This window comes from Phascolarctos cinereus, unplaced genomic scaffold (genome assembly GCF_003287225.1).
Source record: "Phascolarctos cinereus isolate Bilbo 61053 unplaced genomic scaffold, phaCin_HiC Scaffold_726;HRSCAF=1367, whole genome shotgun sequence".
In the NCBI taxonomy this organism is placed as follows: Eukaryota; Metazoa; Chordata; class Mammalia; order Diprotodontia; family Phascolarctidae; genus Phascolarctos; species Phascolarctos cinereus.
Window position 1 is genome coordinate 271,343,331 of NW_027556098.1, and position 108,115 is coordinate 271,451,445.

General features: G+C 40.0%; 1 protein-coding gene across 1 annotated transcript; it reads right to left on the reverse strand.

The window, feature by feature from the left end:
• Positions 1-256: 256 nt before the first annotated feature.
• Positions 257-51,870, reverse strand: KCNJ5 (potassium inwardly rectifying channel subfamily J member 5). The gene is made up of 4 exons (XM_020963821.2): positions 51,524-51,870; positions 48,812-48,904; positions 13,488-14,431; positions 257-8,079 (listed from the first exon to the last, which is right to left on the reverse strand). The coding sequence occupies exons 3-4, from the start codon at positions 14,422-14,424 to the stop codon at positions 7,760-7,762; spliced, it is 1,257 nt and encodes a 418-aa protein (XP_020819480.1). The 5' UTR covers positions 14,425-14,431; positions 48,812-48,904; positions 51,524-51,870; the 3' UTR covers positions 257-7,759.
• Between the last annotated feature and the right edge of the window lie 56,245 nt (positions 51,871-108,115).

Consider the following 108,115-nt stretch of genomic DNA (forward strand, 5'->3'; position numbering starts at 1 on the left):
GAGCCAAATAGCCAGTTTTCTAACCTTAAGGGTTGAGTGGTAAAGCTCTTTGGTCTGCACCCAGCATCTGGCATTCTCCTCTCCCTTCTTTGTCTGAGAGGGCCAGACACAGCTGAGCTCTCATGCGTGAGGGGAAACAGATGGTGTGTGAACTCATGAATGACTACTGGCTCAATTTTGAGGCAACTGCACTGTTTAGGGAGGGGACTGTTACTCTAGCAGAGCATCAAATCAGGCAGAGAGAAATGCTAATCTCTTCCCTTAGCATCATGTTTTATTTCAATGGTGGTTTTGAATATGACAGTGACATTTGCTTTCCATTTCATGGAGACAAACGCGTGGCAAACACACAGAGGACATGACTACTTTCTAGCTGATTGCATCATTACCCCAAAGAAGTCTGAATTTCTGAACTTACCTACCTTTAAACTAGGCTTCTGATTAGAGGAATACAGGTCATGGTCCTTAGAAACTCTTATAAAATTACTCTAGACAAATCTATTTTAGGAAGAATATTTTGGATTTCTTCACTAATGTTGCCAGAGAGTCACCAAATTCTTCTTCAGTGAATTGAAACTTTGTTCTAAATTGGGGGTGGGGAGCAATTACCTTTAGGGAGCATGGTCTAACCTGTAGAAAGGACACTGGATTTAGAATCAGAAAGACCTGGGTTTGACTCTGGTCTCCATCAAGCACTTGTTATATGACCTTGGTTAACTTCTCTGAGTCTCATTTTCCTCATCTGTCAAATAGAATCAGTCTGGTCTATTGGAAGGGGTTCTATGCCAATAGACCAGAGACTTAGATTCTAGATCTGGCTTGCTATGTCATCTTAAACATTACTTTACCTTTTTAATTTGCATTATGTCTCAAATAAAAGAGTTGGATTAGGTAATTTCTACAGTCTCTTGTAGCTTAGCATTTTACTATCTATTTCTTCCTTCCTTCCTTTTTTCCTTCCTTCCTTTCCTTTCTTGCTTCTCTTTCTTTCTTTCTTTCTTTCTTTCTTTCTTTCTTTCTTTCGTTCTCTATCTTGAAAGATTGCCATGAGGATAAAGGTAATCAATGTATGTAAAAATGTCTTGTTAATATAAAGTTCTACATACTTATTATTTGAATGGCGTGAATAAAATAGCTAGTTGGCAAAAGGAATCTTTAGATTTCCATTATTCTCTCCTGGAGAGTTAATGATTGGGGTTGATGCAAGGTCTTTGTAGCCAGCCTAGAATTTGGTCAGTGAATTCTTCAGGGATCAGATGTATCTATTAGGGGGAGCTTTTTATTCAGGGTGTGTAGATTCACTGGGACGCAGTGAAATTCATTCTCTTTCAGTAACATGCTTAGGAGGCCTAGTAGAACTCTATGAGAGTTTTAGAAGGTAAGCCCTAGGGAATAACCATGTCTGTTGTGGGGAAACAGATGGCTGCTTACAAAACTTTCAGTTTCTTTAACTAGGCCTTGTATGCTCACCTCCATGAAGGCCATTTCCTCTCTGATATTACCCCTGTGTTTGTCTAATGCTAATTTAAAGGCTCTCCACCTGTTTTCAGCCCATGTCAGGGGTGGTGCCAATATGCTTGTGAAACAAATGTCATTTGTGTTGAGCTGATGAGGGGGAGGGGGCATAGTTGAACCAGACATTGTAAATTGTCCATGCTTCAGTGAAGGTCTGTTTCTTTGCAACTTAAAATATTCATTCCCCACCCCTTCCCATTTTTCTCAACTTTAAAAGGACTAGGCCAGACTAATTAACTTATTGAAAAGGTTTCTAGTTTTGGTGCCATTTAAATAGGGGTCTTTTGCTAACTTGATCTTTTGTAAATCTGAGCTTGAAATTTGCCTTTATATAGCCATCATAAATTAAAAAGTCGATCTCAAATTCTCCCCTCCTGATGACATTTTCCACATGAAGCTTTGGTCTTAACTTGGAGAATCTCTAAGTACTTTGCAAATGTTAAATTTCATAGTCCCTTTAATGAGCTTGGTACTAGTGACCACTTTGCTGAATGGAAAGATGAGACTTGAGTGGAGTCTACACAGTCCAAAAATGAAGGGGAAAGTTAACAATCACACAGAAATTTGATTAACATAACAAAGTTGATATAGATCAGGGATTCTTAACCTTTTTTGTGACCCCGGACTTCCTGGGAAGTTTGGTTAAACTGATGGACTCCTCAGAATCATGTTTTGAAATGCATAAGATAAAATACATAAGATTACAAAGGAAACCAAAGGTTAGTCAAAATAATAATGTATCTTTTCCCCTAACCAAGTACATAGAGCTCCTGAAAGGGATCTGTGAATCCCAGGTTAAGAACCTTTTATTTAGAGAGTTGTTTGGGGTGTTGTTGTTCATCCTTCATTTTCAAAGAGTCCTAATGACTTCACAGGATAATGTCTAGACTTACACATGAATTGGATTTAAGTGAGGCAGAGTTGTACAAAGTCATCAGCCTCACCTTCTCCTCCAGAGTCACCAAAATCCAATTGCAAGACAATGGCCCATGTAGATGATCTTGGCGTCTTTGATGTCTGACCAAATTCTAAGAGCTCCACAATGCTTGCTTCAGCCACCTTCATGGCCATTGGAACAAAATTTTCTCATCCTACCATTCCACCGAGGAAGTGTTCACATACTTGAAGTAGATACCCTTCTAACTCACTGACCGGTTTGAGCCCTATGGATTACCCTCAACTTGGTTTAGCCCATCTGCCAAGATGATTTTACCAGGATTTAGCCACTGCATATGCTATAACTTTTTGGAGCCACAGGTGAGAGTTGAATGAAGATGGCCACCAAAGGTAGATGAGCAGCTCTGAAAAGGGCTCAGCAAGTCCTCATACCAGAGGTTGCTAGTCCTCCCTAAACACCTCATATACCTCTGTCTAGGGTACTGAGATATTAAATGACTTGCCCATGATTTTATAGTCAGTATGTCCCAAAGGCCAGGGATATGAACCCAAGTTTTCCTGACTCCAAGGTCCAACCTCTGTTCATTTTACAACTCTACCCTTCTCTCTAGACAACTTTCTATTCCAGACTATTCCCAAAGTGGATTTTTCTTTTGACAGAATTGTCCAATCTGAATAAACTAGTTATTTGCCACTTCAGAGTGATCAGATTTTAGTTACAAATACTTAAGGTCTCTCAAAATGAATTTTTTTCCTATGAATTATTTAGTAAAATTGGTCATATATGAGATTATCTTACCAAAGACTTCACTTGATGGTTGGTCTACTAGTGATAATCCTTTCCATGTTTAGGTAAGTTGGTCTTTTGAAAGCATCTCAGTCTGAACTTTATAAAATTGTCCAGGGCTTACATCCTTCAAGAGTTAAGGGTCACTTTCATGACATGATGAAGCACTGGTGTTGGACTTTTTTCCCCATAGCCTGAATTATCTCCATAGTTACTAACACTCCCCTTGATTTTCTGTACAAAGGCTGAGCTCTGACCCAATACCAGGTTCAGAGTTGGATCCAACCTCTTGCCCCATAATTGTGTTAATCACTAGTCTCTTTCTTCATTTCCCCAACCACTTTCTGACCTTAGTTTCACAATAGTGCCTTGTCACTGACTGTTTTTCTTTTAAACTATTAAAAGAGCAAGAGCATTAAGCCTGTCTGAAGTGTAGGAACTGAAATGTAATGTAAGTGGATGCCTGTTTATAACAAGTAACAGTTTTGGAGGATCAGATCCACTTCATTGTGATGGATTTTCAGCCATCAGAATGGCATTTTCTTTCTTTAATAAGCATGCTGAAAAAATCCTACATAGGCAAAGCAAGAGTTGACACATCGATTTCAGCGACTTCTCCAGCAAAAACCAAGTCAGATAGGATGAATGACTCCTTTCCCAGAAAGCCCATTCTTTCCCATCTAATTGCCTTTCACAAGTCATTAATTCCCCAGAGACTAGAAAAAAAAAAGGTATTTCCCAATTATCCTGCCACTGGGAGAACATTGCAGGTGGATCAAGACTGAGGCTTAGTAAAAATGACCAACTTAATTGGAGCTGCCTAATCACAAGATATGGACTCCTTTTATTCCTGACCTTCCATAATGCTCAACTCATTAGTTTCTGTGTTATTCTCTGAGCACCTGTCCGTGATTCTTGGGCTGGGGCTGAGGCTGTTTCAGGAAATGATTGTTTAAGGGTATGTTTAGATCTCTATGATTTTTATCTCATACCAGAGAAATCTAGTACACTGTAAGGTAGAGGGATATTGTGTGGGAGAAAGGTTGCTGGTCGTAGATAGGAAATGTGTATAAATATTCACTCATCTCTGCTGGTACTTGCCAAAATGATAAGAACTTTCTCTACTTGGCTCTGTTCAACCTAAGTATTAAGTGATCTTCCACTTCTCTAATTTTCCTAAAGTATTTTGTCTGGAGTTCTTCTTTTTTAAAAAAAAGTCTGAATCATTCGCTACCTTTTATCATACTTATTGGTCTATGCATCATAGTTTCTCTACTATACTGTAATCTCCTTGAGGGAAGAATCAACCTTGTCTTTGAATTCCACAGCAAGCATTTAATAAGTATTTGTTAAAAGTGTTTGTGTTATTAAGGTTATATATGAAGCTTACTGGAGGTGGGAGTGTTCTTTGATTCTTCAGGAGCATAGAATGTGAAATCTTGAAAGGACTCTCACTTTACAAACGAGGAAGCCAATGTCCAGGGAGATGAAGTAATTTGCCCAAGATCACAAGAGTAGCAATTAGCAAAGTTGGATTTCAAACCCAAGTCATAAGATGCAGAGGTGTCAGACTCACAAGGCTGCAAAATTTCTGTCTGGCCCATCCAGATTAAAATGTGATTGGGAAATATTTAATAAAATAAATAAAAATACATTGCCTAGTCTAATATCTCATTTTGCAGATAAGGAAACTGAGACCAGAGGGAGGTTAAGGAGTATTCTACTTCTTCAGAGCTATTCGAAAAAAAATATCCAATCCGTCTATCACAGGTAGTAAATCCTTCTACCACAGGTAATTTCCAATATACAGAGGCCAAGGCCAGGGGTTAGCTTCTGAAACTTTCAGATTGTAATAAACCAGGTAATACCTTGGGACCACGAGAATATTGAAATCCATGGTTTATGTTTGTAAAGCCACCAAGCTATTGCAGACTGCAGAGAGCTACATTCTCTCAATTTTGAAGCTATGAGGTCAAAGCTTCACATGTAAGAGGTGGTAGTACTAGAATTTCTATTTTGTGAGGGGTAAGGTGGGAGTGGGGCTTGTCAAAGGCCATGTTGCCCTCATCATTCCCTCTCTTTACTACGGCTCTTCTATTTTATGTCCCACCTTTCAGGAAAAGGTTCCAGGGCTTTTCCCAAATATTTGCAGAGTCAGGACACAGTTAACAAAAACCAGAAAACCCTACACCCTGTTTATGTAGTTTTGGTAAGAAAAGTGTTTTGTAAGCCTTGAAGTACTCTGTACATATGATTTGTTATTATTGTTTTCTTGGGAGGTTGAGGGCAGTTTCCATGTTACTGGTAAGTTTTATGGAGAAGAATCATAGCAGCATATCACCACATAGCCAGGGCATGTGATCTTGCCCATAGCCTGATGGAGCCTTAGGGTCTAGCAGGGAACTTTATTGCTCTCCTCTTTGCTCAGGACCTCTGACAGTCCAGAAGCAGAGCTGAGAGGACCAGGAAAGTATGAGAGCTGGGAGTGGAGAAAGGACTATGTATTCCAAGGCCAGAAGAGGAGTGCAGCAGCATTGTTTGCCACCTAGACAACAGACTGATGAGAAGCATAGTTTAGGCCTAATAGAAATCAGGCAGAAGATATAAGAGAAATTGAATCCCCTGTGCCTTATTTTCTTACTTTCTACTCCATTTTGGCTTAATTTGCACACCCTCTTTGAGAAGGAAATCTGGCTTTTTAAGATGTCTGAATTCCTTCCTACAGCTTAGTAGTAAAGGGGAATGCTAACCAGGGGAAGAGATAGTGAACAGGGTGGCAAATGACAAGTGTGGGTAGGACCATTGTAAATTTTGGAGGCTGAAGAGAATTCTGAATCCCTGATAGCTTTGGTAAAATTTTCTTCCAAGTCTGGTTAGCCAATTAGAATTCTTCCTCTCCCTCCATCCAGTTAGACAGACAAAAGCCATACACCTTCCCTCTCACCTTCCAGATTTCATCCACTAAATAATCTCCATGAGTTATATGTAATATCTGTACTCTCCCCATACCTTCAGACAAAAAATAGCTAAGTTCTTAGAAAAGGTAATTTTTTTTGAGATTTTTTTTCCTGTTTATATCGTCTCACCTCCCATCTCCCCATGGGTCCCTAGTTCTTCTCACATTTCCCATGAGGAATGAGGAGAGAGCATGTGAAAGAGAGAGTGAGCCCTTCTCCTTTTCCTTCCTAGTGTTTCCTTGCCTCAGGCCCTTCCTCTCCACCCCTCTACCCCTAAGGCCAGCACTTTGCCAGCATGAGACAGGGCAGTAGGACTCCTAATCAAAAGGCCACAGGTTCTTTTGAGTGTGAAACCTGAGGTTAGTTTTTGACACCAAATGGGTACCTAGTATTTCCACTTGTCCACTCACAGGACCATTGCTGAAGCCTTGGCACTCTTTCAACACTGTTAGTAACTTAAACCGGGCCACTTGGCTTACCCTAGAGATACTAATTGCTTTAGTGAAAAGGTTACCTCTGACTATCCCCTTACATGTCATGATTGGCCCTAAAAATAGAAGGGCTACTGAACTGGGAATCAGGAGAGCCTGGGAACTAAGTTTTGCAGGTGGCTGTTTGAAAAATAATCTATAGTTTCTTTCCTCCCCTCTGTCTCCCACCTTCCCTTTTTATCTCTGCCCTCCCAGCTTTAATACTAAGTCTATAAACCACACTTTCTTCAGCTCTCACCTTAGCCTCACTCTGGTATATAAAAGAAAAACAAGGTGAAAGTTAGAAGTGTTTTGAGTTCCTTAGGCAAAAGTATTCTGTGACAGAAACAGTGTCTGGTGTTCCTTGACCTGTAGGAGATTTGAGGAGCACAGTATGATAAAGAATATGCTTTTTAAAATTGCTAATAAAAACCAAACTTGATCTGACAGCCCTAGTCTGGTTTTCCTAGGACATAGGTCCAGGTTTGATTAGTAACTTCTAAGAGAGTGAATAGGCTACATTTGAAAAACAAACCCAAACCAACACACTAGTAACAGAGATCTCGGGCAATATTCTTTCTTCAATGCCAGCCCCACTAAATGGCAAAAGCCCCCAGATAAAGAATGCTTCCTTCTCTGAGGGGAGGGGATGTCTCCTTTGGGAATTCAACACCTAATGGGCCTCAGGGCAGAAGTGCCTCTTGCCCCTTCCCACCACCCCACTCCCACCTCAGCCATTCAGCAATGCCTGCATCCTTTTATGAGGCTGCCTGGATATTCAGCTCAGGGAAAGTACCAGAATTAGTGGGAAGAGAAATGAGGGGCTGAGCAACAAAGAGCAAATACATCACAACCATAGGCAGAAAGCCCAACTTTCTCCTTGGACCCCAGACGTCATTCAATTGGGACAAGAAGGGAGGGCAGAGCTATGACCCTTACGGGTGTAAGGAGTGTCATGGTACACAGGATGGCATCACGTTGGGAAAGGGAAGGTTTTGTTAAAATACCTATCTTCTCAGAGCCTCTATCACTTCCATGGCCACCTACACAAACCATCTCAGTTAGTTTGCCTCATTGGGTCCATGTGGGGTTTCTGGCTGGAGATTATGTTCCATCTCCTTGGGGCACAGGAGTCACACAGAGCTGCTAGTCTCTCTGGCTCTCCCCAGCCCCTCTGCTTCTTCCTCTCCTTCCTCTGCCCTTTGGCCCAATCCCTCCTTGGCACAGCCCCCTAGCAGGGCGGGGCTGGAGAGGTACTGAAGGAGCCGCCCTTCTCGCTGGGCCTCCGCCAGCTCCTTGGCACAGCAGGTGGGTGTGTTGGTCTCGTAGGTGTCGTGGAAGGTATTGTAGTCTACCTCGTAGAAGCCCTTCTCTAGGGTGAGGACTGGCGTGAAGCGGTGGCCCCAAAGAACCTCAGTGTCCATATAAGAGCTGCGGGCCTGGCAAGTCATGCCTAGGAGGACACAGGACAGAGAGAATTAGAGATCCTGACTGGGATGTGGCTGTTCACATTAATAAAAGTTTTTCAATTGATTCATGTGTGTCCATAGGAACCGGTGACACCCTAGTCCTTTCCTGGGATTCTTTCACACACATACACAGGGATAAAACCACATCCATACAAAAAGATAGCTCTTGGAGTCAGTAAGCATGTATTAAGCACCTATAATTTGCCAGGCACTATGCTAAGTGCTGGGATATAAAAAGAGGCATAAGGCAAGACCTTCTATTCTATCTGAATGTTTCTCTGCTGGTTGGCTCACTTGATAAAAGGTTTCAAATGGTCCTCCTACAGGCAAGATTATTTGCCCAGGTAAAAGCTGGTTCACCACAATAGCCAGTGCTTGAAATTCCATTAGGCCAGCTTGCAAATGTGTGCCATGCTATTGGTTACAAGGTGGATTGGCTGAGAGAGTGTGGAAGGCTCAGCACAGCCTATCACCACTTCTGGGAAAATAATAGAAATGTGGACAACCTACTGGTAGTGGATCAGTAGCATCATACATCTGGACTTCAAGGATTCATAATTTTATCAATGTAGGTACTCCCTCTGCAGATGCAGATAGCAGACCCCTAATCCTGAATGATGATAGTTAACATTTATTTATACAGTGCTTTAAGATTTGAAAGGTTATCTTATCTGATCATTGCAACAAACCTGTAAAGTAGATGCTATAATTTATCCCCATTTTACAGATGAGGAAATTGAGACTGAGAGAGGTTAAATAACTTGTCCACAGCTAATAAGTAACTAGGCTGGATTAGAATTCAGGTCTTTCTGACTCCAAGTCCAGCACTCTGTCCACCACACTAGCTTGGATGTGGTCTTCGTGGATTGTCGTAGCTAAATATGCATTGCTCAATGAGTACAGGGCTTTATTTCTTGTTTTTTGTTGTTTGTTTAATTTTCATTTGTTTTTCATTTTCATTTTTTAAAATGTTCGTGTTTGTTATTGTTAGGTTCAGAATGGAAAAAAAAGAAAAAGAAAAAAAGAAAAAGACAAGAATTATTCAGTAGACAGCCCAGTGATAGACTTCTCTAAAATTAACTAGGATGGTCCTTGGATGAAGCGCATATCATTTATTGCCAGCCTGCACTCAAAACCTTGGTTGGACCTATCAGAACTTGGGCTCCACTGGCATTGCCTCCAAGAACCCCTGAGTCCCCTTCAGACCCCAATAAGGTATCAGAGAAGGCCTTCAGCGGGAGCCTCAGGTCCACATATCAAAAACGAGGACTACTGTTATTACTAATAATTACTAGTCACCTCCATAGTCCCTCCCTAATCTGTATATTCGGAATATGCATTTTCTTTTAAAAGAAAGAAATATGCACATGCACACATCCTTGGTTCTTTGCCCAAGGACACTACATACTTCATCACCTCTTATTCACCATCAACATTGCTCTGGTCCTCTTCGACTTTCTGTACGCTCAGTATTTTTAGATTTAGGCTTCCCCCCAGAGAGGGAGGGAAGCTCTATTTTATGGATGAGAAAGTCTCCATGTTTTGGAACACAGGAAAGTAAACTTTCAGCAGTTCTTTGGACTGAGGAAATATACCCTGTGGGCAGGGAGGAGAAATATTTTTCTCTTGCCCAGAAGGGAACCTGGTTTAAAGTCAGTTTTTGTTCATTTGTCTATTTGTCTTTTATCAGTTTGAATTTTCCTACATTATCAAGCCTGTTCAGGGTTCTAGGCCATGTGCTGTCTTCTCTCAGAAGCTGCTTGCCCAAGTCAGTTCTCCTTCACTGGGATGAACACTGCCATGTTGGAGAGCTGAACAAGTTGGAGGCAGGCTGACTCCGAGGGTTCACCCAGAAAGAAAAGACTGGTGGGAGGCTGGCCCACAGCTTGTATCAGACAAGCAGTTTAGTTTCTCACTTTTTCTCTCCCTCAGCTTCCAGGGCTTCTTGGATCTGGTTCTTCTGCCCGACGTTGGCCACCATGTGGCTGAGATTCCTGTGTCAGCATTTGGGGGAGGTGGCCTTTCTTCAACATCCTTTGATTTCCTTTGGGCTATCTATTTGTTTTGCCAGGCCAGACTGACATTGCTCCTTGGGTGGGGCTGATGGTGAGGTCCATCTTGGTGCTACTGTCCTAGAGGAAAGCTACTTTATTGGGATTCCTACATGGTACCTGAGACTGCTGTGAACTCTGGTGCTAGGTATCAGCTAGGTGGTATAGCAGATGGGAGTCCTGGGTTTGGAGCTAGGAAGAACTGAATTAGAATTCTGCCTTAGATATTAATAGCTATGTTAACAATGACAAGTCATTTAATCTGTCTCAGCCTCACTTTCCTCATTTGTAAAATGAGAATAATAATAGCACCTACTTTACAGGGTTGTTGTAAAGATCTAATGAGATAACATATATATGCTGCTCTTTGTAAACCTTAAAGCACCATATAAATACCAGCCATTATTTTCTAATGGCCAGCATTTTGAGGACTCAGGGCTTCTTGACTAGCACTCTTACTAGGCACTCCCTCCAGCTGCTTCTTCTCAATTGTATTTTTACAGCATTTCACACTTTTCAAATGCTTTCTTATCTAGTATTTCACGTGAACCTCATGACAATCCTATGAGGTAGAAAGGGCATATGTGTAACGCTTAAAAGTCACAGGGAGAAACACAGAAGAATGCTAACTGCCATCCAAATACAAAAGAGCTCCAAGAAATAAGTTTAGGCATATTCCAGTTTTTCTTAGTAACCATCTATCACTCTATTATCCATGTTTGGCAAAACAATTTTTAATCCATTTAAAAATAGAGCCACTGGGGAAATGAGGTCCTGTAAGTCTATTATTTACTATGAGGGGTACCACTTCCTGTAGGATACAGAATCATTCAGGGCCACAAACGGGTGCTTCAGTGACACTGGTACCAAAGACTATTGAGTCCTGACTTAGGGTGAGCCCTTCTGAACTAGTATGTATGGTCAGGCTATTGGGGTTGTATTGTCCCATTGTTTGGAAAGCTTCTGCATATAGGTCAAGAGTAACATTTCTAGGAGTAAAGGAATTGTGCTTCTTGGCTTCCCTGTAGACATACCTCTAAAGGCAGGACCAAATGGAGTTTGAGGGGGCTTCCTATCCCACCTGCTACTCCCTTGGGAGGAAGCTGGCATGGTGGTGCTACTTTCCATGACTTCTTTGTTTGTTTGTTTCTTTAGGCAATTGGGGTTAAGCGACTTGCCCAGGGTCACACAGCTAGTAAGTATCAAGTGTTTGGTGTGAGTTCAGATTTGAACTCAGGTCCTCCTGACTTCAGGGCCAGTGCTCTATCCACTGTGCCACCTAACTGTCCCTCTCCATGACTTCTTTGGGAAAAATAACAGGATTGGTGTTGGCCTGCCCCTGTCACTTCCCACTGGACCGCAGAGCTGACAAGGGAAGAGCATTATTCCTATGTGCTATTCTATTTCATCAGGGGGAGAGGAGTGACATCAATTACTTGTTCTGGTTGGTATCTTTGCCCTTGCTTGTGGTCATCATTAATGATGATGATGGTTTGAGGGGACACTAGCCTATCTCTGAATGACCACTTTCCCCCCTGAGAATCTCCTTGTTCTAATCTGGACTCCAAGGTCACAGACAGGGTAACTTTCAGAAGCTGGGGAGCTTGTCATCCCCAAGCACTGGCAGTAGTTGGCTTCTAGCATTTGTGATTATGTACGGCCCCATTGGTTCCTGGGGCTGCCACCATGTGCCATTTGGCAATTCACTGCAACTCCAATGAGATGTTCAAGCCCAGACTAGTTGTACGGCCACAGAGTAAATCATGGGAGTTCCTATTCCAACAGCCCCTGGCATCCTGCCTTCCTGCTACCCCTCTATTTCAGGTTTGGACTTGAAATATCTCTAGGCCCAACTCCAAAGTGGGGAGGATTTGGGGATGGAAGATGTTGTTGAGTTTCTTTCCTCCTAGAGCAACTTTCATCCAGCCCTCCAGATCAAGGCTCACTCTTGGATCATGATGCCCTGGGTAGGTTTGGTTCATTTCCTGATATTCCCAAATCTGGAAAGGCAGAAAGCACAGGCATGGCAGATGGGAAAAAGGATGAGAGGTTAGTTATAAGACAGAAAATCAGCAGTAGGAAAGGGCAGGGCAAGGGTTGCTGGGATCTTAGGGGCCTGGTTTTGAATCCTCACTCTGCTACTCATTCCCTGTATGAACTTGGGCAAGACACAACCTCTCTGGGCCTCATTGTTCTCATTTGTAAAAATAAGTTGGTTAGATTAGATGTCCTGAGATCTGATCCTGTGATTCCTCACAATGTCCTGCTGGGGGGAAGGAGGCAGAGGTCAAGGACCCTGAGTTGGCTCACAAGCCCTTGGCTTTTTAAAACTAAGTTGTGAGTGTGCTGCATTGGCACAGAACCAAAAAGGCTCTTTGTCATCAGGTGTCTCTGAGCAGCAGCAGCTCCAGGCCAAGGTGCCAGGTCAGGACACCGGGATGCATTTCCATGGCTCCTCTGCGTATTTATGTCTCATTGAGGATGCAGTATTATGTACAAGTGAAGAACACTGGGTTCTCTGCCCACGTGCTGGACAAGCAGGCAGGCAGACTTCTAAGGGCATGTAGACAGAATCCTATTTTGGGGGAGGAGTAAAGAGTAAATTATATCCCCAACTACTCCAATTTCCAAGGCATTTTAAAGTTTACAGTGAGATTCCTTTATAACGGCACTACAAGGGAGGGGTGCAAATATTTCCCCCCTCATTTTACAGGTGAAGAATTTGAAGGTCAGAGAGGTGAGATGATTTATTCAAGCTAGTTGGTCTCAGGCCTGGGTGCTAATCCTGCTCTCTTTATCCTAAGTTCTATGTTCTCTCCACTATATCAAGCATTTTCTGTGAACTCTAGTCCAAGAGTCCTTAACCTTTTTTTAAAAATCCCATCCTTTGGCAGTCTGGGGAAGCCTATGGACCTCATTTCAGAATAATTTTTAAGTGAATAAAACAAAACACACTGGTTTGCAAAATAAACCAATTATATTGCAATATGCTCATCAAAATATTTTTTAAAAAGTTCATGGATCTCAAATTGAGAACTCCTGATCTAGTCCTTCCTAGCCCTGACATGTTGAAATGTCTTAAAAAAATATTTGAATTTCATAATCTGTGGTACAAGTTACAAGCTCTCCCAAAGACCTGGACTTTATGTTTTCATATGGGGCTCTGACTTTCTTGGACAAGGGATGTAGAGATTGGGTAGCACCATAGGATTATTGATTAAGAGCTATTAGGGTCACTGAGTCCTGAATCCCAGAGAGATATGTAACAGAGCCAGAATATAGGGAGGTCACCGCAAAATAAGCTGCTCCATTGACCTTGAGAACAATGGGTCATGTCTTACCTGTAGCTTCTACCATGCCTTCTAAGATGACTACCACCTCAAACTCTTCCTGATTCAACTGTGCCCTGGACATCTCCCAGAAAGGGCTCTTCTCATTGATTTCATGGGAGATGATGAGTGGCGACACCAGGAAGAGGCGGTCATCCCCGGTGTCAAAACCCACATTAATGTCCGTCTGATTTAGGGGAATGAACTCCCCTTCTTTGGTCTGCCTGGACTTGATGAGCTTGGCCCTTATGGAGGCCTCTACGATGTGAGAATTGCGGAGATCGCCCACCCGGAACATGAGGCAAAGCTTATCATCCCGCATAGAAATGACAGCATTGTTAGAAAACATGAGAGTCTCTGCCCTCTTCTTGGGCTGACTGATCTTGACAAACATGCAGCCCACCATGAAGGCATTGACTATGGAACCTAAGATGGCTTGGACCAATAGGAGGATGATCCCCTCTGGACACTTCTCTGTGATGACCCGGAAGCCATACCCAATGGTGGTTTCTGTTTCAATGGAGAACAGGAAGGCAGAGACAAAGCCACTGAGATTCTCAACACAAGGAACCCAGTTTTTGTCCCCAACATGGTCCAGGTCTCCCCGAATGTATGCAATGAGCCACCAAATAAAGCCAAAGAACAACCAAGTAATGGTGTAGACCATGGTGAAGACAAGGAGATTGAAGCGCCACTTCAAATCCACCAGTGTTGTGAAGAGGTCACTCAGGTAACGATAGGTTTCCTGGACATTACCATGATGCACGTTACACTTGCCACTCTTCTCCATGTATCGCTGACGGGGCTTCTTGGCTTCTGTCAGAAGACGAGTCCGATCAGTAGCGATGGGGATATAATCACGGGCCTGTTTGGGAATCTTCCTGGGGTCTCTGGGGGTGGTTCCAATCTCCATGTCTTGGTTCATGGAATTCCTAGAATCTCCAGCCATAGCTTTGCTAGTTTGGGGTAAAAGAGACATAAATCAGTGATACCGATTTTTTTGGCTTAGCTGAACATGTTCTAAGTAGAGAAATCTAGCAAAACATAGAGAAATATGGAATCATAATGGTGAAAGGCACCATAAAAATATGTAAATCCAACCCCTTCCAATTTTGCACATGGGAAAAACTGAGACAAAGTGACTTGTCCAGATTTACTTAACAATTTAATGGCAGGGCTGTAACTAGGACCCAGATCTCCTGACTTTTTCCATTGTATGATTCTACCTTAAAATGTAAAACAGCCATTTTTACTAAGTAGAATGCAAATGTATTTAACATGCTTGGAGTGAATCAATTCAATAAACCTTTATTAAATGCCTACTTTGTGGACACCATTAGAGAAGGCAAAATGTGAAGGGAAGATACAAGTTTAGAGGTCCTTGTCCTCACAGAGCTTTCATTTTAGCAGGAAGCCATGTACACACATGCATACATCCACGTACATATATATAAATATACACACATGTCTACCTGTACACAGAAACTATGAAACACAATAATACATGATAATTGAATTAGAGAGGTTTAAACTACCATGTAAAGTGCAAGGGGGAAAAGGTTGTTATCAACTGAGGGAAATCAGGAGAGTTCTTGAAGGTAGCAGATGAGCAGGGCTTTAATAGGAATTCCAAAAACAAATATTCCAGGTGTGGAGTACTGTATGAGCAAAGGCTTGGAAATAAAGAGAGGTTGGGTTTGGTAAGGGGGAAAGGTATGATGTTGCCAGGTTGTGGAGGAATCTGAATGCTAGGCAAAGATGTTTAAACTTCGTTTGGTAGGCAAGAGAGAGAGAGAGACACTGAAGATTTTTGAGTAGAGAGGAAAACAACCAGACACATGCAAGAAAAAAATTATTCTGGTGTTGTATAAGGGATGGATTAAAGGGGGAAGAGGGTGAAGGCAGAAAGATATTTCAGGTGGCCATTGAAATAGTTAGAAAGGTGCTATGTAGGACCTGTACTAGGGTGGTGGCCATGACAGTAGATAGGAGGGGATGATATAACAGAGAATAAAAATATAGAATAACATGGAGTGATAAATCTGTCCAAAGTTTGAATACATGATAAAAGGTGACTATATATAATCCTCCCCACCACCACCACCACCACGATGAAAATGCCACGTTCAAAAGTGTAATCTTGCTTGACCTGCTCTCTCAAGATGCCCCAGATACAGTCCCTGCCTTCTAAGAGCTCGTGAACCACAACACCATATGGCAGGATTTTCATCATAGACTTGTAGAGCCCAAAGTGAGTCCAGAAATCCTTTAGAATGTCAGTTTCCCAATGTCTTCCAAATAGGTCCCACAGAACTTTGAGATGGGGTTCATACTTTATCCAGCTTGCTTCCATAGATATGTAATGACACCCACCTCTCTACAACTTCCTAACCTAGGGAGCTTACATGTTCATTTCACATGCAGCTGGAAAGAATTGGCTTTTCTATTGTGATGTGGGCTGAGAATATGTGGAGCCTGCAGACGTAGGTAGTCCATGATTTATACTTTGGCTATTTAAGCTGCCCCTCCAGAAAATAGATCACATTTAATATCACCTCGAGGGACACAAGTCATTTAGACCCTTTGTCATTTTTATGAGCAGGCTTGTCTTGATTTTACCTACATTCATCTCACTAAAGAATCAGGGCTGTTGTTTAAACAAATGCAAAGCATTCTTCATAAATCTACCAGCACATAAATCCAGCGCAACAGCCTCTTCTGGATCCCCTACCATAGAAAGCCCCTACATTTCTTTTTCCCTTCTTGGGCTAAGTCCAGCAGGTTCATAATGACCTTCCCCAAATTAAATGATGGGGTCATATAAGGAACTGTTTGCTTTGTATCTTTAATGTGCATTTCCCACTCTCTTTTATACCACCTGCTCCCCATTCCCTGTCAAGCCTCTGACAAGGATAAATGAGACAATGAGATTGAAAGGCTTAGAGTTTCTTTACAGAAAAGGTGAAAATCAAGTCTAGGCCTGAATACAGGTCTTCATCAAACAGGGTTGGGGAACTTGCGGCCTTGAGGCCACATGTGGCCCTCTAGGTCATCAAGTGTGGCCCTTTGACTGAATCCAAATGTCACTGAACAAATCCCCTTAAGAAAAAGATTTGTTCTGTAAAACTTAGACTCAGTCAAAAGGCCGCACCCGAGGACCTAGAAGGCCACATGTGGCCTTGAGGCCAAAGGTTTCTCGCCCCTGGTCAAGGACATTATTCTTTCATCAGAATCATACATTCATTCAACTATCATTATGAAACACCCTTAGTGTGCCAGGCACTGTTCTGAGATACAACATTGAAACAGTTCCTGACTCCAAGAGGCTTACATTTGCAAGGGGTAGGGAGGGTAGATAGAAATCCTGCTCTTCTGAAATGAAAGATGCCCAGAGATGGGTAAAATAGACATTTGTATCCAACAGCAGAATAGATTCTGGACAGTCCAATTACTAGAACTCTAAGCAACAATATCATGGAAATTTTAAATACTGGGATCTGGGATGTGCTTTGCGTGCAATGAGTATGCTGCTCTAGGATGTACTCAGGAAAAGAGAAGACTTTAGATTAGCCCCCTCGCAGTTGTTACAGGATGCTTTGTGCTGATTTTTTGTTGTCTTCCTCTCTTATCCAACTTACTCTCACCCAGAATCACAAGATAAAGCTTTCTAGAATATTTAAAAAGAATCAAGAGTGTTCTAAGCACTAATACCCATATTTGAAATTCTCCTGTAGAAGGACCCAAAAGGGGTAATTTGAATATTAATTGCCATTTTATAGCAATTCATAATTTCCAAGATATTTTATAATAATCTTCATCAGTTATAATAAGAACTTAAAATAACCTTATAATAAGTTTATAGGGTACTTTCCACACTGTATGGTATTTAAAATTATTTAAAATAATAGTAAGGTAGATGATGCCACTATTGTTGTTACCAATTTACATATAAGTAAGCTGAGACTTTGAGCAGAAATGGTTACAGAGTTCTAGTCCTCCTTCCACAACTGACTTCTTCACTGACCCTAGGAAAATCCCCTTAGCCTCTCATTGTGTCAGTTTGCCCACCTGTAAAAAAAGAGATCAAAAGAGCAACCCTGGGTGCCTCATAGTGCTATTATGAGGACCAAAAGAATCTATAAATAAAAATTCTTTGTGTTTTTAGGAAGCACTGTGAAAGTGTAAGCTATTACCAGCTTCATTTTAGAAATGAAGAAGTTGAAGCATGGAAAGCCCAAATAATGTGTCCAAAGTCAACCTGTAAACAATTCACTTTGACAAGAGTTTTGTGATGGAATACTACTGTGCTGTAAGAAATGATGAGCTGGTTGATTTTAGAAAAACATAGAAAGTATTGCATGAAATAATGAAGAGTGAAATGAGCAGGACCAAGAGAATGATATATACAGTTCGAAGCAATATTGTTTGAAGAATAATTGTGAACAACCTAGTTATTTTGAGTATTGTAAATACTCAAATTAACTACAAAGGACCTATGAAGGAAGATGCTATCCACACTCTCAGAGAAAGAACAGAAAAATCGAAGTATGCATAGTATTGTTTTTTAATATATTTATGAGTCTGTGTCAAATGGTGGCCTTCTCTTGTGCCGGGTGGGGAAAGAGGGAGGGAGATAGTTTGATACTTAAAATATAACAAAAAAATTAATTAAGAAAATAAAGAACAACGAGGTTAGTTTTTTGTTATCAGCAAAACAAATAAACAAACCAACCAAAAACCCTTACTAAGTGCAAGGTGCTGGGGACTGAAAGCCAAAAGTGAAATATAGTTCCTGCCTTCAAGGAGCTTACATTTTACTGGGAGTATAGCTGGCCTTCAGCTTGAGACAGGCCATGCCTTAACTCTCTGAATTCTCGTGTCTCATTTCAAGGATTTGCAAAAATTTTTATTCCAAAAATCTCCTTAAGGTCAAAAGGACTTGCAGGGATTTTCCTTAATTGGACCCTTCAAAACTCAGAATATTCTCTTTGGATGAGGGGGCTTTGATAAATTCACTTCTAGAGAGATTCAGGAAAAGTGTCTGGCATATCATCAGCTACCAGGGTCCTCTAGCTGTATTCTGAAGGATGCAGACAAAGACAGTAACCTTAGCAAAACTTACTGCATTCTAAGCAAGTCCATTAGGGCTCTCTAGCTTTAATCTTTTGAAGGGGAGTGGGGAATGGTATATAGATGTGATTAAAGTTCTTGGGAAAGACAAAGTTTAAAGGTCCAACAAAGCAGATTAATCTTTTTGATATGAAAAGCACAAAAACCAAAAGGCAGACATAGGTAGGCAAAGGGAAGAGAGGCTTCCTAAGCTGGCTCACCAGCGAATCATGGCTTTCTCTCTAATGGGCTTAAGTGCCCCTCAGGACTAGAGGACTCACCTATCCACATTGATGGGGATTCTTCTCCAAGTTGTAGCTGCAGGAAGCCAGAAGTCACTGACATCCCTGGACAAATAGTACCTACAACTTAAAAGCCACATAATTTTCTGAAAAGAGCATTGAACCCTTGTCTCAGGATCAGTTTCCTTATCTGTAAAATAGGAATAATCAGAATCTACTTCTTCCTCTTCGTCTCCTAACAAAGAATCCCTGAGTTGTTTCTTTAAATGCAAATGGAGGAAGAAGTGTATTCTTATGAACTTTGGGGGTTGTGTGGCTCTGGGGTTAGGTACTTTCTTTACTTGTAAAGGTATATATATTTATATATACACTTGGATCACATGAGACCTTCCTCAGTGGGGGAGAAGGTGGTGACCTTCCTGAGTTAATGATTAGTAAGACAGAGGTTTCATTTGAGGAGATAAAGAGAAATCTTTTGAACCCCAAGCATCCCTATTGAAGGGTAGAGCAGAAACATTGGTTTAATGGCCTTTAATGATTTAGTATTATACTGAGTCCCTGAGAGGTCTGTACAACAGAATGCTGGATTAGCTCTTTCCTGGAGTGAAGTGGACTACTCATGGGGATAGATGGGTAGGTAGTGAGCTTAAAACAAAGACAGAGAGAAAAGAGATTTTTTTAGAGTGTTTGCTGGAGGTGAGGTGAATGTGGAGGAAAGTACCACAGAATGTAAGCTGGAGCCCAGGGTAAGAAAGCCATTTGATTGGGTCCTGGGAGGCAGCCTTATATCTAGCCCAAAAGAGGACAATGGGAACTAATGCCTGAGTATTTGAGTTAAATCAGGAAAAACAGTAGAACTGCCCAGTCTATACTAGACAGATTTCTTCTTTTACACTTTGGATTACCTATGCCTAAACATGGTACTTCTGAAGTTATACCTGTGTTACTAAACCTAGTAAAGCATGTAGCATATTTGTGTCCCTGAATGTATAGCATGTAGGTTAATGGAAGGACCATAGATTGGAACCATTCCAATCATAGTTGGAAGGGACTTGAGAAGCCATCTATTCAAAACTTTTCATTTTACAGAAGAAACTGAGGTTAAGTGACTTACCCAAGATCATAGAACAAGTGGCAAAGTTGGGATGTGAACCTAGCTCCTCTGAGTCCAAATTCAGTCCCTCTTGCCATTATACTTCTGTGGTAGGATCACAGTGTTGTGAGAATTTTCAGGGTCCTCACTAGTTACTGCCCAAATAAGCCACCACAGGAGACAGACAGACAAACTTCAGTTTATTTATTCACTCAAGCATGTGACACACAACATCAGTAGGTGATGGAAGTGTGTGTGTGTGTGTGTGTGTGTGTGTGTGTGTGTGTGTGTGTATTAACTTGGCAGATGACATCTCCAAAGCTATGTGAGTCAGAAAGAGTGACAAAGGAGAAGATGTGCTTTTTTGCAAAGCAGTTTGGTTAGAGCAGGTATAAAAAGAACACAGTTAGGAAATGGTACTAATTACAACAAAGGAGGGTGCTTGAAGCATTACAAAGAAAACCTCCCAAACGTTTCTGCCTCATTGAGGCCTGCTCAGTCCCCTAACACCCATCTTTGGTCTGGCTCCAAAATTCAATCCATTTCATTTCACTCTAACCCAGCAAGCATTTAGGAAGCACTTAGGATGTGATGCACCAGGCACATAGCAGAAAGTGTTTAACTGCAAGTCAGGAAGACCTAGATTCGAGTGTAGCCTTTGACACATGATGCTATATGACCTTTCAGTGGCCCAGACAACTTTTTTTTTTCTTTTTGGTGAGGCAATCAGGGTTAAGTGACTTGCTCAGGGTCACACAGCTAGTGTCAAGTGTCTGAGGCCAGATTTTAACTAAGGTCCTCCTGACTCAAGAATGGAGCTCTACCCACTGTGCCACCTAGCTGCACTGCCCAGACAACTTTCTAAGACTGTAAGTTGCAAAGAAGGGGCCCAACCTGATTGGTAGAGGGAGTTTCATCCCTGGAAAGAACCCAGGACCCTAGACTACGACCCTGCTTCCTGCCCAGTTCTCACAGACATCATCTGAGGAAGCAACTTCTGTAGATGCAGGGTCAGCCCTTCCCTGCCAGCTGCCATATGCAGGGCAGGCAAGCCAGCCTAGTTGAAGTAACGAGGTGCTTGAGTGAGAGACAGGAAGTATCTTGTACTATAAAAGTCAAAGCACTACCACCTTGTTGACCACCACCTCCCTCAAACCCTGATAGGAAGAGCCCAGGACCCTGGACCCAAGAGCCTTTGGACTAGCAATGCTCCCAGCCCTGTGCCCACAGGTGTCATCCTTGGAAGCAATCCTCATGAAGATACAACTCCTGCAGGTGCTATAGCCATATCTACTGAAAACCCAAAAAAGAAAGTCCTTGCACCATCAAGAGGTTTAACTTCAGAAATTGATATGATTTCATCAGTGGAGGCAATACTATCTGCTTTGCCACTGTATCCTGAGGACCATGAGACCTTTCCATCTGACTTGGGGGTGGGGCTTTCTTTATATCTCCAGGGCTCATGGCACATAGTAGGTACTTAATAAATGATGGCTGACTGACTTGCAGATGAAATCTTCATTTGTGTGGTCTCTCTGCCCCTCTCCCCCATTAGAATGGAATCTCTTTATGAGCAAAGATTGTCTTCCTTTTCTATTTGTATCCCCAGTGCTTAGCACATAGTGCTTAGTAAACCTTCATCTGTTTGTTCATTCTCTGCATCACTATGAAAAGTTTTCTCATTGTGTCTCATTCTAATGAAACCACAAGTCTAGTCCTCTATACCAGGCACTGAAGAGAAACGAACGCAGTCTTTCCCATCACAGGAGTAAGGGAGATGATGGAAAATTTTCTGAGTAACTTGGACCTTAGGATCACACTCACCTCAATATCATTTAGTTCAATGTGCTGATTTTGCAAGTGAGGAAAACGAGGCCCAAGGAGCCTTCCCCTCAGTCTACCAAGTAGTGAGCGACAGAGCCGACACTTGAATCCAGATCCTCTGACTCAAATTCCAGGGCGCCTTCCTCTAGCTGCCCAGCCCTCAGTCTGTGCCTGCAGCTGCCTATGACCTCACTGCCTGTTCACAGTGCTCAGTGAGGGGGAGGCCTGGGAAGTGACCTGAAAAACAGAGATGGTCAAGGACTGGAGGAAAGAGGAAGGATGGAGACGGGGGTGGGAGAGAGACTCATGGTGCTGAAAGGCTGCACACAGACATAAAATATTATTGTGTTTTCAGTGCAGCAAGCCAGTGTACCAAAGCAATTAGCCTGAGTCGTCAGGCTCCTCACGAAGAGATGCCACTACAAATTCAATTAAGGCACTGGGACTTTTTGTGAATTCCTTCTTCTCAGCAGGCTGCCTCAGGATGAACATCCTGACTGGTGTTTTAAAACACTTCTCATGTCTCTTGCCTGGATTCTGGTCTCCTGATGGCCACCTGCTTTGAGCCAGGAACATAAAAAGTGAGGCACGGTTCTTTCATGGGCCAGGCTTCCCTTCTGCGTCTTGATTTAAAAATAGCACTTTCCTGATAGCAACCACCAGGCAGCTCAGAGAGGCCGGGAAAAGGAGCTCAGAGGCTAAATGCCACCCCCTCCCCTTCCCTTGGGAACTAATGGAACATGGACAGAACCATTTTGTTTCCCAGAACAATTCAAAGGTGATGAGTTTAGTCCATTAATCCTGAGTCGGTTTGGGGCCTTGTTACCTAAGAGGTAGCTGCTCTGTTGTCCATTATCCCCAGTTGGCTACACCTGTTCAGATTGTCAGCTCCGGGAAGAAGCAGGGGTCTCCACACCTCCAGCTAAGGGCATCCTCAGAGCTAACCTTTTAATTATATGGATGAGGAAACAGTCTCAGAAAGGTAATGTTGTCTGTTCAAGGGACATAGGCTAGTTAAGAGCAGAGATGAGATTTGAACTCAGGCTGTTTGCATTCAGATTCAGGTCTCTGTCCACTGCAACTCACTGTTTCCTCATATCTCTGTGTGTTTATTTTTTAAACTTACCCACTGCAGCTTTTAAAAAGCACAATTAGCTTTTGTTCCTTTGAAAAATAGGTTTAAAAAAAAAGAAAAATAGGTTTTGTTGTTTTGTCCTCAGTCTTCCCCGGCCCTATTTACAAGTCAATGTTGGAGAAGGGCTATTGGGACCTAGGATAAGAAGTGGAATGGGATGGAGAGGTTGGAATTCCTGTCTTTACTGCGCTGGCCTGGAGGTAATGAGCTGATCATCATTGGCCATACCTCAGCTTCCCTGATTGTACCCTGAAAACCACCCCACCTATTAGATTGTGAGATCCTTCAGGACAGGGACTGTCTTTTACCTCTTTTTATATCCCTAGCACTTAGCACAGTGCCTGGCACGTAGTAAGTGCTCAATAAATGTTTATTGAATTGAATTGAGCCTTGGGTAATAATAATATAATAAGGATGGTAGTAGATTTGTCACATCACTAGGAATGTTCTGTCCCAACATTTGGAATCACAGAATATCTGAGGTAGAAGTAACCTTAGAGAGCCTCAAGTGTTGTCTCCTTATTTTATAGACAAGAAAGTATAGACGTGGAGATGTGCGGTGATTTGCCCATATTTGCACAGTTGGCTAGGAAACAGAGTTAGGACTAGGACTTGATGCCAAGTCCACTCTTCTTTCCACTGTACCTCCTTTCCATGTCAATCAGTCAGTCAAGAAACAGTTAGTCAATACACATTTATTAAGTGCCTACTATATGCCAAACACTGTGTGTTAAGCCCTAGGGATACAAAGAAAGACAGAGATGGTCCTTGCTGTCAAGGAGTAATGATGATGATGAATTTGCACTCCTATAGTGGTTTTACTTTCAAAGTACTTGGGTTATGTTACTGAGTTCTCATATTACTGAGTTCTCACCATATGCCTGTGATGGAAGGAGGAGACAGTTATTCAATTATTATTCCCATTTTTCACTTAAGAAAACTGAGGCCTACACAGGTGCATAGCTTACCAAAAGTGATGTCACTGTGCCTTGCTCACTAGGAAAGGGCTAATGAACTGTGGGAGATTTTACAATGAAAACAAACACAGAAATCCTATAAACTATGATGTAACTGGTGGCTCAGGACCAGAGCAGGACTAAATGATCTCAAAGGTCCCTTTCAACCCTAAATCCTATGAACTCCAATCCTGACACTTCCTGAGTCCCGTGTATCATTTTGACCTGACCTTATTTTTATTTTTAATTTTTGCAGTGTTTTTTGAAGGACAATGTTTGTCATATTACCCGAAGCTTAATGGCAAAGAGCCTGAGTGATTATTTATATATATATGTATATATGTATGTGTATACATACATATGTATACATATGTATGTATATATGAATACATACATGTATATACTATATACACACATGTATGTATTTTATGCATTCATATATGTGTGTGTGTATGTATATATATGTATATATATATATATATATATATATATAGAGAGAGAGAGAGAGAGAGAGAGAGAGAGAGAGAGAGAGAGTAACATTCTCTTTTCCTTCCTGCCAAACAAAAAATCCTTTAGAATCTAAAAACCTATCCTTTTGCTATTTGTTCAATTCAATTCAACAGTCATTGACTATCCACTATGTGGAAGGCATGGTGCTTGAATGGGTGGAGAAAATATTTATTATTTATCATTTATTAATATTGTTTGAGCCTAGCTTTATGTGGCTAGGAAATTGTCTAATCCAAAAGCTTACTGTAGAGGTGAAGCTGACCTCAGAGACGCTATGGCTATCCCAGTAGACCTTATTTTGGGTCCACCCAAAGCTTGTGTTTTGGATTCCCCAAATTAGATTGACTTATCCATCTCAATCCATTACATCTCAAACTGCCCTTCTGGAGGCTACCTAGAGCCTACATGAGGCCAATCAGGCAAATGTCCTTACGCCCTTGTCTGAACTTTACATATTGTAACCTCACAAAGATGCAGAGATGGAGTCACATCTTCTTTCCAGAGGTCTTCCTACCAAACAATCTAATAAATTTCTAAAGATGTCTCAGATTTGGGGGTTTGTTCTCACAAACGACGAAGGGGTGGGATGGGAGGAAGGCAAAGAGGGAGATTCAAGGATGAATCAGAACCAGTCTTGCCATCAAGGACCTTAATCATCTCATAGAGGGATAGAATAAGGCAACTAAACATAGAATATAGCACAGTCAGAGGTCAGCAAGTCCAACCCTATCCTTTTGTTCGGTCACTTTCAGTCATGTACAACTCTTCATGATCCCATTTGGAGTTTTCTCAGCAAACGTACTGGAATAGTTTGCATTTTTCTTCTCTAGCTCATTTTATAGATAAGGAAACTGAGGCAGACAGGGTGAAGTGACTTGCCCAGAGTCACATAGCTAGTAAGTGTCTGAGACCAGATTTGAACTCAGGAAGATGAGTCTTCCTGACTTCAGGCTCAGCACTCTATCCACTGCACCATCTAGCTGTCTTCCTTTTACAGTGTCCTGCCTCTACTGGACCTGGTAGAGAACTGATTAGAACAGACAGGTTTTCTCACTCCTACCCTCATGCTACGTCCATCAGTAATCAGTCACATTTATTGGAAGGCAGTTTGGCATGGCGACTAGAAAGCTGGCCTTAGGGAGGAAGATCTGGGTCCAGCTCTTCTCAGGTGCAATGTCATGCCTAGAGGTAGCAATACTTGAATTTAAATCCAGCCTCAGACACTTACTAGCTGTGAGACCCTGGGCAAGTCACTTAACGTCTGTTCGACTTTGTTTCTTCCACTGTAAAATGAGATTAATAACAGTACCTACCTTGTAGGATTGTTGTGAGGATCAAATGATGCAATGTTTGTCAAAAGCACTTAACACAAGTGCCTGGCTATATGAAAGTTTATTCCCCTCCCTTTCCTACCCTTCGGACACATGTATGACCCTGACATTTCATTTTCTCAATCCTGGGAATGTCGTTCAATCTCTTAGGGCCTCAAGTAAGTATCTAAGACAGTGCCCCAGATATTTCTGTTTAAAAAAATTTACTCTTTCTCTAACTTTTAAGCAGTAGGCAGTGATAGGAATGAAATAAAAAGATCAAGGAGTCTTGGGGAAGAAGAGGGAAAATGACCTGCAAATATGGGCATGGAAAGAAAAAAGCCAGCAGCAACTACACAATTGTGCACTGCTCTACACTGCTCTATAGGGGGAGAGTCATGGGTGGACACACGTTCTCTGTGTGTGACTGCTGGATTGGGGGGATGTTGTGGCTGAGGGTACCTGTAGCTAGGATCAGGAAGGGCAGGCTTAGGGTGCTTGTCTCTCCTGGACACAGTGACCTTGCCCAGGGGCAGCTGCAGCAGTTAATTGTAATCTCCCACTGACTATGTGGGTATCTGGGGGCGAAGAGCCCTGACCTTCTAGTGTGGATTCCCTCACCACACTCACTAGGATAAAACTGTGCTAGGTGGTGTGTCCTTAGCTGAGGCACTGGGCTCTAGGGAACATGATAAGACAGGTTTCTCCTACCCTGGGGGAAAGCTCAGTAAGAACAGAATTCCTAAAGTGCAATGCCTGCCCTCCTTTCTGGCCAACAATGAATAATTTCTTCCCAGTAGGCCAGGAAAATTACAGCAATGCCAGATCTGTGAATAGATTTCCCAGGTTTCACAGATGAGATTAATTTTTGGTTGAGAAGGTTGTCCACATAATTTAGTATTCTGTGTCTGACAGTTGGCACTATGAGGCGTTTTGTGGGAGGGCAAGTTTGTCTCTCCTGATGTCAACGACAATATACTGAATATTTAATTCAATTCAACAAACGTGTATTAGGCATGTGCTCTGTAGGTAGCACTGCGCTGGGGAAACAAAAATTTAAAAATGACCTAATTCCTGACCTCAAAGAGCTGATATTCTGTTACATCTATACTCCTGAAACATGCTATTTCTCAAATTACTCACTAATTAATTAATTTTTTTCATTGTTTAGTCATTTCTGTCATGCCTGACTCTTCATGACCCCGTTTGGGGTTTTCTTGACAAAGACACTGGAGTGGTTTGCCATTTCCTTCTCCAGCTCTTTTTACAGATGAAGAAACTGAGGCAAACAGGGATAAGGGTCACACAGCTAGTGTCTGATGCTAGATTTGAACTCAGGAAGAGGAGTCTTCCTGATTCTAGGCCTGGCACTCTATCCTCTGTGCCACCTAGCTGTCCAAGTTTAAAGCTATTCACAGTACTGTTTTGCCTGAGCTACCTCTTGGGCTGATGAGTTCTGCAAGCTAAATACTTTGTAAAGTTGGTTATATTTGATTAAGAGTCTAGTGATACAACTCTTACTATAGGTTTTACTAGCTTTTCTGGTATGGAAGTGAGATTCATTGGTTATATATGTGGGGTCTCCTCTAGGTGGGGGGATCACAGTGAAACCCAACAATCCTTTGGCCCCATGGATGTTTGTAGGGGAAAATTAAGGCAAAGTCACTAGATTTTGAGTCCTAAGTCTTGGGTTTGAATTCTGGCACTGTCACTGCCTCTCTGACCTTAGTCAAGTCACATCACTACTCTAGTCCTCAGTTTACCTATCCCTAACTGACTGGGTTGGATAAGGTCCTTTCCAGCTCCAAACCAAAGCATGAATGACCTAAACCTTTCCAGTGTTCCATACAATTAAAAAACATTATTCTGGATTTAACAAACACTAAGAAAGAAAATATTTTAATACACAAAGCAGAACCAGAAAAGATTATTTGTGAAAATTCAAACCTCTCTTAAGTACAGCTCACTTTTTAAAAGAGTATATAATAATTTCAACATGTAACATTCAAAGCTGTCCAGCTTGTTTCCTTCTGAATTTCCTTCTACTCTTTTCTATACATTTGAAGAAGAGCTTCAGTGATCCTCATTTTTTGGGGAAGAACAACCCAACCATAACACCCTTCTCCCCACCTTCAAGTCCTCACCCCCAAATACAAAAGCAAACACACTCTCTTTTTTTCAAAAAACAAATAAGCATTGTCAAGCAAATAAATCCACACATGTGCCATGTCCAAAAAATATAACTCTCATTCTGTGTATTAGCATTTTTTTCCAAAGGGTTTGTTAATGCAAATAAATTCTTAATTGGTGAATTTGCAAATAGCATGACAACATAAAATTAATTTCATGCAATTTGGGAAAAATATTTGTGGTTAGGGACCATTCTGGTACCCTTCAATAACATCAGGGAAGCCCTATGTGGTAGAAAAATCTCCGACCTTGAGATAAGGAGATCTGGACCTCGATCTGGATTTCAGAGCCTTAAATTGAAGTTCCAACTCTGTAACTTACTAACTACATAGCTTTGGACAAGTCACGTAACCTCCATCCAAGCCTCAGTTTCCTCATTGTAAAATGGCAATGACTATACTTGCGATGAAGAAAGTATTTTGTAAACTACCAAGCACCATATAAACGTGAACTGTTACTTTTAAATATCATTATTATTGTTACTTTCCATGCTGATAAGCCTGGTTCTTCTTCCATGCTTTTTAATTCATTCAATAAACATTTAATAAGTCCTTACATTATGCACAGCACTGTGAGATGCTAGGAGAGATAATAAGCTCAGAACATAGGTGTAATAGACAATATTAAATGGTAAGGGCATTATCCAAATGAACTCATAGTACTAACATATTTAGGGCAGCTAAGTGTGTGTGGTGGATACAGCGCCGGACCCGGAGTCAGGAAGACCTGAGTTCAAATCTGGCCTCAGACACTTACTGGCCTCAGACCCTGGACAAGTCACTTAACCCTGTTTGCCTTAGTTTCCTCATCTGTTAAATGAGCTGGAAAAGGAAATGGCAAACTACTCCAGTGCTTTTGTCAAGAAAACCCCAAATGGGGTCACAAAGAGTTGGGCATGACTGAAATGACTGGACAAAAACAAGAGTATTTATTGCAGATGGCTGTCAGTTGGGCAATAGCTGAACAAATTATGGGTTATGAATGTGATGGTATATTATTATGCTGTAAGAAATGAGGAAATCGATGGTTTCAGAGAAACCTGGGAAGACTTGTATGAACTGATGCAGAGCAAAATGACCAAAACCAGGAGAACAATTTATACAGTAACAAAAACATTGCAAAGACAAAACCACTTTGAAAGACAAGGTCTCCTATCAGTGCATCAGCTAACTATGATTCCAGCGGGCTGATGATGAGCTATCTGCCCACCTTCTGACAGAGACGTGCAGAGTGAGATGTACGTTTTCAGATGTCACCAATGTGGGAATTTGTTTTGTTTGACTAGGCATATCTTTTTTTTTCTTTTCAGTGGGGGAATGGAAGGTAGGGAAGATAAATGCTTATGAATGGGGTGAAGTTAAATTAAATTTAAGCAAAAAGTTCATTATTCCCTTACAAAACCAAGTGCTACATGAAGTCGGGGGAGGGGTAGGGAGGAGCAAATTGTTACCAACTAGGAAGATAAAGAAAAGCTTCCTGGACATGATAATATTTGAGTTGGACTTTGAAGAATGTATAGGGATTCCATGAGCAAAGGAGGCGAGGGAGAAGAGGGAATGCTCCCATCAGCCGTATTTTGTGAGCATCCCTATCCTCACAGGGGCATTTTTCCATTCCAGAAGTTTTTTTTTTTCTTTTTCTTACATGGCCTTTCTTCGCCTGGTCAGTTAACTTCCTTCAATATCACAAGAGATGTTGTCTCTTCCCATGTAGATCCCAACCCCTCTTCACTTTATTAGAGGGTCTTTGAGAGTTTCTCTGGATGAAGGAATCCAGTTCACTATGTAGAGTGCTCCTGGGAATATTCTGTCCTACATGGCTACTATTCCTTTCTGAAAAGATGAGGCAGTTTAGGGAGCTCCAGCCAATGGCTCTACTCCCTCATCTTTTCTGGAATAGCTTGGGCTACTTCACTTGGTCCACTCCCTCTCTGGCTAACCCATCAAACTGTCTCTTTTCATTCTTTAGGTCTCATAAGAATGCTGGCTCCCTGTCCTAATTTTAGAGGCTCAGACACTCTGGCACAACCATGGGACACATCTCCAAAGGCAGAAGTTCAGATAAAGCTTCCCAATGTCTGTTCAGTGTACATCCAGAAACTTTGTTACTGGGAGTGATGCCCACGCAGTGAATGGGGGAACAGACCTGGAGGTTTGGGACCAATTGTTCTTGCCAGCAGCCTCAAAGGCATTACTGGAGAGTAATGCAGGCTTCCTGGCTGGACTGTCCTTGACCACTCCTGGTTGAACAGAAACAGGGAGCCATCTGCCCAACTCCAGCTTGTTGAACTGGACTGAATTGTAACACAAAAAGATGTCTAGAGCTCAAGAGCTATCTGGAGGCTTTTCTTTCCCTCCACCCCAGATGACTGAACACAGAAGAGGAAAAGTGGAGATAATTTTGGAGCAAACCACAAAGTCAATACTTAGCAGAGCAAGTTCTCAGTAATAAAATGGTTCATTGTTTTTGATGAGGAAAGAAACATGGGATTAAGTCACCAGAAAGATTGTAAGAATGCTTGTAAACATTTTAGGGAAGCTGTAAAAAAATTTCTCCTCTGCAGAGCTGGTAAACAGTGGGTCCCGACAGCAGGGGCATGGACCTATTGACTTCTGTCACTCCCTTCTGATTCTGTGATTTGGTGGAAACTTGTTACTGACTAATAAATAGAGAATCATAGAATAACTGCACTGCTGTCGTTTGTCCTTCATGCCCAAAGAGGAATAAAATGACATCACAATGCTGGGGTCAATTTTCAGTGTGTCTGGCTGTGGCTAATCAGACCAAATGAGCTCAGACGGCTCCACCATTGATCGGGCACAAATAGTCCATATGACCATTTAGGAGGGAAATGTCTCTACATTTGCGCATCTCACGTTTCTTTTGAGCTGCTGCAATAATTTTACTAGTAGGTATCTCAACAGATCAGTCACCGAATTATAGAATATCAGCATTGTAAAGGAAGTAAAAAGCTAATGTAATCCAATTAGAACCTTATAAAGGAATTCCTTTGACTAGATCACTAGTGGTCAGTCAACCTCCTTTTGAATACCTCCTCATGTAGGGAACCACTACTTTCTGAGGCATCCTATTCTATTTTTAGGCTGCTTTATTAGGAAAGTTTTCCTTCCTTCTGCCTAAATCTGTGTCTTTGTAACTGCTTTTCATTATTCCTAGTGTTCTCATGTGGGGCCCAGGAGAACAGGGTGAGCCTCCAGAATTGTAACTAGAAATTATTGTGGCTAGGTCAAATTTAATTGGTTGGGGGTGAGCAGGCAGTAACAACACAGAGAATTGTCTAAGTCAATGTGTAGACTTACCAGGAGAGGGGATACCTTTCTCCCAGAGAGTCTAGTCTGCACTCCTTTAAAGGATGACAGGGAAGGAGGACCTTGGGAAGGGGTACCCATAATGATGGGCTGACCAGAGGCAACTGTGACTCATGATACTGCAGGACATCAAAAGGCTGACAAATGAGGTAGAGGGAAGAAACATGACCCTTTCAGGTATGGCTAGTGGGCTTATTTGTTTTGTGTGGCTAGAGCTATTTGTTACAAGTAAGCACATCTATTTGGGGGCAAGGGGAATTATGTAGGGATAGGGATGGAGAATAGTGATATAAAAAGAAAAAAGCAACAGTGAAACACTAAAAAAACAAGAAAGCAGAAGGAAATTCAGAAGGGGAAACAGACAAAGAGGGGACATTACTATCATTTTAAATTTCATATACACTTTAAAAATTCCAAACTGTATGTAAATTTACAGTTTTGCATACAATCTTCTTTTCTATTCTCTGTATATTGAAATGTTCATGCTGATTGATGTTCATTAGGTTCATACTAAAAAAGAACCATGTTTCTCTGAGGATGAAGTGTCTCTTTCTCCATGGAAGAAGCCCTTGCCACCCTCCGCCTGTTGGCACCCTGGGGCAAAGCCTTGGTTGTACCATGCTAATTCTATCTCTGATAATCCCTCTTTCAGAAGATAATCTTGCAAATACTAGAAGTCAGCTATCAGGTACACTTTTCTCTATCCAAGTCTGATTTTTTGAGACTAATTACACTCATTTCCTTCAACAGAGAGGGTGCAGCCTATAAGTCTCTCACTATTTTGGTCAGCCTCCTCTGGACGTGCTCAGGTTTGTCAACGTCCTTCCATAAATGTGGTCCCTAGAACTGAACACAATATCTTAGATGTGGTGTGCCCAGAACAAATACAGCAGAAAAATACCATGCCTCATTCTAGACCCTGTCCATGGGCTAGTGTAGTCTAATATTGTCTTAGTTTTGTGGCTGATAAATTATCCTTGTAATCATGCTGTTCACTGTAACCTTCAGATCTTTTTTTTCCCATGCTGTCTAATCATTCCTCCCCCACCCCCCATTCCTCCCACACATCCTCTATAGATTTGATTGCAACCAATCAAAAAACCACATCCCTATTAAATTTCATCTTATTAGATTTGGAATCTCATTCTAACCTGACAAGATCGTTTAGCATCCCAATCCTGTTATTCTATGTGTTTACTTTCTGCCCTAGCTCCTAGCCGTTATCTGCACATTTGAAAAGCATGCATTCTGGGACTTCGTCCAGCGCATTGATAAAAATGCTGAACAATTGATCTCTGGGGCACTCCACTAGAGACCTTTCTCCAAGTTGACAAGCCTGGACCTTCACTACTGAGTTTTAAAATTTCATATTACTTTTTATCATGCCACCCAGAAGTCTTCTGGGCTGCCTCTCCCTGCCATTAATTGGTATGGACTCAGGAAATGCAAATTCATTTTTATATAACAGTCTTAATAGAACATCATTAACAGGTTAAATCTCTCAACTTGCACAGTCTTATGGCAAAGGACTTTTGGATTGTCCTGTCAGTTTCTCCCTTTTTTCAATATGGGTTCACGAGAGCATGAAATTTGCAAGAAATTAAAATTTTTCCTGTGCTTGTGCAGGAGAATGATGATATCTCATGAGCTGACTAAGATCTGCATTGAAGCCTAGGAATAGAAAGAATGCAGATCCCTTTTATTAAAGAGGCCTCTGAATAAAGTATGTCTGATGGATTCTATTCATTACTACAGAGCTGTCCCCCTAAGAGATATTCTCCAATTGTCAAGATAACAAGTGGTCTACAAACAGGTGATGCTGTATAAATGCTAATGATGAATCCTCCTGACTGAAGTAAAATGAAAGCTTGGATTTCTCTGCAAACCTACTTGGCCTGTCCCTTCTGTCCCTTCCTGATGAGATGCTACGAACACCAGACCCTTGGACCCCCTTTGATCTATAATGGGCTAAGTCATTCATCTGAGAGCCTTCCCTTCTCCCTATAACAGATGGGCCAGGGACATAAAAGAGAAAGCCTGAACATCCTTGTTCTTTTGGAATTGCTAGGAAAGTTTACATAATTCTCTGGAACCAAGTTCAGCATTTGTTTGGGGCACAAGACAGAGGTTTTCCAGATTAGATGACTCAGAGAGAAGCCCCAAGGGAAATAAGCTATTTGGTGGTCTCATATCTGGCCTCTACTAATTGGCAATGGCCTCTTGAGGTCAAAAGCTTTAGAGCTGGAAAGATTCTTGGAGGTTATTTAGTTTGACTGCCTCATTTTAGAGATGAGGAAACTGAGGCTAGAGAAAAATGAATTATTACTATTTCACTGTTTTTGTTAGTTTCAAACTCAAGCCCTAATCCAAAGGCTTTCATTTTCTATCTCTCCTTCAAGCACCACATTCATAGACTCGCAGAATGATAGATTTGAAAGGGACCTTTGTGATCAATAATCCAGCATCCTTGTTTTCAGGTGAGGAAACTGAGGTATAGGGTTTTTTTTTTTATTTTTGATGACTATGAATGAATCAAAAAATATTTATTAAGCACTTACTGTATGGCAGGTACTGTGCTAAGTGTTAGGGATAGAAATATAAGCAAGATAGTCCCTTGCCTTCAAGGAGTTTACATTCTAATGGGAGAAGAAAATACATAAGGGGGACCTAGAGAAGTGGGTAGGGGCAGCTAGGTGGCACAGTGGATAGAGTTCTGGACCTGAAGTCAGGAAGACTCATCTTCCTGAGTTCAAATCTGGCCTAAGACACTCACTAGCTTTGTGATCCTGGGCAAGTCACTCTACCCTGTTTGCCTCAGTTGCCTCATCGGTAAAATGAGCTGGAAAAGGGAATGGTAAACCAGTTCAGTATCTTTGCCAAGAAACCCCAAATGGGGTCATAAAGAGCTGGACATGACTGAAAAACCACTGAACAGCAACAAAAGAGAAGAGAGTAGCACTGTGACTCAGTTCCTGGCAAGATAAGACAAAAGCTTGCCAGAAAGGAATTGGTAGGATGGCCAAAGTTTAGGCCACTTGGTTTAGAAATGGCTAGGAACATACAATGATCTAAGACAATCCCAAAGGACTAATGATGAAGCAGAATATCCACCTCCAGAGAAAGAACTGATATTGATTGTAAAAGACTTAAGTATGGTATTTTTTAACTTTATTTCATTTTTTTCCTTTTATTCAAGTCTTCTTGTACAAACTGACTAATATGGAAATGTATATGTATATGTATAACCTGTATCTGCTTACCATCTCAGGGAGGGGGGGTGAGGGAAGAGAGGGAGGGATAGAATTTGGAACTCAAAACTTTAAATTAAAATGTTAAAAAATTGGGGAAAAAAAGAAATGGCTAGGAAGTAGCATGGCAGTTCTAGATATGATAAGGCTCACCTATCAGAGTCCAGAGTCCAAGTTCCAATTAGAAAGGGGTGAGGGTCATGGCTTTTAAGGCTCTTTCCAAGTCTAAAGCTGTGACCTTATAATCATTCTAGTCATCCAGGTACACAACTTGAAATCACCCTTGACTTTCCAGTCTTCCTTACCTGTTCACATCTAGCCAGTTGATAATTCTTGTCAATTCTATTTCCATAATATTTCTTGCCAGAGAATCTGCATGATGTACTGGACAGAGAGCCAGCCTCAAAGCCAGGAAAACTAGGATTGAAATCCACCTCTGACGCATATGGACTGTGTAATTTTGGGCATGTCACTTAACTTCTCAATGATCTAGGCTAGAGGTGTCCAACACCCAGCCAGGAACTCCCCAGTGTGGCCTGAATCTGATTAAAATGTAACTAGGAAATGTTTAACAAAATAAACAAAAATACAATAGAACATAGATGATGTTATTTTGTGATTTTTCTAAGACAATATGTGGCCTGCAAGGATCCTTATGTGCAGTTTAGTGGCGCCCTATCTATTTGAGTTGGACACCGCTGATCTAGGCGACGCTCTAAGATTATAAGTTTCAGAAAAGATGACCTTCATTGGCAGAGGGAGATTCCTCCCCTGGGAGTCTGCTATACCAATGAAATCACAGAACCAATCTTTATCCTTGTCCTCAATATGTCTTTCATCCATCCCCCTTTTTCTCACATGACTAGCACCTTACTTCAGGTCCTTCCCAACTCTCTCCTGTAATCTCATAGTTCTTCCTAATTGCTCTCCCCATTTCTACATAGTTGCCAAAAAAAAATTCTTCCCGAAAGTCAGGTCATACCATGTTAGTCCCTTACTCAATAGTCTTTTAGGGACTCCTTCTTGCTTCTAGGATAAGCCCAAACATATCTGCTTGATAGTTAAAGCTTTCCAGTCTGGCTCAGTCTACCTTTCTATGACTCCTTTTTTTATATACTCTCTACATACCAGCCAAATTGGCTGGCTTGCTGTTCCCAGAGCCCAGCATTCCCTCTTCTCCTTTCATGTCATTATTCATGACGCTCCCAATGCAGGGAATACACACCTCCTCTCTAAAGGAAAGTCCTTGGACAAGACACAAGGGATAGATGCAAATGTTGACTAGCATAGGGCCAAAGTCAGGTCCCCATGGGATGAGGAGTGAGAAGGAATATTCAGAGAGGATTCTAAGGTTGCCATTCTGGGTACCAGATCTGTTACCCCTCTCCCCTAGGGATCTGACTTTGACCCTGTGCTGCTCAACATTATTATTATTATTATTATTATCATTATTATTAGCTATCATTTATATAACACTTTAGGGTTTGCAAAGTGTTTTATAGAAGTTAGTTCATTTGATCACCACAAGAACCCTGTGGTGCTATTAATATTACTCCCAATTTATAGATGAGAAATCTGAGGCTGAGAGAGTTTAAATTACTTAATCAGGATAACACAGCTAGTAAGTCTATGAGGCAGGATTTGAACCTAAGCCTTCCCAAGTCCAAGTATATCATTTAATCCTCTCTTCCACCCAGCTGCCTGCAATGATAGAGGGTCACATGTGGCCTCCAGGCCGCAGGTTCCCTGCCCCTGAGTGTTCTTTCCAACTTATAATGGTTTCACCTTATAACCCTACATCTTGAGTGATAAAATAATAAAAATGATGATGATAATAGTGATAATAATAAACATAGTGATTTTACTTTCAAAATACCTGAATTGTTTCACGGAGTTCTCACCAGCAACATTATTAGCCTCACTTCCTAAATGAGGATTTTGAGGCCTGGAGAGATCAAGTGGTTTGTCCAATCCAATCCAACAAGAACTTATGAAGTGCCTGTTATATTCATTGGGCCTTGAGCTGGGTGCTGAGGATTCAAAGATAAAAGGGAAAAAGAATTGCTATCTTTTTTTTTTCTTTTTGGTGAGGCAATCAGGATTAAGTGACTTGTGCAGGGTCACACAGCTAGTAAGTATCAGGTGTTGGATTTGAACTCAGATCCTCCTGACTCTAAGGTTGGAGCTCTATCTACTGTGCCACCCAGCTGCCCCTCCAAGAATTTTGATCCTTAAGGAGTTTTCATTGCCCTAGATGCCAGATGCCTTATTCACTGAGGGGAAGGGAGGTAAGATGGGTGAACACCAACTAATTAAGCCACAGAGTATTTTAGATCACAAACCCTGAAAGCCTTTAAACTATGATGTAACTATTGGCTTCGGAGCCAGATGAAGGGAAGAGGATGCTGGGGGCTGGGGAGCTGAGGGGTGGGCTGCAGCCAGAAGACTCACTCAAGGCTCTGTTTGTCTTGTGGCTGCCAGGATACTGCTGTAGCCTTTCCCAGGTTTCAGCATGACAGATGCCCCTGGCTAATTGGCTACTCATTTGGGCTGCGTCCTTTGAGGATTCCCCATCACAGGGATGAGGAAATAACAAAACCTCACGCATTACTTTTTGGTATTTGGACAGAAACAAATACCCTATTAGTAGAACTGTGGTCAAATCCCATAGTTACTTTGTCATTTAAAGAAAAAAAAGAAGAAAACAACCAAGCACAATTTCAATTAAAGTGAAAAGCAAATGGAGAAGACAATTAAATACAATTAAATGCTGTCTGTTTTTCGTGGAAGGCCAGGCTCACTGTACAGCATCTGTTGTTGTTCGTCCTTCGTGTTCTCAAAGAGGGCCATGACATCAGGAAGGTGATGCCATGACTTGCAAGTGAATTGGATTTAAGTGAGGGAGGGCTGTGCAAAGTCACCAGCCTCACTTTCTCCTCCGGAGCCATCTGGGTCCACTGCATCTGATAAGTGGCTGAAGGAGTTGGTCTTTCCTAGGGGAGGTTTCTCTTTGGAAAAAATTCAGGGGCAAAAGCATTCTTCATTTGAATGAAGTTTTCAATATGCATTTGAACAAATTAGCAATTCAAAATGATGCAGAGAATAAGGAGCTGACAACAAGTTACAAGCAGAGAGTATGGTTTTTCAAAGGTCTGGTGTGTTTGTCTTTCTCTGGAGTAATTCAACAGAGAGAGAAATGGGTTTGCTAAGCAATCATTTCAGCCAGGAAGCTGGAAGATTTTTGGATGGCCTTTTCTTCTATTCTGGCCAGATTTGCTACCCCCCACAAGAATCAAAGGAGCAAGTGGCCCTCAGAGCTGAGAAGCTGACAAAGGCCACTTCCCCCGGCTCCCTAAATCTATTTCATTTCAGTTTTAACTGTGGATTGCCTGTGGATATGCAGCTTATATTCTCCAGAATTATGGAGACTGTTTATTCCTATTATTCCTTTTGATGTTATTTGTGTTAATTATCTGCATCTGAAGATTTGCACATGTGCTAATCCTATACCAAGATCGGTCTTTGAGATGACTGGAAATGAAGGTGATATGATCTGAGGAGGGGAACTGATTATATAAAAAGAACACGAGATTTGAGATGGACAGTTCTAGGGCTGGGCCCTTGGAGAATGTCAGGCATGAGACATTAAAAGAATAGCAATAAAAGAGGAGCCTAGTAACTCTCAGGAGAAAGAGAAAAGTGACAGAGGAAGTAGCTGAAAACAATAGATACGTCTGTAGTTGCCTCTGTACTGATGCATGCATATAGCATGGGTAATAATACTTAGGGCAGCGCTTCATTGGTACCCACAAAATAGGCAAAGAACAAGCCCTCCAGGGCATTGGGTAGCTAGATCTTCTATGGAAGACTGATGTAAAGAATAGTCTAGGATCAGGAAGAGGGGATGGGTTTCTGTCTGTATCCTTAAAGGGAGTGCCCCCTTAGATGAGCACACTAAAATACCAAAGCATTTCTTTGTGAACTGGGGGCTATATGTTTTTATCTCATTTGTGCTCTGATATCAGAGAATTATCATATGTATATATGTATATATACGCATATATGTATGCACACATATCATATGTAAATACATACATATGAACAGATAACATTTCCATGTATTCTACACATACATAGACATATATGATTATATATACATGTATACACCTGTGCTTATATATGTATATGCTATTACTATCTTGCAAATTAAGAAATTGAGGCTCCTAGAGGTAATATGACATCGTACATAAAGATCTGTGCAGACTTTGGACTTAGAAAAGGGGCAGCTAGGTAGCACAGTGAATACAATGTGAGGCCTAGAGTCAGGAAGACCTGAGTTCAAATCCTGTCTTAGACATTTCTTAGCTGTGTGACCCGGGGCAAGTCACTTAACTCTGTTTGCCTTAATTTCCTTATCTGCAAAATGAGTTGGAGGAGTGGAGGAGGAAATGACAAACCACTCCAGTATCTTTACCAAATGGGGTCACAAAGAGTTGGACATGGCTGAAATGACCGAACAACAACAAAATGGACTTAGAAAACCACATATTAACACTACCTGGGTTCCATTGTTTTTTTATTTATTTGGTTAAATATTTCTTCATTACATTTTAATCTTGTTCTGATAGTATGTTTGACAGTTCTGCTCTAAGTCACAGGACTGGTAAGTGACAGAGCTGGGACTCTGGCCTAGGTCTTCTGAAGCCAAAGCAATGGCCTTTCCATCACATCATATGTGCACGAGTACATGCATATATGTGCATGTATACATACTATGTGTACATGTAATATATGCAGTGCATATAAGCAATATGCAATGCCTTATAGATTTACCCGTGTGTACAATGCACACATGCATGATGCAGTTATGTAACATGTCATGTGTACATATTTGTATCATAAATATGTTATAATGTATAACACATATATATGTTATAAGTTATACCCATGTATACTTATACATATACACTGCATATACATATATATACACACATGGGGTATAATGGAATGAGCATTGTTTTGGATTCCCAAGATTCTCAAGAATTGCAATTACTTAGGGGACATTGTCTTCTTTCTCTAAGCCTCAGTTTCTTCATTTGCAAAATGGGAGTAACAACCCTTTAAAATGTGGCTGTTGTAAAGATCACAGGAGACAACCTAAAGAAAGTCCTTTATAAGCCATCAACTGTTATATAAATGTCAGCTATTATTATGGATATATCATTAAATGATAAACGAGCTCAATAATTAAATCAAAATGACAAACCATTGTATCTTCTAGATACCCCAAGGGAGGGATTCCTTGGGCTGATGCCAGTTTGTCAGTGAGGACAGGGGAATGTAAGAGAGGAGATAAGAAGGATGCCAGAGGGGCACAGTGAAGGAGATGAAGAAAGAATGTGAACAGATGAGAAAACATGAACATTCATACATAGACCCCGGCAAGAGCCAGGGAAAGCAATCCTGGGTAAACAAACACAGGCGTGAGATAGCCAGAGGGGAAACTAACGAGTGAAAATGAGATCCTCAGAGAGTCAGCAAGATGGCAACGGACATTACTCCGGGAGACTGATGGAAGGGAATCAAAAGCAACGAGAAAAGGCAGAAACAAGAATCAGAGAATGAGGGAGGCAGGGAGAGCCAGAGAAAAATGGAGCCTTAGAAAGAAGTAGTGCTGCTGGGTGGTAGAATGAAAGGAGCACCACCGGCCCTGGAACAGGCATTCTGGGCCTGTTCTATAGTTGTGCCATTCATTGTTCTTTTTTTCCCTTAATGTAATATCTGTATTTCAACATAAGTGCTTTCATTTATAATTCTATATAGTTGATTTTATCGAGTTAGAAACCTGATTCTGAGAAGAGGCCCATAGGCTTCACCAGACTGCCAAAGGGGATCCAAGGTACAGAAAAAGGTAAGAAATTCTGCCTTAGAATCACAAATCCTGGTGCTGCTATTTGTTAGCTATAGACCTTGGAAAAATCATAACACCAAATATGAGCTTTCATTTTCTTATGAATAAAATGAGAGGTTGGACAAGCTGATCTCTAAGACCAATAGTAGTAAAGGTAGGAAGTATGCAACACATCCCGGTGGGTTGCAAAAACTGAGCACCTACTGAATAACTAGCATGACATGAGCTGGTGGGTAGAATTATATATTAGAAGCTCTCTATATTTCACAAACTAACAGATGACAAAAATACAGGATTCAAAATAGTCTTAAAAATTCAAAATAAATTATACTAAAACTATAACATTGTTATTCAATTGTTTTTTCAGTCATGTCCAACTCTTGGTGACCACATTTGAGGTTTTCTTGGCAAAGATACTGGAGTGGTTGACCATTTCCTTCTCCAATTTATTTCACAGATGAGGAAACTGAGGCAAACAGGGTTAAGTGACTTGCCCAGGGTCACATAGCTAGTAAGTGTCTCAGGCCAGATTTGAACTCAGGAAGATGAGTACCAGATCTAGGCCTGGTGCTCTATTCATTGTGCCACCTAGATGCCCAAACTAGAGCATTATCATGGGGAAAAAAATGAAAGAAATCCCAAAACCCTCTTGCCTACCATCTCTAGCACAGAACATGGACCCATACCATTTTTGTGTGTGTGTGTGTACTAGGCAATGGGGTTAAATGACTTGCTCAGGGTCACACAGCCATTAAGTGTCAAGTGTCTGAGGCTGGATTTGAACTCAGGTCCTCCTGACTCCAGGGCTGGTGCTTTATCTGCTGCACCACCTAGTTGCCCCCCATAACAATTTTAAAACGACATTATAGTAGTATTGCTATATCAAATACTCCCAGGAACCTAAAGGAAAAAAAATGTCAAAATATAGGTACCTAATGGAGGAAATAAAAACCATTGTGGCAATAGGAAGAAGAACACATCATCCCTATTGTCTTATCTACTACTAGAGTGGTACCAAGGATGCTTTCAGGAATCCTACAGAGAACGAGTTTCTATTCCACCAAGTTTACTAAATTACAGTAAACAGCTATTTTATCCACCTGCGCAATCATCCACGGAGCATTAAATGTAAAAGAATAATGTAGCAGACTAGCCACTTGTCCCAGAATCATTTATATCTGAATTCCATAAAAAAGAGATAATAATAACTACAAAACCAATAACCTAATGCTTTTTATTCAACTACAAAAAGCAGTTATTCCTTCTATCTTAGAAAAAATCTGGAGAACTTAAATATAAAACAATTGTCAATGGATGCAAGCAGAAAGGGTAACTGAATAGTACAAGAGAATCTATGCTACCCAAAGGTAGAAAAGACTATGAAATTATCCTAGCAACCCCGAGACAGCTAGACCACTGCATGAGTCTTCTGATAGCAACCCAGAGCACCAGCCTTCCTCAATTAGGGGCCAGAGTCATTCATTACATCACAATTGAAAGGCTTTTGGAATTTGAGATTCTATGAGTTAGTTAGTTTTTATACATTCTTATCTGAACCAAATTAAAAAAAAAACCACGAGACTATGATAATAACTGACATGTATATAATACTTTGAGGTTTGCAAAGCACTTTAAATGAATCATCTCAATTGATCATAGAATGTTAGAGCTGGAAGGGGCTGTTGAGATCAGCTAGTCCAGTGGTTATTGATCATTGTGGCTGTCCTAGACCCCTATTCTAGTGAAGCCTATGGGTTCCATATGAGAATAACTTTTTTAATGCATAAAATAAAATACATAGGATTATAAAGGAAACCAGCTATGTCGAAACACAATTTTCAGAATATTTTAAAAAACAAATCCACAGACCCCACCCAGCCACCCAAGTTAAAAACCCTTGTTATAATCTAACTTCTCATTTTAATGAGGGAGAAAGTGAGGCTGAGAGAGGGAGGGGAAGTGACTTGTCTAAGGTCTTGCAAGTGGCAAAAACAAGATGCAAATCCAGATCTTCTGACTCATCCAAGGAATCTTTACACTATTCCCTCTAAAATAAGAAAAATCAAATTGCCAAGGCATACCGTGGATAAGATTAAGAAATAAAGAAAGTCAGTCAAACAGAAAAGCGATAAGGCAAAAGGATGAGCAGATTGGGGATTAGGAGGTAGAAAAATAATCGGACCTCTCAGCCCAAGCATGAGGACAGGAGGGTTATTGTAGGGTAGAACAGAAAGTAAATAAAAATAGAAATAAATAGACAATAAATAGAAAAGAAGAGATGAATATAGGATGGCATTTGGAAGGAGGAATCGAGCAGACTTGGTGACTACTGGATGTCAGAGGATAAGGCCTCCAAGGTTTCAAACTTGGCACCTGAAAGGATGGCATTGTTATGTTCAGAGTGAAGGAATTTGGGAGGGGGAGTTAGTTTTCGTGAAACAAATGGCAAGCTGAAGTTTGGACAAGTCGAGTTTGTGGTTCTGGCAGATATTCAAGTGAAAATGTACAGTCGGGTGGCTAAAGACACACGATTGGATCTCAGGTAAAGAGCATACGACTAGAAATAAAGATCTGGAAGTGTGAAGGAAGCAGCCCATCTCTCCATTTAAAAAGCTCCTTGGGTTTCTGTTGAAATGCACTTAAAAATTCCCATTGTAACAATATATGACTATGGTAATGTGTTAGTCTCCGATCCATCTGAATTGTAAAATTGCAGGTCTTTCTTTAATGCTTTCACTTTCCTGAGGATAAAAGGCCTGGCTCCACTAAAAAAAATTAGAAGCAGGCTTGTCAGAAGTATCTGGCAGAGGCCAGGCTACAGAATGCAGACGTCTGCTGATTCACGCAGTAGCAGGTGAGAACACCCATGGAAGCCAAGGAGGTGTCTTGAGTGACATGGAAGTCCTGGGGAGGAAAGTGAAAGGTGTTGAGATGTAGGTGATAGATTTTTTTAATCTCTCCTTCCAGTTAAAGGTTTGAGACTCTGGAAACCAAGGGAGGATTCACGAAGTGAGCAGCTGGGCATGCAGATGGTATCAAAGAACAGGATTAGGTTTTCTGGACCATGGCTTAAGAATGATGGGCTCTTGACAAGGAATGGAGCTCAAGACTCACCTCATGAGGACTAGGAAAACTACCTTTAGCTGGAGGCTTATGAACCTGCCTAAGAAGACTTTAAAATGAAAATTGTGAGAGGGAAGGAGAAAAAAAATGTTCAGATACAATGGTAAAAACCATGGAGGATATCTGGAGTAACAAAAAAGAAGAATAACAGAAGACTGGAAAATCATGAGCTAGATACAGAAGGGACCTAAGAAAGGATGAGCCTGGTAAGTTTCAGAAGAAAGTGACAGAGGAATGGGCTGAAAACAATTTTGATTTTATATGTTTCTGGAGCAACACACAGAGGATGGACAGAGCTTGCATTTTTTTTCCCATTAGCACATTCACTCTAATTTGTGTGCGCGTGCACGTGCGCGTGCACACACACACACACACACACACACACACACACACACGGTCCAATAACCTGAAGTTAAAGGGAAGATGACAAGAAATATAGGAGACTCTCAAAACTGAAATTCTGGTAATGAAATTGCAAATTATAGTGACCAGGAAGAAAAGGGTGGAGGAATAATTCCTCTAGAAACCAGTGTTGCTGCACAAGAAGCTCTCTAATTTAAAAAGAACCTTTTATAATATACTATGTTATGGAAATGCATGTTTTATTCCATAAATTAAAAATTAAATAATAAAAATTTTTAAAAGAACATCCATAAATAATGGAAGGAGGTTAACCAAAGACAAACAGGAAAATTAAAAAAAAAATAAGAAGAGCACCAGAAGGATATTCTTCTTAGTCAAGGGACAGTTAATTCTATTCCTCAAATTCTGAGCTGTTATGATTCTAAAGCTAAAGTCCAGGATGAGCTGATGCTTGTAAAAATGCTAAGGACAATTTTTAAAAAAAGACATTTTAAAGCATATTACGTGACAAGAAGAAGAAGGAAAGGATAGGACTACTGTGTGGTGCAGATATTCTGCACCCAGCAGGTGCTTAATAAAGGTATTGTCATAAATGGTTACCAAAGAACAGAGCTACAAAACTCCTATATTGTGTGTATTTTCTATATGAAAGATAATAACCTTCAAATTGGAGAGTGTAGGCAAAAGATGGCTAAGGGGAACTAGAACTTAATAACTTATATTTATAGAGTGTTTTAAGGTTTGTGAAATACTATTCTTACAACTCTGTGAGATAAGTATTATAAGTAGCATTATCCCCATTTTACAGATGAGGAGACTGAGGCAATGAGTGGTGAAGTAATGCTAGCACAGCCAACTAGCAAATATCTGAAGTAGATTTTAAACCTACATGTCCTTATCCCAAATCTAGTGATCTACTCATTATACCATATTCCCTTTCAAAATAAATAAGGAGATAATAAGAGAGTTTCTGGATGCCCTCAGAATCACCTGATCTGACTATCAGAAGAACTGAATTCTTAGCTCTGTTGTTGTTCAGTCGTTTCATGTCCAACTCTTTGTGACTCCATTTGGGGCTTTCTTTGCAAAGATACTGGAATGGTTCGCTATTTCCTTCTCCAGCTCATTTAACAGTTGAGGAAACTGAGGCAAGCAGCGTTAAATGACTTGCCCAGGGTCACACAGCTAATGTCTGAGGCCAGACTTGAACTCAGGAAGATGAGCCTTCCTGACTCCAGGCCTGGCAATCGATCCACTGTGCCATTCCTCTGACCCCTGGCTCTGCCATTAACCTAGCTGTGATGCTGGGTTACCCAATGTGGGTCCCAGTTTTGTCATCTGCAAATTGAGAGAATTAGACTAGAGGATCCCTTCCAGCTCTCATATTCTTGGAAGCTTAAGTATGAGATATAGTTCTTTTTCTGAAGTAACTTATGTTCCAGGTAGGGAATATACTGTATATGAAATCAATAAATCGAGTAATCACCTACAATACGCCAAGCACCATGCCGCGGGTTATAAAACAAAAGTGAAACATTTCCTGCCTTCAAGAAACTTACATTCTAGCAAGAAAAAAAACACTTCACATATGAGCAGATAAAACATAAGTGCAAGGTAATTTTGGGGGGAAGTAGTGGGGGAAATCAGGAAAGGCCTTAAGTAGGATATGGTGCTTGAGCTGAGCTTTGAAGGAACTAGGAACACCAATAGGGAGAGGGGAGGAGGGGGTGCATTTCAGCCACGGAAGACAGCCTCTGCACAGGCATAGAGAGGGAACGATGGCACATCGTGGGGGCTGAAAGACAGTCAACTAGCATCGACTGGGCTCCTACTATGTGCCAGGCTGCAGACAGGCCAGCCTGGATGGAACGAATGGTGTATAAAGGGGAGTGATGTATAATGAAACAAATTATATTGTGTATGAAACAGATACATGTTATATGGGTGTATATATTTTGAATGTGGTATGAATTTTAAGTGCAATAGTGTATTCTGCAGGCCGTGAGGCATGTCTGTCTGGAATGGACAAGATGTTTCAGGAAGTATGAAATAACAGTTTATATGTAGGATGGGATCATAATATGGAGTGCTTTGGAACGCACAAGATTTTGAACTGCGTACTAGGCAATATGGTAAGTTGTTGAGGAGAGGACATGACAAAAATACTTTTATTTGTAGTTTGACAGTGGTATGTTGGGTGAATTGGAAGGTGAAGACATTGCAGACAATGAATACAACTAGGAAACTGCTTTAATAATCCAGGTCTGAAGGGAAGAGGTCCTGGCCTAAAATGGTGATGGTGGGACTACAGAAGTGATGCATCTAAAGTAAGTTTGAGGACAGGAACTCTTTTTTTATCGGTCATTTTATTCTGAGTATCTAACACATAGTAGGTGCTATGAACGCAGTTCATATGCATAGTAGGTACAATGAAGTTGGTTATCTACAATGATTGATTGCATTTTTTTCAGTGTATTAGAGTCACTTCATTTCTCTCTTTTCTAATGCACACCAGAAAGTGTTGGCTCACAGAAGTGGGGACTGCTTGGCTTTAAAGCAGAGAGTACTAGCTATGTGGAGACAGACAGTACATAACCAAAACCAGTTAGGGCAAACAGTATCCGAGTTAAGCCAGATAGGCATCAGGGAGAGAGAGATGCAAGGGCAGGTGCCTGAGAGACAGGCTCTCGTTCTCCTTGCCTTTTGGCGTCCACAGAGCGCTAGGGCTGCTGGCCAATGGCTTGTCAGATCTTTCCAGCCTCTTTCCTCCCCTGGGTTAGAGAGATAATGAACCAGCCTCTAGGGCCATGTGTTAAAAGTCTGATTCAGGCTCTCATCTTGCAGCAAGGATCTTTGGAGAGTTATTTACCCCTTCATGGCCTCTGTTTACCAGAATAGCCTGCTTATCAAAATGCCAAGGTTGGAGGAATGAAAAAAATCATGCTGACAGCAATTCATCTAGTCCATCTGAAAGCCCCTTAGGCAAGCCTGGATCAAAGTCCTCTGAGGAAGAAGATGCCTGCTCCTTACCTTAAAAAATCCTCAGAGGATGAAATTCTAGTGCTCTTGGCTCAGTCTAACTTCAATCCATCCTGCTGCTTTACAATCACTGCCTCTTATTCTGCCTTTAGGGAGGTTGGAAAAGCTTTTTGTTACTGATGTTACTACCCACCCTGATCAGAATAACCATACTTGGAATATACCCAACTCTTGGTTTTTCAATTAAATGGAATAAATGTTCATCTGAAGGTGGGCTATCTACTGTTGTTGTTATTGTTGAGTCTTGTCTTACTCTTCTTGACCCCATGGATCATAGTGCATCAGGCCCTTCTATCTTCCACTATCCCCTGAAGTCTGTCCTAGCTCATGTTAATTGCTTCCATGACAATATCCATCCATCTCATCCTCTGCTTTTCCCTTCTCCCTTTGCCTCCAATCTTTCCCAACATCAGGGTCTTTTGAAATGAATTCTGTCTTCTCTTTATGTGGCCAAAGTATTAAGCTGCCCTGAGTTATCTACAATGAATATTTAATCCCCACATGCCTTTCCTAGATCACTTAGCTGGCCCAGTTCCTTGTCTCTCCCTCCTCCCAATTTTTTTTCTTCCCCCAAAGTACCCAGAAAACATTTGATCAGGGAATGCAACACATTTTAACTTAAGCAAAACATAATTAGAAATATAAATTTGCTGCCAAAATGATCCCATAATGCACTCCAAGGCCACATAGACAAGTCTCTGTCATTGCTCCTATCCATCAGCATAGAGAATCTGGAGTCAATTCACATGGGAGAATCTGAAACTTTTTTCTGATAGGCTTTGTAGAGCCTTATGGGATTATGACTGGGGAGTTAGAGGAGGGAGCTGATTCATTTTCTGAATAGTCTCCAGTTAGGACTATGAGTTGGCTTCCCCTGAACAGTTAAGGCCTCTCAGTAGAGAGGGGTAACCCTGAAGCAGAATGGAGGATAGGATTTAAGATTTCCTTTGGCTTGTCCATAGTATAGTGGAATAAACAATGACATTGGAGTCAGAGGATCTGAAGTTTGAATTGTGGCTTAAGCTATCATGCTTAAAACTGTACTAAGAGTTTTGAGACATGCTACACACACACACACACACACACACACACACACACACATCCTATTAAACAAGTTGTTGCTGTTCAGTCATTTTCAGTTGTGTCTGACTCTCTGTGACCCCATTTGGGATTTTTTTGGCAAAGTTATTGGAGTGATTTGCCATTTCCTTCTGCAGCTCATTTTACAGATGAGAAAACCGAAGTGACCTACCTACAGTTACATAGCCAGTAAGTGTCTGAGGCCAGATTTGATCTCAGGAAGATGAGTCTTCCTGACTCCAGGCCTGGTGCTCTATCCAGTGAGCCACCTAGTTGCCCTGTTAAATAAATACTACAGATATTATCATTCTCATTTTACAGATGAGGAAATGGAAGCTTGGAGAAGAGGTTAAATGCTTTTATCAGTGATCACATAGTGAATATTAGAGGTGAGATTTGAACCTCGATTTTGCTTCACTTGAAGTCAGCACTCTTTCTTCCACACCACTTAGTGCATACAACCTGTTACTGATTACCTTTTGGACCTGGGGCGAGTCATAGAAGTGCTCTAGTGAAGGGCCAATCTAGATGGTCTCTAAGGATGCTTCCTCTGCTAAAACTGGAAATACACAAAATGGGCCATTCACAGATAGACTGTGGAGTTGGGATATCGAGGCCTCTTTTGCTGGTGGAGAAACTGAGAGACACACGAATGGAAATTATGTCCTACTCTAGTGCCCTGGATTCATGCTGTAACAACACAGCCTCTAGACTAAACGCAAATAGGTCATGGGTGTCTCTTCACTATGTGGAGTGTGTTTGGCTACCCATTAGCTATTAAAAACATAAAGGTCAGGAAGGCTTTCGGGGAGAGCAGAAGAAATGAAAACTGGCAAATGGGAATTCCCATTGGTTTCCCCTGCTGTTTCGTTACCTTCATCACATAAAGACTGAAGCAGATGTAAGAATCCCCAGACCAGAGTTCATGCCAGGCACAGCAGAAATCTTCTGGGGCCAAGGGGAGCATCTGTGGGGACAACAAAGGGATTCAGTTGGATTGATGTGAGTGCAGCAGGCAGCTGGGGAATCATGGAGGAACTGCTGTTTGTGACTGAGCTGAGCTGATGTCTCTGTTGGGCTCCATGGTAGGACAGGCTCTGAACTGCCCAGGATGCTCTGGGTGGGATTTGCAAAGCACAGATTGGGAGAAAGTTGCACTGGGAAACCCTGGGGAGCCATGACTTGGAAGCCACTGAGGCAGTCTTCTTCCCTCATAAATCTTTCTGACTAACTGTTCTGTTTCTTCTCTTCTAGTCTGGGCACACTGGACCCTCATGGACCCATCTGTCTAGAAAGGTAGACATAATGGTTCAATGCCACCTGGACGGGACCTTGGTAAGAAATACCGGGTTGGGATCTATTTGTAACTCCTAGCAGGTACATCCAGTTATTTGCAGATTTAGGAGGATATGAGAAGTGCTTGGGCCTGAGTTGGGATATTGTGGGAAAGCCCAGTCCTGATACGTCTGTGCAGACCATGTATATGACTGTCACATCTAACAACAGCTCTGACATTATATGTTACTTGAGTCCAGTTCCATTCCTTCTCAACCACCTGCCCTGGACATAACCTTTCCACCTTTCCCATCCTCCCCCACTTTCCCCTTACCACTGAATAGGGCAGGTTCTACTACATTACACCTGTAACTGGAGTGATGTCATTCCTTCTTGGAGTGACAGTTTCTTCTTGATGTTTACCACACACCCACACATGCTTCCCACACCAGACACCTTTGTATTATTTTCCAAGTGTGATAACATGGGTCTAGAGCTGTTTTAGAGAATGCACATTTCCTCTACAACTCTTTCATTACCAAGTCCTTTCCAGCTTTTCAACTGGTCTTTTTAGGGCAGGTTAAGGACCGCATTCATATCAGTTGGTGAGCTTTGAGATGGTACCGGATAATGCAGGGTCTTTATGAAAGGCTAGACCACCCTTCTGCCCTTGATGCTTGGACAGGGCTCTCAGGTGTAGTTCCTTAGCTTGTGCCACCCAGTCTGATATCTAGGACAGCTCTTGGAACTTTTGAACATCTGAGGGCAAGGGATGGGGTGGGTCTGGAGAAAGGAACCTGGCCCCTTTCCAAAATCCAGAGGAACTCACACAGACAGGAGGCAAAGCCCAGTCCCAAGGATCCTTCACTGGGGAGTTCCCTCTCTTGCAGAAAGGCATCAGACTTATAGAGCTTATAGGCACAGCTTATAGGATTTCTCTGTATGGAGGTGAAATGGTTCAGTGGGGCTAAGTATGATAACCATAGGCTTCAGAGCTGAAAGAGACTTCATGAATCATCTAACCCAGGAGTTCTTAACTTTTTTATATGTGTTATAGACCCCATTGGCAGTTTGTTGAAGACAATATACCTTTTCTTAGAATGTTTGTTGCCTACGTTAATAATCGAAGGAAATACTAGATTTCAGTCAGAGCATAATGGAAACAAAGATGTAATTTTTTCTCATCCAATTTGGTGAGCCCCTGAAATCTATCCATGGGGCACCTTGGAGATCCATGGGGCCAAGATTAGGAACCCCTAGCCCAAACTCCCAATTTTATAGAAGACAAAACTGAGGTACAGAGAATTGACTTTCCCAGTGCCACACAAGTAGCAAATTGCAAAGCCAGGATTCCAACCCAGATCCTCAGAGCCCATATCCATAGCTCTTTCCAGTATAGTATTACCTCCCTCTGGCCTGTTTTGGCAGGGACCCTGACCACAAGATTCATTGAACAATATTGCAAAATATTACAAAAAGCTGGATAGCCAATTAGACAGGATATATAGTATAGTGGAAAATAGGGCAGGAGATAGAGGACCTGGGCTCAAATTCAGACTCTGCCATTTACTACCTATATGGTCTTGGGCTAGGTTTTTTTTTTTTTTTACTACTTTCGGTCTCACTTTTTTCTTTTGTAAAATGAGGGGATTGGACTAGATGACCTTTAAGCCTTCAATCCTATGGAATAAAGCCCAGGAAGGGGAAAAATAGTGAAGCAGTGTTTCCTGCTTGGCAGGCTTTAAAAGAGAAAGCAGGACTGAGGTGAAGATTTGTGGCAAGCAGAGCATTATATACACCCTGTATGTTGCCACTTCCCCATACACACACTTTTGAAGTGGCCGATGCCACGGAAATCTCCCTTTCCACCTAATAGCCAACTGGATCCCTACACAATTCTATTCCCCTATCCTCCCATCCATTTCTCCATCCCCGCCCCTAAACAGCGTCGTTACCATTGCAGAAGTCTTTCAAATAGCCCCTATTAGGGGCTAACCATGGGAAAGCAATAATAATTCCTCAAGCTAAAATCCTGAATTACTCAATCGGTCCCAGTAGCAAGAACGTCTCCTAGTTTCCTGGCTGAACTTTTAACCCCATGCCGTGCCCTTTCCTAGGCTAATCCCTCCGCAGCAGGTGCCCTTTGGCAGTGCGGCCACCTGCTGAATTTGGCCCGCATATCCATCCCCCAGGGATGCCTCCTTCCGCTCTACCTCAAAGGCTCGCTCGAGAGGAGTTCACCAACTCCCTTGATCGCTCCCAGGTCTCCCCGGCTGCTAAATAGAGGACAAAGAAAAAGAACACAACTTACTTGCCGATAAGGGTGCTGCCGGTGTCCAGCTGACAGCAACTTTGGGGGTAACTGGTCGAACCAGCGCAGGAAGCACAGTCGAGCACAGTCAAGGATTCCCTCTGGGACTCTTCAATCTGAGCCATTACCAGCACACGGATGGCTTCCGTCTCCGGAGCTCAGGGTTTCTTAACCTCTTCCTACCTGAGCCTCTCCTTGGCCTGGGGCTATGTGGGTGGTAGCTGGATAGTGCCATCCTGTTCCCTCTTCTGCCAGTTCAGTCGCTTCCCCCTCCCCTCTCCTGCTTCTTGGCTAGCTAGCTGTCTTTGCCATTCTCTCTCTCTCTCTCTCTCTCTCTCTCTCTCTCTCTCTCTCTCTCTCTCTCTCTCTCTCTCTCTCTCTCTCTCTCTCTCTCTCTCTCCCCCCTCCCTCCCTCCTCCTCTTTCTCTCCTCCCCGGCCCCCACCTATTTCTCTTTTTCCAGTAAATGAATTCTCTACATAATAAACCTATTTAAAGGGCCAGGAGAGGAGGGAGTTAGAAAGAGAGAGAAAGAGAATGAGAGAGCGAGAGTAATCCCATGTGATCCTGGAACATCATATCTGAATGAACAGAGAGGAAAGGTGGGGAAAAGGAGGAAAGAAAACCAATGCCTCTAGGAGTGAGTAAGAGGTCTGGGGAGAAAAGCATCTCCTGCTCGTTCCCACCCCCGCCCCCTTTTTGCCTACAGCCATCCCGTCTGCTCCTTCTCCCTCATTCCTGCCAGATGCTGAAAATGCATACTTGATGTATTTCCCTAGGTGTGCTGGGTTGTCACCTCTGATCTCCAAGGCTTCCTCTTGTCACCCAGATGCAAAAAGGGAGGGAGAAAATGGGAGCAGGATGATGATAGGAGAAAGAAGAGAGAAAGCCAGAAAAGCAAAGAAGGGAGTGTCACAGTGGACTGGAGGAAGATAGTCTTCTTCAATCAATCAGTCAATCTATCAGCATTTATGAAGCGCCTGCTATGTGCTAGGCACTAGGGATACAAAGGCAAAAAATGAAAAGAGCCCTGCCTTCATGAAACCTACATTCTATATGCACATACATAAGCATACATAGACTAACAAAAATAAATATGGAATAGGTTAGGGAGTAAAAACATAGGTGGTTAAGAGGGTATCAGTAAAGACTTTGTATAAATGATGGTGCTTTAATTCTGCGATAACCAACTTTGATAGACTTAACTCTTCTCAGCAATACAAGAATCTAAGACAATTCTAAAAGACTCATGATGGAAAATGCTATCCACATCCAGAGAAAGAACTATGGAGTATAAATGCAGATTGTAGCATATTATTTTCTCTTTTTCTCTCTTTTGTTTCTTCTTTCTCATGGTTTTAATTCTTTTTTACAACATGACTAATGTGGAAATATATTTATTATGATTGTACATGTATAGCCTATATCAGATTGTACATCATCTTGGGGAGGGGAGAAGGGAAGAAGGGAGAGAATTTAGAACTCAAAATCTTATAGAAATGAATGTTGAAAACTAAAAACAAAGAAAGAAAGAAAGAAAGAAAAGAAAAGAAAAGAAAAAGATGGTGCTTGAGCTGTGTCTTAAAGATAGACAGCATAAAATGTGATGGATTTGGAGTCAAAGGATATAGATTTGAATCCTAGCTCTGGACCTGTCTAGCTATGTGACCTTGGGCAAGACATAACCTTTCTAGGGTTCAGTTTCTTCATTCTTAAAACGAGGGAGTTAAGACTCAGTAGCTGCTAAGGTTCCTCACATCTTTAAATCTAATAATTATTGTAGGTGGAGTCTCAACCTCTGCTCTGATCTCAAATCCCATGCCCAGACTTTCTGAGATGCCCACTGCGGGCCCAGGAATTGTCCCAGTGGACAAGGAGAATTTCCTGGGCCCTTTCTACCAGGTGATGAGGTCATACGCATCAGAAAGCTACTGGAAGTTAGGAAATTTGTGTCTAAATTGAAGAGTGAGAAAATAAAGAAGCAACTTTTCCAGAATTCATCAAGTGGTCTTTCTCACCATCCCTCCCCTCCACTTTCTTAACTCCCAGGAAATATATAAGGGTAAAACATAAATGGGATCCATTATCATTATTATTTGTGGTGGAAATGGCCAGGGAGATTTAATTGAAATCTGCTAGGAGCTTGAGATGCTTCAAAGATGGTAAGCGCAATTTTAAAAGGCCATCTAAGTAGCTGAACAACAGAAGTAAGACTGGGTGCAAATTCAGGCCTGTGGGCCAAGTAAAGATTTTTTTTATTACCTCATTTCTCTCTAGGCCCTTTCACTTCAAGAACTACTCTTCTACTTCCTGCATCACCCCCAACTCAATTTTTTTGCAAGTTGATTTAAGGAACTTTCTAATAATAGCTGACATTGATATAGTGATATACCTGTTTCATCTCATTTGATGTGCACAAAGACCTTGTGAGTTAAATACTATCACTATCTCCATTTTACAAATGGAGAAACTGAGGCTCAAAGCAGTTAAGTGACTTGTCCACTTAGCTGATGTCTGTAGATAGATCTGAAGATTGTTCAATTCCAACCCTTCAATCATCACTTTTCTTTAGTATTAAATCTTTTCCTATCAACTGATTCCCCACCCTGCTGTCTACAAATATGGTCCAGTCTTCTGTATCCTTAAAAAAAAGAATTGCTTGGCCTTACCATTCCCTTAAACTATCATCCCATGTCTCTTCTGTATTTCGCAGCCAAACTCCTTGAAAAAGCTGTCTATTCTCTTTGCTTCTACTTCCTCTCCTCTCACTAGATTCTTAACACTTTGCAATCTGTCTTCTGAAGGTTGATTTCAAAGTTACCAGTGGTTTCTTACTTTTCAAAGCCATTTGTCTAAAAGACTGCTGAACAATTTCTCTGTAAAGGTATAGCAGGGCTCTGTATGGCTAAGTTGGGTGTTTACCATTCCTCATCCTACTTGACCTATTTGTGGTACTTGGCAGCACCGATCCTCTCTTCCTAAATTTTCCTTCCTCTCTGGGTTCTCATGAGCTCATTTTTGATTCTCCTACTTGGTCTGGCTGCTTCTTCTAAGTCTGTTGGGATAATTATCTCTGGAATCATCTATCTCCTGCCCCCTAACTGTAGGTATGCCCTAAGACTATGACCAAGGCCTTCTTTTATCCTTTTTCTATTATTCTCAATAGTTTCCATAGGTTCAACTATTATCTCTAAGCAGATAACTACAGTTATCCTTTCCACATCATGAGGGTTAGGTCTGCGGTGCCCCCATGATCTAGAAAACTTATGTAAAATATTTTAGCCCTCCCTTCATACCAGCAAAGAAGTTTGAATTATTATGGTATTAAAAGATAAAATATGTTCATATTATACAATACTATACATATCTTTTCTGAATTTCTGAGTTTCTAAACTTTTTCCATAACGTCTGCTGGCTTTTGTGTGTTGTCTGCAGCTTCCACAAAACTCCCCCAAAATTCCAATTTAATGTCTTATGCCAACCCACAATATATTGAAACCATGATGGCAAAAATCACGATGTGGGATGGCTGTACCAGATTCATATATCCAGACTTAGTCTCTCTCCTGAGCTCCAGTCATGCATCACCCATTGCCTGTTGGTGTCACAAACTCAAAATAACCAAAGCAGAATTCATTATCTTTGACTTCCAATATGCGCCTTCTCCTAGCTTCCCTATTTCTAGGGAGAAATCACCTTTTCAGTCACCCAGTTGCACAACCTCAGAAATACCCTTGACACATCATTCTCCTTTACTACCATATCCAAGCACTTGTCAAGCCACATCAATCCTACTTTTCCAACATCTCAACATCCATGCATTTTTACTACTCATGCCATCATTGTCTCTTACAAGGACTCTTGCAGAAATCTCCAAATTGTTTCCCCTGCCTGTAGACTCACCTCTTTCCAGTTTATCCTCTGCACAGATGCCAAATTAATATCCATAAGGCAGGCTTCTGAACATGTCACAACCCTATTCCAAAAGCTTCAGTGGCTCCCTATTGCCTCTAGGATGAAATACAAATTTCTATTTGGCATTCGAAGCCCTTTACAACATGGCTCCAGCCTACTTTTCCAGTACTTTTTCCAGGATTATTATTCATTTGTTGTTCAGTTATGTCTGACCCTTTGTGACCCTGTGGACCATACCATAGGGTTTTCTTGGCAAAGACACTAGAGTGGCTTGCCATTTACTTCTCCAGGGGATTAAGACAAACAGGGTTAAGTGACTTGTCCAAGGTCACCCAGCTAGTAAGTGTCTGAGGCCATATTTGAACTCAGGACTTTTTGACTCTAGGTCCAGCACTCAATCCACTGAACCACATAGCTCCTTTATTATACATCACTCCCCTTCATATCCAGCTACAATTCAGCTAAACTGGCTTATTTGTTGTTCACACTACATGATGTGTTATCTCCTACCCCTGTGCTTTTGCCTAAATGTTCCTTCATGTTTGGAAAGCACTATCTCCTCACCTCCACCTCTTCAAATCCCTAGTTTCCTTCCAGGTTCAGATCCAGGGCCACCTCCTACATGAAGCCTTTCTTGATGCCCTCCCCTAGCTGCTAGTACTCCCATGAAAGTACTTGATATTTATTCTCTCCCTCCTTCCCTCCCTCTCTCCCTTTCTCTCTCTCTCTCTCTCTCTGTCTCTCTGTATGCTTTGTGCACATTTTTGTTGTCCAGTTGTTTCAGTCATGTCTGACTCTCCATGACCCCATTTTGGGAATTTATTATTTTTTTTAGGCAATTGAGGTTAAATGACTTGCCCAGGGTCACACAGTTAGTAAGTGTCAAGTGTTTGGTCTAAGGCTGGATTCGAACTCAGGTCCTCCTAACTTCAGGGCCAGTGCTCTATCCATGGCGCTACATAGCTGCCCCAATTTTGGGAATTTCTTGGTGGAGATACTGGAGTGGTTTGCCGTTTCCTTCTCCAGCTCATTTTACAGGTGAGGAAACTGAGTTAAATGATGTTAAATAACTTGCCCAGGGTCACACAACCATTAAGTGTCTGTGGCCAGATTTGAACTCAGGAAGATGAGTTTTCCTGATTCCAAGCACAGTGCTCTCTCTACTGTGCCACTTAGCTGCTATGCATCTACGTATATAGTTATAGATATACTAAATAAATAAAAATGTATGTGTATGACATCAAATATATATATATATATATAATTTACTTATCTGTGTACATATTGCTTTAAGTATTTAGATAGAAACTCCTGGGAGCATTTGCATTTTTTGTCTTCGTATGGCCAGTACCAAATGATGCCTGGCACAAATTAGGCACTTAATAAATGCTTGTGTATTGATTGAAGAGCTCTTCCTGGCTCAGTGCAAAATGCTATGGACTATACTTAGCCATCTCTCCTAGGATGAGTAGTAAGTAACAATTTCCATTGTTATTAGTGGAAAAGAAAGCTGTCTGGTATTATTTATGTATATTCTCTGTTTCTGGTTTGGAAATTTAGCATAGTGTATTGGATAAAGAGTAGGTGTTGGAGTCAGGAAGACCTGGGTTCAAATCCTACCTTGGACACATACTGGCTAAGTGACTACAGGCAAGTCAAACAATCCCTAGATGTCCCCTCAACTCTCCTAAACTACAAGTTTCAAAAATTCTTCCAAGTGGCATCTGTGGAGCGAGTCCCCTTTACAGGTGCAATCCCTAGTCCCCAGCTGTCTTCTGCTTCCCCCACAAAGGTGAGGGGAAAACAGATCAGTTTATAAACAAGAAAAAGTCATTGACTACAGAACTTCAGAACTGGAAAAGGACCTTAGCCATTGCCTCCTTTATTTGTAAAGCTGATTTAAGCAATGGCACTTGTTCAGTCACTTTTTTAGTTGTGTCTGACTCTTTTTGACCCTTTTTGAGGTTTCTTGACAAAGATACTGGAGCAGTTTGCTGCTTCCTTCTCCAGCTCATTTTACAGATGGGGAAACTGAGGCAAACAGAGTTAAGTGACTTGCCCAGGATCTCATAGCTAGTGTCCGAGGTTGGATTTGAACTCAGGACAGTGAGTCTTCCTGACTGCAGTCTGGTGCTCTATCTAGCTGCCCAATGGTAGTAGGAACTGGGAGACAGAATACTTGCATTCAGTTCTCAGAAGACCAGGAATGAAAATGAAAACATTGGTGATTTTAGTCCTAGTTTGCAAGAATTTAGGTAAATCGCTTAACCAACCCACCTGCTTCTGTTTCTCCCATCAGAAGAGGCTGGTAATTGCTCAGATAACAGCTGGAATACTCTTTGGAACAAAGGTGTTAAATGCATCCTTCAAAGGCTGAAAATTGATGGTGAGAAGCTTAAAAGCAGCTGAGAATTGTATGTGTTCTCCTTGATAATTAGAGACCAGTGACCTATCTTACCTTTTCTCTTTTACCTGCTTTAATCCTCTTAAGCAAACCATAGATACATTTCCAGAGCTGCTTTTATTTCTCATGTATGCCCTGGGAACGTGGGATGCACAGTCTATGCCAAGAGATTATCATGATTTTCACACTGCTGAAAGTCTGATGAATAATACCTGTAAGTATCTAGGTCTCGGGGACCATTAGGCTCAAATGAGACAATATCCATAAACACTTTGCAAACTTTAAAGCCTACATAAGTTTTTTTTAAAATTATAGATTTATTAAGGCTCCTACCTAAATGCCTCATTGTGCCATGGATGTAACCCTGGATTCTCGAAGGCCATGCCTTTGGAGGGCAAGACCTGACAAGTTTGAACCATGATAGAAAGGCTTTGAATTTAGACTTGGTAGTAGAGCATAAATCTGACCATGTCATTCCCTGCTCAATGTACTCCAGGGCTCCCTGTTACCTTCATTATTAACTATAAATCCCTCTGTTTGGCATTTAAAGGCCGTCACACCATAGCCACTTCCCACCTTTCTGGTCTTCTTATACATTACTCCCCTCTACAGGATCATGCTACTGTCTAGCCATACTGGCCTACTTGTCTTTCCTCACACGTGACCCTCCATCTCCTCTGTGCCTTTCCAATGGCTTCCCCTCCTGCCTGGAATGTTCTTCTTCTTCATCCTTGCCTCTCAATTGCGATGGAGATGTCTCTAGATTTGCACAGCTCACAGCTCTGTTTCTCTGACTTTCTTTGAGTCAGTTTAAATGATGCCTTCTATAAAAGGTTTCTTCTGGTCCCCATCCCAATCTCACTTCCCAACTTCTGGTGTCTTCTCTCTAGGGTCACCTTCCATGTAATCTAAGCGTATCTTGTATGTACATTCATGTTGTCTTCCTTCAGAATGACAGATGATATGCTCTTTACAAGCATAATCACCTCCCCCCAACTCATTTTCTCTTTTCCCCCCAAAAAAGGTGAGGAGAAAGCAGATCAGTTTATAAACAAGGAGAAGTCATTGATCATAGAACTTCAGACCTGGAAAGGACCTTAGACCCAATCTAGCTCCAATCCACCTTTCCAAACCTTGAGAACTGGACTATTAACCATTCTTTCTTCTTTTCCTGTTCTCCCTCAATCCTGCACCTTTTTTGCGCACTGTTCTCTCTATCTGTGATGATCTCCATACATAGCTCCACCTTCAGAAATTCTTCCCTACCACCAAGTCCCAGCTCAGGTCCTCCATTTTCATGGATCTTCTCTTAACTCCCCCATCCATGAGTAACTGCTTCCTTTTCAAAGCTCTCATGCCACTGTTTGGTCATCTCCTATATTCTTATAACTCATATCATGGTTCTTTGTGTGATTGTCTTATCCCCAGTAGCTGTCTACTAGATTAAAAACTCCTTTAAGATAGAGATGGTGATTTTCTCAATCCTTTCTAACACCAACATTTGGTTTGAAACGGGGGTGTGGAACCTGCAGAGTCGAGGCCACATGTGGACTTCTAGGTCTTAGGTGCGGCTTTTTCACTGAGTCCAAGTTTTACAGAACAAATCTTTTTATTAAGGGGATTTGTTCTGTGAAGTTTGGATTCAGTCAAGGGCTGCACTTGAGGACCTAGAGGGTTACATGTGGCCTCAAGGCTGCAGGTTCCCCACCCATGGTTTGGTACATTAATAATAATAATGATGATGATGATGATGATAATTCAGCAAACACGTATGTAGTGCTTTAAGGTTTGTAAAGTGTCCTACGAGATATTATTTCATCAGCCCTGAGAGGTGTTGTCTGTCCTTTGTTTTCGAAGACAACCAATGACATCATGATGTTGGCATCAGGGTATAGCGTGTTCAGCTGTGGTTGATCAGTCCAATGAGAGCTCAGAAGGCTGTGCCACAGAGCGGGCACAAGTAGCCCATTAGAACACTGGGGATGGAGATGCCTCTGGATTTGCACAGCTTGTATTTTCTTTGTGTTATGGAGATTTGCTTTGCTCATGATGCCAAGGTCTCAGGTTCATTCCCCATAGGGTCCATGGCTTCCCTACCCTGGGAGATAGCTACTTTATAAAAGATGAGAAAAAATGATATTTGAGAGAAGTTAAGTGTCTTACCCAGGGTCACAGAGGTAGTAAATATTTGGAGCAAGATTTGAACACAGGTCTTCCTGATTCCAAGTCCTGGACTATTGGATTGTTTATTTTAATTCATAGTCCAAGTTTTCTGTTAGAAATATGTCACTTGTAGGACATTATTTTACCTTGATATTTATAGACATTACTTTTGCATTTATGAGGCTGGTGATGTCTCATAAATATTTACAGCAAGGTGAAATATTAATTAAAATGTAGTAGATTTATAAGCTGTACTCCCAACCAAATCTCTCGGAGTCTGAACAAGACAAATATGTTAAGCTTTTTCTCCTAGGTCACTAGCCTGCCCCCACCCTCCAACTCAAGCCTGGTGACCATCTATAAGTAGATGTATCTCATAACACAGAATAATTCATAGAGTGCTGAACTTGGTAAAAAAGACCTGGATTCAGATACTGACTAGCTACATGATTCTTACTGAGTCACTCAACCTCTCTGAACCTCCCTTTAAATCACATCACCTTTCTCAGCCTCAGTTTCCTCATCCATGAAATGGGAATTATATTATCTGTAACACTTACCTGAAAGGATTGTTTTTATGATCAAATGAGATTTTATATATAAAATACTTTAAGTTTTAAGTGCTACATCAATGTCAGTTATCATTATTAGCAAATAACTATCTTGTATGTAGTAGATGTGTATTGATTGAGACCTACTATGTGCAAGGAACTGTAGAGAGCACAAAAATGTATGCTCCCTGTAGACACAGACATAGTCCTTGCCCTTATGGAGCTTAGAATAATAAATAATATTATTAAGGTAATAATGTATCCCACTGGGAAATAAGATATACGGGCAATGGGGTATAGAAATCTATCCTGCCCTACAGAAAAATAGAAGGGGAAGGGAATAAGGGGGGTGATAGAAAGGAGGGCAGATTGGGGGAAAGAGTATTCAGAATGTACAGTCTTAGGGTAAGGGGAGGGGAGAAATGGGGAAAAAATTTGGAACTCAAAATCTTGTGGAAGTGAATGTTGAAGACTAAAAATAAATGAATTAATTTTTAAAAAGATAATAATGCATCCCTAGGGGACTTTAAGCTTCTTTGATACAGAATAGACTTATAGACATGAAAAAGTCTATAGTACAAGGAAGTTCTGTGTTCAGCAGGTACCAAGCAAGTGATACAATAAAGCAAGTATCATAAAGAGTGTGAAGAGAGACCAGTGTGGTTTGGAGGTGGTTAGACAAGGCTTTAGGAAGATGGTAGGTTTCCAGTAGTAAAGGGTTTGTGTTGAGAGAAATGGTGGTAAATAAGATTGGAAAGGCAAATTGAATTCTTCAAAGCCCTCCACAGTTTGACCTCAACCTATCTTCACAATCTTATTTAGACTTCATTCTATGGTCAATGGAAAATGATAGCCATTGAATGTCTTTGAGTAAGTAAGAGACAATGAAAATAGTATATTAGAGAGGTTCATTCTACAACTGTATATAGGAAGGGCCAGAAGGAGAGGTCAGAGATGAGAAAGCCAATTAAGAGTCATTGTAATCATTGCATTTGGAGGCAGCTACGCAGTGCAGTGGATGGAGTGCCAGATCTGGCCGCAGAAAGGCTTATCTTACTGAGTTCAAATCTGACCCCAGATACTACCTGTGTGACCTTGGGCAAGTCACTTAACTCATTTTGCTTCAGTTTCCTCATCTGTAAAATGGAGAAGGAAATGGCAAACCACTCCAGTATCTTTGCCAAGGAAACCCCAAATGGGGTCAGGAAGAGTCGGACATGACTAAACAACTGTGAGTCTAAAAGACAACTGGATTTGGAGTCAAAGTATACTTACGACTTGTGTGAGGACCAAGTCACCCCTCTTCTCTGTGCCTCAGTTTCCTCACTAAAAATTAGAAGATTGGACTAAATTAGGGGTCCTTGAAGTGTTTGGTCTCAGGACCCCTTTATACTCTTAGAAATATTTGAGGACTCCCCAAACAGCTTTTGTTTATGTGAGTTTTATCTATCGCTACTGTATGAGAAGTGAAAATATCTTAGCATTATTATAAAAATAGCTTTGATTTCATGGACTCCCTGAAAGGGTCGTGAGGATCCTGAAAGGTGCGAGGCCACACTTTGCAAACCTCTGGATTTGACAACCTCTGAGAGCTTTACCAGCTATGAATCTAAGATCCTGTTACCCTAAATCGATGACTATGCCTCTCTAATTAGGTGGTAATAGAAAGGAAAGGATCGATGTGAAAACAATTGCTAAGGAAGAATGGACATGATTTGGGGATTGGATTTGAGGAAGGAGGAATAAAAGATGACAGTTTGGGGCTGTCTTTTTGGGAAAAAGATGGTTCATCAACAAAAAAGGATATCAGAGGGAAAAGCTGGTTCTAAGGAAAAGGCCAGTAATTAAATTATCTTTTTCAAGAATCTGTGATCTGGAGGGAGTAGCTTCTGCCACACAACCCCTAATTGCCTTAGTAGATGGTTTTTGGGTGTTGGCTTGGCACTAATGAAAAATGTATAACCACGTGGTCACCTTGGAGATAAACCTTTTGGAAATCAGCTTGGCTGGTCCTAGGCATACACCTCACCAGCTAGCCCATCCTTATGAAATCAAATCTAAGTGTGCAGTACTGCTCCTAGAGCCCTGGTGCTTAATCACAGTATATAAGCATGGGGAGAGGGAAAAGTAAGGGATAGTGGGAAGGAGAGAGAGTGAAAAGAGGAAGGAGAGGAAGGGGGAGAGGGAAGAGGGAAAGGAAAAGGGGTGAGGTGGGAGGGAGAGACAGTCTTTCCATTGTCAGCCTTTATACTCCCTTAGAATAGCCTTTGAGAACCCAGGATCATCGAGCCTTTGGTGCAATAAGGTCCTCAGGAAGGACTTCAGTGGAGGATTCTATTCCTGTTTCTAAAAGAAAAGTCATAGGCTTGCTGTTTATGAAATCAGTCTCACAATTGTGGTGCCTCCCACCTCAAGCTGCCAGACAGTCTTTCAGCGTGTAGCTCCAGGACCCAATACAGAATTTTAATTCATGCGTAAGGAACTGAGGGAGATTCATGGTGCAAGTCACAGATCAGTTTGGTCTTTTTGCCTCCATCTGCTAAGCTTTTCCTTCCTTATCTTCTTCCTCCCTGTTCAGGTGCCCAAATACAGGAGAAAGAAATTTACCACAATGAACTGTATATCTGATGTGCATATACTGAGCAGTAGGGTGTAGTAGATAGAAAGTCAGCCTTGAATCCAGGAAGGCCTGGGCTGTCTGCCTGTGATATATACTGGCTGTGTGATCCTGGGCAAGTCATTTGACCTCTGAGTACTCTAGGCAACTTTCTAAGAGTGTAATTTGTAGAGTTTCCTCTCCTAGCTGTTCCTTGTACCATGGAATCACAGCTTCCTCTCCCACTCTCTCCCCCTCTTCCACTCCCTCTTCCTTTCACTTTACCTTTCCCTTCCCTCTTTCTCTCCCCCTTCTTGTCCCTGTCTCCCACTCCTTCTCTTTCTGTCTCTCCCTCTGCTCCTCCTTCCTCTCCCCCTCCCTCTCCTCTCCCCGTCCATCCTGCTTCCTCCCCCTCTTCCTCTCCCCATCCCTTTCCTTGTCCCTCCTTGTCCCTCTTTCTCTCTCCTCCCTCTGCCCCTCTCTCTGCTCCTCCTTGTCCCTCCCTCTCCCCTTCCCTGTCCCTCTTCCCTCTCCTTCTTCTCCTCCCCCTCCTTATCCTCTCCCTGTCCATCCTTCTCCCTCCCTTTCTTCCTCTCCCCTTCGCTCTCCCCTCTCCCCCTCCTTCTCCCTGTCCCTCCTCGTCTCTCTCTACCTCTCCTCCTCCCTCTGCCTCCCTTTTTGCTCCTTCTTGTCCCTCCCTCTCCTCCCTGTCCATCCTTCTCCCTCCCCCTCTTCCTTTCCCCTTCCCTCTCCCCTCCCTCTCTCTCTCCCTCTTCTCCCTCCCCCTCTCCCTCTCTTGTGCACTCCCCCTCTCCCCATCCCCTACTGGGATTAGTGCTCTAAGGAGCTGTATGCACACCTAGATGCCCTTGGTTTCATAGGACCATAGACTTAGAGCTGGAGCCTTAGAGCTTAGAGGTCATCTAGTCCAACCTTCTCATTTTGCAGATGAGGAAACTGAGGCCAGAGAGGTTAAGAGATTTGCCCAGTGTCCTATAGCTAGGAAGTGTCAGTCAGGATTCAAAACTAGGTACAAGGACTCTAAATCCAGCTTGCTTTCTGTTGCTGAAAGACCCTTTGGCAAATTTCTTTCCTTCTTAGGGTTTTCCTTTCCCTTTCATACTGAATAGGCAATAGGAACCTACAATCCTTTAAATTACATGGAATGTATTGCTAATTTCCTTGAGAAAATCCCACCCAGATGCTCACCAGATGTGGAATCCCTGGTTTAGTCAAGTGTTCTTTCCTCTAGTGGCCAATGGTGCCACCTACTGGCAATGAATGATTTCTCACCAGGCACAATGTCCAGTGGCAATTTAATTTAAGGCAGGAACGGTGGGGAGAGGTCAGGTGTGCCTGTTGCATGTTGTGAACTTTTAATTATCCAAGTTTATGACTGGCATCACAGGCTTGAGGAGAGCAAATCTGATAGAATAGTATAAAGTTAAGATGCTACCGCGGGGATGGGGAGGGAAGAGGAGAAGGAGGCTTAAGAGAGATGGCTAAATGCTAACTTCACAGGATAGTTATTATAATTCACATTTGTGTAATTAAAGGTGCCAAGGTACTTCAGCTACATTAGCACACTGAGGGGGCAGCTTGGTGATTAGTAATAACAGTGTGAATGAAAGCCTGGGGTTGAAAGCCCTATGACCTTGTACAAATCCCTTGAACCTTTCTGAATAACCAAATGGGGATTAAGATACACCTTTATTACAGTGGAGTGCAGCAGAAAGATTCCCTCGATTTGGACTCAAGAATTTTGGGCTCAAATCTAGATTCAGTTACTTACTTGTTGTGTGACCATCATAATCTCTCAGGGACTCAGTTTTCTTATCTGTAAAATGGGGGTAATTACATTTGTACTACCTAATCATGGCTTTGTTGTGTGGAAATCATTTTGCAAATCATAAAGCATGAATGTGAGTTACTATTCCCAGCTTAAAAAGCTTGTTGTCAGAACCCAACAAGATAATGATCAGAAAGTGCTTTGTAAACCTTAAAGAACCATAAAAAGATAAGATGATATTATTATTATTATTATCTCATTTGAGTCTGACATCATCCCTGTGGGAGTGTTATTATCCCCATTTTATTAACGATAAAATGCCAAGTCTTCTGCTTGGCATTTAAAGACCTTCACAATCTGGCTCCAGCCTCCCTCTCCAGATTTATTACACATGAGTCCCATTTATGAACTCTCCATTCCAGCCAACCTGGCCTGCTTATTCCCATGTACAGTACACTGTCTCCATGCCTTGGCACAGGCTGTGCTTCATGCCTGGCATCTGTCTCTTAGAATCCCTTGCTCCTTGTAAAGCTCAGCTCAAGTATTAACTTCTACGTGATGGACTTCTTGAGCACCATAGCTGCTAATTTGGTTCCTTTTCCAAAATTACTTTGTATATAAGATTTACTTACATATGTATCATATTCATATATTGTCTATAATATATGCAAATATACATACATTTTATACGCACCCATATGTTTATGTTTATACATATGTCTATGTCTATGTCTATGTTTTTTTCTCCACAATAGGATGTAAACTTCTAGAGAACAGAAATTGTTTCATTTTTGTCTGTGTCACTAGTACTGGGCACAGTTCCTGGCAGTAGTAGGAGCTTAACAAATTTACATTCCATAATAGAAAACAGAATCAGAGAGATTAAATTTCTTGCCCAAGGCTCAAGTCTCTGGAGGCCAGGGCTCCTTCTGGGCTCAGTATTCTTTCCACAATATCAGAATACCTGCATGGCAAAAAGCCTAGTGGCAATTCTGAGTATGAAAAAAAATATGGCTTGGTTCTTTTCATGACTTCATTAGAATCCTTTCCTATCATCCTTTTGACTTGAGTCTATTGAGCCAGGAAAATAGTGTCTTGTCTCCAGGAATGATTTAAGTTTGCTAGATCCAAATGCCAAGCTCAGTTTTGTTAACTCTGTGTAATTGCACTAGTGTGATCTGGGTTGTATCCCTCAAGGTATAGAGGCCTGGATGTAGCTTTTCCTATAATGTCAACCCTTCCACAGGCCATGTTGATGCCTAACTTTTTAAAATATATATTTTATTCCGTTCGCATTACCTGTTAAAACAATTTTAAACTTTTTTAAAAAAATTTTGAGCTCCAAATTTTATCTCTCCCTCCCCCCTCTCATTCCTCCTCCCTGAAAGGGTAAGCAATCAGATATAGATTATAGATTATACATGGGTACTTAATTGATAATCTGGGTTAGTTAGCTCACTCTAATTGCTCTTACACTTCCCAAAGATCATTTAGTTACACTCATATTCTTTCAAGTCCTATGGACAATCTTGTTGAGGGAAAATATTCTCCCCTTACTCATCATTCTAGCTCTTTTGCATCTAATGCCTTTCTATATATACAACCAGCCATAATAATGATACTTTTAGATCTTAACTATCAATAAGGCAAAAGACATGACAGTATAATCACATATACTCATATATTAAAGCAAATGCATAAATGATAAAATACATCACAATCTGTAATAAACTTGGGTCACATTCTTCTACCACTAGTGCTCTCTGTTAGGGATACTGTTCTATAGAAACATGGAAAAGAAGCATTTGAGGGAGGAAAACTCTCCCTCATAAGTTTAGTGTAACTCATTACTCTAGGTGATAGACTTTGATGTCATGGGTTCATTCAGGAACATTGGTACCACAAGATTTTATCTCCCTGCTTACTGTTTGTCTGTTGGTTCAGATTGCTCTTTAACTGGGCAAATCTTTTCTTCTATGCTGGAAGGTAGCACCTATACATTCTCTCAACTCGAAATCATTCTTAGAAGAGTCTTTAGAAAAAGTTACTTTGTAATGTGAATAGCAGTTTTCTTTAAGTAGGAGAATTGCAAAATTTACCAGACTGGTTGTCTTTGGGCTATAATCAAACCAGGCAAGCCAGTTATTTATTTACTCATGTAAATGCTGCATTGTCCAATTATAACATAGCTTACTCTTAACAACACAGCTCAGCTCAATTCTTCAAGCAAGGCAGACAAATTAGCCAGCTCACCAGGCTATAAAGCAACTGCAAAGCCTGTCTCCTTCTCTCCTTTTATTTCCCCCTCAAACCACAGTTGGCAGCAGAAAGCAAGAGATACAGATGAGAAGCTTCATTTTTCTCCAACTCTGTGATGCCAGGGGGCAATAGCTGTCACTGAAACACTTGACCAATGATATATTTTTTTCTGTCCCATCAATCAGGAATCGGTTAGCTCAAGCCTTCAGTCATGTGACTGCTTCTAGCTATCACCATTCCAACAGCACAACTTTTCTATCCCAACTCTACATTCAGTATTCGTCACAGATTCTTCTTATCATTAGCCTCCTATATCAGGTTCCTGTATCTCCAAAGGTTTAAATGGGAGCTTCCTTGTATTTAGTGATTCACCTTTCACTTAAAAGTAATGATGCACCAAATTTTCCTTATGAAATTTATAGTCCTATTAAAATCACAGCTGTTGATATTAATCTGAAAACAACCATAAAGTAGTTCCCCAAAACAAATTCTGGAACAGCAGAACCAGCAAAAAGATAAGGTGAAACAATCTTTTAGTTCAAGAAACTTGGAAGATTGGCAGGAAAGGTCTGTCTCACTCAGGTAAAAGAGAAGTGCAGTCCAGGACATAGCCAGGAGACTAGGCAGACTCCAGCTCTGAGAACTGCCACATGCTTCAGCATAACCCTGGGCAAACAAGCAAGCTCCAGCAGCCAGACCTCCAAGTGCTTCAGCATAGCCCCAAGCAAACAGGCAGCTGCCAGCATCCAGACCACCATGTGCTTCAGTGTAGCCCTGGGGAAATGCAGAAACACCACACCAGGCTCATCACACACCAGACACCAGCACTAAGACCCTGGTTCAGCACCAGGTAAGCTGCCAGACCTCTACCACCTCCAGCAGTGCTAGCCACCCCTACTCCATACCCTCAGTGCAGCACCAGACATGAGAGTCCCCTGTGGGCTTCAGGGCAACATAACATCATCACAGTGCCAGGTAAACAGCTAGGGTCTGCAGCCCTTGGTGCAAAAAGCCTGAGACAGTGCCCCTTCAGCACCAGGAGCAGATTTCAAATTTAAAAGGAAGGAAAAAGGCCAGAAAAGATGAGCAAAAAACAACAAAAAAAGAATCTGACCATAGAAAGTTATTATAGTGACAGGGAAGTTTAAGACACAAACTCCGAAGAGGACAACAATGTCAAAACACCTATGGGCCAAGCCCCAAAGAAAAACAGAAAGTGCTCCCAAGCCCAGAAAGAATGCATGGAAAAGTTCAAAAAGGAACTTAAAAATCATATAAGAGATGGGAGAAGAAAAATTAGGAAAAGAAGTGAGAGTTATACAAGAGAATTATGAAAAAAGAGTCAACAGCTTGGAAAAAGAAAACAGCTACTTAAAAAGTAGAATTGGCCAAATGGAAAAAGAAGTAAAAAATCCACTGAAGAAAACAACTCCTTAAAAAGTAGAATTGGTTAAATGGAAAATGAAGTAAAAAAGCTAGCTGAGGAAAACAACTTCCTGAAAGCTAGAATTGGGCAAGTGGAAGCTAATGACCCTATGAAACATCAAGAATCAAGCAAACAAATTCAAAAGAATAAAAAATAGAAGAAAATGTAAAATACCTCATTGGAAAAACAACTGACATGGAAAATAGATCCAGGAGAGACAATGTCAGAATCACTGGGTGACCTGTTAGCCATAGTCAGAAGAAGAACCTGGACAGCATGTTTCAAGAAATTATCAAGGAAAATTGCCCTGATGTCCTGGAATCAGAAGGCAAAATAGGCATTGAAAGAATCCCAAAATAAAAACTCCAAGGAACATTATAGCCAAATTATAGAACTATCGATAGATCAAGGAAAAAATAGTGCAAGTGGCCAGAAAGAAACAATTCAAACATCAGGGAGCCACAATCAGGATTTCATAGGACTTAGTAGTTGCAACATTAAAGGACCAGAGGTCATGGAACATGATATTCCTGAAGGCAAAGGAGCTAGGACTACAATCAAGAATCATCTACCCAGAGAAATTAAGCATAATACTTCAAGGGAAAAATGGTTATTCGGTGAAATAGAAGGATTTCAAGCTTTTGTAAGGGGAAGACCAGAATTGAACAAAAAAAAATTCATCTTCAATATCAAAACCCAAGAGAAGCCTAAAAAGGTAAAAAAGGAAAAGAAAACATAAGAGATTCAATGGAGCTGAATGGTTTACATCCCTATGTGGGAAGATGATACTTATAATTCTTAAAAATTATACCAGTAATAGTACAGCTGCAAGGAATATACATAGATGGGGATGCAGGTATAAGGTGAATTTGAGAGAATGACATAAAAATAATTAAAGCATAAGAAAGAAAAGTACACTGGGTGCAAAAGACAGGGAGAGGTAGAATGGAGTAAATTATTTCATGTGAAATGCAAAAAAACCCCTATTACAGTGGAGGGAAAGATGGGAAGGTGGGTGATAGGCATCACTTGAACCTTACCCTTGTCAGTATTGGCTCAAAGAGGGAATAATATACACACTTGGTTGAATATAGAAATCTATCTTACCTGACAGTAAAGTAGAAGAGGAGGAGATTAAGTAAAGAAGGAGCAGGGACTAATAGAAGAGAGTGCAGAGGTGAGGTGGTAGAAGCAAAACACTGTTGAGGATGGAAAGAGTGAAAGGAGACAGAGGGCAAACAGGAAGAAAAATTGGATGGAGGGAAATACACAGTTAGTAATCATAACTATGAATGTAAATGGGATGAACTCTCCCATAAAACAGAAGTAGATGGCAAAGTGAATCAAAATCCAGGATCTTACAATACGTTGTTTACAAGAAACATGCCTGAAGCAGAGAGACACACACAAAGTAAAGGTAAGGAGGTGGAGCAGAATCTATTATGCTTCAGGTGAAATAAGAAAAAAAAAATCAGGGGTAAAAATCCTGATCTCAGACAAAGCAAAAGCAAAAATAGACTTAATTAAAAGAGATAAGGAAGAAAATTGCATCTTGCTAAAAGGTACCATAGACAATGAAGTAATAGCAATACTAAACATATATGCACTAAGTGGTACAGCATCCAAATGCTTAAAGAAGTTAAATGAGTTACAGGTTCATGACCAAACAAGAGATAGCATTACAAAATGTAAAATAGATGATTGTAATTATATTAAATCAAAAAGCTTTTGCAGAAACAAAACCCATGTAGCCAAGATTAGAAGGAAAGCAGAAAGCTGGGAAACAATTGTTATAGAAAATGTCTCTGGTAAAGGCCTCATTTCTCAAATATATATTGAGAAGTGAGGCAAATTTATAAGAATATAAGCCATTTCCCCAATTGATAATCAAAGCTATCTATAGGCCTATGAAGAAGTGCTCTAAATCACTTTTGATTAGAGAAATTCAAATGAAAATGGCTCTGAGGTACCAACCTCACATCTATCAGAGTGGCTAATATGACAAAAAAGAAAAATGATAAATGTTAGAGAAGATGTGGGAAAATTGGAATACTATACGCTGTTGGTAGAGTTGTGAACGGATCCAATCATTCTGGAGAGCAATTGGGAACTATTCCCAAAGAGTAACCAAACTTTAATTCAGCATATCCTTTGATCCAGCAATACAACTAAGAGATTATAAAGAGGGAAAAGGACCTACAAGTGCAAAAATATTTATAGCAGCTCTTTTTGTGATGGCAAAGAATTGGAAATTGAGGGGATGCCCATCAATTGGGGAATGGCTGAACAAGCTGTGGTATATGAATATAATGGAATATTGTTGTGCAATAAGAAATGATGAGCAGGCAGACTTCAGAAAAACCTGGAAAGACTTCTATGGTCTGATGCTGAGTGAAGGGGGCAGAACGGGAGAATATTGTATGCAGTAACAGCCATGTTGTGCGATGACTAACGTAGATAGACTTAGCTCTTTTCAGCAATACAAAGATCTAAGACATCTCCAAAAGTGTCATGATGGAAAATGCTATCCACATCCAGAGAAGGAACTATGGAGTTTGAGTGCAGATCGAAGCATACTACTTGCTCTTTTTTTAATTCTGTTTTGTTTTGTTTCTTTTTTCTTGTGGTTCCTCCTATTGGTTCTAATTCTTCCTTACAATATGACTAATGTGAAAATATGTTTAATGGGAATGTATATGTAGAGCCTATATCAGATTGCATGTCTTAGGGAAGGAAGTGGGGAGAGAGGGGGAGAAAATTTAAAACTCAAAAGCTTATGGAAGTTAATGTTGAAAACTAAAAATAAATTAATTTAAAAAAAGAAAAGGAAAAAAAAGAAAGAAATGATGAGAAGGATGGTCTCAGAAAAACCTGATTTGTGCAAAAAAAAAGATTTGTACAAACTAATGCAAAGTGAAGTGAGCTGAATCAGGAAAACACTGTACACAGTATCAGCAACATCATGTGATGATCAACTATGAGTCACTCAGCTCTTCTGAGCAACACAATGACCCAAGAGAAGTACAAAGGGCTCATGAAGGAAAATGCCAGCCCCATCCAGATAAAGGACTAATGGACTCTGAATGCACGTTGAAGCATAATTTTATCACTTTCTTTATTCTTTTGTTGTGTTTTTCCCTCTTTTGATCTGTTTCTTCTTTCACAACTGTGATGAATACAGAAATCTGTCTTACATGATAGCACATGTATAACCAATAGCAAATAGCCTATTATTTTAGGAAGAGGATGGGGAGGGGAGGAAGGAAAGGAGAAAAATTTGGAATTCAAAATCTTGTAAAAATGAATGCTAAAAATTATCTTAACATGTAATTGGGGAAAAAATAAAATATTATTAAAAAGTGAAATCACACTTGACTCCAATTTTTTTTTTTTTTGGTGAGGCAGTTGGAGTTAAATGACTTGCCCAGAGTCACACAGCTAGTCACACTTAGTGAGTGTTACGTATCTGAGGCTGAATTTGAACTCAGGTCCTCTTGCCTCCAGGGTCTGTGCTCTATCTGCTGTGCCACCTAACTGCCCCCAAATGTTTTTTTTTTTAAGTTTTGCCGTTTTAGCTATAAAACAGCTATATGTAATTGTGCTGAGGGATTTCAATGCTTTACAGCTCTAAAGCCTTCAAAACAAGACTTCAGTTTATTTTGTGGCCCGGAACTTTTGTTGGTACTTTTATTTTCCTAATTTATACTAAGTAAAAGATTTTTCTTTGCCCCTTCAAACCACCACATTCTTATAAAAGTGAGACATCATTACACATCATTTCAGAAGGTGATTTGAGTCTTTATATTTATACCATAGTTTGTTTTCTGCCCCAAGCTGTTTTACTCCCATTTGGAAAATGTATTTCTTCATACATATATATTAGCAGGTTTATTAAAATAAAATTCTTTTCCTACTTATTTCTTTCAAGCATCCTTTGACAGTTGATATAACTGTTTTCATTTGGGTAAAAAATGTTTTTTCCCTATCCCTTTTAGCACTAGACTCCTTTATGTGAATGGAGCAATATTTAAAAGGTCTATATATTACATTTACCATATAATAGAAAGAATCCAGAACTTGGAATCACACACAATGTGTGTGAAATCTGCTTCTGATACTTACTGTGTGCCTGTTGACAAATTACTTAAGATTACTTATATGTAAATTCCTTATATGTAAAACAGAGATAATTGTTACTAAACGTCAACAGTTACGTGGTATACTGGCTATAGTGCTGAACCTGGAATCAGGAAGACCTTAGTTCAAATATGACCTCATACATTTCCTAGCTATTTGACCTTGGGTAAGTAAGTCATTCAACTTCTGTCTGCCTCAATTTGGGGTGTTTAGGAAGGACTAGCACCTCCAGTGTAAGGGCTTGCTGAGCCTTTTTCAGGGCTGTTCATCCAACTTTGGTATCTACCCATCCCCCACCTCTCACCTGTGGCTCCAAGAAGCTGTAGCATGCACAGCTGCTGCACCCCACTAAAACTGTCTCAGCAAATGGGGTAAACCAGGTTGAGGGTAACCCACAGGACTTAAACTCATTGGTGAGTCAGGGGGATGTGGATTCCAAGCCTGTGAAGACTTCCTCTGTGAGAATAGGAAGATGAGAATAATTTGTTGGCCACGAAGGTGCCGTGGAGCAAAAGAGCTTGGTCAGAAATTGAAAGATGCCAAGGTCATCCACTGCATCCCAGGTAGTTGCCAGTAGTCTTGACTTTTCCCCTGCCACTGAACTTTGATGACTCTGGAAGAGAGAGTGAGGCTGACAACTTTGAGAAACCCTGCCTTACTTAAATCCAATTCATGCGCAAGTCAAAACATTCTCTTTGAAAATGAAGGACAAACAACAAGAAGAAGAAAGAGCTAACAATGGCACCTACCTCCCAGAGCTGTTATGAGGATAAAATGAGATAATACTTGTAAAGTGCTTGGCAAACCTTAAAGTGCTATGCAAATGCTACCTTCTATTGTTATTACTTACCTCATACAGAGATAGGCAATGGCTATTGTAACTATTAAAGGGGACAATTTGCTTCCTAATGTTAAAATGTTACAAAAATGTCAAACATTTTCATTAAGCTGGCTTTCTGATGGTATGCTTCAGTAGCTTTGGAGTTGGGAAGTCTCACAACGCACATTCCATCTTCTGCAGAAGATTACTTCTTACTATGTGTTTTCCTCTAATTGACAGAATTAGGAACTGAACACTGCAATTGTTCTAGTGTCACAGAATAGAGTGCTGAAAAGGATCTTGGGGATCGTCTCATCCAACCTCCTTATTTTTATAGGGGAAGAAAATGAATCCCAGAGAGGTGAATTAACTTGTCTTGAATAGAGTTGAGATTAAAACCCAGACACAACTCAAACCTTCCTTAGTGAAGGTGATAGTTAAATAGATAGATAGATGGAAGGAAGGAAGGAAGGAAGGAAGGAAAAAAGAAAGAAAAGAAAAGGAGGAAGGAAGGAAGGAAGGAAGAAGAATGATGGATCAATAGACTGCAGACAAACAGGTAGGCAGACAGACAGACAGAGCATTTCTAAAGTGTTTCCTATGTGCCAGGCACTGTGTTAAGAGCCTGCCTGTTTAACCATCTTTGAGAATATAGTATTTAACAGCTGATACCCATTTAACTATTTTTAACTCTTTGGAATGGTGCTGGAAGGGATGGGGAAGGGTAGTAATGCCCTGCTTTCTCTCTGGTTCTACAGGTCTTAAGAAAGAGAGGAAGGACCAGGTTGATGGGGCACCTTTTTATTTATGAGCAGGGCAGGACCCCCTGGTATAAAAACTGTGGCAATCAAGAAGGAGGCATGGCATATTGCATTTGGGAACATTGCATTTGGAATTAGAGGGGAGACTTGGGATCAAAATCCAGCACCTCTATTTACTACATGCACAGCCTTGGGCACCTAATCTCTCTAGGCCCAAGTTTCTTCATCCATAAAGTAACTGGGTTAGACTAGATGACCTCTGGAGTCCGTTTCAGCTATAAATCTGTGATTTATTGTCGGTTAGTTGTTTCAGTTGGGTTCAACTGTTCATGATCCCATTTAGGCTTTTCTTGGCAGAGATAGTGAAGTGGTTTGCCATTTCTTTCTCCAGCTTTATTTTACAGATGTGGAAACTGAGGCAAACAAGATTAAGTGACTTGTCAGGGTCACACAGCTAGTAAGTGTCTGAGGCCAGATTGAACTTATTTATGAGTCTTCCCAACTCCAGGCCCTGCACTCTATCCACTGTGCCACCTAGCTACTCCTAAATCTATAATACTATGAACAAATTAGGTTGACAAGATGGAGAAAGCAGCTTTCTGTCATGAATAGTGCAGATTAATTAAAAACTGATTTCTTCCTTTGAAGGAATCTGTCTTTGTGTCTCTGTCTCACTGTCTCTGTCTCTCCTTGTCTCTGTCTCTCTCTCTCTCTCTCTCTCTCTCTCTCTCTGTCCCTCTGTTTCTGTTTCTCTGTCTCTCTTCCTCCTGGAGGTGGTAGGTAACATATATCAAAGTAGGCCTAACTGGGACCTGAAGAAATCTCCATTGTCAATCTTTCAGAAACATTTACCTTATCAGAAACCTTACATCTTCAAGATGGTTGTTAAGAATTCTATTATTATTTTATAGCAGTAATTTTTATAGGTTTGTTTGTAATGAGCTAGAAACTTGTACTGATAGTCTACGTACTTGATGCTTCTCATTAAATACCTCTCTTTCTTACTTTTCCAAACAAAACTCTGCTTATTAAGTGGAGTTCAGCCTGTCAGCTTTACTGACTACCACCAGTGAAGATCCCTAGATAAACAAAAGTACTGGTTTGTAGTAGATTCAGGATTATGTGGTCTCATTAGCAGGTGGAAAGATATAGGTAATATGATAATTGGTGGAGAAATCTGGTGAGTCTCATTAGCAAAGACCATAGCTGACTTAGGACTAGAGGGTGACATATGCCAGGGATGGAACATTCCAAAGTACTGTTTCCTCTCTAGGGATATAAAAACGTGTGTGTGTGTGTGTGTGTGTGTGTGTGTGTGTTTGTAATAAGAACTGAATTATTAATTAGTACAACTGACCATTGATCTCTAGAAACTTGGATCAGGTTATCACCATTAGATTTCATTCCCTTTAATATAATAGTGGAAAAATCCACGAAATCAGGAAATTCACTGTTAGGTTTTCTGTTTCCTGAGTATCAGACCACCAAAGCTATTTGCTTATTTTATCATTCTGCTAATATGAAAGAACAACCTAACAATCATATTTATCCCCAGTCCTTTCATTTCCATAGGTTCAAAAGGCACTGGAGTCAACTGTCATCATCTCCGTTATACAGTTTGTTAAGATGAGGCATAGTGGCCATAGAGGGATATACCATGTGTTGGTAGCTAAGCTGAGAATCAAACTAAGATTTCTGAGCTCCCGGGCAGTACAGGAGTGCCAGGTCTCCCTAGACTGCGATCCTCTTGCCCAGTCACTGAGATTGTCACTCAAGGACTCTGAGACCATGTACTAAAACATATCTGCTCTCACTGAACAACATCCTTCATATCACTGCATTATCTAATAGTACAAATTAACACAATGCCAAGGATGAGAGTAGAACACTTGGCTGAAAGTCCTTTGAGAGTTTCTACTAAAAACAAAGAGCCTGTATGTTCTGTATTCTCTGCAAGTACTCCTTCTCTCAATAACCACCAGCCTCGTCACAGTCTAATTGGAAGAGCTATTCATGATTGGAAAGGGTTGCCTATGTCATTTAACTGGAGGTGAAAAAACCCCCCACAAGGCTCAAGGTCATATGCCAAGGTCAGAAAGTCACAGGGCTCAGCTGTTTTGTCATTGAGCAATGTGTTGATCTCTGGATCAAGAATCTGAATGCCTGAACCAAACAGGTGACTGAACGGAGCTATGCAGAAATGCCTGCCAAGGATCTGGGTAAAGAGGATACATTGCTGTTCTCCTGTATCCCACCCCACCCCCAACCTTGCAGCTGAGCATTCAGGAACATAGGAAATGACAAGTCTTGTTTGTGCAAACCTCTCTATTGTGCTGGCAGGTTATGGAGCTATAGGGAGGTAGAGACAAAAGTGACAATAGCTTTCCCTCAACTCCTTGTTCACTCATGGCCAAAATGTAGCCAAATGTTTATCAGGTGGCTTGGAGGGGACCTAAGAAGAATAATAACATTAGGTACTAGCTCATTTTCTCAGGTGCCTTATCTCCAAATTCCCTTCCAATATCTCCTTTTAGAATTTGTAAATATGTTGCAGTCATTCAGTACGAATCGTTTTTCTAGTAACAGAAAAGGACTTATATTTAATTCATCTATATTCTTTATCCAGTTCCTGTAGCCCTTATTTTTGTTCATTTGCAAGATGGTTAGATTAAAGCTAGAGTCTGTGGACATGGGGAGAGAAGAAAAAGCAAAGATAAGTGACCCATAAAGGGTTGTATCTAAAGACTGTATTTTACTCCCTCTTTCTCCTCCTCCCATGGACTAAAACTCTATTTGAGGAGTCATTTCAAGGTGGAATGGAGCACTCCCAACAAAGAAATTCTGAAGACAAAAAGTCAAGCAATATCAATGATAGGGAATAAGAGGGAATGGTCTAAAGAAACCAGTGTGAATGCACAGGGAATTTCTTGACTGACCTAGGTTTTTTTAAGGGAAGGTGAAAAGAAATGAATACAAAAGTGTGGTATAGTCACTGTAAGAATATTGTCAGGACTGCTAAAGATAAGAATGAGCTGAGGTTAGCAAGGAAAGCTAAGGACAACAAAACGGTGATAATAGGTTTTTTTTTTATTATTAATGCTGTATGAGAGAAAAAGGAAAGATTAAAAAAGGGACAATAGCACAGCTCTATGGTGGATCAGATAATTAGGAGAAGGCAGAGCTAAGCAACTCTTATTTTGCTTCTGCTTTCTCTGCTGAGAAGAATGCTCTTTGGAATAGAAAACACAGAAGAAAATGACTAACAGTGAATTGATACCCAAATAAATAGAAAGATACGAAGAGAGCAATGAGCTGATTTTGATGAATTCAGGTCACCAAACCCAGCAAAACTACATCCCAGGATATTGAAAAGATACATAGCTAACAGATTGGACACTGGGAACAAGCAACATGGAATGCATTTTAAAATCACTAGCAAGAGTAGAGACTTTTCGTCACCAACTCAGTGAAGTGGGAGAGACACTGGGATATTGCCTTATGGAAGAGAGACAGAGAATCTGGAGAGCCTGGGGTTTAGATATCTCAAGGTTCTTGCTGAGGAAGATGCCAACCAAAGGAAAAAGGAAGAAATAGAATGGGGGAGGAGTTCACCCAGTATACAGCTGCAAAAGAAGGAGAGGAGAGGAAATGCACCATCAGGAAGCTTTTAGTTTACTTAATAATTCCTTCCAAGTAATTTCTATGTAGTTGAAGCCAAGAAGCTTGTCACATATAAATGTAACAAAGTTTAAACTTTCTCAATCTTCAAAAATTATTATTTAAAATTTTTATACAGTTTGGTATGCTGGTCATCTTGCCCCACATACTTCTCTGCTGAAAAACCAAAAACTGATGTAGTTACTGAGCCAACGTCAGTGATAGCTAAAAAAATGTGGCAAATGAGAGAAGCATTGTAGGACAAAAGAAGGCTGAAAGGAAGTGAATGAAAACCACAAGTGAGTGAACTTTGATTCTGGTTAGTTAACATCTAGAAAAAAGGAATTACTGAATGCCAAATACCTATGTGGATTCATGAAGAACAGGTCATATTAGAATGACCTCTTACTTTTCTTGATAGAATTTTTGGATGACGAGAAAGAGAGAGAGAGAGAGAGAGAGAGAGAGAGAGAGAGAGAGAGAGAGAGAGAGAGATGCATAATTTACCTAGATTTTGGCAAAGTGTTTGAAAAAGTGTCATTCAATTCTAGTGAGCATGATGGGGACATGTGGAATAGATGTAATAGTTACTTTAGATTTGGAAAGGCCAAGCGGCCAGACCCCGTTAATGGTTCAATGTCATCTTGTTTGAATAGACCAAGGATCCAAACTTGGCCTTATGCTGTTTAACATTATGTTTAAATCAATGGTTTGGGTAAAGGCACACTGAACAGAGAATGTTTATCAAATTTGTAGATGACATCTGGGAGGAAGAGCTGATGTGCTGGACAATAGAGTCAGGATCCAAAAATATCTTGAAAGGCTAGGACACTGACCAAATCAAATGAGTTAAAAAGTAATAGAGATAAATGTAAAAGTCTAATTCTTGATTTAAAGAGGGAGGGAGAAAACTTTGGAACTCAAAATCTTATGAAAATGAGTGTTGAAAACAATCTTTACATGTAAGTGGAAAAAAATAAAATACTATTAAGGAAAAAAATTATCCTCACTGTAAAAGATGAGGGAGGTATGGATAAACCTCAATTCTTCTGGGAAAAGATTTGGGAATTTTATTGGACTATAAGCTCAATATAAGAGTGATGTGACATCCAAGATAAGTTATAGAAGTCTTTGGTTGCGTTAAAAGAGGCAAACTGTACGGGAGCAGAGTGGTGATGCCCTCATGTACTCTGCCCTGGGCAGATTACACCTAGATTATCATACTGAATTCTGAGTGCCACATTTTAGGAAGAACATTGATAAGCTGGAAAGTATCCACAGGAGGGCAACCTAAATGGTGGAAGGGACTTGAGATCCTGCCATGTGAGGACTGGTTGAAGAAAACAAGGACAGTAAGCTTAGAGAGAAGATTTGGGAGCAACAGGATAACAGTTTTCAAAGATTTGTTCCACTTGGTCCTGGAGGGTAAGAACAATGAGTGAAAGTTACAAAAACGTAGATTTAGGTTTAATATAAAGAATAATTTCCTAACAACTAAAGCTATCTAAAAGTGGAAGGGGGAGTCTTGGGAGGTAATAGGTTCCCCCTACTGGATGTCTTTTATGAAAATTAAATTAATTTTTAAAATAATCAAAAATCTATTTTCTCTTCATTCCACATCTCACCCCACTGAGAAAAAAGGAAAACAAAACCCTTTAAAAATATACATAGTCAAGCAAAACAAATTTCCACATTGGCCATGTCCAAAAAATATACATCTCCATCCGCACCCTACGTCCATCACTTCTCTGTCAGGAGGTGCTTCAACATCTGTCCTCGGGAATTGCTGATCAGAGTTCTTACGTCTTTCAGAGTTGTTTGTCTACAGTGTTGTTGTTGTGGTAGAAATTGTTCTTCTAGCTCTAATCACTTCACTTTTCATCAATTCATACAAGTCTTATAAAGAATTTTCTGAAGCCATACCTTTTGTGCACAGTTGTATTTCATTCAATTCACGTCACATAATTTGTTCACCCCTTTCCCAGTTGAGGAGCATTCCTTTAGTATCCAGTGAAGTTGACATGAGCATTTGGTGAGACATGTTAAAGGTTTTATCCTTGGTCAGGTATGGTGGGACTAGAAGAACTCTGAGATCTCTTCTACCACTGAGATTCTATGCTTCTTTGATTGTAAATCTTTGTATATACACAAATTAAGTTTCACCAGAGTGGTAGCCAAGCTGGCCTGAGTATTCATTTACTTTTTTTTTTTAAGGCAATTGGGGTTATAAGTGACTTGCCTAGGGTCACACAGCTAGTAAGTGTCGAGTGTTTGGTCTGAGGCCAGATTTGAACTCAGGTCCTCCCGACTTCAGGGCCAGTGCTCTATCCACTGTGCTACCTAGCTGCCCCTGGCTTGAGTATTTAAAATGAGATTTGATGCTGCTATGCCACCTTTCTTTTCACAGATGTAGTTAGTGTGGATACTCTCCTTTTGGTCTTGCTTTCTTTGCTTCATATAAGTCTCTCATTTCTTTTTACAGCTAATGATGTTAGGAACATTTTTATAAAGTTAGGTCTTTGTTTTCTTGTCAGTGACATCCTTAGAGGACAGACTTACAGGTGAAAGAGTACAAACATTTTTATAATTCACTGTATCCTTTCATATTCCTTTGTAATTTTTATCTATCTTCCAAAAAATCCTCCACAAACGATCAACCCAGAGGCATTTTCCTTTCTTATTCTTGCTACATGACCTCTTGTTTCAGACACTTATGCCTTGCTGACATTTTTATATTACTTCTTGCATTCAGTTCATTGAGGTAATATACTGTAGCCTGTTGATGCTTATAATGTGACTTTATATTGCCCTTTGGGTTACTTGTAATTTTGATTGTGCTGAGATTGAGTATTCTATGAATCCCAGCTCTACATCATCCCCACAAGATTACTGAAATTAAATAGATTTTTTTTTCATAATAGCAAGCAGTTTAAAAATCACTGAATACACTATGAAGTTTCTCAAATGTCTTTCAGTGCTAGTACCTCCTGCTACTCAATTGTGAGCCCAGGCTGCCTAGGGAGAGTTGAGCCAACCCAAGTCGAACAAAGCTCCCATGCTGCTCAGCAGTGGAATAGACTCTGAGAGTGGCCTTCCCTTCTACCCTGAGGGGGATAGTGAGACCCTGTTTCCGTTCCTTATGATGGAGTTACCTCTAGTACAACTTTTTTCATTAACTATTTGACCAGTTCTAGCCGTGCTTTCTAGTTTTTTAATCAATCAACTAATCAACAAGCATTTATTATGTGCTAATTAATATGCTAGGCTCTGGGGATACAAAGACAGACAGAAAACAGGCCCAGACCTCAAGGAGTCCATAGTCTATCAGGAAGGCATGAGTAATAAATGTACAGATACAGATTAAATACAAAAACTTTGGGAGGAAGGGTACCAGGAGCCTGTGATGGAGAGGGGGGCAAGAAAGGCTTGATGTAGAAGGTGATGCTTGAACTAAGTCTTGAAGCAAAGAAGAGATTTAAGAGGAGAGGAGGGAGTATATTACTAACTGTTTTGAATGACATACTAATTTAATAGAGTATAAATGTGATGATTCTGTCATCATTGTGGAAAGAAACACATCTCTATAAAGCCAATAGATGTTTCCTATTTTTAACCTGTTTATTGTTTTGCTTTAAGTTTCATGATGGTCTGGCTTTGGGTGATCTCACACTAAATTCTCTGAGGGTTTGTTTTGTCCTGAAATGCTTTTCATTGTTTTGGTGAGGATCTTTAGGTGGAAAAAGATGGGCTTCAGCTGAGAAAGGCTGACAACTGGGCTGAAGTCAGGATGTGTGATTGAAAAGTATGAGTGGCACTCAAAGAAATCTCAACACAGTCTTTGCTGGAATCTCCAGGGCATCTTCACTGTTCCATCCCATTTGTATTCATTACAATTAGCCTACCTAGTAACTGACTGCCTGAGGGCCTAAGTCTACTATTTTATATGCTTTATTTTCACACACACATGCACACATATATATTACAAATATGAGGTGATGAACAAATGTGCATACAGGCATATGTGAGTATATGTATATATATATGTGTGTGTGTGTGTGTATGTATATGCATGTGTGTATCCATCTACACACGATTTATACCAAGTTGCCCGAGAGTCTGAGTCTATTTACACATGTATATTTTATAGGTTTTATTTTCAAATACACACACACACACACACACACACATATATATATACACACACACAAGATACAATGTATGTATATGTATATACACATACACACATATATTACAAATGTGGTATACAAAGGTGTGCATGCGTGCACATGTGTGTACATATATACGTGTGTGTATATATGTATGTGTGTATACACACATACACAATTTATGCCAACTTGCCAGATAACACCAGAGATCTGCCCTGCAGGAGCTCTGGAGTAATAAAAGAGCAGATGTTGAAAAAAGAAATAAAAAGGGAGTGATCTGTCAAGCCAAGGTTTATAGTTGTGCTATTTAAGGGCAACCTAGGCTTCACTCAAACAATGAGGGCCCAGAGTCCTGAGGCTTGCATCGATGTTCCCCAAACTCCCCACCAACACCAGCTTGGTAGCCTAGAGCATTAGTTCCTCTAGGAAAGGATTTGGACTTTGTTCACAGGTTAAGCTGTATATAAAGTAACATCTCCAGGCTGTTTTCTCCTGGAGAGAGGGAAAAACTGGGACCAGCCAAATGATTCAGGCAGAAGCTCTCTTGCTGTGTAAATGAATTAATATTCACAGCAAGAAGGCAGCAGCCATGGAAGTTTACTAGGGGGAAACTGGGAATTTTCATCGGTGTGTTCCAGTCTCTTGATTATTAATCTGTTACTCACATTCATTTGAGGCTCTCGTTGCCACATGATGTCTCTAAGAGGAGACTAGGATACAAAGATTAGGAATAGTTCTTCTCAGATCTCACTGAGAAACAAAGGAGTAGGGTGCTATAATAGAGCACTGGACCCAGAGCTAGATGGGACCTGGGTCAGAAAGTGTATTCTGCTACTAATTAGTTGTGTGACCCTACAGAAGCCACAAAATTCCTCTGAATCTGTTTTCTTCTCTAAGGAATGGGCACAATATTTGTATGCTATATATAATATTTCAGGGGGGTCCTTGAGGTCAAAACTATTTTCATAATAATATGAGGGTGTTTTAATTTCCAATAGGACAAATATTGATGGGTATAACCCACATTTTAAAAAATCTTTTGGTGGTAGTGGTAGTTGGGTGTTCCTTACTAATTTTTAAGAGGGTAAAGGTGTCCTGAGATTAAAAAAAAAAGTTTAAGAACGACTGGACAAGTCTGTGACTCCTCTCCCACCCCTCCACTAGCACTGGCAGAGTGTGGCTGCTACTTACCCTACAGAGTCTAAGAGTAGCCCAAAGGGCCTGGACAGGTTGTTTTGTCTTAATACAATAGCTCATAAGCTCCTACTGGCATATTTCCATCCATGGTTATCAGTTGATATCAATTAGTCAGCCAAACTTAATTTGCTTTTAGAAAGGTTTTTGTTATACTTCCCTTTTTCTATAGCAGTATAGTTGATACAAAACATTCTACTCCCCACCCCCTTCTTCCTCCACTCCCACCCCAGTAAAAAAATCTATTATAATCTCCCACAAGTACAGAGTTTGTGGAGTGGCAGAAGGGTAACTCATAGATTCTGGTTGCTCTAAGTCCTTTCTCTTCCTTTATTGGGTATTCATGAAGTTCCCCTTAGGTATCGGTGAACTTTTCTTTTCCTTTTTTTTTTTTCACAAGAAAGCAACGTGGTGTTTTTTTTTTTGCCAATCAGAGAATGGCTTTTAATTATTTATTTTTTCCATATGCTTTTGAGTTGAAAATTTTTTCTCCCTTTTTCTCCCCCAGCCCTCCCCAAGATGGCGCACAATCTGACATAGGCTTTACATTTACATACCCATTAAACATATTCTCACATTAGTAAAGTTGTAAGTAAAAATTAAAACCAATAGGAGGAACCATCAGAAAGATGAAACAAAACTCAACTGAAGGTAAGAATAAGTGAGAGCGATTTGACTTCCATACTTCTTTCTTGGATGTGACAGCATTTTCCATCCTGAGGCCTCTGGAGATGTCTTAGATCTTGTAATGCTGAGAAGGGTTCAGTTAACATTCTTAGTCATTGCATAACGTGGCTGCTATTTATACAAAGTCCTCTTGTTCTGATCACTTCACTCAGCAAGACCATACAAGTCTTCCCAGGTTTTTCTGAAGTCAGCCTGTTCATCATTTCTTATAGAACATAGTATTCCATTACATTCATATACCACAACTTGCTCACCATTCCCCAATTGATGGGCATCCTCTCAATTTCCAATTCTTTGCCACCACAAAAAGAGCTGCTATGAATATTTTTGTACATGTGGGTCCTTTTCCCATTTGTTTGATCTCTTTTGGATATAGCCCTAGAAGGGCTATTGCTGGATCAAAGGGTATGCACATTTTTGTAGCCCTTTGAGCATAGTTCCAAATTGTTCTCCAAATAGTTGGATCATTTCACAACTCCACCAACAATATATTAGTGTTCCAATTTCCCACATCCTCTCCAACATTTCTCATTTTCCTGTTTTGTCATGTTGGCCAATCTGATAGGTGTGATGTGGTACCTCAGAGTTGTTTTGATTTGCATTTCTCTAATCAATAATGATTTAGAGCATTTTTTCATATGACTATAGATGGCTTTAATTTCTTCATTTGAGAACTGCCTGCTCATATCCTTTGACCACTTATCAACTGGGGAATGGCTTGTGTTCTTATAAATTTGTCTTAATTCTCTATATATTTTAGAAATGAGGCCTTTATCAGAAAGACTGGTTGTAAAAATTCTTTCCCAATTTTCTACCTTCCTTCTAATCTTAGTTGCATTGGCTTTGTTTGTGCAAAACTTTTCAATTCATGTAATCAAAATTATCCATTTTGCTTTTCATAATGTTCTCTATCTCCTGTTTGGTCATGAATTCTTCTGTTCTCCATAGATCTGATAGGTAAACTATTCCTTGTTCTCCCAGTTTACTTATGGCATCAGCCTTTATATCTAAGTCCTGAACCCATTTTGACTTTATTTTGGTATATGGTGTGAGATTTGGGTCTATGCCTAGTTTCTGCCATACTCTTTTCCAGTTTTCCCAGCAGTTTTTTCAAGAGTGGGTTCTTATCCCAGAAGCTGGGGTCTTTGGGTTTATCAAATAATAGATTACTAGAGTCATTGACTACTGTGTCTTGCATATTTAACTCATTCCACTGATCCACCTCCCTATTTCTTAGCCAGTACCAAGCAGTTTTGATGAATGCTGCTTTATAATACAATTTAAGATCTGGAATTGCTAGGCCACCTTCCCCTGCATTTCTTTTCATTAGTTCCTTTGATATTCTGGGCCTTTTGTTTTTCCAAATGAATCTTGTTATTATTTTTTCTAACTCTATAAAATAATTTTTTGGTAGTTTGATTGGTATGGCACTGAATAAGTAAATTAGCTTAGGTAGGATTGTCATTTTTATTATATTAGCTTGGCCTACCCATGAGCAATTGATGTTTTTCCAATTATTTAGATCTGATTTTATTTGTGTGAAAAGTGTTTTGTAATTGTGTTCATAGAGTTCCTGGGTTTGTTTCGGGAGGTAGACTCCTAATATTTTATAATGTCTACAGTAAGTTTAAATGGGATTTCTCTTTCTATCTCTTGCTGTTGGGCTTTGTTGGTAGTATATAGAAATGCTGATGATTTATGTGGGTTTATTTTATAGCCTGCAGCTCTGCTAAAGTTGTTTATTATTTCAAGTAGTTTTTTACTTGATTCTCTAGGATTCTCTAAGTATATCATCATGTCATCTGCAAAGAGTGATAGCTTTATTTCTTCTTTGCCTATTCTAATGCCTTCAATTTCTTTTTCTTCTCTTATTGCTAAAGCTAACATTTCCAGTACAATATTGAATAACAGTGGTGATAATGTACATCCTTGTTTCACCCCCAATCTTATTGGAAATGCTTCTAGTCTGTCCCCATTACATATAATGCTTGCTGAAGGTTTATATATATGCTATTTATTATTTTAAGTAAGACTCCATTTATACCTATGCTTTCTAGTGTTTTTAATAGGAATGGGTGTTGTATTTTATCAAAAGCTTTTTCTGCATCTATTGAGATGATCATGTGTTTTCTGTTGTTTTGTTGTTGATATGCTCAATGATGCTGATAGTTTTCCTAATATTGAACCAACCCTGCATTCCTGGCATAAATCCTACCTGGTCGTAGAGTATTATTCTTATGATAATTTTCTTTCTCTATTTTGACTCTTCCTGGTTTAGGTATCAACACCATATTTGTATCATAGAAAGAATTTGGTAAGACTCCTTCTTCACCTATTTTCCCAAATAGTCTATATAGTATTGGAATTAATTGTTCTTTAAATGTTTGATAGAATTCGCATGTAAATCCATCTGGCCCTGGAGATTTTTTCCTAGGGAGTTCATCAATGGCTTGTTCAATTTCTTTTTCTGAGATGGGGTTATTTAAGTATTTTACTTCCTCTTCGGTTAATCTGGGCAATTTATATTTTTGTAAATATGTATCCATTTCACTAAGATTGTCAAATTTGTTGGCATATAGTTGGGCAAAATAATTCCTAATTATTGTTTTAATTTCCTCTTCCTTGGTGGTAGCTTCCCTTTTCATTCTTGATACTAGTAATTTGGTTTTCTTCTTTTTTTAATTAAATTAACCAAAGGCTTATCTATTTTATTTTTTTCATAAAACCAGCTCTTAGTTTTATTTATTAGTTCAACAGTTTTCTTAATTTCAATTTTATTAATTTTTCCTTTTTTTCAATATTTCTAATTTGGTGTTTAGTTGAGGATTTTTAATTTGTTCTTTTTCTATTTTTTTAGTTGTATGCCCAATTCATTAATCTCCTCTTTTTCTATTTTATTTATGTAAGCATTTAGAGATATAAAACTTCCCCTAAGAACTGCTTTCGCTGCATCCCATAGGTTTTGGTATGTTGTCTCATTATTGTCATTCTCTTGAATGAAATTATTGATTGTTTCTATGATTTGTTGTTTGACCCAATCATTTTTTAGGATTAGATTATTTAGTTTCCAATTATTTTTTAGTCTATCTTTCCATGGCCCTTTATTACATATAATTTTTATTGCATCATGATCTGAAAAGGATGCATTTAATATTTCTGCCTTTCTGCATTGGATTGTGAGGTTTTTATGCCCTAGTACATGGTCAATTTTTGTGTATGTGCCATGTACTGCGAGAAAAAAGTATATTCCTTTCTATCCCCATTCAGTTTTCTCCAGAGGTCTATCATACCTAACTTTTCTAATGTTCTATTCACCTCCTTAACTTCTTTCTTGTTTTTTGTGGTTAGACTTATCTAGTGCGAGAGGGGAGGTTCAGGTCCCCCACTAGTATAGTTTTGCTGTCTATTTCTTCCTGTAACTCCCTGAACTTCTCCTGTAAGAATTTGGATGCTATACCATTTGGTGCATATATGTTTAGTAATGATATTACTTCATTGTCTATGGTGCCTTTTAGCAGGATGTAGTTTCCTTCCTTATCTCTTTTGATTAGATCTATTTTTGCTTTTGCTTTGTCTGAGATCAGGATTGCTACCCCTGCTTTTTTTACTTCAGCTGACATAATATATTCTGCTCCAGCCTTTTACCTTTACCCTGTATGTGTCACTCTTTTTCAAATGTGTTTCCTGTAAACAACATATTGTAGGATTATGGTTTTTAATCCATTCTGCAATCCATTTCCGTTTTATGGGAGAGTTCATCCCATTCACATTCACAGTTATGATTACTATCTGTGTCTTTTTCTCCATCCTTTTCCCCCATTTATGCTTTTCTTTCTCCTTTTTCCTTTCCCCCTTCACTAGTGTTTTGCTTTTGACCACCGCCTCCTTCAGTCCCTTCCCCCTTTTATTATCCCTTTCCCTTTTCTTCCCTTTAGTCTTACTGCTGCTTCTCCCTTTCTTCTTCCCCCTCCCTTTTCTTTCCCCTCCCTTTTCTTTCCCCTTTTCCCTCCTACTGCCTATAGGGCAAGTTAGATTTCTATACCTAACTGATTATATTATGCCCTTCTTGAGCCAAATCTGATGAGAGTAAGGTTCAAACAATGCTCCCCCCCTTTCCCTCTGCTGTAATAGGATTTTGTGTCTTTTCCTGTAATGTAATTTACCCTTGTCTGCCTCCTCCTTTCTCAGTACATTTTCTAAGATCAGATTGATCCACTTATTTGGATCCATTTAACCCACTTGATTAGATTTTTTTTATCATTACATCAAAGTCAACTAATATCCACCCTCTTTATGTATACTCCTTTAACAAGGTGTAATAACAATACAGTTCTCAAGGGTTGCAAGTCTCATATTCCCTTGTAGGGGTTTAAACAGCCCCCCCCTTATTAACAACATATTGTATCTTCTGTCCCATTTACCTTTTTAAGTCCTTCTTGAGTCCTGTACTTGAAGATCAAATTTTTTGTTGAGCTCTGGTCTTTTTATCAGGAAAGTTTGGAAGTCTCCTATTTCGTTGAATATCCACCTCCTCCCTTGAAAAATGATGCTCATTTTTGCTGGGTAATTGATCCTTGGCTGCATTCCAAGCTCCTTTGCCTTGGAATATCATGTTCCATGCCCTGCGTCTTTTAATGTAGAAGCTGCAAGGTCCTGTGTAATCCTGACTGTGGTTCCATGATATTTAAATTGTTTCTTTCTGGCTGCTTGCAGCACCTTCTCTTTCATCTGGTAATTTTGGAATTTTGCTATTATATTTCCTTGTTGTCAATTTGGGATCTCTTTCAGGTGGTGATCGGTGGATTCTTTCTATGGTTATTTTCCCTTCTGGTTCTAGGACTTCTGGCAGTTTTCCTTTATGATTTCCTGAAAGATACTGTCCAGGCTCTTTTTTTCATCATGATTTTCAGGTAGTCCAATAATTTTTAAATTGTCTCTCCTGAGTCGATTTTCCAGGTCGGTTGTTTTACTGATGAGGTATTTTACATTTTCATCATTTTTTCATTTTTTTGTTTCTGTTTGACTGATTCTTGCTCTCTCATAGAGACATTAGTTTCCATTTGTCCAATTCTAGTTTTTAACAGATTGTTTTCTTCTGTTAGTTTTTGTACTTCCTTCTTCAACTGGCCAATTGTGTTTTTTAGGGACTTGTTTTCTTCAGTGTATTTTTTTTCCAATTGGCCAATTGTATTTTTGAAGGACTCTTTACCTCTCTCATTTGACTATTAAAATCCTTCTTGAGCTCTTCTAAGAAGGCTTTTTGGCCTTCAGACCAGTTCATATTCCCTTTTGTTGTTGCAGATGTGGGTTTGTTGACAATGTTGTCCTCTTCAGAATTTCTGTCTTGATCTTCACTCTTCTCATAATATGAATCTATGGTACGTTTCTTTTTACTCATGGTGTTTCTTTATTCCCTGGCCTTTAAAGAGATTGAGCTCTCCTGCTGGGGAACAGAGGGTACTGACCCAAGCTTCTTGTGTTGGGAGCCTAGGTCTTGGTCACTGGCTTTGCGTTCTGGGGCCTCTTACGCTGGGATTTGGAAGCTGTAGGTTTCTGGCAGCTTACCTTGTGTTGGGCTGGAACTTTCAGGCAATTCTAGGTTGCCTGCTTTTCCTTTCCTTTAGCTTTCTTCAGCTCCTTTTAGATGGCTGCTGCAGGATGTTTATCTGCCTGGGGCCCCCTGTAGTGTTGTCTCCCTCAGTTTCTGCTAATGCACCGGGAGATTCCTTTGCAGTGGAGTGCCGAGGCTCCTGGTTTTCTGAGCTGGTTTCCACCGGTTCCCCCCACCCTCACTGAGGCACTCGGAGGTCCAGGTGTTGGTGTTTGCCTGCTCTACCACCTGGGCTTCAGGATTTCTTCACAATTGGAGGCTTCCTACAGCTCACCTGGTGTTGGGTTGGAATCAGCAAGACCGGGGCTTTAGGAAGCCTTTAGGTTGTTTTCTTCACCTCCTTTCAGATGAATGCTGCAGGGTACTTATCTGCCTGGGGCCCCTTGTTTTTGCTGAGGCACTGAGAGACCAGTTTGCTGGGCTACTGCACTGCTGCTTCTTGTCTTTCTTCTAGTTCAGGTGTTCCAGGGTTTGTTTGTTTGTTTGTTTCCCGGGCTGATATTTTCTGGGTTTGCAGAGGTTGATAGGGGAGAGTGAGAGAGACTACCTTTTCACTCTGCCATCTTGGCTCCCGGAAGCGGAAGTCTCAGTGAACTTTTCTGTTAAGTTCCTTGTAAGAGGCAGCTGGTGACACACTGGATAGTGTTGGACTTGGAATCAGGAAGATCTGAGTTCAAATTCACATCTGGTCTCATGTACTAGTTGTGTGACTCTGGATAAGTCACTTTAACCTTTAATTGTTTGGGTTGATCAATTATAAAATGGGGATAATAATAGCATCTACTTTACAGGGTTGTTATGAGTATCAAATGAATTCATATTTGTAAAAGTGCTTAGCACAGTGCCTGACACATAGCAGGTCCTATATAAATAATTATTCCCTTCCCCCCATTAGGGCCTTGAATTTGCCTTTCTGAATCAAATCAAGTCTGATCTAGTCTGAAAATGCTGTCAGCTGCTGCAATTCCAGGGATGATGCTAAGATGATGATGGGAAATCTGAAACTGCAATGCAAAAAAAGCCTGAAGCTTTGGGTAGTCCATCTTTACTCCCTACCCCAGGAACAGAGCCCAACTTTAACATAAAGTTTAAGATCAAGAAATAGGGTGGAAAATGAGCAAAAACAAAAAAGAACCTGACCACAAAAAGCTACTATTATTACAGAGAAAATCAAGACACAAATTCAGAGGAATACAATGAAGTCAAAATAAAAAAATGAATTGGACACAAGCCCCACAGGAATTCCTGGAAGAACTACATATGATTTTCAAAATCAAATAAGTGTGGCAGAAGAAAAATTAGGAAAAGAAATGTAAACAAAGGAAGAAAATTATGAAGAGAAAATTAACAGGTAGGAGGCACAAAAATACTGAAGAAAATAACACCTTAAAAACAGAATTGGCCAAATAGAAAAAGAAGTACAAAACTTCACTGATGAAAATAACTAATTGGACTTAGTGCTAATTTCAAGATGGAAAGAATATATGTGCCTAGAATGATCTGGAAAGACACCCATGCACACACCCTACCCCCTACCAGATGTTATTTGAGCCATTTGGGGGGATGTTAGAGATTTCAAAAGGTAGAAATGAGAAGGTAAAATATTCTAGAAATGGGAGACCACCTGTGTAAAAGCAGAAAGGCAGAAGATAGTCAACAAGCATTTATTAAACAGTATGTGCCAGGCATTGTGTTGAGTAAGGTAAATACATGGTCCCCTCTTTGAAGGAGCTCGCATTCTGATCAGAGAGACAACACATAAACAACTATGTACATACAAGATATACAATTATCCCTCCCATATCGCAGGGGGTTAGGGGCAAGGCACCCCGTGACCTGGAAAATCTGTGTAAAGTTTTTGGACCTCGTTTTGTACCAGAAAAGAAGTCTGAATTACTATGGTATTAAAAGATATAATATGTTGATATTCTATAATACTCTCTCTCTCTCTCTCTCTCTCTCTCTCTCTCTCTCTCTCTTTATATATATATATATATATATATATATATATATATATATATATATGAAATGTGTGTGTGTGTGTGTGTGTTTTATGCATTTCTGAGTTTCTAATCTTTTTCTATGTCTCTGCTGGCCTTTGTGTGTCCTCTGCGGCTTCAGCAAAACTCCCCCAAAATTTCCATCTAGTTTGTTATGCTGACCTACAATATATTGAAACTACAATGGGGAAAGTCACATTGTGGAAGGGGTAACTATATAGAGTAAATGGTAGGAAATCTCAGAGGGGAAGCATTAGGAGGTTGGAAGTTGGGAGGGGAAGAAAGACCTGGATAGGTATCTTGCAAAAGGTAGAATTTGAACTGAGTCTTGAAAGAAGCCAGAAGTGGGAAGTGAAGAACATTCCAGCCAGGCATGAGAGAAAGCCAATGAAAAGGCAGGGAGTAGGAGATGGAGCATCACATTTAAGAAAGAGCAAGATAGAATGTCATATAGGGGGAATGGTTCACGTACCAGTTTGACTAGAATGTAGAGTGCCTAAAGGGTAATGATGTGAAGTAAGACTGGAAAGGTGGAGCTGGATTATGAATATTGTTAAGTGCCAGGCTGAGGATCTTGAATTTTATTCTAGAGAGCCACTGAAGATCTTTGATTAGAGAGCTGGGAGGACAGGAGGGGGAAATGGTCAGATCTGTGTTTTAGGAATATCAATTTGGCAGTTTTGCAGAGGAGGCAGGGATGTGAAGGTATATGTGAGAAGTGCCCTGGAGACACCAAGAAGCTGGCCTAGGCTTTGTTTCTTTTTTTAATATTTTAATTTTCCCAATTACACATAAAAACAATTTTAACACTTTTTTCAAATTTTGAGTTCCAAATTCTCTCCCTCTCCCCCTCCCTCCACATTGAGAAGGCAAGCAATTTGACATAGGTTATACATATGTAGTCATGCAAAATAAGTTTCCATATAAGTCATGCTGTGAAAGAAAACACACACAATCCGCCCCCCCCCCCAAGAAAAATGAAGTAAAGAACAAATATCTTTGATCTGCATTTGGGCTCTATTAGTTCTTTCTCTGGAGATGGACAGCACTTTCATCATAAGTCCTTCAAAATTGTCTTGGATCATTGTATTGCTGAGAAGAGCTAAGTCATTCACAGTTGCTCATCATATAATATTTACTGTGTACAATGTTCTCCTGGTTCTGCTCATTTCACTTTGTATCATTTCACATAAGTCTTTCCAGGTTTTTCTAAGAGTATCCTGATGTAGACTTTATATAGCAGGTTCTGTTTGGCTAACCATGGGATGAAAAGAAAGTCCTTTAATTGGCTGTCAAAAAGACCTGTCAGCATCAGCCACTTCCACTCTTACCTCAATCTTTTACTCACACTGTCCAGTGTCCACTTGTAAGAGAAAAGTCTGTAGGACATTCTCTTCCTTTGAGACCACATGACATGACCCAGTGAAAGGGGAGTGGTCCTTGGACTCTGCCTTTTTTCTTTTTGGTTCTAGGTGAAGGTAATGCAACCTTCATGACCTCGTAAGTTGGAAAGGTTGAGAGGACACCTTGGCATGCACAGGTATGTAACCAGTGTATCATTAATGCCCTTAGAAGTAAGGAGTGACCTTTGGGAGTTCTATTCAAGGCTCTGACCGGTGATAGCTGGGAATAGGGCTCATCCAGCAGTCATGCCATATCCAGAAATGAACTTGGTGGGACCAATGCTTTATGGGAACTGAGCTAAGTTGAACCTATAATCCCTAGTGAGTAAGGTGTCTTGGGGGAAATATGCACTTCAAGGTGTTGAGAGGTAGTGCTTGTACTTTGTTTTTGTCATGTCTTTGAAATAAATATTTTGTTGTAAAAGCTATTAAGTGTTAAGTGATAAAATGGTAGGGGCTTGAGCATTAAAGAAAACAGAACTTCACAAAACCCTTCAGGGCACCCTAGAATCTTGAAGGGAAATTTAGAAACCTGATCCATCCATCATCCCATATCTCTTCTCCTGTTTGTGTCTAAACTCCTTGAGAAACTATAAGTGATGCCTTTGCTTCTTTTCCTTAATTTTCCGAAGGACAAGCAACAACAGCTACTATAGTTTATCTTTTGACCTCATTGTTCAATGGAACCTGGTCTCTCCAAAGTTACTGATGATCATTTAATTGACAAATTTAATGGTCTTTTCTCAATCCTATTTCTTCTTGATCTCACTGTAGCCTGTGACATTGATCACCTTTTCTCCTTTGATGCCATCTTCTCTCTAGGTTTCCATGATATTACTCTATCCTGGTTCTCCTCCTACATGTCTGACCACTTCTTCTCACCCTCTTTTGTTAGATTTTTATCCAGGTCATGCTCACTAAAGGTAGGTGTCTACCAAGGCTCTGTCCTGGGCCCTCTTCATTTTTCCTGTATTATTTCACTTGGTGATCTCATCCAACTCCAATGGATTCCATTATCATCTCAATGCTGATGATTCTCATGGCTTATCCAGCCTTCACCCATCTCCTAACCTTTCAACTCCCATTTTCAATGACACATTGAGACATTTTAAACTGCATATCTACATTAGCATCTTAAACTCAATGTGCTCCAAATTGAACTCATCTTTCCCTCAATCCTCAACCCTCCCCCTTCTGACTTTCCTATTTCTGTTGACACCACCATCCTCTCAGGCTCACAACCTAGATATTATACTTGACCCCTCACTCTCCCTCACACCCCATATTCAATCTGTTGCCAAAACCTGTTGATTTTGCCTTAACATCTCTTATATATGTCCCCTTCTGTCTGTTATCACCCTGGTACAGGTCCTTATCACCTCATGCCTGGACTATTGCAATAGGCAGATAGATTGCTTCCTTGCCTCAAGTCTTTCTTCACTCTAGTCTATTCTCCACTTGGCTGTCAAATTAATGCTCCTAAAGCACAGACCTGACCATGTTGCCCTACATTCAATAAACTTCAATTACTCCCTACCACTTCCAGAATCAGGTGAAAAATTACCTTTGTCATTGAAAGTAATTCACAACCTAGCCTCCTCCTACTTTTCCAGTCTTATACCTTACTCTTCCCCACCCCCCAAACACATCCTTCAAGATGGTAGCACTGGTCTCTTTGCTATTTCTCAAACAAAACACTCCACCTCTGAGTCCAAGCATTTTCACTGGCTCTCCTCCTTTCCTGGAATACTCTCCCTCCTCCTCTGTGTTTCCTAACCGCCTTGGCTTCCTTCAAGTCCAAGCTAACACCCCATCTTCTACAGGAAACCTTTCCCAATCCCTCTTAATTCTAGTGCCTTCCTTCTGTTGATTATTTCCTATTTATCCTGCAGATAGTTATTTGCATATTATCTCCTATATTAAACTGTGAGTTCTCTGAGAGCAGGGACTGGATTTTGTTTTTTGTGTTTATGTATTTAGCACATAGAGATTAGCATGCAGTAGGTGGTTAATAAATGCTTATTGATTTACTAATTTGGTCTATGAGAATGAACTAGAGCAAATTTACTACATTAAGATGAGACATGTTTGTGTAGTAAAGTTCTCTTTTTCTTAGATTTTTGATATCTTCATGAAGAAGCTGAAGATGAATGAGGAAATGGGAGCACAAGCTAACAAGATTCAGACATAGTTCCATTTATATTCCATTAAAAAAATAAGGATTCTTATCACTTACTATAGGTAGTCTTTTAGTTTGTTATATTTTGTAATTTTCCATTGTTCTTTTTTTATTTTGTAATCTCCAGGCCTGTTCCCTGTACTTATTAGCAGCTACTACTTTTCTCAACAGTAAACCCCTTAGAATACTTCAAAGAATGGATTGCAGGACTTCTGGGGCCAAGATGGCAGGGTAAGGGAAGCGGCTGAGCTCTCCCAACATTCTTCACCAAACAACTTTAAAACAATGCCTCAGATCAAATTCTGGAGTTGCAAAGCCAGCAAAAGGTCAAGGTGAGACATTTTTCCAGCCCAGCACAACTTCAGAGGTCAGAAAGAGTGTGACACTGAGGCAGAGGCAGGTCTTCAGCCCATGTGGTGGCAACACCAGTAGTGGGCCTTAGAGGCAGCAGTAGCAGCATCAGGAGCTCTCAAACCAGAGACATTAAGAGGATCTGGCAAATGAACAGAAAGGGACTACAGGGGACTCCTATGCTAGTACTGGGTGCAGGACATGGTACTGTTTGGCAACTCCACTGCCTATACACACTTCTGGATCACAGTTCTAGGATGGAGAAGAGCACTTGCTATCCTAAGGGACCAGGTACCCTAAGGAGCAGCAAAGTTTCTGATCACAAGGGAGTGGTGACCATTACTTTTCCTACCACTTTGGATGCACTGAAAACTTCCAAACCCCAGAACTAGATCTGAAAACAGCAGTATGAAAAAGCCTGAGACTTGAAACAGTGTCCCTACCTCCACCCTGGTAACAGAGTCAAATTTTAACATAAAATTCAAAGTCAAGAAATAGGCTAGAAAAATGAGCGAAAGCAAACAAACAAACAAAAAGAACCCAACCATAAAAAGCTACTATGGTGACAGGGAAGATCACGACACAAACTCAGAAGCAGACAGTGATGTCAAAATATCTACAAGCAAAGCCTCAAAGAAAAATGTGAATTGGACATATGTCAAACAAGAATTCCTGGAAGAGCTAAAACTGTTCAAAATTAAATAAGAATGGTAGGGCGGAAATTGGGGAAAAAATGACAATGATGCAATAAAATTATGAAAAGACAATTAACACCTTGGTAAAAGAGGCACACAAAAAATACTGAAGAGAATAATGCCTTAAAAACAGAATTGGTCAAATGGAAAAAGGGGCACAAATGCTCACTGATGAAAATAATTCCTTAAACATTAGAATTGAGCAAGTGGAAGCTAATGACTCCATTAGACATCAAGAAACAATAAAACAGCACCAAAATATTTTTTTTTTTTGAAACAGAAGAAAATGTGAAATATCTCACCAGAAAATAACTGATCTGGAAAATAGATTGAGGAGAGATAATTTATGATTATTTGACTACCTGAAAGCCATGCTCTAAGAAATTGTCTAGATATCTATTCAATTTTAAAGGAAAATGCCACGATATCTTAGAACTAGAGGGTAAAATAGAAATGGAGAAACAGATCCTGAAATGAAAACTCCCCAGGAATACTGTAGCCAAATTCCAGAGCTACCAGGTGAAAGAAAAAATACTTAAAGCAGTCAGAATGAAACTGTCCAAATATTGTGGAGCCACAGTCAGGATCACACAAGAGTCAGCAGCTACCACATTTGGTGTACAATATTCTAAAAGGCAAAAGAGTTAGGATTACAATTAGGAATAATTTGCCCAGCAAAACTGATTGTAATCCTTTAGGGGGGGAAATGGATATTTAATGAAATAGAAAACTTTCAAGTATTCCTAATGAAAAGACCAGAGCTAAGTAGAAAAGCATAAGAAGGTAAATATGAAAGAGAAATCATAAGGGACTCCATAAGTTTAAACTGTTCCCATTTCTATATGGGAAGAAGACAGATGTAACTTATAAGAACTTTATTATTATTAGGACAGTTAGAAAGTCTCTACATAGACAGAGGGAAAGGATGTGAATCAATTATGTTAAGATGATCTCCAAAAAAAAGGGGGGGGGTGAACAAGAATGATGCCCTGGGAGAAGAAGAAAGAGAGAGAAACAATGTGGAAATTTATCTCACAAAAAGGATGAATACAAGAAAGAGCTTTTACAATGGAGGAGAAAATGGTGGGGGGAGAGGGAAGGCAATACTTTAGGCTAATTCTTATCTAAATTGGTTCAAAGAAGGAAGAATACACACATACACACATACACACGCATAGCTGGAATTTGGCTATAATATTACAGAGGAGTTTTCATTTTGGGATTTCTTTCTGAAGGTGATCCTTCCTACTTTCCTGTTGGGTACATAAATTTCTATACCCAATTAAATGTGTGTGTGTGTGTGTGTGTGTGTGTGTGTGTGTACACATATGCATATATGTGTATATATATACACATACATGCATACATACATACACATAGATGTGTATACACATCGACATACACACTCAATTGGGTATAGAAATCTATTTTATCAAACAGGGAACTATGAGAGGAAGAGAATTAGGTAAAGAGGGTAATAACAAAAGGAAGGACAGATTAAAGGAGGTATTTGTCAGAAGTAAAATAGACTTTTGAGGAGTGATAGCATAAAAAAGAGAGAAAATAAGATGGAGGGAAATACAGATAGTAATCATAACTGTGAATGTGATTAATTCATCCATAAAACAGAAGTAGAATCCAACAATATATTGTTTACATGAAACACACTTGAAACAGAGAGAAACACGCAGAGTTAAAGTGAGGAGCTGAAGCAGAATCTATAATGCTTCAGATGAAGTAAAAAGGCAGGAGTAGAAATCATGATGTCAGACAAAGCAAAAGCAAAAATAGACCTAATTAAAAGTAATAAGTAGGGAAATTGCTTTTTGTTTAGGCAATTAGGGTTAAGTGACTTGCCCAGGGATACACAGTTAGTAAGTATCTGAGGCCAGGTTTGAACTCAGGTCCTTCTGACTCTAGGGCAGACGCTCTACCTACCACACCATCTAGCTTACCCTGGGAAACCACATTTTGCTAAAGAGCACCACAGACAATGAAGTACTATCAGTACTAAACATATATGCACCAAATAACATAGCATCCAAATTCTTAAAGGAAAAGTTAAATAAATTACAGGAGGAAATTACACAAGTGTGGGACCTCAGCCTTCTCTTCTTAGAGCTAGATAAATCTAACCACAAAATAAATAAGCAATAAGTTTGAACAGAATTTTAGAAAAGTTAGATATGATAGATAGACTTTTGTAGTAAATTGAAAGGCATTTGAAAGGAGTACACCTTTTTTGCAGCTCTATATGGCACCTTCACAAAAAATTGCATAAAACCTTACAACCAAATGCATAAAAGCAGAAATATTAAATGCACACTTTTCATACCATAATGTAATAAAAATTACATTCAATAAAAGGCTGTGGAAGCATAGGTTAAAAATTAATTGGAAATGAAATAATCTAATCCTAAAAAATGAGTGGGTCAAAGAACAAATCATAGAAACAATTAATTTTATTAAATAGAATGACAACAATGAGTCAGTATGCCACAGTTTGTGGGATGCAGTCAAAGCAGTATTTAGGGGAAATTTTTATATCTCTAAATACACACATTAATGAAAGAAAGATCAAATCAGTGAACTGGAAATGCCAGTAAAAAAAAATCAACAAAGGAACAAATTAAAGTTCCCAATTAAATATCACAATAAAAATCCTGAAAATCAAAAGAGAAATTAATAAAATAGGAAGTTAAAAAAAACCCTTTGAACTAATAAATAAAACTAGGAGCTGGTTTTATGAAAAAAACTAATAAAATAGACAACCCATTGGTTTATTTGATTGAAAAAAGAAAGAAAGAAGAAAACCAAATTTTCAGTATTAAAAAAGAAAAGGGTGAATGTACCCTTAGGGAGGATGAAATTAAAGCAATTAGTAGGAGTTATTTTTACCTAATTATATTTTAGTAAAACTGAAAATCTTAGTGAAATGGATGAATATGTACAAAAATATAAATTGTCCAGATGAACAGAAGAGGAAATAGAATACTTGAACACTTCTAATTTAGAAAAAGAAATTGAACAAATCACAAATGAGCTCTCAAGGAAAAAAATTCCCCAGGACTAAATATGTTTACCAATGATTCCTACAAAACAGTTAAGGAACAATTAATCCTAATAAAATATAAACTATTAGAAAAATAGGTAAAGGAATTCCTTTTATGACACAAATATGGTTTTGATACCTGAACCAGAGAGGCTAAAAACAAGGGAAGAAAACTATTGGCCAATTTCCCTAATGAATATTGCAAAAAAATTTTGATAAAACAATAGCAAGGAGATTATAGCAATATAGCACAAAGATCATAGACTATGACTAAGTAGGATTTATAACAGGGATGCCAGGCTGGTTCAATAATAAGAAAGCTATAAGCATAATTGACTCTATCAATAACAAAACCAACAAAAAGCATGTGGTTATTTCAATAAATACAGAAAAAGCTTTTGACAAAATACAACACTTGTTCCTACTGAAAACACTAGAAAGCATAGGAATAAATGGAGCCTTTCTTAAAATGATAAGTAGTATCTAAAACCAAGAGTGAGTCATTTGTAATGGAAATAAACTAGAAGCCTTCTCAATAAGATCAAGGGTGAAACAAAGATGTCTATTATCACCACTATTTTTCAATGTTGTATTGGAAATACTAGCTATAATGGTAAGACAAGAAAAAGAAATTGAAGGACTTAAAATAGGCAATAAGAAAACAAAACTACCTCTCTGCAGATTATATGATTGTATACTTTGAGAACTCTAGAGAATCAACTAAAAAACTAGTTGAAACAATTAACAACTGTAGCAAAGTTGCAGGATATAAAATAAACCCTTATAAATCACCAGCATTTCTATATATTACTACCATATCCAATAAGACAAGATTGAAAAAGAAATTCCATTTAAAATAACTTTAGACGTTATAAAATATTTGGGAGTCTACCTGTCAAGGCAAACCCAGGAGCTATATGAACACAACTACAAAACACTTTTCACACAAATAAAGACAGACCTAAACAATTGGAGAAATATTCATTACTGATGTATCGTCTAAGCCAATATAATAAAAAATGACAATTCTACCTAAATTAATTTACTTATTTAATACCATACCAATTAAACTACCAAAAAATTATTTTGTAGAGCTAGAAAAAATAATAACAAAAAATAATCTAGAAGAACAAAAAGTCAAGAATATCAAAGGAATCAATGAAAAAAATGTGAAGGAAGTTGACCTAGCTGTACCAGATTCTGAACTATATTACAAAGTGGTAATCATCAAAACAATCTGGTACTTGCTAAGAAATAGAGTGGTGGATCAGTGGAATAGATTAGGTGCACAATATATAGTAGTAAATCACCATAGTAATCTAGTGTTTGATAAATCCAAAGATTGAACCTTTTGAGGCAAGAATTTACCACTTAACAAAAATTGCTAGGAAAACTGGAGAGCAGTTTGGCAGTAACTAAGCATAGACCAACATCTCATAACATACACCAAAATAAAGTTACAAGTACGTGCTTTAGATGTCAACAGTGATATCATAACCAAATTAGAAGAACATGAAATTTTTTACCTATCAGATCTATGGAAAAAGGAAGAGTTTATGACTAAAGAAGAGATAGAGAAGATCATGGAAGTAAAATGAATAATTTTGATTACATGAAATTAAATAGTTTTTATAGAAACAAAACCAATGAGGCCAAAATTAGAAGGAAAGCAGGAAACTGGGGGAAAATTTTTTACAGCAAGTTTCTCTGATAAAGGCTTCATTTCTCAAATATATAAGGAACTGGGGCAAATTTATAAAAACAAGAGCCACTCCCCAATAGATAAATGGTCAAACGATATGAACAGGTAGTTTTCAGAAGAAGAAATCAAAGCTATCTATAGTCATATGAAAAAATACTATAAATTGATTGATACTATTGATCAGAGAAATGCAAATTAAAGCAACTCTGAGGTACCAATCCGCAACTATCAGATTGGCTAACACGACAGAAAAGTAAAATAATAAATGCTGGAAGGGATGTGAAAAAAACAGTGACATTAATGTCCTGTTGGTGGACTTGTGAAGTGGTCCTAATATTCTGGAGAACAATTTGCAACTATGCCTCAAGTAATAAACCTGTGCCTATCCTTTGACCCAGCAATACTGCTACTAGCTCTGTATCTCAAAGACATCAAAGAAAAAGGAAAAGGACCTACTTGTACAAAAGTATTTATAATAGCTCTTTTTTGGTGGCAGAGAATTGGAAATTTAAGGGATGCTTATCAAATGGAGAATGGCTTAACAAGTTGTAGTTTGTGATTGTGATGGAATACTATTTTGCTATAAGAAATGGTGAGCAAGATGTTTCAGAAAAACCTGGGAAGACTTACATGAATGGATGCAAAGTGAAGTCAACGGAACCAGGAGAACATTGCACACAATAGCGGCAATATTGTAATGATGATCAGCCATGAAAGACTTAGCTACTCAGATCAATATAGTGATCCAAGACAATTCCAAAGGACCCATGTTGAAAAATGAAATCTACTCCACAGAGAAATCTGATGTGCTCTGACTACAGATTGAAGCATACTTTCTTCACTTTCTTTGTTTTTTGCTTTTGATGATGATGATGATGATGATGATGATGATGATGTTTTGCAACATGCCTAACATAGAAATGTTTTGCATGACTTCATATGTATATCAAATTGCTTTGCCTTCTCAATGAGTGGAGTTGGTGCAGGAGGGAAGGAGAGAATTTGAAACTCAAAATTTACAAAAATGAACTTAAAAAATAAATACACACATTTATTTAAAAAGAATGGATTGCATGCTTGCTTAAGAGACAGTAGGTCATAGGAAGGTGTTGGGAACTTTCATCTTGTTCCCCAGGTAATCTGGGAAGACAGGAATCTAGACTGAATAATAACAATAATAACTCACATTCACATAATAGTAGCTAGCATTTATACAGTGCTTTGACATTTGCAAAGCGCTTTACATGTCTTATCTTATTTAATGCTTACATCAATACTAGGAGGTAGGTGTTATCATTTTCCTCTTTTTACACTGAGGCTAAGAGAGGTAAAGCTAATTATCTTGGGACACACAGCTAATAAGTGACTGAGTAATGATTTGAACTCAGTGAGGTCTTTTTGACTCTGAGTGTGACACTATTCACTATGCCTCCAAGTTTCCACATGGTGCCATAACCTTGATAGCATGTTTTCCTTACATCGACCTTGTAAGGTAGGTAATGTTGTCATTCCCATTTTACAGATGAAGAGATAAAGTGATAGAAGGCTTGAGCTTGAATCCTGCCTCACATATTTGTAGCTGTGAGACTCTGGGCAAAACACTTAACTTCACTCAGCCTCAGTTATCAGTAAAATGAGGATAATGATATCACTTATCTCCCAGGTTTGTGGTGAGGATCAAATAAAAGAATATATGTAAAGATTTGCTTTGCAAACTTTAAAGTGGTATACAAATGTTAGCAATTAGTATTATTAAGAGAGTTATCTGGGGTAAAATATCTATTAATTCTCAGGGCCAGGGCTTGCTCTTTCCATAACACCATGCTACCTCTGAATCTAGAGGTACCCTGGACAGAGCTGTTGTACTTGTAGAATGTTTAATAATGTCATACTGTTGGTAAAGGACTCAGGTTCAGTGCCAGGAGCTTCCTGGGAAGGAACAACAGAATCCTTGGTCACCTGGATGGAAAACAATAAAGTAACATATCACAAAGCTCAGCCTTATTCTGCTGCCACAGTGATGAATGGAGCTCCTGAGGCTCAGAGCTGACTTTTTCTTTGAGTAACTCCACCATTCTCTAGGGCATTGCTGAGAGGTCCTTGGAACAGCCTGGAAGGGCATACTTAGGACCATTCCTGACATTCTGTTTCTCTTTCTGCCAGGATGTCTCATGTTAATGGGAGTAATGAAGTCTACAACCTTCAAGCTCCCTGGGCAAGAAATGGAAGGAGTCTTTGACAGAAGGGAAAAGTGAGCACTGGAAAAAATGACTTTAGTAGAGACATTTACCAAGGAAAAAAATTCCAATCTCACCTGTTCCAGAAGATCTTTCCTCATCACCTTTCTCCATTTTGTTCACTTTATTTTTGTGTTTCATCTTACCATGTTGACATGTTGCTTGGGTGATGTTCTGATGTGGGTTTGTTCCAGGGGTGTGCTGAACCTGATGCCAAACAGTTACCAGATCAGATTGTTAAATTTTCAGTGTAAGCATTTTTATACCTCAGAAATTGGCAAATTATACAAATCAGGGCAGCTAGGTGGTGCAGTGGATAGAGCATTGGGCCTAGAGTCAGAAAGATCAGAGTTCAAATCTAACCTCAGACAGTTACTAGCTGTGTGATCCTGGGCAAACCCTGTTTGCCTCAGTTTTCCCAACTGCAAAATGAGATGGATTAGGAAATGGCAAACCACTCTAGTATCTTTACCAAGAAAATTCCAAATGGGGTCACAAACATATGACTGAACAATAACAACCAATCAAGGCTTAAATTATTTTCTTTGTGATTATCTAAACTTAAGAAAGTGATGGAGAACATATAAATAATGCAGATTAAATTTAAAAGTATGCTTTGCATACTTTTTTGAGAGGAGGTTGTTAAATGTTTATTGCATTACTCTTGTTTTTTTTCTCCATTCTCTTAACTACTTTACAATCTCAAGGGGAGAGCATGCATCTTCACTCTTTCATTTCTTCTTTCCTTGTCCCCAATAGACTACCAGAATCTCAGAGTTGGAAGGTATTATGGAGACCATCTGCTCTTACCTGTTCCTGAACCAACAATCTCTTCCACCAATGAGTAGTCATTCAGACTTCAATTATAGAACACTCTATCTCCTGAGAAAACCCCTTCCACTTCTCGATAAATTTAATTTTCAGGAAATTTAGGGCACCAGGTAGAAACAATCAATTCCTTGATTCTACAGATTTAACCACCATGTCTCAACTGCCTCTCAATTCAGCTCTCCTGCCTCTTTTCCCAGAGGTGAAATCTTTCTGTAATTTCCATTTTGGGGAAGAGCCCTCATTCTTTGGACTTAGCCACCATGCTCCACTGGGATATTTTTTTCCCTTCCCCTTCAGCTTTTCAGCTTCTCTTTAATGTGTTTCTTTCCATTAGAATGTAAGATCCTTGAGGGCAAGGTCTGTCTTTCTTTTTCCTTGTATTTTCATCCCACAAAGCAAGTGTTCACATTAAGGTCAGAAGAAGTGATACAAGGACACTGTCAAGATCTCTCTGAAGAACTTTGGAATTGATTGCATGACATGGAAGACACTGGCAAAGGACTGCCCAAGATGGCGTACCCCCATCAAAGAAGGCATTGTGCTCCATGAGCAAAGCAAAATTGAAGTAGCTCAGATTTGTAGATGTAGAGAATCCACCCCAAATGTTCACATGGACTATTTGTGCCTGACTTGTGGTAGAGCCTTCCAAGCTCATATTGGTCTGATCAGCCTCAGTCAACACACTGTAACTTGACTCTAACATAGTGACGTCATTTTGGTCCTCTTCGAGAACAAGGTACAGCAACAACAACAACAACAACAACAACTGATATCCCCACTACTTACTATAGCCCCTGGCACATAGTAAGCCTTTAATAATTGCTTGATTGTTTGATTGAGAGCTACACAGTTAGTAGGGTCAGGACACAGGTACTTTGACTAAGACCATGGCTTCTCCCACACACTCTACACCTGACAACAAGGGATCCAGCTTTTCTCTACTTTAATTAAAATTCATTTCTAGTTCAGAAGGCCTAGGAATGAAAAGCCCTTGGCTTTAACTTTAAACCTTGCAGTTGTATGACACACCTGCTGTTTAACCCTAATAAGATTCATGATCAGAGAGATTCAGGAAGCAGAGGAAAGGAAGTAAGGCAGTCCCATTTCTTAGTTTCTGATCTGTCTAGGCTTCTTTTCCTCCCTTCCCTTATTTCTGAATTAATTCTTTCCTCCTTACTTGCACCCTGACCAATTAGATCTTCGTTCCTGTTCATTGCAGACAGCCTTTAATTCCTTTGGTTGATCTGCACGTGAGCAAGACACAGGTTCCTTCCACCTAGAGCACCAAGCCTGGTCTCTTCTAAGAGTTAATGAATTCTACCATTTCAGGTTTTTTTTTTTTATCACTCCTACAACAAAGAATCAGCTATGCATGTAAATTTAGTCATTAACATTTTCAGAGTTGCTTCATGATGTGGGTAGGAGAAGGCTAATGTAAATTGTCTCTCTCTCTCTCTCTCTCCACCCCGCCCCCCCACCCCATTTCACTAGTCTCCAGGACCCTTCAAAAACTTGCTGGCAAATTAATGAATAAACAGAACAGTATGATATTGTTCTATTCACAATTACTGTTCCTAGAAATGATAATGGGATGTTGTCTGTTCCAACTTAAGGACAAAAGTCCCTTACTTGTTCACATAGCTGTGTTGGTCTCAGTAGGGACAGGAACCCCTGGAACAGATGTACTTGGCAGATTCCCAAGAAAACATATGTATTGTAAATATTCCTGCTTTATAAAGAATGTCTCTTAAGATCTGTGCTTAATTCAATGGATGTCAAGGACATCCCTTTATCAAGGACCTTAGAAGCAAGTAACCCCGGTGACAATAAACCAAGGAATAAAAATCTAGGAAAGGTGTTTGCTAAATTTTGAGGGAGGGTGAAAATAATTGATTTCAATGTGGTTTCTGTGATATAATGCCAAGGTGAAGGTAAATCAGAGCAGTTTACCTCTTATGGGAAGATTTCCTAGATTCCTCTAAGAAGAATATCAGGGACAACAAAACTCAGAAAGAGCTGCAGCCAGCAATGAATTCCAAATTCCTGCTCCCTCTCCTCAATGTAGCTACATTGGAGACAAGAAGAAGAATGAAGAAGAATTAAAATGATAACAGAGAGAAGGCAGAACTATTCATCCTTCGTTTTGCTCAACCTCCTCCCCCCTTCCCCCCAGGGATCCTTAGGAAGTATCCTGAAAGGATAGGACTAAAATGGTTAACATGCAGTTGAAGCCCAAGGTAAGCAATGGTAACCAAGTGCCTATATTCTTTCATTAAGTATTGAAGGAACTGGTAATTCTGATTGGTGAAACTCTTTCAGTGGTCTTTGAAAAATCATGGAAAAAGGGAGAGGGAGATGCGTCCATTATAGAATAATGGTTGGATGGCACTTTAGAAGTCATCTAGTCTGACCTTTTCATTTTACAGAGGAGGAAACTGAAGTCTAGAAAGGATAAGGGACTTGCTCAAGGTTACACAGGTAATAAATATAAAAAATTGGGACTCAAACTCAGGTCATTTAACTTTGCATCTATTATTCAGTCCTTTGCACTAGGATTACTATAGGACAGAGGACAGGCAAATGTCACCTAAATTTTCAGAAGTGAAAAGAGAGTAGTCTTTTCTTTCTTTCTTTCTTTTTTTTTTTTAAATCAGAATGATACCTCTGTAAGCCTTGACATCAATCTCTTGAAAAACTCTAAAGCACATCATTAGAGGGATATATTGTAAGCATTTAGTAAGGGAAGTGGGGATCACTTAGAATAGGGGGTTCTTAACTTGGTGTTGATTTTAGGAGGGATCTGTGAACTTGTATGGTACCTTTTTTCCTACTAACCTCTAAGTGAAATTTAGCATTTCCCTCCATTATGAATCTAGATAATCGAATGTTATTCTGAGTGTGCTTTATTAGATTGCTCAATGGGTCCTTGACACAACACAGGTTATGAACTTCTTATTTAGAGTCAACGTGGCTTCATCAAAAAATGCCACACTAACCTAACTTCCTTTTCTGACAGTTTGTCAGCTTGTAGAATAGGGAATTTTAGCAAAGCATTTGACAAAAACCTTCATGCTTCCTGGTACATAAGATGGAGAGATACAGGCTGCTAAATGATAGTACAGTCAGGTCAATACAAAACTGGTTAAATGACCAGACTTAAAACACATTCAAAAATTGTTGTTCAGTCATTTTTCAGTCATGTCCAACTCTTTGTGACCCCATTGGGAGTTTTATTGGCAAAGAGACTGGAACATTTTGCCATTTCCTTCTCTACCTCATTTTACAGAGAGGAAACTGAGGCAAATAATGTGAAATGACTTTCCCAGGGTCACCCATCTAGTAAGTATCTGAGACTGCATTTGAACTCATGAAGATGAGTCTTCCTGACTCATATTGACACTTCCTGACTATATTCATATATGGTCCATGCCATCTTGGAAGGAAATTTCTAGCAAAGTGCCCAGGAATGTCTCCTTAGCTTTGCATCATGTAACATTTCCATCACAGACTTGGATAAAAGCACAGTTGGCTTACTGATCCAGTTTATAGATGACACGAAGATGGTAGAGAAAGCAGAGGCAGAGGCAGGATTCAAAAAGATCTCAATGAGATTGGATGAAGAGTTGAATCTAGTAAAGTGAAACCTAATAGGGATAAGTATAAAGAAGCAGGACAGGGATTAGTGGATAGCATGCTGGGCTTGCAGTCAGGAAGGCCTTGGCTTAAATTCTGACTGAGATTTACCAGGCGTGACCCTCAGCACTCTCCGCACTCCATAGGCAACTCCCTAGGACTTATCTCCTAAGTCACAGATCTGCTATGATATTTATTGTTATTATGGGCCTCAGACAAATTCCTAAGACTTATCTACATGTCAGAGACCATTGCCACAAAAGGTGGCAGAGGGCGTTCCCCAAGCTGAGATTCTTCCCATATTCACAAAATGCAAAGTTCATATGGTAGTAGATTTAGAGTTGAAATGGACTTGGTGGGTCATCTAGTACAAA

Bases quoted from the DNA above. Each gene is read 5' to 3' on its own strand.
- KCNJ5 (XM_020963821.2), bottom strand. From the start codon at position 14,424: ATGGCTGGAGATTCTAGGAATTCCATGAACCAAGACATGGAGATTGGA. The intron at 8,080-13,487 runs GTAAGACATGAC...GTGTCCTCCTAG, and splicing joins AGGCATGGTAGAAGCTACAG to GCATGACTTGCCAGGCCCGC.